General features: G+C 42.4%; 1 protein-coding gene across 2 annotated transcripts; it reads left to right on the forward strand.

Annotated features, from left to right (window-relative positions):
• The first annotated feature begins 30663 nt into the window (after window positions 1-30663).
• On the forward strand, window positions 30664-91186 carry mpped2a (metallophosphoesterase domain containing 2a). Of its 2 annotated transcripts, none has more exons than XM_034221334.1 (7): window positions 30664-31060; window positions 33325-33576; window positions 49263-49444; window positions 56359-56584; window positions 87375-87490; window positions 88944-89057; window positions 89296-91186. In XM_034221334.1, the coding sequence occupies exons 2-7, from the start codon at window positions 33464-33466 to the stop codon at window positions 89412-89414; spliced, it is 870 nt and encodes a 289-aa protein (XP_034077225.1). In that variant the 5' UTR covers window positions 30664-31060; window positions 33325-33463; the 3' UTR covers window positions 89415-91186. The 2 variants fall into 2 exon arrangements, with proteins under 2 accessions (XP_034077225.1, XP_034077226.1); XM_034221335.1 differs by lacking the exon at window positions 30664-31060 and adding an exon at window positions 31774-32397.
• The last annotated feature ends 52993 nt before the right edge of the window (window positions 91187-144179 follow it).

The raw sequence follows: 144179 nt of genomic DNA on the forward strand, positions 1-144179 counted from the left end.
CCGTCTGGCAGGCGGTACCGCAGCATCCGGACTAAAACCACCAGACTCAGAGACAGTTTCATCCCACAGGCCAGAAGACTATTCAACACCTGCACTTTTGAAACAACATCCACAACATTAATCTGGCTGCAATTTACACATTATTTATCTAATATATCATATTCCAATCACTTGTATATAGACACCAATGTGTTTCCCATCCCCTAAACCTCCAGGGATGTATACAGTTTAATACTGGCAACTTCTAATTGTGGGAAATACGAAAACGTCTTTTAAAACTACAATTCCCAGTAGAGACGCGCCATAGAACCTTTATATATACAGTCCATGCATAGAACATGTTGCGAAACACACATATAGCCAGCATGTGTAGTTCTGGGGGGGGTGTGGACTCGTTCGAATCCTGTATTGGATAGTGTGTCTTCGACGGGTTTCATTCCATTTCAAAGTGCTGTTTGACGCTCGGCGTAAACTTTGCGCACTGCCACTCCAACATCCAATCACAGAGCTTGAGGACTAATCAAGGGGTTTGTCAAGCAAAGTGGCTGGTGTAGTCCTAAACGATAGCTGAGCATTATGGGTAGTGTAGTGTCTTCTGCCATCCTAAACTCCGAAAAACTATGTGTTTCTCCGAATCGAAGGGGAAAAATACAGAAGCATTGTACACAATTTAAACCAATCAATGTTGTGTAATTAACAAACATGATCTGGTGTTTTTGAGTTGATGAGTAGTGCAGATATCACTGCTCAGTTTGCCTTTAACTGCCGCCGACATGGACGGTGCGATGCTTCCCTGAGGGTCAAATACCGCCGCAGATGGGAATACATTGCAATCAGTTGAAAGCTCTTTGCGTCCGTTTATGAAGCTGAAGGAGACTTGGTGCGTCACAACTGCACGCCAAAGGACCCTGACCAAGCGTCACTATTGGACTATCGGGGAGTGAGACTGTGTTGGTTGATTGCACAATGTAATTGCTGCGGAATAATGACACCATCTGCGTTTAGATTGGTTTTCTGCAAGCCTCACTTTGACATTCTGTCCGTCTCCCAGTCGCTATCTCCCTTTCACAATAAAAGCCCTAGTCGTATAAACTGAATCACTGGTCAGAAACAACTCTGCCAATCACGGTCAAATGTCATGACGACAGCTCAGCAAATGTAAAGCTTTTACCTAACTGAATAGTATGGATCAAAGTGTCACAACATAAACACATCATTGCAAATCTGCAACCATTGACCAATACAATTAGATTTTCCATTCGGTACCAACTATTATGACAATAAAGATGCAGGATAGGCTACATGTGTAAATCGTATTACTCCTTTACTTCTATATGACCGTGTACACAAACAGCATATTTCAAGGATAACATTTTTGCGAAAAGAAAGTTGGAAAGGGGGTCATGAGCCCTGGTAAGCAGAAAAAAAGTAGAATATGAAGTTATAACCAAGAAGTGTGATGTTTTTGTCTGTAGGGTTATGTCGTTGCCTCAGTTGTGGATAATGCACAGAACAGTGAGAACACTTTATTTGAGACTTTTTACTTTTCACAGTTTACAAGAATTTAGGCAACAAAAGCACAAAAAACCTTTGTTGTACTGAGTGGTGGGACTCTCCCAATCTACAGGAGCTGTGAGAGAAATATCACATGGACACAGACGTCCCTCCGGTAGTGCCGAATAAAGTTTTTCAGCCTTAGCAACAGTAACCGAGTGGAGTGGAGAATTGAAGAATGCCAATTCATTCTGCGACTCGCTGCTGTTCGTTTGTTCACATCAGCCCTCCGCTCTCTGTTCTCTGCAGCCTCCTTTGTTCAGTAGCCTACACGTTATGGCCACAGTCACATGGGTATAACAATATGAGTGTTGAGGGCTCTCTTTAAGGTATAAGTGTGATGAATGTTGGTTTGCACGACAGTCAGAAAGTTATTTTAACACTGAGAGATCTCGAGGAGTGAAAATATCTGCCAATGTGGCACAATTTCTGAATTTAATTTAGAAAGAAAAAATGTATACTTTGACGAAGCTGTCAGCCTACTTGAGGTCACAGAATTGCTGCAAATATTTGCCCAATATATAATTAAACTGCGCTGCGTTATGCAGTTTGCCTTCCAAAGGATACTGAAAATGTATATTACAATTGTAAATTAGCTATAGCTTAGTAGGCTACATATCTTATTCACAATTCGACCATAAGCAATTGTAACAGGGGTTAAATGATTATTTTGGTTTGTTTTGTAATCCTTGTTTATCATTATCATCAGGCTTCAAAATCCAATCGTTTGGACTATACATTTTCTCTCTGATATCTGAATCTTAATGCGGTTTAAAATGCATGTAGCATCTGGTTAAGCAAGGCATCCATTTCCTGCATCTCCTGGATCACAAGGAGTTTCTAACCAGATGATCCATTCAATGTCTTTCTGGGCTACAAACGAAACAAACAAATGTCAATTTACATCCAGATCTATTTTACCTACAAAATAAAATAATTGTTTACTAGCCAGGGGCCTCATTTATAAACGGTGCGTACGCCAGTTTCTACGCACTGTTTGCGATTTATAAAAAACTAACTTGACGGGAAAATGTGCGGTCCTCCATGCAAACTCTGACCCATATACGCACTAAGCACAAAAACAGGAGAGACGAGAAACTGCGACACCGCGTTGGCAGAAGGAAGAATGGAGAGAAATATGTGGAAATAATAACATAAATAAAATGTTACCTCTCATTTATCATATATGAAGAATTCATTTTCACAAATTGATTAAAGCCAATCTTAAAATGATTTAACAAACGCCTGTTTGCGACTCCTCAGTGCACACACAAACATAACTTGGAGAAATAAATAAATACGGAAATGTTATTAATCACCCCTCGATTATGTTCTCTTGTTAAGAAATGTATTCTCATAAATGATGCGGTAAACAGAAGGATAGAATTACTTTAAACTGACGCCGTTTTGCATTGCTATAGGTTGTATAGATACGAGCATGCATATCATGTTTAATCATGTTTTATGCCTTTCGCCACCTACTTGATAAGTCGCTTGTAAAACACAGGATGTATGGAAACTAAGAACACCATGTGGTAAATTGTACAGCTAATATAACACAACACATTAGTTGTATTTCTTTAACTGGTGGATTATGGATATATAGTTGCTGATCGACAGCTGGAACAGAAACCACCAAATACAAAAACATAATTCAGATCCAGTCGTCATGACTCCACTCCGGAGGGATTCCCCGATCATTTCTTACAGTTTCTCATCAAGGGGGTGTCTCCTGTCCCCGGTACAAACACACTGCCTGAGGAAGGTTAGGCTCAGGGCCGCCTTAATGCACGGGCTGACCTGGGCTGAAGCCCAGGGGCCTACGGAGATCGGGGGCCTATCATGAGCCAATCAAAAATAAAAATAAAAACGTTTTTTATTTCAGATGTTTTTTAAAAATGTTTAAATAAACAAAGTCTTGGCTTTCAGAATATGAAACTTTTATTTCCAAAATCACACGATAAATACATTTTTGAAGTTGTAAACGGAAGAAGACAGCTCTCCCTCGCCACTCTGCTGTTCTGCTGTTCCCCTCCCTCCGCTGAAATTATGAATGTAAGGCGTATAGTAATCATAGATAACACGGCAGGGTCCGTTACAGTTTGTTTTCATCTGGTTTCAAATAAACAAAGTCTTGGCTTTCAGAATATTAAACTTGTTTCGGCAAATTCAGATGATAAATACAACTTTGAAGCTTGTAACGGCATAATTACAAGCGGAGAACGGAGTAACTTGACGTCACAGCAGGCATAACAACAGCCGGTGTTTCTCGTGAGTGATTTCCCCGGGAAAAAAACACAATACACACAAACGAAAAAATACACAAACACACACACGTATACACACACACTCGTGAGCTTTCCCCAGACCAGTAATCCAAACGAAAATATCTTCCCTCCGTAGTATTTTGATCATTTGCTCCGCTAATCAATCAGATCGATGGATTCCAGAGATTTTTCTCAAAAATGATGACTCCGAAACAGTCAGTGGGCAGCACTTAACATCCAATCAGAATGAGAATATGTTTCACATGTGACGTATTCAAATTGCGAGTGATTGAGTGACAGATGAAGGTTGTTTAGGAGAAAAAGTTTGAGAGTGGCGCTCGGAAAAGGAAATTGTTGAGGGAAAAGTAGTTTCGAGACAAGCAGCTATTAGAAAAAATGCCGAAGCTTACAGGTTATTTTAAACCTGTAGGCCAGGATGAGGAGGAAGGACAGATGAGTTCTGTACCGAGCGGTAGCGGTGCCGGCCGCGGGGCCTCGGAGCCAAGTAGGCCGTCTGGTTCTGATAGCGATGGAGTAGCGGGAGAGGAAAAACAGACAGGAGGGATGTTGGAGGAGATGGAGAAGACTACGAGGACTTGCTACATGGAGGGGAGCCAACGGCAACCGGACAAATACATGAGGGAGGCCCGATACGTCACTCATCTGGAGGAGAGGACCAGGCGTGCGTAGAGCAGAGTGGAGAAGTGCGATCACAGAGCCTGCCGAGGCTATAAATGACTTTGATTTGTTGTTTAAATAGGGGGCCTACAAAACCTATCAGCCCCAGGGCCTGATGGCAGGTTAAGGCGGGCTTGGTTAGGCTATGTGTATTTTTTTTGTCATTAACCTACGTATTTCGGACTACTTATTTATTTATTTTGGTGACGATCCGACCTCCATGCTGCTACTCTGTTCAAATTGCATCCACCAAACAATATGAATGATCTCGACCCCCCCAAAATAACCAAATCTGACACGGTGTGAGATGTCTTTTTTAGCTGTTCTGTCGTCATTTCCTGCTATCTTCTTCATGCAGTCAGTCAAAATGAATGAATGAATGGGCGTTTCTTTGACTATTTATAGGTAAATATGGGCGTTACGTGAAGCCCGCAAAAGCTGCGCCGCATTTCGTGTTGATTGTGATTTATAAAAGGAAACCGGCATAGGATGTGCCGTACGCAAGTCCTGCGCCAGTACGCAGTCTTTTATGAATCGGAAAGTGTCGGTGCATATTTATTTGCTTTGTCCTACGTAAGCAACCTTCCCACACCAATCCTATGCAAGGCTTTATAAATGAGAACCCAGGTGTCAAACAGAAACGACTTTGCAATTTTATGATTGATTTTGATGACTTAAAAACAGGACCTACTTAGTCAAAGTAATCACAGTAATTTTATTATTTATCGTTATCTATTTAAAAATGCAAAACATTCTAATGAACAGAATATGGTATACAGTAAAACAAGAAATTAAAAGAAACTATTAAACAAAAACACAAAACACTTAAGAGATTCAGACTGTTCTTACTGTACATCAGCCACTGTTAGTAAATCGTATTAGAACACGTGCACACAGACACACACATGCACACACACACACACACACACAGACAGACACACACACACACACACACACACACACACACACACACACACACACACACACACACACACACACACACACACACAATGTGCCATATCAAAATTCCTAAAAAAAAGGCAATTCCATCATCCGTGCCCTCTTACCTCATACTAACTCACTAATCTTCAACGACAGATTTCCAATGCAATCTCCCCGAGGTCACGCCTCTTTAATTATCCAAACAGGTCAGAGGTCACAGACACTTATCATGTGGCAAGGGGTCAAAGGGCAGCCAGTCGGGTCACAGAGGTCAAGGCAGTAGCAAGGCACTGGGAGAATCCGGCAGCAAATCCTGCTGCTCTCTAACCAGACGTGATTAGTGTTGGCCATCAGGGACTTGATAGCTGACTGCAGAGGCCAGACCTGCAAGGCCTGATGGGTAATTTAAGGCAGGTGGTGGGTGTATCTGTTGAGGAGATAAAACCAAAAAGACAAGGGGAATAACTACAAAAGGAAAAGGTTGATTTAATCTTCTCTGGTGTACTTTTATATGTAGCAAAGGGCACTTTTCAGATATATCAAATAATAACAGAGCTCTGAATTCAAATGTTGATTTTTCTCAAGGCTCTGTCTTGAGTTTCTGAATGGAGGCAAAGCAGTGACTGTGTCCAAGGGCTTTTTTGAGAGAGTCACAAACGCACCATTTTGCAACACACACATTTAATCTCTATACTGGCATTCAAGTCTAAGTGAAGTTAGAGCACAGCATTGCTTGATAAGTCAGTAAGAAATGTCATTTGCTGAAATATTAGTGTATTATTATTAGAGTAAACAGTGAAAACCGAAAATTATTCCCAGTGATGCAGCCTGTTCATCCGCTTAGCTTCACCAAATCTATTCTGCCTCTCTCTTACACACAAACACACACACACTTTTAATTGACTTTGCTGTGATTTAATTACTTTCGGTAACAAACTGTCTCAGTTTGAATTTACACCATCCATCTCCCCATCCCAACTTAACCCCATTATATGTTCCACTTTTAAAACACACACACACACACACACACACACACACACACACACACACACACACACACACACACACACACACACACACACACACACACACACACACACACACACACACACACACACACACACACACACACACACACACACACACACACACACACACAAGGAAGGGTTGGGGATACATGAATGCTGACTAAAAAACACACACAGATGTCCACTGCAGTGATCAAAGCAGACAGGGACGACAGGTATAAGCACAGCAGCCAATCAGAGCCAAGCAACGGCTAGTGACCTTGCTGAGTTGCAGCTGATTGGTGGTGTCAGAACTGTCAGTCATGTCACGATCCCCCTGACAGGAGACAGACAAAAGGTCTGTGTGTGTGTGTGTGGGGGCTACAGGTAGAACCAATACTGTGAAGAAAGATAAAGCCCTATTGTGTTGTATTATATTTTATTATTTATATGTTGCTGTATTTATTGTCACCTCAGCCATTAACCTTGTTTATCTGTTTCTCTTTCTGTCTCACACACAGAGAAACACTCACACACTGACAGACACACACACACGAGTACACAAATAGTGTATTTTTGAGTCTCTCATCTAAACAGTTAACAGGGCCATACAGGCCAAAATGTAAGCAGGCAATTATTAGTGTGTATTTCTTTATTCTGGCTGCCATCAGAGAGATTATGGGAATAATCGGCGTAATGAGCTCCGAACTAAAGATGGGATTCAGATTCCCCAGGGGGGCAAGGCTATTGTACGAAGGCCACAGCCTACACATCGCTGCTATGTCAAACAGCCCCGCTGCTCAAACACCATTTACTGCAATACAAATCACTGTAGCGCTCCTTGGTGTGTGTGTGTGTGTGTGTGTGTGTGTGTGTGTGTGTGTGTGTGTGTGTGTGTGTGTGTGTGTGTGTGTGTGTGTGTGTGTGTGTGTGTGTGTGGGGTTTCTACCATCATAACAGACATTAATGTTCATCTTGGTACTGCATGGGGCTTTGCCTGCACAATGAATTTAGGAAACAGTGCATGCCATGTACAGTATTTGACAGAAGACAACATCTGATATCACTTGTCCATTCCAGTATATTGCCATAAAACACACTTGAAAACAGGACTGGAATCTCCAAGGTTAAAAGTACAAATAAAATATATCTTATTGTTTTACATCCGCAGAGATTATAATAATATGGGAAACCTGCAAATGTAAACTTCAATTCAATCTGTTTATTTTTAAATGAATTGCTGAGCTTGTACTTTACTTCCCTTATTTAGTCAGGGGATAGCTTTGGAGACAGGGTTACATCCCACCTGCAAGCTTGGTAATTTCTCTGGAGAGGTCGGGACAAATACTTAAACCGCACCTCAGAAATAATATTGGGGGCTGTCATCCAGATATAATCTTAAAGCCACTGCTGCCCTATTAATGGTAGCCTTAATACAGGTCCCCGAGTTCTGTTACAAATTAGACATACTGGAGTACTCAGGGCAGCAAACACTTCCTAAGTATCTACTCTATCTACTTTTTTTTAAACACAGAGGTAGTATAGACCTTTAAAGACATTTTAACAAGTGACAATATGAAAAGAACACACATGTTAATAATACAATACATGATGGCTGCCTCAATTTCAGAGTCCTTGTCACTCTATCATGGCTTATTGGGACACCTGGTCAAAACTGATCCATCAATAATTAAGTGATTTTCAAGTAAAAAATGTCTGCTTTGAAAAAAACCTTTAGTCTAACCTCTGACCTACCAACACCATCCACCCAAAACCCACCTCCTCTGTTTGCAAGAAGGCTAGCAAGTTCAGCTCTTCATGTTCCAAACACAGATGGAAATGATGAGAATTACTGGTGTTTCGGCTTCCTCTGCTGCTGGTCGGTGTGATCTCCACCTCTGCTGACAGAGCTGTCAGGAGCTCAGCAGCTGCACCAGCAGCAGTACATTGACATTTTATCACTGCAACTAGGATTATAGTGGGCCATTTATTTTCTTTGATAGTGTGACAGCCTAGTGACATTTTAACTTCACAGCCGAGAGATGCCAGCATAAGCACTGAAACCTCAGGGTCCCATGGGTAAAAACTGCACTTGCCAGTTATAAGAATGCACTTCCTCTGGAAGACAGGTGGATTTCCAGAAACAGATACAGTTGTTTCACTTAACTTATTCTCAGAAAGTGAGACTAGTTTTTGTCATGCAGTCCTACTATTGGAAATGTGTTAATTGTGTCATCTTTGTAGGAATATTTTTGTTTAAAAAATTATTGACCTGCTGCTTGTTGGCTAGACTGGAGGAAACTAAGACATATTTGGAGCAGTAGAGAAGGTTTAAAAGGGGTGTGGAAAGTGCATTTTATTTTTAGTCTGATAGGGAACATATGAACCAGCTGAGGGCTGGCTGGTCTTATTAAAGAGGTGAGAGCCTGTTTAATAGTGCAACTCTTACAGCCATGAGGCCATCATCTGGTGACAGGCAGGAAGAAGGAGAGAGCTGAACATTGGCAAGCTGATGAAATAGCCTTAGAAAGGACAGGGCATAAATCAGGCTAAAACATGATTTATTTACTGAGATGTTTACATCTTTGTCAGATCAAATACGCTGCCCTTGATTTAGGATCAATAATGAACTCCTTGGCAGCGGATATGTTTTTAGCTTAGGTTGTCTTTCATTTTGTCTGTCAGATTATGGAAACACTACTGGCGGATGGATACATACTTTATTTTTCACTTTTGTTAACAATGCTAGAGCATGTGTGCTGCATTCATGTAGTGTGGAAATAGTACAAAATATTTACTCCTAATGGGTAAAATTCTCCGGAACATCCAGTTGAATCAGAACAACTCAGAGACAGCGGCAACAACAACATAACTAACTAGAGAATGCAATTCCTGAAGAAATTGCGAGTGGGAATGCTTTATGCTGAAAAGCTGACGCTAAATTGCTATACTGAAATGTAATGTGTAAGAAGAAAGTGAATCATTTAGATTGAAATTATACATGAACACTGGGGGCTTGAATGTGTGATGAGAGAAGAAAAGAAAGTGAAAAGGCTTGTGTTACAACCTGCCTTAAGGCTGGAACAATTAGGGAGGCCACACAGAGTTAATTTCCAAATATATGTTTATTTAATAGGTTAACACAAAACACCTCTGATAAATAGTGTATGTCGGAATCAGAGTGTCAGTAGTGTGAGCAGTGTGTGGGTGTGTGGAAGGGTGTTGGAGCATGTTGGAGGGTGCATCAAACCTAACACAGGCTGTAGGCTGAGGTTGCTGCAGCATGCCAGGATCAGATTCAGAGAGTGATCCTTGCAGCTGGGCAACCTTTATACCTCTGTGTGGCTCCGCCTCTAGATGGGCGGGCACAAACAGGACGACACTCCCAGTACCTGCCAGAGGACAGCAAGGCAGGGAGCACAGCCAGGCAGAAGGGGGGAGGGGTCGTCACAGCTTGGAAAAGCAGCAGAATATTTGAACTGCAAACTTTTGAACTAACTTGATGGTGAATGATCTGTCGCCATGCCAACGGCATTTTATGACATCCCATAATACGCTTAGATGCGTTGATGGCTGCATCGTTACCAAACCTGTGAAATTTTGGGCCGTTTGGAGCATTTTTACTGAAGTTATGAGAAAATCGTGTTTCATGATGAGCATTGTGTTGCCATGGCAACGGCATTTGAAGAAATCTAAAGACTGTCCGGTAGATGTCTTCACGGCTGGACTGTTAGCCCACATGTGAAGATTGAGCACTTTTTGAACATTTTCATCGGAGTTATAGCGACATCGTCTTTTCTGGCGAGGGATGTGTTTCCATGGAAACGGCATATGATGACACCCCATAATTGACGTAGAGCTGTTGAGGGCAGGACCATTAACCATTATCTGAAGTCTGCTGCTCTGAGCATGTCAGTTGGAGTTATGACATCATCGTGTTCCATGACACAGGTGTTTATATTTGAGCTAACGACGTGTCCAAAGATCAAAGGTTTCTATGGGGATATAATAATAATAAATAATTTCGTGCGTAGCATAACAGATAGTGGGAATGCTGTGTCAGCATTCCCACTAAATAACCTACAGTACAGTGAACATACTAGAACCAAAACCAGGGATTGACATTAAATATTTAGAAATTCACATATTTTCTTGTCAAAGACTTGTATTTACATAACATAGAGTGGGAAGCTTCCCCATTATGTAGGAATTATATAAATAATTCAAATAAATGTGGCAAAGGCTCAAATGTGTTGTGAACAACACATTTGTAACAGGTTTGTTAATTGACCAAAAAATATGAACATTTGGAAGATTGAAAATGGGATTATTATTAGGATTATTTGTAGGTCATTGAAAAGTAGAATCATTTAGAAAGATGTGAACATTGAAGTTTCTATTTTAGAAAAGATGACACTGTAGTGCATCGCTGGTTTTAAAAGTGATTTATAAGAGTCATGTTTAAAGATGTGCAATACTTAAAACGTTTATAAAGATCCTCTGAGTGTGTGTCATTAGTTAGCTGATAAAATGTTAGGGATAAATACCATGACATATTGACTACAAGAGCTTGAATCAAACAAGCAACCTTGTATTTGAAAGATTAACTGACATAGCAACAGTCGCACGTGGTATATAAGTGGTGTGGCTGAGTACTTTAAAGGGTTCATGAATAGAGGGGACTTGAATGTGAAATAAGAACAAGAAAATAAAAGTCTAAATGCATGAAAAAGCAGCAGAATATTTGAACTGAAAACTTTAGAACTAAAAGCATACGTCACCAATAATGTCTAAAATATGTGGAACATGTTGAAGTCAGTATGAAGTCTCCATCAGACGGAAAATAATAGGCTGAGACAGTCTGTTAAACTCCAGGGACCACGTCATTAGTCTGCTGCTCTAATTATGTCAATTGGAGTTATGACATCATCGTGTTCCATGACACAGGTGTTTCTATTTGAGCTAACGACGTGTCCAGAGATCAAAGGTTTCCATGGTGAATGTTTTGTTGAAGAACCGTAACAGATATATTTCGAAGCGTGAATTATGTCAAGGAACTTGAGCATCTGAAATGTACTTTTTGTGTACTTTCGGGTTAATAATGTGGCCTTTTTGGTGTGCGGCTGCTGTGGTGGGGAAAAGGTGAGGCTGAATTTACAATGGGTTTTAATGGAGACATGTTGAAAGTTTTTGTCACTTCATGCCCTCAAGAGGCATTTTGTTTAATTATTTTGCTTAATTATTTGTTATCTTTCAAGCTACGAGATGTTTTCCTACGTTTGTCATGAAAAATGATGTCTCAGGAATGTAGGGTCTGTGAATTATGGCAGGTTTAAAAGAAAATATGAAGGCAAAATTAAATCTGTCCTCCACTCTAGCTTTGACATCACGCACTCTAAAATCTGAAGAAAACCTCTTTACCAAGGTCTGAACAATTTTTAATATCTGTAAAAGTAAGAATCAGATTTAAAAGTTGTGTTACACGAATAATGTCAGAAAGATGTGTGACATTTTAAAGTTTGAATGAGGTTTCTGAGTGAAAGTATGAATGAACAGTTAGCAGTTGAAGTCGCATGAAGATTTGTTGAAGTCTGAAGAATTTCTCCATTGACTTCCATGTTAAAAATGGGATGTATTATGAGATGTATCTCTGGAATTATGAAAGTTATGAATGATAAAAGTAATAGCCATTGATTCCCGACCGAGGTGAACGTTTTGATGTTTAAACGGAGTTTCTGCGACGTTCAATGTGGGAGAAGAAGCAGCGCAAAATTACCCGGCGGAATAATAAAGAATTTTGTGCGTAACATAGTGGGAAAGCTGTGTCAGCATTCCCACTAAAAAATGAACGGCAGCACCGATCGATGTTTACTGTAACTGTTCAACGCTTTTTAAAGTTTATTTTCCACTAACAAGTCCTAAACAATGCCAGAGCCCATACCGTGTTCCTGTTAGTGTTTACTTCCTGCCTGACTTCTTCTGTTGATTTCTCTGATGTCCAACTTTTAACCTCTTTGATTTTCTCCCTTGATCCTCCTTAGCACCGGTCATTATTTTGTTTAGCAGCGATGTGTCATCGAATCTTAACAGTCTTTGAAATGTCTAATTTGACCAAATCAGAATCAAGTATTCAACTAAGCCTTGTAATCAAATAATTTAAACAGTTCAACATTTCATCCACACAAATGTTGTCTTGAAAAACTTCAAGGTCAATTACAATTGCTCCACATCAAATAATCTACAAAGCTAGTTTAGATATTGTCATTAAAAGCATCATAATTTTACATTACATTACACAATGAATAATGTATAATACACGCTATAGTTAATGGACATAAATAATGTTTTTCACTTAAAATAGTAGAATCGCAGCAGTGAGGCTCTGCAGCATAGATGAAAAAACAACAACATCAATATTTAGTGAGACATTCATGATCTAGACTAACTAATCAATCAATTTGTCAGGGGTCAGAGGTCAGACTGATTGGAGTGGAGCTCACTTCAATAGTCATCTCTTTACAATACACCGGAGCGTGCTGGTGATCTCATCCGACCCTCTGACCTGCTCACTGTTTTAAAGCTCTAATTAGTCATTGACCCCGTCTCCTCTCACGTCACCCCTTACACCCAGCATGACCCCGTGACCCCGCTGGTGAGGTCACATGCCTGTTGACATCAGTGATCATCACTCTGCTCTTGCACTTTTTGCATGTCTCTGAAATTGGTGAACGTCATCGATACAGTATAGGATTTCCCCCAAACTGCTGCATTGTAAGTGTCCACATCAGCATTTACTGTAACACACATGGACTTTTGTTTGACCTATTGCCTTTTCATTACTTAATAACATGTGTTATAAAAGAAGAGTCATACATTGTTCTGTGTGATGTCTAATCATTGATTGTTCAAATGGAAAATACCTTTTAACAATTATGTTATATTCTTACATTTTGAGTCTTGGTTGTTTTGACAACATCTTACTGTTATCATGGTACATCAGCTGCAGTTTTTACTACTGCAAACCATGTTGAGCAGCTACTTAGACAAAGGGTCCACCTACTGTATAAACAGCCAAAAGAACTTAAGGCGTGTTAATAATAACAACCAAAAAGCTGGTAAACTCATCCTGTTCCTTCTTGTTACTTTACTTTTTGATATATCATTTAAGTATAGATTTCAATCAGCTCCAAATGAGAGATACAATGTGATTTCATTTAAGGAAATAGATTACAACTATATTTTTGTTTTCCTCTTTGTTTTCACAGAGATAAGGTAGAAGAAAACCGAACAAAAACAATGTCTTCTTTTATTTGGCCATTCTTAAGGGGGGTCTTTTTGAATCGGAGTCTTTGATAAAACTATCACTTCCTTTTCTGAGTCAGAAAACCTCATGACATTTCCTTGACTCTTTCTGCAGGTTAATTTAATACATGATAAATCAGAGTTTTCAGTTTTTTTACTTTAATACATCTTGAAACAATAAATATTGTGAAACCAAACAGCCCAACACAGCATACAATCTTTTCATAAGCCAAATGCCAGCACTGAGTGCGCCATCACTGTCAAGTGTTGAACATTTGTTTTTCTAGAGTCTGGGCACAGGAAGTAAGCTCCCCCACCAATCCTCCCGCAAGCTAGCAAGAAGTAACTTGACAAAGGCGAGTCTGTCTCCATCTTGGTACTCCGTCAGACAGAAAGATGGAGACAGACTGACGGTGAGTTGTGTGTATGTAAGATGATCGCCTGGTATTCAGTGAGAGGAGATGGACAGATGGGTCATCCATCCGCCCCCTGACATTACAGACCCAGATACCAACAGAGGGGAAACGTTGGATTAGACTGAATTACTATTTCAGGAAATACACAATTTCTGTCTTCTCCTCAGGAGTTTTTAAGCCAAGATAGTGGCAGGGAAAGACTGTATATCCAAAGTAATTTGGTTTGATATTAGAAAACACGACACAGGGTTAATTTTAAAGGCATTGCCCGTAACAACAGCCTTCTGTGTACACTGAGTGAGGTGCCGCTGTACTGACCATATTTTTGTCTAAAGTACCTGAAAAGTCCCCATAATGAAGAAGCATAGCAACAGTTGGCTTTTAAAGCTCTATTAAAATTGTCCGATTTCAAAGTCCAAGTCCATCTGAGGTCTTCTAATCATTTGACTAATTCAAATCACTTTGGTCTGTTGAGTAATAAGACATGTCACCTACAATTGTGTTCTTTTTTTCTCCCCTACCACGCGAAGCAGTCACATCACCATTTCAATGTGTTATGTGCATTACGTACAGTGCATCAGTTCATATTATGTTCTTTCCATGATGATGGTAACTCTGTGTAGTCAATACAGTCTGTGCTTTCAGTTTCAAGTGTTGTCAGTAGAGGGTTCAAGGGTGGTCGACCCTATATGTAATTGTTTTGGAAATATTCTCTCCAGACAGCTTTTTTTCTTGATTTTTGATGGTAAGAAACACAAAGGTAGTTTGGATAGAGATGCCAAAACTTGTGATACATTTTTTTATTTAATTGCTCTAAAGTGTGAATTCGGAGTTGCTGTTTGAAACACACACACAATCACACACACACGCACAAACAGGACAAGCATGCTGCTCCTCAACCTATATGTACCCTGTGACCTAAAGCCCTAGAGCGGCAAAGTTTGGGAACCATACACCGTGTGTGTGTGTGTGTGTGTGTGTGTGTGTGTGTGTGTGTGTGTGTGTGTGTGTGTGTGTGTGTGTGTGTGTGTGTGTGTGTGTGTGTGTGTGTGTGTGTGTGTGTGTGTGTGTGTGTGTGTGGGGAGGTGAGTTGAGGGCTGAGCTACACTGTCAGGGTCACCTCTGCAGCCCCTTGTGAAAAACCCTCACAATACGCCACCTTGAGGTTACAATGACCCCATTGTTCGTCCAAACAATGCTGTCTGAAGGACAGGGTTAAAGGGGCGGAGGGGAGAGGAGGGGGCAAGGAGGGGTGACAAGGGTTGAGGAGGGGTGACGAGGCAGAGGGGACAGTGGGGGGCTCGGCACCTGGTAACAGTCTATGTATGGGAGGTGGAAGTGGAGGGGGTATAGTGTGGTCACAGTCCATCGGTCAGCAATGGAAGTGTTTAGGCTAAGAGGCGAACATGCAGCACTGATGTCGGGCAGGACCACTGACCTGAGGCAGGCTTTCGCAAGCTGTAGTCTCGGAGCCTGCAGGGGTCCTAGGAGGGCGTGTTCAGTAGGTTTAAAGGAAGTCAGGAAGACAAACATGTTCAGGACTTCATATGTTTCCTTCAGTCTTCAGAACCGTACAAGTTTTGAAATCAGAATACCAGAACCACCGTGATAGGTTTCCTCCATCAGCAACAAGGGTCATCGTGGGCCATTCCAGTTTGGTGCCCCGGAATAAGGCCATTTTAACCCTTAAGTTTGGCATTTTGTCCGTCACCATCTTGTTTTTTTGGAACCAGACGCTAAACAAGAAGGTTAAGTTAGTAACAACCTCAAAATATTTTTGGGCGACCAAAATGTTTTAACTTACAAAACACCAAGAAAAGTTTCACGACAAAAACACAGACCACCCAAACCATAAAACACCTTGTGTTATTGACTTTATTGATCATTTTAAAACTAGCCATGCCCTAAAGCGTAAAGTATTTAAAAACCTGTCTTGACTGATATGTTTGGCCATTTGACAGCGCCGGAAACAAGTTGTAAACACAAAGTTGTAATATCTTCACCTTCTAGGTATGTATGGGGTACTTACTCATTTACAAGTCCAGCAGTTACAGAGACACAAGATCAATGGTTTGGACTTGCGTTTTTGGCCAACTGATTGACTTAGTTTCAATAGTCTCTCTTTTTTAGCTCTGCTTTTGGTCTCCAACAACTCTTAAGTAAAATGTCTGACTCTTTAACTACTGTGTGTTAGGAGGTCTTTAAAACTTTATGCTGAAAAAAGCTGCCTGCTGCGGCTCAAAAGCGATATGAGCGCTAAGAGTCAACCAAAACAGTAAAATTGTTGACAGGCAACAATAAGCTGAAACCGAAACTCACTGTAGAGTAGTTTGGTCACTTTGAGAGAGCTCTTTATCATTGTAACATGATTTCCATGTTGTTATTTGATACATTGTTATTACAAAAATATCAATTGTTTTCACGTTATGACATCCATTGATGCTGTTTCCAAGATAAACAATACTTAGAGATACACACACTTGTATATGTATGTGGGTTTGTTCTGATCATTACTTTTGCCTTTGCAGACACTTAACACTGTACAATTCAGCGTATTGTATATGGCCTTCAATTGACTGCATAGCACATACCATTAAGGTCTAAACACGCCAACATGTTATGTATGTGACTCTCACAAAGACACACACACCCGTTTACAAACGCACTACCACTACTCTACACTCAGGGCCACAAAACAAATATATCCCACCATTACTGCTTGACAATAATGGGCTCATTTTTCTCCCACATAGTGATCTTTATGAATAGTGTCTAAACCCATCCACGCGTTGCATCCTTGGGGGTGTGGGGGAGATGGGATGAGCTCAAACATATTTTTGCCTTTTATCCTCTTTGATAAAGGACTCCCTCTTATACAAACGTAGAGAACAGCACACAGACAAACATGATGCATACACACACATGCACTCATACACTGTGTGTGTGTTCTTTTAAGACACCAGAGTGCTTAAAAGCTCTGCCTAAGCACAGACCCAAGGCCAACAGTGAGTGCTGTGGTCCTGAATTGAGCTCCACCATCACTGCACTCTGCTGCCTGCATGGCAGCTGAATTATCCACAATAGCTGTTCTGTGTGCAGAGAAATAAGGGGGTTATTCACTTACTTTGAAATAACATTAACAGCTGAATATGCCTTGAATGCAGCCCCTTATTATATTATTTTAAAAAACACAAATTCCATCATGTTTTATTGCGCCCCACTGTTGGCCGTGGCACAGTAAGATGTATATGGTGGTGAATGTGGGGATTACTGCCGGTGTCTCTCTCTTTCATTCTCTCCTAGTCTTGTGTTGTAAAAAAAAGGCCTTTGTTGTGCTCTGCAGTATAAATCATTTACAGGCTTTGCATACATTTGTGTAATCTCCTTCATGGGGGCGGGGCAGCCTATCTGATTCAATGGGAGCAAGGGAAAAGAGTCCATGTTGACTGTGTGTGCCAAACATGAAACCTGAACACAGTTAGTTACAGTGTAGCATGCATTACACGCAACATGTGTGCAGAGAAACACATACCATTCCTGAGCATCAAAATCCTGCCAGTGCAGTGTGTGTTTTCTTATAAAATATATTCTTAAATGTCCAAATGATGTGCATGGCCAAATTGTGACTGACTAAGCCGTAGATATGGATGCTTTGCATGTTTAAGAAAAAACTGTACAGTCCATTTAAAGAAAATATTTCACAGGAGCACATACCACCACAAAATGTAAGAATGTATCACAAAAGCAAGTAAGCGGTAAGGGTTTATTTAGTTATAGAACAAAGCAAAGAAATAATAAAGCAAAGTAGAAAAACGTCGAATTAATTAAACGACGAACCGGATTAGAAAAAACTGAATTAGAAAAAAAGTTTACTATTTCTTGTTATTTTTGTGCATCATTTCTATATTAATTACAGTGTACTCAATGTCATGTCTCGGAAACTTATCATGAAAGTCTATTCTTTATATTAGTTTTGTCATGTCCCTTTGTTCTGTGCCCTCTGTCTTATTGTAAAAAGTATTCCTCCTCTCGTTTCAGAACTCCATGCTCCCCGCCCCTATGTGTCTCCTGTGTTCGTGATTGCTTACCCCGCCCTGATTGTTTCCACCTGTTCCCCTCACCTTGTGTATATATTGTGTTAGTCCCCACCTGTCCAGTGCCAGTTCGTTTTCTCATTCATGACTACGCTCAAGCCTGCTCCATGGTCGTTTCCCGTTTCTCATGCTGCTGATATCTGCTGATAGGTTTTCCTCGATAGAGTGATTTTGTGTTTCCTTGTTTTGTTACTGTGCTTAAACCAGTAAAGTCTTTATTTTTGAATACCACCTGAGTCTGAGTCTGAGTTGTGCATTTGAGTTCATGCCACAAAGTTCACCCCTCAACTCAACAAGTTCATTAAAGAGATTGGTAAAAGCATTTTTTTTTTAAAGACCAAAAAACACGAGCAGACAGATGATTAGGTTTTAAACAAACGTCCTTGTAAATCAAGAATAATAATACAAAGGCAAAGGTAAGCTTTACCCAAGATGCATTTATTTTAATTAACAGTCTTCCTGCTTCAACGTATTTATAAATAATTATAATTATGCTTTTTGTTGGTAATTGCAAACAACAATTCAGGGACTCCAGCATGTACAGCAATGCCTGATATGTAATGAATGTTATCGATGGTCAATAGACAGAAATCCAATTAAATATTATTGTGGAATAATTGTACAGAAAACTTTGTTCCAGTTTCACTGCAGGAATTTCCATGGTGTATTTTTTTTCTTTTCAAGATTTATCTTCATAAGATGTATAATTGAAATGGGATCCAGGTCCCTCTAAGCATGTTTAACTATCTGGCAAACTAACTTTGTCTCTGGGGAAAAACATTTTTCTGGCTATATTTATTCCTGCCCATTCCCCTCTGTTCCATCCAGGTGGGTTTTATTTGAACGAAGGGGTTATTCCCAGTAAAAAGTGGCTGCTGTCACTGTGTCCTTGCAGTTGTTCCATTATTCACCGTCCACGGAGGAGATCCAGAATTTGTCTGGGTCTGGATGTTATCATCGCTCCAGTCTGTCTCTCTGTCCTTTAGCTTAATGCAGTCAGTTCAAATTCATTAATCATGCAATAACCAAAAGGAATAACATAATTTTCTTTAATAGCATGTAATTTAATATAGCCATAAAACTGTATAAAAAGTGGTGTTTGACTTCCTTTGGCAAAAGTCTACACAGTCAATAATATAGGTGTCAGTTAATTTCACTTATTGAGACACTTTTCTGAACAGATATATTCTCATATATCTCTTTATGTTGGTGTTGTGATTCAACGGCATACACATGCACACTTCCTCTGTGCAGTGGCGAGGCTGCTGTAAGACAGTAAATCATTGAGAGGCGGAGCGCAGTGCTGAAAGCTCAGTGACAGAAGATAAAACATGCAGCAGCAGGCGGACTCTCCACACTGAGCTCCACACGCCTCCGCCAGCTCTCCCTGTCCTTCAGAAGACACTCTGACAGTCTTTGGTCTCATGAAAACACCATCCACTCCATGGAGAGACACACAGAGGGAACAGCAGTTTCATATGCACATTAATCACCTCAAGCAAACATCTTAAAAGAGTAGAAAGCAGAAGAATGGAGGTTCATTTAAAATATATGAACTGGACCAAATGTGAAAATGTCTCCACCACATTCTATAAGCAAGAATTGACCTGATACCATTGATACCATCTTGATGAAAAGTTCACCCAAAAAAGCGAATATGAGTGCAAAAAGGTTGAAAGTATGCACGCACATATGCACAACAAACAAATTCAGAAACTTTAGCAAAAATATAATTATGTTTGGATTTCCACTACTTTTTTAAAGCATGAGTTTGGCATTTTGGCCTCAGCTTTTTTAGTTGTATTGAAATGAGAAGTGAAATGGGACGGTTATCCAAACATTTTCAAAGTCATTCATACATTTAAAACGTACTGATAACTTTATGGTTTATGGTATCTCAGCATTGGCTTCACTTTCAGACCCTAGGTGTTGCTGCTTTGCACCGAAATGCTTTCATTTTTAAACGCTGCGCACTTCTGGCCATTTTTATCTGCAGCAATTCTTTAAAAATACAGGTTTTTTCTGAATAGGTTTTCTATATTCATTACTCTTCTGTGCATTTGCATATGTTTGCTTGTGCTGCACTGACCCACAATACAATGTGGAGATAAGGGATTGACCGGAAGAAGAAGACTCCGAAAATTGACACTGAAATGAGTCACACAGCAACGATCAAATGGGTTTCGAAAGCAGTTCTGAGATAAAATGAGAGTCGCAGCGTGAGACTGCAACATCTGAGTTTTCTATCAGACTCCTTTCCTATCTCACCTGTTCAAGAATAATTGTAACATACTCAAACACACACACACACACACCCACACACACACACACACACACACACACACACACACACACACACACATTACACAGCAAATTATACCTCTCTTTCTCTCTCTCTCTCACACACACACACACACACACACACACACACACCACACACACACACACACACACACACACACACACACACACACACACACATACACACAAATCACTTGCTAGGATCATTTCACACGTCCTCAGTGGGGAACCCCATCAACTTTCACAGCAGGTAACATTGCAATGAAACCCAGACTGTCGTACCGGACACACACACACACACACACACACACACACCTTTTACACACACACACACACACACACACACACACACACACACACACACACACACACACACACACACACCACACACACACCACACACACACACACACACACACACACACACTGCAGATACATTTACTCTGGGTAGTCCAACACGGTGGCCGCACTCACGGATGTATAAGAAATGCCAAATGGCTCCCTCAGGTAACACTCATTCAGATTGCCTCTGATGGCAGATACTGGATAGGCCATTGGCTTCAATGTGGGACGGGTGGCGCAGTGGTCTGTGCATCTGATCATCAGATCAAGGGGGGTGCTGGGGAACTCCAGTTCGAAACCCGCTCCTGCCGCCACTGCGTCAGGCCGTTGTGTCCTTGGGCAAGACACTTCACCCGGATTTGGGGTGTTGTCCACAGTACATGTATGATACTAATGTGTACTTGTAAAAGCGCCTCGATAACTTCGAGGCGTGAAGATGGACGGTGTGGCGCAGTGCGATGATCATCAGATCAAGGGGTGAAACCCGCGTCTGTAAAGCCGTTGAGCATCTGGAAAAGTGCTATAATAAATGTAAGGAATTATTATTATTCTTAATGTGCTGTAAAATAAATATGCATACCACATGCTCCTCATTTTCTTGTTTATTTATTTTGTACCCATTTTCTTCTAGATAGCAATATCAAATTAAGATAATGGCTTTGGCAGTAAGTTAGAGGCGCCTGTTCTCCTGATGTAGCCAAAAAAGTGTGTTAATGTGTTAAATAAGCTTGAAACAGCATGACAAATCTGCAAAAATACTACCTATAGCCGCGTTCACACCGCAGTACTTTTCCCACTTTAGTTCTGATATAGTTCCGAAAAGTTGCGTTCACACCAAAAAGAGCCGGAACTAAAATTAGTTAAGGAGAACCTTTTTACCCCCTTTTCCGTCCCTGCTAGAAAGCAGGGACTTTCGTGGGAGAAAAAGGTTCCTATTTCTGATTGGCTGGGCGGATTGCAAACCACGCCCCGTAAAACTCCCAAAAAGTTTTGTGAAGCCGCCATTTTATTTTCCTTGCATTAGCATTATTAGCATTAGCATTAGCCCAGCGCACAAACGCAGAGAGACTAACTTATGGCAACACAAAATAAAACATGGGAGCGGTGGAGATGAGGAGGTGTCGGCGTTCTGGCGATTTACTCGGAAGGCTTCAGTAGAAGTTGCTGGGAGTCCCAGAAGCTTCTACTGAAGCCAGTCCCCAACTCCGGGGACTTCCGGCCGGGGACTTCGGGTGGCAGTATACGCCGTGAAGTTGTTTTTCGGCCTGCCAGTAAACCCAAGGCAGAAGAAGAAGAAGTGACATCAGCGGCTTCATTTGCCTAATCCTTCAGTAACTTATTCCGGTGTGAACGCGATCTGTACTTAGTTCTCATGAACTAAGTTCTCATGAACCTTTGTGGGAAAAGTACTGCGGTGTGAATGCGCCTAATGTGTCTTTGTGGCCAACAACAGTATTGCAAGTACAAATTATTCCTTATACAGTAGATATTTAAAAGATCACAGTGGCTTTAAAAAAAAATTGTAATCGTGTTTGCTATTGTAACTCTGGGTTGCAGAGGATATCCAGCAATCTACCATGAAGAGTGCAAGCCTTTGAAGCAAATGTTCGTAGTGTTCAAACGGTGGATACTACAACTTCCATGTCAGTCACGTGATGCCACTGGGCCCAAAAATACTTTTCTCCATTGACTTCCTTTTAGAAAAGAGAAGTCTTTGAGGCGCCCCACGCAGTCTGCGTGATCTGCGTGTAGGAAAGGGTGGGCTTGGATAAACCAACCACCGAATACGAACAATTAAATAGCTCTTATTTCAATTGTTAGGCCCTAAGAGTTGTGAAATGCACTAAAAGCTGAATCAGGATTATTTTTCCCTCATTCATTTGACTGAGGCAAGACAGGACATGACGCTTTCATAATGGAGCGGATAGAAGTAAAACACAAGCGTGCATGCTCTATGGACCAAATGGATGTGGAAGATCGACGAAGATCGGCAGAGTATCCCTGGATGAACCGGCCATTTTGGCTTCATCACCACTGAGCAATTTTCATAGGAATAACGGGGCCTCACCTCCAACACTTTATCCAGTTCTTTTTATGCATCCATGATAGCCATGCCAAGACTTCCTCTTAAATGTGCAACAGATTGATGACAGTTTAATAACCATTGGAGCTGCTAGGAGGTTAACAGATCCCACTGCAGCTTTCATGTTTGAATGTGTGTAACTGTGAACAAGGTAGTTGTGGCATAGAAACTTTCCTAAACAAAACAATGTTTGGGTGAATGCATTGGATCAAATCACTCTATTTGCCAATCTGGCACTTCTTTGAAAGGCTCTAATGTACCATAACCTTCAAACACTCCCACATTGGAATGAATAAAGCAGTCTCAAGAGAAGCTTCTATACTTTGAGTCAAACCCCCACCCTGCAATCCTTCGCCTTTGTTGGATTTAAAAAGTGACAGTTATTTGTCATGATATTGATGTTCATGAGTGTCCAAAATCTCCAATAATCACTCTCTATAGAGCAAACCTTTGATTATTTATTATGCAGGGAGCAGTGAATGAGTAAACATGGGAGTGATTTTAGATACAACACATAATACAGCCGTGCTCAAAAACACGACTCAAGGCTGCGTTACATTCATCTTTAGAAAAAACGGCAAAATAGAAGCCCCGTGTCTTTGCTGGTATGACGCCAACATCTGATGTTTACTATTGGTTTTTACTGAAGATTTTTCTGCTATTTAACACAGTGGCAGCAGAAATATACATCAACATGACATCAGATTGTTTTCTTTTCATTTATCCCTAGGAGAAACAAAACTACACCAAAAACAAAGAAATGCACTGAGCATGTCCCCAATCTGATTTAAACAATGTTTCTGAGTGAGTTTTCCCCTTTAATCTGGCCTTTGCAGCGTGTTATTCACATGAGTTTGCCTTTTTCTCTTCTCCTCTGAGTGTCTCCCTTCTCTGCCTGGGCTCGTAGTGGGTTCATTGTCTTTCATCCGATGTCTCTGACCTCTTTCTGTAGCTCTGCTTTCTGGGTGAGTCCCAGTGTTTGGAAGTTCAACCTCACTGTCTGACCTGCTGACATGCTTTTATCCCGTCGTTATCCTCTCCTCTTCCTCTCACTCGCTGCCTGACTACAAGGGAAACAAGTGTAATGGTGAAGCAGCCATGCACACACTGAAACACACACAAAGGGCATATAAAATACACACAGCAGACAGCATATTGGAAACGCTTCTCAGCATACAGTTGAAGAATAACAACCATATCTCTTATGTATGATTACGAGGTTTTAACATTATGACTTCATTATGGTAATATTAAACACAAGGGTCCCTATAGACATCACCTTATTATTTAACCCAGATGTGAATCAAAAAATGTGCTAATTAATTAAGGTAACATAATAATTGGCAATAATACAAAAAAAGTGTCAATACACAAAACACATTCTTATTAAGGGAAAGAAAATATATTAATGTAACAAATAAATTACATCTCAAACTATATTCAGTTGATTGTTTTTTTCCAAAATGTGAACCAAATCCTTTCAGATTCTCGAGATTTAGTAATGAATTTACCAGGGGTCCAAATATAACCAGTTGCTGATATTTATTTGTGTACAACAGGAACCAGAATGAGCTGCGTTTTAATTTTAAGGGGCCCTTTTTTGCTTTTTTGGGATCCTTACCTGTAGCTTGTTATATAGGTTTTTGTGCATGTAAATGATCTGCAATGGCCCCTTGAATGACATGACAAATGGTTGGCACACCAAATCACTGTTAAGTCATAGGAGTATGAATATTAGGGGGAATAACAGATTTAACGAGGCTAGTTTCTAATTAGTCCTGCATCTGGTTGTGGCGCAGTGGACTAGTGCGTTGGTGTTCGGATCAGATGGTCAAAGGTTCAAACCCCCACTGCAGTCAGCATGTCGTTGTGTCCCTGAGACACTTCACCCCAAATTGCTTGGGATTGTCCACAGTATTGAGTATGTAAGTCGCTTTGGATAAAAGCGTCTAACAAGTGACATGTAATGCATCCTCTTCCCAGTTGGATTGAAAGTGCTGAATTTAAGTTTAAGCTGTGTTTTCTCCTGTAAAAAAAATGCAGTTACATATAACATGATGCAGCAAATACACACTCTTCAGTATTAGTGTACTGTTTTTGCAGGTAATATACAGAATAAAAAATGAACATACACTATACAATGAAAAATAATTAAATGTGTGACAACAAACAATCAACATCTTTCTACTGTCATTAAAAGAAAAAACGAAATTGTAGCTCAAACTTCGTAAACAAGGTCCAATTCAATTGTATTGATAATAATAATAATGAATTAATAGTTTTTATGTATTGCATATTTGGACACCAGTGTCCATCAAGAGCACTCTAAAACTCAACTGAATTAAGTCTGCAAGTGTTTGTGTTTAAGCTTCCTATTGAAGCTTTGTTTGTAGTATGGAATTAGGATAAAGCATATGTACTCGCAGGCTCTGAGCCATAGTTTTGTGTTCTTGGCAAACACAAGCGGAGAATGTAGAAAGTTACCACAACGATGAAAGCATCGACAGTGGATTAATTGCCAGTGTAGGTGTTCAGGTCGTCACCTGTAACGAGCAGGAGCCACTTGAACAGAGCAGCTGAGGACTGAGTGCAATCCAGGATTGTCCTCTTCTGAACTTCAGCTAATCAATTAACGTGATTTAATACACCGTCACTCCACATGCAGGCCAGCGTGGCCCAGTGTTCTCCTAATTTATACTGTATCGACCGCTTCACACACACGCAGAACGAGATGAGGAGTAAGAGAGGAACTGGAGGCAGGCAGAAAGTGTTGAATGGATGCGGGTAAATATGGATCTCAGGGGGAAATTAAATGATTGTTGTATTTTTTACTGTTTCAGATTGCCAAAGTTTAAAGGGCTGGAAAGAAAGAGGCGGGAGCAAGCGAGGCCTGGAGAGACTGACTCAGAGAGTCCTCTCCTGTGAGCCTTCAACTAGCCTTTGGCATAGAAAGTGAGCCTACATATTACTCAGTCTATCACAACACAGCAGGAGAATGGGAGGTGCTCTCTCTTCGCCTTTCTTCTCCCTGCCCTCCTGCTCTCGCTCTGTCTTCAAGCTCCACTGGATAAAACCACTTTGTGTGCTAATAAAATTAACTCGTATATTGCTCTGATTTTTTTTCTAGCCGATAACAACCGGGCAGTGCAAAAAAAAGTAAAATAAAGAAACTCTTTGAATCTAGAGATTGTATTCAATTTTCTGTTCATTTGAAAACACGCCTGGTGCCGGCGGCAGCTCGGTCTTCAGAGTGCTGCTGAGGCTCAGGGGCAAACATTTGTGTCTGTGTGCATTTCAATGACATAAACAGTATCTAGCCTGCCATACCCTCAGCAACCATCTATTTGCATCCCATAAATCTGAATGACATTAACATTTAAAAACCCAACTCCTGCCTGTGGATGGGCCCCTCAGATAGACAGGCATCCATTTTATGTATCCACATGGCAGGCAGGGAAGACGGGCATAAATCTGTGCAGGTTAGAGCGCTGAACCGCCTCGGCCAGCAGGTTAAGTGAATATCACCCTCTGCCTCCTGAAAGAGCTCCGGTTCTATTTCCCACTCCCATTAAATATGTGTTTCATTTCTGCCTTATTTGGATGGAAAGTAATTTCACTCTTTTATAGAAGGTCATAAAATATATAGTGTTTTTTTTTCTAACACTCTGCATAACATTTACATTTTCTATTGTATAAATGTGATGGCCGCGACACCGGGCTGAATAAAACATTCATGGCAAAACCATTTCTTCCTTGACATTTGGTCTCCTATCTATCATCAGTTTTCTATATGCAGCCGGGAGAACAAACGCTGGTCAAATGTTTAAATGTGGCCTCTCCACATTATATTCAAACCCGGCTTTCACATTAACACCCGCCGGCTAGTAGATGGAAAATGCTTTTTTTTGCGCAGATAAGAGAAAAGTCAAATGGAAATGACTCGCCGGGCTGTTGTGGCAGTGGGGAGCGTGCTGATGGGTCCGGGAAATTGAAGCATGTCAGTAAAATTAGAAAAAGCCATCCCTGCCTCAACTGGCAGACATGTAAATGTGCAGAGCCCCTCAGATGAGTCCATTATGGACCGTCCCACGCAGCCTTTTCTCATCAGAAATCCCATCAGTATATTAAAAGATATAGCCTAGGAACTGATAAATGAATTCTTCTTTTTTCTCCCTGACTGATTTGAATCATTCCTGGGCTCAGTGATGGGCAGCAATTCAACATTATCATTCATCCTTCAGCGTAAAACTGTCTTACAGGAAAATGAAAATGATTTATTGTCATACAATTGTGTTTTCTAAATCAGTGATAATAATATTGTACTGATACGATCTGACAAAATAGAGAACACTATTTGAAAATATCTGTTGTATCAGATGTAGAATAGGGCATGAATGATCTGCTAAAGGAATGAACTATTTTTATGTTTCTGTTTCTCACTGCGATTCTTCTAAACACTTTTATATACAAGCTTTTTTTCCACCAGTATTCTTTTACTTTTATTATTGGATTTCAGTTAGCCTATATTTAAGTTTAACTCCAAAACTCTCTGTGATCTTTAGGATATATCACATTTGTTTTCCTGTTTTATCCCAAAGGAATGCATTAGGGGATATTTAATAAAAAGGTATTACTCAGCAAAGTTAAAGAGCAACAGCATTTAAATCCTCATTTATTATTTAAAGTTAGTCCGTAAACAGTTAATCCAAGATTACATTGATTTTTACAGTGAGTTATCTTTCCTGGAATCATTCCAATAAAGAACTGCCGACCAAAAAAAGACAGTTTCCCAATTGTACTTTATTACTTCCCTATAATAATTAGCACTTTGATGCTACTCTAAGATGTTACCGCACTACTCTCTTCACTTCAATTAGATGTAATGCTCTTAAACGGTGCTCCATTTGCAGGGCTCATTGTATTGAAGGACAGAAGCTAACCAAGAGTAAAACTGAAGGTAAATTAATTAAACTGAAGCTTTGAAGCTTTTTGTCACAGAGAAATAATGAAACATGAAAGCTGGACACCATGAGTTAAAGTTGTATCATTAAAAATATAAATGGCACACATGTTGGCCTCAGAAGAAGCTAATTCTATCTCAGTCCTCATGTGCATTCTTTAGATCAAAGTTGTTTTTATTCATTGCAGATATGTGATGCACAATGTGGAATACTGTTGTGAATGTGCTGTAGATATATGATGTGTCATTAATTCCGATGACAATCATGATACCAAACATTCTGATCATTTTTGGAAGTATATGCACTTTCTTCTTAAAACCAATTCTTTTTCCCAATACGGACATTTGGTCGGGAGCCGCGGGTTCATTTCCTTTTGCCCTGGGAGCACTGTGTGTCGAACTTCACTACAGTCGCAGTCAACATGTGGTTAGCGTTGTGAATTCAACTACTTCGGTAAACATCCTAGATCACATTATTGTTGAAGACCATGAGGATTATGTATTTCTTTACACATTTGCAAGGCAATCCATCCAGTAGTTATCGAGATACCGTGCCTACAATCATGGATAAAAGTAAGGCTGTTTGCTGACTTTCTCAAATGCAACATCAATAGCACAGTAAGGTTCCCACAAGAGAAGATCTGAAGCCGAAAGGTCTTAGCAGTAGAAAGGTCAGAAAACTAGCGAGCAACCTTTTCAGCGTATTCTGCATTTCAGACAACTCGGAGGGCATACTTTTTTGAGTTGAAATTCCAACTTCTGACCTCCAAGCCTTCCAGGTGCACAAGGCCAATCTTAAACAAAATCCATGGCTGTGACCATGAGCAACTGATGTTTCTTTGGCAGACAATTGAACCCCAAGCAATGGCACATTTGTAATGGCATTTTTAACATTCTCCAACTAACTTTTGTGCAGAGAACATCATTTTCAGAGATTGTGTAACCACTTATCTAATAACATTGGGAACATATATTGACTTCAATTGAAATGCAGATATACTGAAAAGTATACTTTACATTGTGCATAAATTCACTTCCATTGTTGTGTGATGTCAAACAACTGCTTCTTCATGAAGTCTGGATAAGTGGATTTGACCTTTTTAAAAACTTTGGTTGCTCCCATTTTACTTTTTTTAGGAGGCTCGGAATTAGTATAAAGAAAAACACTCTTTAGGTTTGTTCATTGCAGCAAATAGAATATAATATAATTGGGCCGGATGAAACCCTCTTTAATGGTCACACATGCAGAGCACACAGCACACAGTGACATTTGTTCTCTGCTTTTAACCCATCCTAGTACCAGGAGTCTAGTAGGAGCAGTACAGTACGGTACGTTTAAAAACTTGTGAGACAAAATATCCACAAGTAAAGTACATTTTTAGTTAGTGAATTGATAGTCAGGTAGATAAACCCTGATGATCAGAATGCCGTTTTTACATTCAGTCATCCAAGTTGAAGTTTTCCCAGTTTTGAAACTGTGCTTTCCCATTTGAGGTTGTGTGGAGGATTCCCACAGGTACTCATTAGCATTGTTTACTTGTGAACCCAAAGGGGCCTTGTTCTAATCATAGATTTTACAACACCGTCTACATTCTGGCATCGTTTTCCCACACATATGTGATGATCTGAAGTGTCAAATTATTCCAAGTCAACATTTGCTCTGAATTAATGTACCATATTTCAGTATGGGAATTTGTGTATTAGTTGACAGTCACACCGATTATTTCAATAAGCCCAATTTAAAAATCCCTCTAATTTATCAAGATTTCACCGTCAGGGTCCATCATGACCAAAAAAATCAATTTGTTTCAGCATGTGCTGGTTTTACAAACGAGACATTGTATGCTGAGTTCAAGGTGCAGCAACCACAATATTGAATACTGCATAAGATTTCATTGGGGAAAATCAATAACCTTCTTAATATGTCATATCATGATCACTCACAGCCTGAAGTAAAACTACCACTAAAACCTTTCTACAGGGCAACATAAGACACTGAGGGTAAACAGCCGATAAAGGAGCCTGGTTGAATGTTTCTGCTCTCATCGTCTACACAGCATGATAAAAGTAATCACACTGGTGGATGTTAAAAGGATTTTCACCACGTTTGAGAACTCAACATTTATCCAAACACAGTCAGGCTAGTTGAAGATGTTAAGTGATTTGGTATCACTTTATTTGTTGGCACCCTTTTATAAAGGCTATACCTTATAAGTTATAAATTAGTAAGTGAAACTTTACATTTAATAAAAGATAAAATATGTCAACTAAATTGTAGGCCTACATAATCATGTTTGCCTCCTTCAAAAATACATTAAATAACTAATTATAAACCAAATGACTTATTAGTTATAGCCAATACATCCTCATTCATACATACTGATGGCATAGGCTGCATGCCACCAGGTGAGGTTAGACTTTCAGTGTCTGCTTAAGAACACTTTTGTATTCTCTGGAGAAACAGAAACCTTCTGAATACTAGATGACCACTCTGCCTCGTCAAGCCTGTATATGCAATTATAAGATTGGAAACATATGAATAAATAAGCATTTTTGCTTTATTTACCCAGAGACTGTATTGCGCTGCTGTGTGTCAAGTGGATCTCAGCATACAATTGCAATTTCCGACGGCAAGTGAATGCAGCACAGAGTCAGAGCGGGAGTGCGCGAGCGCTCTCTTCCTCCGCCCCCCTCGCTCTCGAGCCTCGCCGCGCGTGTGCCCGCCCTGTGAGGGCGCGCGCACGGGAGGTGGCGGGGGGTTGTGCTCGCTCCTGCTCTCTATGCTCTCTGACCCCAGTGGCAGCTCCGACTCACTGCACTCCCCCTCCGTCACACTTCTCTCTCTCCGCTGTCTGTCAGTGTCTCTCCTCCTCTCTCCCCTTCGCTCTCTTGTCTGGTTTCTTTCCACAGGAGCCAGCCGAGGTCTCGCCGGGTCGAAGGTTCTGCCCTATCCGCCCAGACTGCCGCAACCCCCGGACGGCAGCTCACATCCTCCCTGCTCTCCCGCCGCTGCCGCATGGACCCGCGTCCCTCCGCCGCCGCCGCGTAGAGGGCGACCCCGACCCGACACTCTTTCTCCGGCCAGATAAAACCCGCACAAATAACCCACACGAAGGTAGAGAAACCTTTCCGCTTTGCTTTGAGAACCGAAGAGGGAGGGAAAGGGGGAGAGAGAGAGAGGGAGACGAGGAGAAAAAAAGAAATTCCTGACACAAAGCCGTTGGTTAAAAGGTGGCTTGTCATTTACGAGGACGAGCAAGAGGTTAGCGCGGCGGTGCAGTGACACTGACCACCTTTGGGTGCTTTTATTATCCCGGGAGCAGAGTTCACGATTGCACGGACCTCATTTCTTTTTGTGTGCATTTCTGCAAGAGGCGCATAGCACACGTTGTGTATATGTATGGTATCAGAAAGGGTCAATTTATTCGCCTTTTACCCTCTCTCTGCTTCCCGGAGTGAAGCTGGTGAAGTTAGCTATATGCTGCGCGTTGAAGGAGGGGGGCTCTGTATGTTCAAAGACAGGACTGACAATGTGTGTGTGCACCGCCGTTATAGCAAAGCAGCTCAGTGCGAAGCTACAGTCTGCATAATAAAAAATATCCACTGCCAGGGCAGGTTTAGCAGGCTAAGCTACGGAGCTAGTTGCTGCTACTGTAGCCACAAGGTAGAGACAGACATGCGAGTTTAACACACACACACACACACACACACACACACACACACACACACACACGAATAGACACACACACCGACTGCACTCGGCGAGGAGACCGTGAAGTATGCTGCTGCTCAAATCGACCTGCACTTGCAAACAAAGAGCACATTTCCCAAGAAGCAGTAGTACTTTTGTATTTTGCATTGGTAGAAATGATTACTGAGGTGAAGTGTGTGCATGGTATCTTTTAATTAAAGTGATTTTTGAAGGCCCAAGAAGATCAGAGGAGATCAATTTCTTATGCAGCAGCAACGATAAAATTGATTGGAAATATCATTTTAACTTTGCAATGTAAAGATATTTTATTTGCAAGAATTGAGTTTAGCCTCCTTTTTGTTGGCATATATATTATGACTTAAATTCATAGCACATATCAAAGAAAGTCTAGCTGACCCAGAAAACATAAATCTGTGCTTTCGTGAAAATAGGATTTTTTAAATTTAAATTGGGGTTTTGATTGCTTTAATATATTCAACAACTGGAGGTCACAGGCTTTTGTATTCGTTTACTCGCCACTGCATCAGAGGATGTAATGACCGACAAATGAACTGCGGAGCTGCTGATTACCTCTCAAAAATATACGTTTTTGAATTGAGGGTAATTTTTTTTTCTCTTTCGGGCTGCATCGGTAGGTCTGGTATAAAAAGCCTGTCAAGCCCACAGTGGCCACTTTACTGTCAGTCAGGGAGGTCAGGCAGGAGGGAAGCTCAGGGTTGCAGGAGACACAGCGAAGCGCGGTGAGTGAGCTCTGAACATGCAAACACCACACTTGTTGTGCAGTTTCTTTTAGATGCTTTTCCTTAAATAATTGAAGCTGTGAAAGTGTGCTTTATTGTACGGTTAAGCACACACTAGAGCAGTTCAGCTGCCAGGTAGACTGTAGTTACTTCAGGCCTGGGGGGGAAAGCAGAAATGTATTTTTGCATGTTTTGGGGTAATGTTAAATCTGTTTTGTGCATGCATTGTAAACAACCTCTTGTTTTATTTAAGTCTGCTTAATATTTGATCACCAGCAGAGATTTATACTTGCAACCTTTTTGTGCTTGGTTTAATTTCAACAGGGTAAAACCTTAGAGGCCATGCCTGCAGTTATTTCTACATGTGAATATATGAGTTTGCATTAAAACCAGCTTGCTTATGAGCAGCAGAGCCGGAGCGGTGATTAAAAACCTGCCTTCCAGATTGTAAATTGCCACCTAAACCGTCCAGTGTTTAGTTTAGAAAGATAGAATACATCTAAGTTTTATATTTGAGTTGGCTCGCTGCAGTTTTTGTAATTTGGATTCTGTGGGGAATGCTTTGATAAACAGTTATAGGAATTATGTTTTTTTTCAAATTCAAAAAGTGACACAGCAAAAAAGAAAATCTGTTTCTTTGTGTGCCCTCAAGAAAACTGTACTTGCATCATGTAATATTGAGTGATCATACGTTTAGAGTAGACACAGATCCCCTCCTCACTTCATGTGTGCTCTGACTGTTTGTACTCATTTAAATCCACCTGTTTTTGCCTCTTTCATTTTCTGAACAGTACAAACGTGTATCATTTAAATCCTATAGGTTTTCAGTTTCTTCTTATGTGAAAGACCAAGGCCAATCAGATGTAGGTGATTGTGTTTAAAGCAGCTGATGTGTGTGCGTGTGTCTCTTTTCTCCTGTCGGTGCAGACTGCAGTGTGTCGTGGTCGGCTGGGTCGCTGCTGGGACACTTCCTGGGCTTTTTGAGCGGCCCTGAAGGATGACTGCTGCACGGCTCGCTGCTGAATCCCGGTGAACGAACGGCGTCTCATGTCCAAACGGCGGAAGGATGGCTCATGGCAAAGTGACCATCACGGTGGACGAGTACAGCTCCAACCCCACACAGGCCTTCACACACTACAACATCAACCAGAGCCGCTTCCAACCTCCACATGTCCACATGTAAGTGTCACACACACACACACACACACACACACACACACACACACACACACACACACACACACACACACACACACACACACACACACACACACACACACACACACACACACACACACACACACACACACACGAACACCTGAATGCAGAATAAAAAAAGATATGAATATCTTTTTTCTGTGAATTTTTTTTAATATATACTTTAGACTAAAATTGACAAATGTATGATCTGTGTCTTTCAAACATACATATTTCCAGGCCGTTGTTTCATTTCACATTTTATGTTTTGGTAGTTAGGCTGAGTTTGTCTGACATTTTAAACATATTTTGGAAGATGTAATAAAGAGACTGTGGCCATAACAACAGCAGACATGTAGATATTTTGAGTTGCAACAGGAAGCCAATCAGGAGCCTGTTTGATGCAGAGTCTTTGTTTATTCTTTGAATTAATTGGCTCAAGCTCAAAGTGTACGGTGGCCATCGAGGACAAACTTTGAAAACAGAAAGAGACCACAAACTGTACTGTGTTACGTTTGAGGCAATTGGATATTACTGGTTAAAAAGTGTGTGTGTGTGGAAGGTGAAATGTATTGTTTGAAAGCTAGAGATCACTTTAAAAAACAATCTCACACTGAAGACTTAATGCTCCTCATGGTTCACACTCAGATTTGATTTAAAGCTTTTCTGTCGTGCATTGCAGACGGCTCGCCGCTGCTCCCTGTGAGACGGTTATCATTTGTGCCATGTTGTCACTGTGGTGCATGAGCGCTTTGTCCGCATTAGGGCGCTCTTTTTATTTATTTATCAGACCAGTTACTTAGCGTGGCTCTTGTCTGATGTGGTTATGCTCTGCCTCTCATTAGTGGGTCAGAGTGCTGTGACCCGTCGGCCCTCACCACACGCACACACACACACACACACACACACACTCATATACACTGCGGATCATTTGGAGATGCTGTTGGTTGTGGGGTTACGTGCACAGTGTGAGCTTGAGATATGTGCTGTTCTCTGAGCGTGTTGTGTAAAAAGTGAAGGTGCAGCATAGACAGGAAGTGACCTGCTGTTTTCACTGTCATGATAATAGATTTGTTGAGTATTGGTTCGATTTAAGGCTTTTTTTGTTGCATTTTTTCTTCTGGGGTAAAGCTGACATATTCCTTTTTTTTTTTAAATATCTTTTTGTCATTTTGTAAATGACGGGAGCCACATATAAGGGAGAATGAATATGTTTAATATGAAACGTGTTGGTAGGCTTTTACTCCTCAAAACAACTTGACGTAAGTGTTAAGCTTTGGAATGTCAAACACTTGACATGCAATAATGACATAACTGACAGATTGAGCAGTTATGTAAATATTTGAGCCTGACATATATTGTGATAAAATCTCTTAAAGCTTGTTTTCATGTGCTGATTGTCAAGTCTGGTTAAAAACACACATTTATAATTGATCACTGTTAAACAACCATTTGCCTTCTATTATTTGCTCTGGACATCCTTATGTCCTTCCAGAAAACATTAGCAGTTTGTACAAATATATGTATTTATTTGACTATATTGTTTGTTTGTAGCCTTTATTTAACCAGGTGAAACTCCCATTGAGATCAACAATCTCTTTTTCAAGGGAGACCTGCAATGGCAGTCTCTGATCAGGCTAAAGTTAGAACAAGCCATCAGGTAGGAGACAGTCGGTCCGTCCTTTCTCCGGGACAGCTTGCATGTGTTCTCAGATCATTGTGTTGAGGTGGAAAAGAAAGTGTCATCTAAAAGAAATACAAATCCAGAAGAAGACTTGGGGCAGCTGTGTACAATCTGTACAGACTGAAGAGCACTCTTTCACGTTTTTGGAACATCTGGAAAACAAGTTTTTTTGTTTACCTCAAAGACTCAGATTCCCACAAGTCTCTCTGATTAATCACGTTCATGTAAACAGGATTGCTTTAGGGAGGATAGTCACATTCTGGCTTTTTGTAAATAGATGAATGGCACGCTTACCTTCCTCTCACGGTTGGCAGTGATTCCTCAGCTGTGAGCACGGCTGCCAGCACAGCCAGCGTTGGTGCCTTGATTGTGTAAAAGGAGACGAGGTCACCTCTCAGTTTGTGTTGCGTCAGTCCATTTTAATAGTTGAAGGAGGCGGAAATAAATCAGGCTTATTGCTTCAATATAAAAGGTTAACAGACGGCAGACAGCACAGGATTCACCAGAACAAACAGCAGCTTGTATAGGCTTCCTTATTTCATTTTGTCCTCAAGACAAATAGATATTACAAACAATAGCTCTTAAACATAATAGGATTACCTCTGCAAGGTTTAGTTTGACTACATTTGACTGTTTCTTTTTGGATTTATAATTATATTGTTAATTTGATTGACAGATGTTGTTTCTGTTCCACGGAAAGTCTCACATGTGGTTCATCTCAGCCTTTTAGTGTACAGTGTTCTACTAGTTCCTTCACCTCTTGTATAGCATACAAAGGGATAACGAATGTCTTTCTATGAAAAGACAGAAACCAGCAAAGTGCGAAAAAGAATGAATCCACCTGAAAACATTAGTCATCCAGACACAGTTGAGTTTTATTCTAGAGGACGTCAAAGAGGAACACATTGTGGATGATATTTTTAAAATGATAAGTAGCTGTATACTAAAAGGCAGCTGAAGTGAAAACTATATTTGTTCAGCTGGTCTGAAAAATACTGCGTCGGAAAATGTCACAGTGACAGTGTAGAGGTCGGGACAGAAAAGCAGTTAAAATTCCTAAAACTTGGAATAAATAATCACAAGGTTTATCCTAATAATCACTACAATCATTTTTTGTGAAGCCCTGCTGTTTTTTTTCCATTTTCGCTGCGGTGGCTTTTGAAAGTGAAGGAAGGGGATGTGTTGAAGCCATGGGGCCTCTCAGCAGATATGTGTTTGGATAAATACATTAGGCTGTTTCCTGGCTTCCACAGAGCCTGCAGTGTTTTACCCTGCCATTCTTAAACTCAGACTGGGAACCCCGGATCACGTACACACACACACACGACCATAAGCCCATCCCCCCACTATGTTTAAGTGCTTCTAGAATACGCGCTCTGTTCTGGGAAAATAAAGGCTTGTTTAGATTTTGAGAGATAATGATCCGACTTGCTTAGGGGTTCTCGGTCACTGCATCCACAGTATTTAGACATAAATAAAGTTGTTGCTTCTCTGACAGCAAAGAGAGGGAGGAAAAAAAAAGTGAGGGGGTTGCCCGCCATTTGAAATACAACTCCTGCTCTGATCCCCCCCCCCCCCCAGACAGAATATTTAGATTTCTGTGATGGAGTACAGCAGCTTCTTTTATGTGGTGTGAAAGGTACCGCTCTCTGAACTGCATATGATAACATGCTTGTGGAGCGTTCACACACACACACACACACACACACACACACACACACACACACACACACACACACACACACACACACACACACAGTAACGTGACCCCCGGACTCAAAGTGGGCTTTCTCCAGAGCATGGGACGTCTCTCTGTCTGTCATTGAGCGTCAGACTCAATCCAGCCCTGTTTTGGGTCTGGTTTATTTTTTCTGCGCCGTCTGTGTGTTTTTTTCTTTCTCCCTCATCCCCCTCATCGTCGTTTCGTGAAATGAAATGCTCAGCAACTTGGAACATATGCTTCGAGTTGGGACACTAATGGTTTAAAATCCAATTTGAGCAGGATCTGGGCCAGACTGCGGGGAAGGCACGGGGCGCAGACAGACAAACGGACAAAGAGTTCAGCTAAAGGAGGATTTTTTAGAGTCTAATAAAGTCTTCGTTTTAAGGACTAAAGATGTCTTGACATGTGTCCTGTGATTGGACTCCAGTCAAAGCCTAGCAGCAAATGATATTTACAATATTTTGATTCACACAGTTGAACTTAATTCCTCTTTACAATTCATTTCCTGGCCGATTCTCAAAGAAAACAGGTGATGATTTCTAAGAATTCCCCCTGAGAATGAAATCCTTGTTAGGCTGCAACTTATAATATTTTCATTATAAATTACTCGGTCAATTCCTTATTTTTCAACTGAACTGAATCTTACGGCCAAGTGGGGACTTCAAACTCAAATATATTCAATTTACAATGATTCCTAAACAGAATGAAATGGCTATTGAAACAGGGCAGGAAGGACAGTAATCAGAACCCCAAGTAAGATGGAGCAATCGTGTGCATCAGACGGTGCAAGGGTGCTGTTGTTTGTGGTTGATCTCGATCGCAGATCTATTGGCATTTCTCTCGATGATTTAAATGCATATACCATTAACACCTTAAGAGTCTTAATTAGTTTAATTCCTGGGGGACATGCGCACGATGCGGGCCAACACAACTGTGCTAGTGAAGCAAGCCGGGGTCAGCACAAGAGACACGAGGTTCTAAAAAAGCAGCCTGATCGCTCAGTTATTTTCTAACTGGCACAAAATGTGACTTATATTACAAACAATGTGATTTATGTTTTGACAAGTCAGGGTGATTTTGCCTTTGGCTGTGTTTAGGTTTTTGCCATTTTTGTCAACAATGTGTTAAAAGAATACATTTGTTTTTGATAGATTTGTAATGCTTCAGTTTAGGTACAAACACCTCCCACCTCATATATCTATATATATATATCTATATATATATAAAGCCTGAATTTGAGAAATTGAAATATTTGTCTACATGATACAAAAGGACAAAACAGTTGCATAAAGTAGAGAGACCTTTCTACCTATATCCTCTATCAGACCATCGGTTGAACTCATGTTTAGGCTAGTGGAGTTGCGTTAAGCAGGATTTCCTGATTAAAAGCTATGTAAAAACTGTTGACTAGAACAATCCAGAATATCCAATCAAGTTTTTTTGTAAAGCCTCATTCTACTTTCTTTTTTAGGGTACTTATTTGCGCTCTATAAAAAAAAATCATTCACACAGCACACCTGAGCTCGATGCATTCATTTTTATTTTGGGGAATAAAAAAATCTTTTCACCTTCTCACAAATGTAGGGTAAAAAATCCCATTTAACAAACGCCTTCTCCTCCAGATGCCTTGTTAATTATTACCGCCCTCTGAATAATTGAGGAGCTCGTAAGAATGAATCATTTAATGACACCACCGCCTGCATCTATACACGTGGATATTCTGACACAAGCTGGGGAGAAAACGGCACCAAAAGAACACGGCCTTCACACATCCGTTTTAACACCGTCCTAGTTTTATTAATGAACTCCTTGGGAATTTGTTATGCTTCTCATTCTTTGTATCGTGGAAGAGTGCTGTAAATGTGGTTGCGGAAACTGTTAAGAAATGATGATTTGTATACGATGCTGTTCGATGTGCACACAATACTACACCACATTTAGCTTGCATCTCCATTGATGAGTTTGCCTATTGGACAGAGGGAGGATGGTCAGCATGTTGTATCAAGTGACGGAGAAAGCTGCTCAGATTCTAATTCAACGGGACATTTCCATCTCTGCATTGATAACCTTGGTTTTACAACACAAAGTGGACTATCCAAGAAGGGACCATGTTGTGGATAAACAAGTTAGACATTTGTTTGTCTCGGCTGCTGGGATGCTTAGAAGTTTAAAAATATTTGGATGATTGGATATTTAATTGTGGAAAAATCTGACTTTCAAATAGAAAAAGTAGACATTTCATAACTTTATGTTGTGTAATTTACTGTTAATACATCATCGATTGTTAAGCAGCGATCCGTAAGCATTAATAGTACTTAAAAATAATGTTCCTCCTTTACAAGAATATCAGTGTTGAAGCTTCGTGTTTGCAGTTTGACCTTTTTTGGAGGGAATGCAATTTATTTCTCCATTTTCAACCCTACAATCCATTTTCCCATGTTGCATCTTATTTGCCTTGTCTGCAGAAACGTATTGAGAACGAACATTTGTTTTCACTTTAAGTTTGCAGTGTTTTCTGAAAGTCAAAAGGTTTTCTCTGTGTTACCGTAATTGTTACAATTATGTTCGGTTTTTTTTTTTACATTCATGGCATAGCTACAACCTGAACTGAAACTCCTTCCAGTGTCTGTACTTGTTCGTTGTGGTCGTCTGGTAAAAAGTGTCTCCAGATGACAATCCACTTCTAGTCACTAAAACATGTTGAAGGTTTTGTTCTCTAAACGTTTGTCTGGTGTCCTTTTTTTCTCCGTGCTTGTGCTCAGATGTTCACCCGATGCTTTATGTGAAGTCTGTTTGGGTCCCATGGTTACGATTGGTCCTTTAGAATAGAAACACTTGTTCTTGTGCTCGACAACTTTTTCATTGAATCAAAAACAACCAAGGCAGTCATCTTTTTAGACAACATCCAGTCAACGTCCTCTTTCTGCTTCAGTGCCCGCCATGCAGATGTGGACGAGATAGAAGAGCTTTTCTCCGAGTGAAAGGTCTCAAATCAACATGTTTCCTTCATCTACATAGCAAACATTGGACTGAAAATAACGTTGGGACACATAAGTCAGGCCCCTCCTAAGAATAGATAACCCCTTCCTCTTTCCCAAACAAAAAGCGACTAACATGAACACATAGTCAGCCTGAATGAGTCTTTTCTATTGATGTACCCCAATAGGACTTTCGAGAATTAAACATGCCTCTCTGGCCTAGAGATGTTTGGTTATTAATCAAAGGGGAGAGTTTCTGATTAATAGTGCAGCCTCATGTTTACTCCTCACTTCGCCATCCATTGTTACATTTTGTCCTATCAAAGAGTTTGTGGAGGAGCAGCATTCAGTGTTCAGGTCTGCTGACAACAAAGAGCCAATCCCATTTTGTGGCCTTTTGTTTCTGTCAGCCCGCTGCTACTCACGTCAGGAGTGGAGGGCCTTTTGTAACTGGAGAACCCTTGATGAAGTTCCCTCTCCACCCCTGACCTGCTGCTGGAGCCCGGCGGGACGGTGCTGATGCTGAAGTTTACGGTTGTGGTGGTGGGGGGGGTTAAGTGACAGTTGACATAGGACAGGTCTGTGGTTTTTCAGATTGAAGCCCTTTTGATGTCTTTGAGATGTGGGCCTCTTAGCCCCCGGAGCCTGGCATCACAGGGCACGATCTCCGGATGATGTCACCTCTCTCTTGACATGAAATGGAGGGAAAGCTGCCCGAGTCTGCAACTTCTCAACGTGACAAGTTCCCCATTTGGGCCGTTTAGAGTGTGTTTAGTTTGCATTTACCTGTAATCAGTCAGCAGTCATTTTTATTTCTCCTAGCGTCAAGCATGAACACTAGACGCTATTTTCCTTTCTGTAAGGTTTTCAGAAATGGAACGATGCATCCTACCCTCAGATTTGAAAATAACTTGGAACAGAAGACAGAACAGTGTTTATGTTGTTGTTCTTGTCTTGGATCTCTCTCTTCTGTTGAACCTGAAGCTGCATATTAGTGCTTGAATTGCTAGGTTACAAGCATTGAATCAATTGTTTGTATGGGTGTGTACAGCGACTTGTTACTGTCCGCTGTGTGCAGCATCTAGTGCTATAAAATTATACGATGTGGTACGATGAAGATCTTATACACAGGCTATTTATTACAAACAATTCACCTCGGTCTCAAGGACTATGTGCAAATCCTACTTGCAGGTATACAAACATGCTTTTCTAAACAGCCTTTCCATTATTAAACAAAGGAAGCCTCGAAGGTGGTTAAAATACATGTTTTCATTGAAAGCATTTGTAAAGACTTCTTATTCTTACCGGACGTTGTTTGTCAGCTGACATGGTTGCACTGTTTCAAGTCATTATTACTGAAACGGTTTTGATTTAATACCAAATGTTACCCAGCAAAAAGTCTGTCCAAACTACCCCACTAGTTTATCTTCGCAGCAGTCTGCTGGTCGGTGTTCGGCCCCGGGGGCCACGTCTTTGCCATCTCCTCAGCCTTCCTCCCATCAGCCCTGCAGCCAGGCGGACTGTCAGCAGCACAATTAAGGGCTGTGCCGTAATGAAAGGAGCATTAGCAGAAGCAATTTATTTCCCAGCGCAGTGCCGGAAGGTTTCTCCGGAGCTGATATTCCAATGCTGGCTTTGTGTGCCATTATGGGAGGGATGAGGAGGACGCTCCCTGCCTGAACAAATGTAGAGGGGGAGAGAGAGTGGGGGCCATAAGGCAAAGGGCCATCATTCACCATTCTTTCAAATCAATTCCCATTTGAATATTGTTTTTACTGTGCACTCCCTTGTGAATATCCATCGCTCTGCATCTACATTCTGTTTGTGCTTCTGCCCATTTTTCCTGTTGGGTTTTCTTGTTTGCTTGTTTCTCTCTCCCACCTTTGCCTCCTCCTACGCTCCCTTGAGCACCCCCCGCCGCCGCCACCCCCCTCTCTGTTATTTCTGTGTTCATTTTGTTCCTCTGAAGTTTATTGAATTAGCGCAGACAGCTGAAATGCAGAAGATAAGAGAGGCGCTCTCTCTGCTCCTCTCCGAGAAATGGTATTGCACCGTGGATGAGTGAGTGTGAGAGACTGAGTCTACAGGAGGGGGAGGGGAACCAATTCAGAGGTTATAGACAGAAGAAATGGGGAGCATTGTGTGTTGACGTTTCTCCTGAAAGAGCGATAAAGACGGTTTGAGCTAGGTGGAAGAACCGGGACTATTTGGTCTCCAGTTCAGCTGTGCTTATCTTTTCAATTCACTAGTGATGTGGCATAGTGGACACACGGACATCAAATGTTCCTGAGTGCCTTTGTTGTAAAGTTCGACAAGGGGGTGGTGAATAAGGTCCATTTACAACCTGCTGTGGTCTGTTGTTCTGTTCATGGAAACGGTTTTGTTTAGAAATACTATATTCATCCCCCGTTCTGTTTAAAAAGATATAAGACAATAAAACTAAACCTACACATTTTGTTCATTTTATGTTGTTCGTTTAATTATTTGTTCTCCCTGTAAATCATCAGGTGCTGCAATGATTTGATAACCAAAACACAAATCGGTAAAGAAAATCTGAAACATTCAAATGTTAGCGATTGGATAAATGACCTTTTTTACCGAGCGTTGTTATTGTTCTGTTTAGCAACTAAAGGATTTCTGGACCAATTGTTCCACGCATTTAAAACGTCCTTTTGAGTGTTTGCACCATGCGACCGGAAGACACTTTCCCAAACGTAATTCCATGTTATACAGTGTTGTCTAAAACATTGGTGATTGTGTTCCCAAAAGTCTCCTGGTTGTGTTTCATATATCGTGTTATAACCAATGGAAAGTCTCCCTGGTTGTGTTTCATATATCATGTTTCTAACCAATGGAAAGTCTCCCTGGTTGTGTTTCATATATCATGTTATAACCAATGGAAAGTCTCCCTGGTTGTGTTTCCTATATCATGTTATAACCAATGGAAAGTCTCCCTGGTTGTGTTTCATATATCGTGTTATAACCAATGGAAAGTCTCCCTGGTTGTGTTTCATATATCGTGTTATAACCAATGGAAAGTCTCCCTGGTTGTGTTTCATATATCATGTTATAACCAATGGAAAGTCTCCCTGGTTGTGTTTCATATATCATGTTATAACCAATGGAAAGTCTCCCAGTTGTTTCATATATCGTGTTATAACCAATGGAAGTCTCCCTGGTTGTGTTTCATATATCATGTTATAACCAATGGAAAGTCTCCCTGGTTGTGTTTCATATATCATGTTATAACCAATGGAAAGTCTCCCTGGTTGTGTTTCATATATCGTGTTATAACCAATGGAAAGTCTCCCTGGTTGTGTTTCATATATCGTGTTATAACCAATGGAAAGTCTCCCTGGTTGTGTTTCATATATCATGTTATAACCAATGGAAAGTCTCCCTGGTTGTGTTTCATATATCGTGTTATAACCAATGGAAAGTCTCCCTGGTTGTGTTTCATATATCATGTTATAATCCAATGGAAAGTCTCCCTGGTTGTGTTTCATATATCGTGTTATAACCAATGGAAAGTCTCCCTGGTTGTGTTTTCATATATCATGTTATAACCAATGGAAAGTCTCCCTGGTTGTGTTTCATATATCGTGTATAACCAATGGAAAGTCTCCCTGGTTGTGTTTCATATATCGTGTTATAACCAATGGAAAGTCTCCCTGGTTGTGTGTTCATACTATCGTGTTATAACCAATGGAAAGTCTCCCTGGTTGTGTTTCATATATCGTGTTATAACCAATGGAAAGTCTCCCTGGTTGTGTTGTGTGCATGTCAACATACTGTTTGCAGCGTGGGTCTGGTTGATTGGAGCTCGGTCTCTCTGATACCTTTTGAACCAGTGAGTGTACGAGTCTTGATCCTGTTTGTCGTGAATGAACAGGGTCAGCTTTAGTTGATAAGCAGTCACTTTCCACATTTCCCCTTTGACCTTCAGAGGGTTTAGGTGGCTGTGTCCCCACTGGGTGTCTTTATTGATGAGAAATCATTAGCACGCCATTAACAATGAAGGAGCAGGAAGCAGAGAGAGGGAGGAGGTAGGTATAAAGTGGTCAGGGACCCACGCTGAGATTGACATGTATTTCTGTCCGAGACAAGTGGGCAGATCAGAAGGTCGTTGACCCCGTTAACCCTTCAGGGAGGGGGGGCTGCATAACTCCAGGGCATCGGCATATTTAACAAAGCTTAATATACTACACACTCCTGTCTGCACATTAGTAAACATTTACTTCTTTTTATTTAGTCAAGGATTTTTGTTCCAATTATTTCATAATGTCCCTTCGAACAAAGCATCATAAAGAAACATTGCTGCTCGATGGACCTGACTAGTCCTGAACACCACCCAACAGCTTTGGAATGATTTCATTTTGTTATCAAAATCAGTGTTCATTGTTTTCTGAATGACCCATAGTTTACTTAATATTCAGTTTCCCTTATCCTAACACTATAACTTTATCAAGTTTGAACCATAAGAGCTGATAAAGATTGAAAAAGACATGGTACAACGTATGAAAGGAAAGACATTGGTCATATTTATCTCCAGCCTCAACTGCCCTAAGTCTCTGTTTTTATTTTACTTTCCCTTCTTTAGAACAAGAGGAATATGATTTCCCAGTTGAAATCGTTGAGAGCGTCTCATTTTTAAATGTGGTGTATTCATGAAGTTATCTCCCGTAATGATGGATAGCGGTGTTTGACTGTAACTAACTCTAAAATGTACGATAAGAGCTCTGTAGCCGGACAGTTTTTTGGCCGCGAAGCCAACAGCCCGCTCTGTTTTGGACGCCCTGAAGTCTCGGTGAGGAAGTATTGTAATCAATCACAACGATTATGTGGCGTCCTTAAAGAGCCGGACTTGTCGGAGAGTGACACAGACCGCGACCTTCTTATCTGCTGCGAGTGAAGTGTCACGTTTGAAGGAGCAAGCCCAGACTGAACTCTGACCCCGGTTGCTTGTGTGTTTTTCTAAAAGGCCACGGAGCCAAGTGTGTTCAGTCAAATTGAATATCCTCCTACAGACAACACAGAGCACTCGTCTCTCCAGCGCTGATGTATACTTCTCTCTGTCTTTCTCTATGACGCATGTTCCAAAAAACGGTTCAATTTCCTTTTTTATAGGGCAAATCTCATCAAGCTTATTTTAACATTGATATTAAACTGTGATATTTTTGAAAACATATGGAGGCTGCAGGTTTTGGTATACTCTCACTACAGGTCCTTATCATAATCGAATGAAAGTGTTTAACTCTGGATTCACATGAAAACATATTTGTAGTAAGATATGAATATAAGGCATTATGTGATGCAGAATAATAGAACGAGCTTAGTCTAAACGAACAATCTGGCTTCATTTGAAGAGAAACATATTTCATTCTCAAATGTGCAATCTGTCATCTGTGAATTTTGCAATTAAGAACATAACAAGAGAAAGACAGTAAGAATAAAAACTGGATCGTTTCGCTGCTCTTAGCTCAAGAAATACTGCATTCAAGTTCAAACGTATGTTAGGTCTCAGAAGTGCAATACTATCATTTTCCCAAAATGGAGGCTGATAAATGTTGCAGCTGTAGGTGAGGAGAAGTTAACTCGCTGAGGTTTCTCTGCCGAGGGATCACAGACGATCATCGAGCAGATATTTCTGCAGCCACAGACCTCGGTTTTGTGTCAGCTCCAATGTCATGGCGGATTTGAGAGTGTGCTCCTGCCCTCCTCGAGAGCATTAGCATTTCTCTTTCTCCCCCACTCTTTTCCCTCCGCAGTCTTCCCTCTGATGTCACGCCGAAGCTCAGACATGTTAACACGAACCTTCATGCTAACACAGTTCAGTCTGTCACTGGAGAATATTCTTTTACCTGCTGCCGGGGCGCACAGACTTTTTCATTTTCACTGTCTCCGTTTACAATAGATCAGAGGCCTTCGCTGCACTGCTGAACTCCTGAACTCCTGTATACATTACTAATGAACCTGTGTGTGTGTGTGTGTGTGTGTGTGTGTGTGTGTGTGTGTGTGTGTGTGTGTGTGTGTGTGTGTGTGTGTGTGTGTGTGTGTGTGTGTGTGTGTGTGTGTGTGTGTGTGTGTGTGTGTGTGTGTGTGTGTGTGTGTGTGTGTGTGTGTGTGTGTGGTGTGTGTGTGTGTGTGTGTGTGTGTGTGTGTGTGTGTGTGTGTGTGTGTGTGTGTGTGTGTGTGTGTGTGTGTGTGTGTGTGTGTGTGTGTGTGTGTGTGTGTGTGTGTGTGTGTGTGTGTGTGTGTGTGTGTGTGTGTGTGTGTGTGTGTGTGTGTGTGTGTGTGTGTGTGTGTGTGTGTGTGTGTGTGTGTGTGTGTCAGGGCCTGCTCTTAATTGATAGGGGCTGCTGGTATTTACTTACATTCTCAGGGTGGATTCAATCTCAAAGGAAAGGGGAGGAGTTGGAAGTTGTTTTTCTCCTGGCTTTGTTTTAATATGTATGCTTGTGTGTGTGTGTGTGTGTGTGTGTGTGTGTGTATGTATATATATATATATATGTGTGTGTGTTTTGTCCTCCCATGTGGTTCTGCATTCGTCCTTCCTCCATGACGGGTACTGTCGGATCCTGTAAAGCTGCATGACATGGAGACACCACAGAGCACCAAATCGAATCAGAAGCTACACTGCAGTGTGTGTGCTGCTCTGCTGGCTTAAGTTAATGTGTGTGTGTGTATAGGAACACAGACTTATTTACTGCACACAGTCAATAGTAAATAGCATTATCTCTGTGGCCAGTTTTTCATTTTGTCCAGTGCGTTTAATATTAAGTTCAGGGCCTGCTCTGGTCACAGAGAAGCTCGCTCTGCTCCAGTGTCTCACTACCTAGCCGACGGCTCGATGGAGTAACGGGTATAATGACTCAAATATTGACTGATTGCAGGTTACAGATGAAAAAACACAATCAGACAAGATTCACATTCTGGTAAAACAAGAACATTTGATCCAGGATGCACCGATTGTGGTAAAAGTCGTAATAGGTTTAATTTTGTAACCGTTGCATGAGGGTGCTGCATTTGTCAGGCGCTGATGTTGTCCGTTAGCATTTCAGAATTAAGATTTAGAGGACTGTTTTCTTCCCCTCCGCTTCTTATTCACTAACTTTTGCAAGCCAGAAATACTCCGAAAGCATGCAGCTGCTGTTTTATGTAAATCAGTGAGTTTGACTGCTTTGTGGCAACATTGGATTTACATGACTTCTGCAATGGGATGAAGCACAGATAAGTTTCAGGCATTTCCTTTACCACATCGGCCAAAAACATTCACACCTGGTTGATTTTTCGGCTATAAACACCTTCCAAGTGAATTTAAAAAACATTGGCTATAAGTCAGAATATACAGATGGGTTACAAAATCAATAACTGGATAATACATTTCCCAAACCTGTAATATTTACTATGGCCCTCACAGACACCAGATCTCAACACATCAGTACTGGAGGTTTTTAAACGGTGCTTTCCAACACATGTCACCTAATGTTGTTTTTAAATGTGTACGTCATTGAAAGGTGCATTACAGACAGTGACCAGCCTGTTCACCATAAACCCGGCCAGGCAGATGGCTGTTCAACTCACAAACAGAACAGCAGCAGATGCCACACTGTCTGTAGACAGTATTCTTCTCAACATGCCACAGAAATGTAAAAACAGGGAGATTGCTTCCCAAACGAGTAGAATTCTCTTTATGCCAAGGTGCCCATTTTCTCCATCTCTGTTAATGACGTCCTCTCCGTCTGAAACCTTTTGATTTCATCTTCTTTCTGCGGCTGTTTTCATGCCATGTTCGTGCACACATGCGAGTTAACTATGTGGGTGTGTGTGGTGCTTGTCAGGTTGGAGATTGCAGCGTTGATTATGTGTCTGATGTTTTCGACAGAGTGACATCTCTCCTAATGAAATAATGGCCTAGTGGCAGAGTGCTGGAGGATTGCACATTGCAGACTTCAATTACAGACAAGATGATTCCCCCCCTCTTTCTTTTCAGTCAGAAGAGTACAGGTTGTTCTTCCTTTTTAACAGACGTGCTTACATCGAACAAAAAGGCTGGATAAAAAGATTCTTTGTTTTCAGCCAGACTTGGGCCTAAGTGTTTTTCTTCAGAGTAGAAAGGACATGGCATGCCTTAATTCACTGTCTCTTTAGCCAATCTGATGCCACAAAACATCCATTTCCCTCTTGGTGTGCACAGATCAACCCGAACGCCGGTTGCTTTCCAGCTCAAACTACACATCTTGTTACCGTCTTTTCTTTGAGATGCTGCTGCATGCATTATTCTGTGAACCGTGTCATTTATTTTGCACAACAAATGATCTTTTTTTTGAAGGTTCCAGTTTTCAGCTGTGCCCCTTCTGCTAGCTGGTATGACATTTGCATACATTTCCTAAAAAGATGCTTCTGGATCTGGTACTTCCATTTCAAATATCACAAAGAGGAAAAAGGCACGTTCTCTGAATTGCAGCTCTTTTATACGGAGAATCATCTTCACTATTATTCAATAACAACAAGGGCAGAAGTGAAACATGTTATCGTTTGCAGTTTGCTTTCTGTGCTTTGGATGCTTAGTGCTTACTGAGTTGTGTACCTTTTTATAAATGGTGAATTGAGAATTTGTAGGTTATAATAACATAAAACAACAAATACTTTTCATATGGAAAGCATTATAAGAAGCGTGTGTGTGTGATAAGAAGCATCATATCATATCAGTAACATCAAGGACTGAACATATTCACCAACTGATGTGCAGTTCCTGCATTTGAGCAATTTGTATGTATTGTGATTAATGAAATGTAGGTTGAGCAGAGAAATAAATGATACATTTGAACAAGTAATTCAAAAGGAGACACCATTTCAGTTTATTCTTGTTTCCTTTAGATATCCACATCACTCAAACATGGTTGTGTGATTGACAGATAAGAGCATACATAATATGGTAATAATAATAATATGAAAGCTGTTACTTCAACACAATAAAAGAGGTGTACACCATCAACTCACAAATAATCTTAAAAGACTGCAAAACAAAATGAATTGAGTTCAGCGAGTTGCTGAGATGACTGATATTACATTTCCTTTGCGAGCAGGGGAATGCTGAAACAAAGTTCTGTTCTGGATCCTTGCAAAAAACACCATATATTTGAACTTTGAGTAACTTCAACAGGCAACGACAAAGAACCAATTTGCCCAGAGTCCTGAACATTAGGCGCTTCAACTCCTGTGACATGTTATCAAATCAAAGTTTAGGGCTCATTGTCTCTGTGTCTCTGTCTTTCTGCAGGGTGGACCCCATTCCTTATGACACTCCCAAGCCAACAGGACACACCAGGTTTGTGTGTGTGTCTGATACACACTCGCGAACAGACGGCATCCAGATGCCCTACGGCGACGTGCTGCTGCACACGGGTGACTTCACCGAGCTGGGCCTGCCCTCCGAGGTTAAGAAGTTCAACGACTGGCTAGGTATTAAGCTGCTTAACACACACATCCGTCTGCACGCACGCACGCATACTTCTCGTCCACACACAGAGCTGACACGCACAAGTTCTCTGTGTAGGCAGGGGGCACGAGACATGTTGCACGCATAACCAGTAACTGGACCACACAGTGACACCCCCGCCCCTCCCCTCTTGACCCCACAACTGCTGTGCTAAAGTGTCCAGTTTAACCCTTCTGACCTAACACCCTGCCTCAGTTAACCTTTGACCTCTCCCTGTGGCACCATGCTGTGGGTGGGAGTGCTGGCCCTCTGTGTGTGTAGACCTTAGAGGCGAGAGAAGAAGCATTTTTGCCCCTCTAATGTAGTCATGTCTCACACAAACATACTGACCGACAGTCCCTCTCACTAAGTGCATAAATCAATAAGAGCCACCCACCACACCAACCGTAACGTTAAAAGGCATTTGAGCTATTTAGTATATATTTCAATAGTTTTTATTTATATCAGCCCTTAGCAGGACTGGATACATTTTGGAGAAGAGTACATGAGTTGTGAATGTTTAAACTCAAAAGTAAAATGTTGCACCTCTCCATCAGCTTTCATGCTCTCATGAACACATGGAGACCAGAATAAAGAGGACACACAAGTAGGCCTGGAGATCCTTGTGAGTTTTGACATAAGTCAGAAGATGAGCTATTGAAAAAATCAAATGAAACAAAATTGGTGTTCATTAAGCCAGCAAGTCACATTTGATGTCGCTCATTGGCTCAAAGGGGAGAATAGACATCCAAAGCAATCCTGGACACACCAGAGTTGTCCCTGCTATTAATCGTCCTATGCACACTGGTTGAGTATTTTTGCAACCCTGTTTAACGTAAAAACAACGTGGAGACTCAAAGGGAAGCCTGCACACCTCTGCGGTTTTCACAAAACAGTGAATGGAATGTCTAAAACGAGGATAAGAAGAGGGAAACGCCACATGACACAGGAAAATAGCATGGATGGAAGTGAAGCTCTGAGATTGGTTTCAGCCTTCACCTCAAAATCCAGGATCAGGTAGTGACTCATGACTTACTTTAGTTAGATTTTCTAGTGAAAATGCTTCTTTAACCCGTATTTTTATTTATATCTCAGTGAATAATTGCAACAAAAGTTCAGAGCGTTTTTTGAAAGAGTCTGACATATTTTCACAGTTTCAAACTAAAAGTAAACTCCTCAGTTTAAAGTGGCACTGCTCTCAACATCTATGTTTGCAGTGTCACACACCTGCTGAGTTTAAAGGTAGCTGTCAAAGTTTGGCCTCGACAGTCGACAGCGGCTGCAGTCAGTCTGGATTCACAGCAGTTGCACTGGATACCAACGCTGACCCAGTTTTCACAGCAAAAACAGCCGTCTGTAGAGACTTCTCAAACGTCCTCTGCAGCATATTCCACTTCTCTGCTGTCCCTCAGGATGCTCTGCATGTTCACACAGTCACATCTTTAACAGAACTTACCTTAAACATAGCTTACATCTCAATCCTCATGCACAGACTTTCACACTCACAGCCTCCTCCTATTCTTCTTCTTTGCTGTATATACATTTGAGGCTGTTTTCACACCTGTGCAGAAACATTGGAAAGCTCCATTTATATAAGAGTTCCATATATATCATTGTTTTGGGGATTGTTGTCGAGACATGGTTACATTTCTTCTAACCTCCTTATGTGTAAAGTTGCTTCAACCTTTTATGTTCCGTTGTATCTAGTGGTGTAGTGGGCGTTGGACGCGGGGGTACGGCGTACCCCCACTTATTTGAAGCATGATTTTTTTTTTTTAATAGTCTAATAAATATAAAATCATTGCCAGTGTTATCAGTTGCAAGTGTGTATTTGTTGTAATAATGACGAAAACACAATACATTTCACAGTAATTATAATAAAAACGTAGCTCAAGCATTTATGCAACTTGATTTGAAGTGTGTGTGTGTGTGTGTGTGTGTGTGTGTGTGGGTGTGTGTTGTGTGTGAGGGGCAGCACCGTGTGTGTGTGTGTGTGTGTGTGTGTGTGTGTGTGTGTGTGTGTGTGTGTGTGTAGTGTAGGGTGACCACCAGGTGTCCCGCTTTGTGCGGGACTGCACACACAACATTTTTATTATTTTTCCCGCGTCCCACAAATTGAGACTGTCCCGCATTTGAGTGACAGTCGCGCAGAAAGGTCGGATCGGTTCGCTGACGGCCGGCACCGCCCTTTATTATTATATTGTCTAAAAGGGATCCTGTAAGTTGCGCTGACATGCGACACAGAGGTCTCCCCCCCCCCGTTGACAGTTCACGAGCGCGTCCATAGTGTCTTCCCCCCCCCCCCAGCCCCGTCCACCTAGTAAAACAGTCCCCACTACACCACTGGTTGTATCCACTCCGTAAGGAGTTTTGCTAAGGCTCAGTGGTACAAAATGGCCACCTGATGTGAATTGAAGTGCCAATGCAGTCAGAAAAACATGTTTTAAAGCTTGAGCCCTGCCAAAAACTTAGTTTATTCCAAACTTTATCTGAAAGGCTTAAAGTAAATTTGAGCTGAGAACTTTTGTTACTTTAAAACAAAAACTGCTGCATAATATTACAGGTTTGCAGTGTATTTACAAAACATTGACAAACTCAGCTTCCTTTTGACTTTTTTCTAGACATAACTCTCATAAGAGTACCCATATGACCTGGCTGACTTGTACTACCAGGTGCTGTACCCTAATTCCCCTGACACACACACACATTTGCACACACTACTTTTTTCTGCTTTGTCACTGCCAACACAGCTCAGCTCTTCTATCAAACTCCTTCATCCATCAACACAGACAGCTATGTGTGTGTGTGTGTGTGTGTGTGTGTGTGTGTGTGTGTGTGTGTGTGTGTGTGTGTGTGTGTGTGTTGTGTGTGTGTGTGTGTGTGTGTTGTGTGTTGATGTGTGTGTGTGTGTTGTGGGTGTGTGTGTGTGTGTGTGTGTGTGTGTGTGTGTGTGTGTGTGTGTGTGGTGTGTGTGTGGTGTGTGTGATGTGTGTGTGTGTGTGTGTGTGTGTGTGTGTGGTGTGTGTGTGTGTGTGTGTGTGGTGTGTGTGTGTGTGTGTGTGTGTGTGTGTGTGGTGTGTGTGTGGTGTGTGTGTGTGTGATGTGTGTGGTGTGTGTGTGTGTGTGTGTGTGTGTGTGTGTGTGTGTGTGTGTGTGTGTGTGTGTGTGTGTGTGTGTGTGTGTGTGTGTGTGTGTGTGTGTGTGTGTGTGTGTGTGTGTGTGTGTGTGTGTGTGTGTGTGGTGTGTGTGTGTGTGTGTGTGTGTGTGTAGATATTGGCCCTAATGGAGAATCGATGTAGGGCGAAGTGGAAAACGGCTTAGTGTATTTTGGAGCGCCCTGCCTGGTTTGTGGGTCAGAGGATGGAAAATTACCACAAACATGTTCCTGCCACTTAAATTAGGTCAAAAGGATAAGTTATAAATCTGAGTTATAATGTTATGAAAATTATTATAATATATTAAGTGCTATAATCAGAATAAAGATGGAATTTCATAATAAATACTAATAATATAACGAGAACAGTTGAGATCACATATGTTTACTGTTCAAAGGAATTGCAGCTGCTGTGGCTCTACTGACACAAATCATACTTTACCCTTTGTTTTTTTCATCTATAGTGAATGCTGCCATTAAAACACTACATTCTAATTATTAAGAAATTATGGACTTTTTTATTTAAATATTTGCTTTCCTCAAAAATATTTTGGCCTCAATAATGTTGTATTATGTAGTTCGAGCCGCTTAGAGGTCGTGTTATGAAGTTAAACAGGTCTCTCTCATATATATCTTATATAACTGAAAACATTCACTTCATTTCAAAAGCTTCCCGCCAAAAACCGAATTTTACAAGATCACATTTGAACACATCATGATAACAGTATAATGAACCTTTGCCCTGTGCAGATGTTTACTGAATAGAGCGTGAAAGCATCATAATGTAACTTCAGTTGTTAACTACGTTGTGCCCACCGGCTGCAGAGCGTTAACCTTAACTAGATCTTCCTCTGATCTCAAAACAGATGTGTTGTTCACAATATATCATCCACACAATAATCTACACAATCTAAACAGATTCTAAATGTAAAGCTGGATGAGGTTGTTAATGTAGATTCAAAGCTGTAGACTGAGCAGTGTGTCAGTGGCCCTCCCCTCCCTCTCGGCCTCCTTTGTCTGCTCCTGGAGGAAGTCTGTACTCTGTAGGGGCCGTCGCCTCCTGTTTGGCCCCGTTAAGTAGATGGTTGGAGATCGATGCAGAGGAACGAGCTTTCCCTGACCCCGCCTGTGTGATGGCAGAGCAGCGGCTCTGATCTGCGGCTTTAAGCTGCTCCCAGAGGCTCAGATGTGTACGTGTGTAGATGTACCGAGGTTAAATATGTGTGTTGAACGGTGATGACTAACAGAGAGATATGTGGTTCCCTTCCTGCGCTTGTTTGTTTGTTTAAAGAGTCAATCATTTGAAATAAATATTTGTGATTATCACATCCTCATTAGAGCGCCATAATTATATATATTGACATTTATATAGTGGTTACAATTATCACGTGACCTCAGTTATTACATTGAAACTAGAATCTTTTCCATTTTCGATCTTTTCACTTCTGAAAGTCTACATTTCCAGAGGTTTGAGAAAACGTCATTTTTTTTCTTAGTTTTTTCTTTCATACCTTTAGTGGGCGAGGGATAGGAAATAAATCTGTGTGTATGACTCCAGCAGCCAGAGGTAAGATGTATCACGGTGGCAATAAAAAGCAGTAGAGATTCCCAGTAGAGTAATGGGGATGGAGTTGTTTGATGGTAATTATGTTTTCCCCCATATTTTCCCTGCCTGCTGGTGGGGAGGATGATTCGCTTGCTGTTGTGTGTGTGCGTGTGTGTGTCTGTATGTGTGTATAAATGCTGTGTGATCCAGTTAGAGTGCTGGGGGACTGAGAGACGGGCTCTCATATAAGGTTAGACTGGAATTTATGATCCTGAGACGCGACAAGAGCTAATTTAGAGGAGCGGGAATGAAACCTGTAGACCGGGGAACCATGATTCTTTCATTTTCAGCATTAGAGAACACACACTCTCTCACACACACACACTTTAGATGGAAGCAGGGGGAACGTTTTAATAGATCTGCATAGAGCCAGCGTATCCTGATTGCATTTATATTCTATTCAGTTTCTTTTATCTTTATTTCCAATTGCGAACTTGACCGCTGCAGAATTGAGCAGTTCATGAGTTTACATCTTTTCTCCCACTTTCTGGCATGACTCAAAAAGCTTTTTTCTTCAACGTTATATTGGATTCTTTATTCAACATATTATTCAATATGCCCTCCTGGCATGCATCATAACCTTTTGCTATAGGCGGAGCAAGACGTTACAGAGCGGAAGGGGATATCTAATGTTTCTGAGACCAATACTTTCCTGTCAGTTCAACTCCATTTGTAGGAGAATCGATTCTGCAAATAATAATGCAATAGTCTGTACAATATCCGTGAATTGTTCTTACAAATATTTCATCTGGTAAACCTTTGCTAAATGCCAGCTATATATCTTTTTTTTCAAGTTCGAATTCCCTCTTTTGAGTATTGACTATTTTGTTGTATTATTTCATGATCAGCAAAAAATACGAGTTGAAAAAAAAGCATTTGTCAGGCGAGAAAACGGGTTTATTTTAGTTTCAACTTTTTTACAATTTGCTGATATTTTGTAGCTAGTAATAGATAGAATAGATCCTCTAGAAAGAAATCTGATTAATCAAACTATACACATTAATAAAGCCTGTAGATACCTATACAGAACATTCAGGCAATGCAAAAAAAGAAAGTAACAGAATCCACTGAAAGCGTAAAACATAGAATAAAGGAGAGGGGGAAAGAATGGAGGGGGGATGAAGGCCAGAGCTTCGAGTGCTCAATCTGCTGGAATAAAGTAGTAGGTCTGTTTCTTGATAGCGAAGGGGAACCGGGACAAATGACCAGACAGCCGAGCGAAAAGGGCACAGCCGAAGTTGAAAGATGAGGGGATGAGAATTGTAATAGATGTTCTTCTGTATTTAGTTCAGGTTCATGCTTCCTGCAGCCGCCCGGTGTCTGCGGACATGTACGGTGGTCTGCAGGGGTCAAGCAGAGCCGTCAGCTGTGCTGTAAACTCTGACTGTCTGAGAGAGGTTTCACTACAGTCCTGATCTGTGCTCTGGGTTAGATATACAGGGAGCTCCTGAGGAGGGTGTATGCTCCATGTACACAATACCAGGACAGCCAAGTGGAACAGTACAAGCCCTTTGTGATTTTATAAAGTACTCTTCTGCTTAAAGGAGGACAGCGCTGCACAATCTGCAGTGTGCTAGGAATCCGTTTCCATCTTTAATAATCAATATTCTGCAGATTTAATGAACGCTCAATAATATCCATACTTAGTTCACAACAAGCAGTATGAAAAACCTGGAGAAATGTGGATTCAGAAATACTTGTATCAAGCAACACATTTGTATTATGTGCGAATCAAACCAATGTTTTCAGGAATGGGATATCACCGTATAAATGTATTGGTGCCGTTTTATCACAGACAGCAATCATCTTCATTCTTCAAATATTGCAACCATAATAAAAAGGCAAAAGACTACATTTGTTTTGGATGGTAGTCAATATTTACCAATGTGTTGGTTAAATAGTTATACAGGGCTTCGTGATACAGAGTTCTGTGTCTTCAGTCAGCGTGTGCACAGACATGTAATTATTTTCTTTCTTTTTCCTCATATGTTTAACTTCACCTGAACAGCAAATGGTTGCTTCAGGTAAGAGGTATATTAAGCAAATGTCAGCGCTGTGGAAATTCTTGCCATAACGTGTGGATAAATATGTGGATTTGAGACTCCAGCTCACACCCCTCTCCCTCTGATCTCCCTCAGGTGGCCTCCCGTACGAGTTCAAGGTGGTGATCGCCGGCAACCACGAGCTGACCTTTGATAAGGACTTTATGGCCGAGCTGGTCAAGCAGGATTACTACCGATTCCCCTCCGTATCCAAACTCAAACCCGAGGACTTTGACGATGTGCAGACGCTCCTCTCAAACTGTGTGTACCTGCACGACTCGGACGTCACCATAAAGGGATTCCGGATATACGGGGCGCCCTGGTAAGAGCAGCAACCTTCCTTTTTATGCCCTCCATTTAAAAATGCTCTCATTACTTTCTGCTTTTCATTACCGCCGAGTCGTATTTCTGTGCCGTTGTGTTGCGGATCCCCGAGGTGAAGGTGTGCCTCTTTCAGTGTCTGGCTGCCTTCCAGCTGCCCTCGCTGCAGTAACCCTGCACTCGGCTCTCAAAGAGGGGCCCTTCTTACACGCAGGGTGCTACTCCAGCTCGCACATTTCTTTATGAGCTCGGGACCTTCGCCTGCTCCCCGGGCTTACGTTACACCTGTGTTTTGACGCGAGGTTAAGTGATACGCGTGGTACTGGGACACCCGGTCAATAGGCTCTCGGGTGTGGAAAAAGTGAAGAGCAGGATGGGGGGGGGGGATGTTTGGTAGAGGGGGGGTGTAAGCAGCATGTATTCAACAGACAGAAGCAGGCGGAGTGTGAAGTGTTTTTGCAGAGAAAGAGCTTGTAGTCAAGATTGAAGAAAGCTCCTGAGATCACAGCTGCGTTCACTAATGTTCGGTCAAAATGTCTTTCTCTATAATGCTTATAATGCTAGAGAACGGTACTCAGTGTTAATGAATATATATACTATATACTGAATACATTTGGATTGATCAAATAAGACCTTGAATATTGAGAATCTGGGATTAGTTCATGAATAACCGATTAAAACATTCCTTGGTTGTTGCAGCCCTTCATGAAATTTCTCACGCATTCTGAACAATATATATAGAATGAAATACAAAGCATCTCCTCAAAATCAATGAAGCAAACATGTGCATTTAATGATAAATCTAGAGCAATTTTATTTTCTCTTTATGCCTATCTAATCTATTCATTGACTCAGCATCATTTCTCTGCAGTAGAAAGTATCCATGACTGGCGCTGATGATTTGCTCCCTCTTTGCTCGATTCTCCAGCTTTAGTCCACGAGAGACTCCCTGTAGTTCAGTGTGAGCCCTTGTGGCCGTACAGTATTTGGAGAGTCTCTCGGTGTGCCCTCTGCCCTCCTGCTCTGCAGCTGTGTGTTCTGCAGCGTGACCGGTGGAGTGTGTCACTTCCTGTCCGGCTGTGACTCCCTCTGCTCTCTGTGTACACTGGTTCCCTCACAAGTCAGCTCCAGACCTATAATAAGTATTAGGTCGCACCTTCATCCTCCCAGTGGCTATCACTAGCAGGTCTGCAGCCGGGCTTCAGGAGTAGCAGAGGACAGCGACCCGGCATTCAGACATCACAGCGGCAGGAAGGAGAGATGACTTATTGTGTCCTCCATACTTCCTGCTTTCCATCCCTCTGTTTGAAAGAGGAAGGATGCTGCCCCCCTCTCCCTGGTGGGTGTTTAGTGTGAGGGCTGGTAAATATCTGTTGTGACAGCTTGGGGTCTCGTGAGAGGCGGAGAGGACAGCTTGGGTGCCCCCTTCCCCCCCACAATGCCTCCTCAGCTTCCTCACCTCCTTCACACCCATATGCCATGGTGGCCCGAGGTCTGGCCTGCTGGTCCAGTGTGAGGTCTCACTTAGCCCTGCAGCGACCCCTCACTTCATCAGCAGCTCAGCTTCTCGCCGCCTGGGTGGGCGAGCTCCTCGGAGCCCCTCAGCGCTCTGCTGCTGCAGGACGCGCCGCGACAGCATCACTCAGGAAATGTAGCGTGTAACTACCAGCTGATAAACGCTGCAGTGGCCTCCTCTGCTGCTGCTGCTGTCCTTCCACACAGGAGACAGGGAGCAGAGCAGTGCTGGCCTACGTGGCTTTGAAACAAGACCTTTACCTTGGTCCTTTCTATGACAACCTTGGCCCAGTAAAGGTGCAGCACTTCAGAGCCAATAGATCCTGCAAGAGCCACAATAGTTTTAGATTATCAAACAAGTATGAGAAAACACAACTTTAATATTCTCCCCACACCTCCTCTTACATCACGCTAAGAATATTAATTGTGTTTTGCATAACATACCAACTGGACTAATTAGTCAGTTTACTTGTACCTCCATAGCAGGAAGGACTAACGGCACGTCGTCCGCACAGCAGCTTTTCAAAAATCTTGAGAATCTTGGAGCTGGGCGTGTCTGAAAGCTTGGGGATTTCACGACCAACAACCAATCACATGAATCTCCCGCCCCCGACATACAAAGCAAAAAACCCCGGTTCTTCTCCACTATTTCTTTTTTTAACATTTTGAACATTTATGAGATTAATGTTTATGGTGCTATTTTATGCTACATTCCATGCGGGCTAATGATACTGTCTATGCTTGCTAGCAACGAAGTAAACTGCATATAAAATCCGCAAACAAGCGAAAACCTACCAGTTTCCCCCACTGTCTCTGCCACCTCCCTCCATGCCTGGTTCCTCCGGTTTGTATCCCGGTAAGTAAATAGGGACTGGTCATAAAGAACCGGGTGATTTGCTACCGCAATAACTAAGTTCTCCTCCATTTTTGTGGAATATAGAAATGAACTGCGGGACTGGTTCTCCCAGCTTGCACGCGGTTTGATTGGCTAGCGCTTGAACTGTCAGATTTGCATAAACGGATCTGATTGGCTGTCGCTTCCAGCTCAGCCTCAAAAGTTGAACATTCTTCAACTTTGGAATCCTGAACATCCTGGAAATCTTCGCCTCGCCCCCCCACAATGCAGTTCGGCGACAAGCGAGGGAAAGTGACGTCATCCCCATTCAAAGTCAATGGGCGGAGACGCGCTGGAAGCGGTGGACAAATCGCCAAAAGCTGCTGTGTGGACGGGCCGTATGACATTTTCTCTCGGGTATCATAGGAAGCAGCAGCAGGTTACAGCTGTGCACAAGATGGAGGAAACATCCCGCTCTGATTGACTGATAAGCAACTTCACACCCTTCACCCATCACTGCTCCAGCCATTCTTTTCTTATCAATCCATCATTTAAATGTCTGTTTTTAAAGGTCTTCTGCTGCAGCGCCTTTCAAACATAATCCATGTTTTATTTGCAGCAGGTTTTCTGTACAGCATATGGCCATTCACAGCAAAACATTTTTAAATACGACTGAGTAACAGTTAATTCAGTACAATTGCACACATCTGTGTCCTTCAGGCCTAAAGAAGCACACACAAATGAAACATAGTTTTAGATCAAATCAGTGAAAATCTGCTCTTTCCCACGCTGATAGTTCCAACATTGTATCTTCTGAAGCAGAGGAAGTAAAGCCTGTTCTCTGCTCCACTCTTCAGGGACTGAGGCGGATTTGAACCAAGCTTTTTGGTTAAATATGTGTCCAACAAGTTGCCTCAGTTCATCCATCTCACCAGAGAGTCTGAAAAACTGCCCCAGATGTTGTAAATCTTACACGGAGAATTGATTGCGGGGGGAAACATTTAGAGTTGATAGTAGTAGCAAATCAGGTGACTTTAGGATAGTGATAAGAACTAGATATTTTAAATGACTTCTTTTATTATGATCATGTCAAAAGTGTGTTGATCATGTTATTGTCTTTCTGTCTATCTCTTGTACAAAGTGTTGATGTGCAAACAGTCTGCTCTGATTCAGACGAGTAGTTTCTTCAGAAATCAGGTACTGGAACATGAACATAAACATCCTTACTACATTAAGCAGTAGGAAATATCTTTCCATCTTATATCAAATAAGATCATTTTCAAAATTACAATTCTCACCACTTCTCCAACTCTCCTCTGACCCTTTTCACTTCTGCTTGGAGTGAAAGCAGTGTAGCATGAAAGACACACAACACACACCGTTTAATGACAGATGCTTAACAGACCGAATACCTAAACCTCCTCTTCTCACAAGCGCACACACACACACACACACACACACACACACACACACACACACACACACACACTGCAAAGATGTCAGGCTTCTGCACCTTGTCAGTCAAGCCTCTCTTAAAAGGAGCTGAAGGTTTTATTCACGTCGTTAGCTCTTTCTGCTCCAGGGAACACCATTTCGGAGGAAAGTAAAACTCTTGAGTCCTTTTCTCTGAACTTGGAACCCATTTAACTTCTTTTTAATCTTCCGTCTTTGATCCACTGCTTTAATGCAAGATTTCAGTGTTTTGCTAAAAAGTTGAGTGTCGTTCCAGTGGATCAGAACAGCTGGTGCAAAACACGTCGGGTCTAAGAGTGTAGCTGTTTTTAAAAAGTGTGACCAGGTCTCTACACATTATACACTCTACACACTAAATGGGAATGTATGGTATGGTATCAATATCGTTTTTATTATATATTCCTAACAAATTGTTGGTTGGAAAAAGATTACTTAGAGGTAAATATGTTATAAGTTTGTCGTTGGTTGTTGTTTTCTTTAGTGGCCAGTTCCATAAAACACACATTACATTATTTTATTTAAATATTTTCTCTGATATAAAAAAATGATCTTATCATTTCTAGTTTCTAGTAATTGTTTGTTATAAGCTGCTCAAAGCTAGTGTTAGAACAGGACATATTCATAACCTGTTTTTGGCCGAAAACAACATTTATTGCAATTGAACACATTATGAAACCATTGCCAAATAATCATTCTTACACATTAGAGCTTGAACTAATTATAGTGTATGCTTTCTTCGCCATAGCGCTGTTCCCAAACATGATACAGACTGCGCGTGTTGCTATGTATTTGTTCACACGCAACTATAGCAAAGCATCCATATTCACGGAGATGATTGTAAGGTATTGGAAGACTTGGCACAGTTTTCCAATACCCATCCCTACACTAAGGCAGAATAACTAATTGGCCATCCCAAATATTCCCAAAAAGTCCCTGTCTAACTTTGTTCTGTTTATTTTTCTTTTCAATCATTGTAACCCAAGTAAGATTTGATATTGGCTTTCAATATCACACTAAACATGCGGACCTAAAGACATCATTTTCAGTTATGCGACTAAATTATAAATCAATTGAAATGAATCATCAAATAATCCCACACACAAACATCAATAATAGAGGGAGTGACCGGTCAGGCGGCTCCCAGATATCCTGCTGGTGTTGCCGTCTCCGATAAGCTCTGCTGACTGAAACAGACCAGAGCAGTAGGAGCAGAGAGGAAAGGCGCTCTGTGGGGATTAACACGTTTTGTGATTCTTGACTTGACCGCAGCTTAACTCCTTGGACCAAGGTCAAACTTGCTGCTGCCTCCCCTGATCCTCCCTGCTCTCCTCTCTTTTCCTCTGCGCCGTCCACTGGGGAGTCGCTTCCTTTCGTGTCATATCAACTCTTTTAATTCTGCTTTGAGATTCTCTCCTATTCCATTGACTCAATACTTTTCTCCTTGCTCCTCATTTCCGGTCATATTTGTATTCTTCTCCTCTTCTCTTTCCTCACAGTAATAACTTTTGTTCCTGTTAGCAAATGAAATGAAAATCAATGTTTGGTTGGTCTGTTTAATAGCAAATCAGCCCGCTGGCTTGCCTTTGTGTGCATGTATGTGTCATTTGTGTGTGTGCATTCCCGGGGCGGCAGATTAAATCCAACTGCCCTCATTTGACTCTCTGAAACTCGCCCCGAGGGAAACCTGGAGGGCCAAATGCAGATTTGTCATTTACAGATTTTAGTTTTATTCATGTATTCCTTTCTCACTGTAAAGGTCGTGTGTGTGTGTGTGTGTGTGTGTGTGTGTGTGTGTGTGTGTGTGTGTGTGTGTGTGTGTGTGTGTGTGTGTGTGTGTGTGTGTGTGTGTGTGTGTGTGTGTGTGTGTGTGTGTGTGTGTGTGTGTGTGTGTGTGTGTGTGTGTGTGTGTGTGGTGTTGTGTGTGTGTGTGTGTGTGTGTGTGTGTGTGTGTGTGTGTGTGTGTGTGTGTGTGTGTGTGTGTGTGTGTGTGTGTGTGTGTGTGTGTGTGTGTGTGTGTGTGTGTGTGTGTGTGTGTGTGTGTGTGTGTGTGTAGTGTGTGTGTGTTGTGTGTGTGTGTGGTGTGTGTGTGGTGTGGGAGGGAGCTAAGCACAGCGGTGGTGTATAAATATCAGGCAGAAATCAGTGAGGTTTGTTTTCCTCTGGAATAATTTCCCGTCCTCCGTCTATTCGTCTCTCCGTCTCTCTCCGTCTTCACTTCGTGGCCAAAGAGTACATGATGGTTTACTTCTGGGAAAAATAATACAAAAAAATGTTTAAAAACACTCTTTTCTCTTGTCGGACAATAACTAATTGTGTCCTTGTTATAAACTACATAACAAAACTGCAGCTTAAAATCCAAGGTATTAACTTTATTTGGACATCTCCCATCTCCACAGCGAACTCTAACGTTTCTGTCTAGCCAGCGCTAGACAAACAAATATTCAAAGAAGTGATGCACACTTCCATTCAAAGAGTTACCTTTCCTTGAAAATCCGGCCACAGGTCTACTCACCTTTTTAAGGTTATTTTAAATGATTTTAAAGATTTTTCTCTTTGTTGAAATTAGCCTTTTTCTTTTTTTAAATATAGTTGCTGAAGGCCAAAGTCATGGACTTTCAAATCATTATGTGAATAATCTTTATTTGTAAAAGATAACTAATATATTCACATCATTGTATTTATTATGTTTATACACATAATGCTTAATCACCCCTCATCACCTCTTTGCCGGCGCCATCCGCTGTCAGTTTGTGTTGGCAGTCTGCCCACCAGACACACACACACACACACACACACACACACACACACACGCTGAGTGAGACAAACTGTTTTCTCTCACATAGTGGGAGCACATGGCAGCGTTACCTCGATGAGGCAATGGGTCCTGACAAATGTCCGTCACCAAGAAGTCAAGGGCTTATTTCACTCTGCAGAAAGTTAAAGTCAAACTTTCTGAGCTTCTGAAATGCCAACTATGGTTGGAAAAAAGACATGTAGTGGATACAAATAGTTTGTATTTGCCACCCAAGAAACATTTCTTTATTTCCTGCAGGGATATTTGTATTTATTAATTTAAATCCAGTGTTGGATGTACAATTGTAATAGACAGAGATTATTATTTGGTGCTATAGAAAAACACTCGGCGCCTGATTCCCTCTAGAATCCAGGCAGACGGTAATTGTTTGTCTTAAATATTGATTCAGGACTTATGTAGATAAGAAATAACATTACAGTTTTGTAGCTGAATCAATATGTATTTATTTATCCCATGCGGACGTTTACAAGGTTTAACAAGCTTTGGTTCCAAAGGAAACAAAATAAAGAATGGTTGTCGAGCTACAAAAAAAAGCCTTTTTATTTTTACGTTATGGGAAATGAAATGTTTTCAGTCGACAGCCGTGTCACATTAATTACAGCCATGTTTCAAGATGAATGAGATAATGATTTATTGATGTTCAAATGTGACACCTTTACTTAATGGAGCATAACATGGAGATCGTCAAGCATCTGTTACTGTGGCCGGATCATTGTGGACACTGCTGTGTGTGTGTGGTTTTTAATGTGTGTATTTCTGCTGTTGTTGTTGGCCCTACTTGCTGCACCTTTGGGTGCTGCTGCGGCTGCAGGTGGGTGCTCACAGATGAGGGATGTTCAGACTGTTTGGAGCCTCCTGCAGCTGCTGATGAAGGCTAGGAGGAGGAGGAGGAGGAGGAGGAGGTGTGCGTTGGCGGTTTTGTTCTCGCAGGCTGTCAAGGTCTGCAAGTGTAGCATGTGTGTGTTGATTGTGTATGTGCGTGTAGCATTTTTCAGTGTGTGTCAAAGGATTGAATGAGAGGGTTAAGTGATGGATTTGTCATCGCACGCTCGCTCTGCAGTATGTCGACTCACAGCGGTCCCTGCTAAATGACTCACACACACACACACACACACAGAGACAGTCCCATATGCACACACACACAGTCACAAGCACGTTTTGAGAGAGAAAGAATCCAACAAACGATGTACGTCTTAGCAAAGGTCTGTTCATACAAATGGATTAAATATTTCACACCTCCCTTGACTCCTCCTTCCCCCCCGTCGCCTCCCACCCCAAGGTGAGCCCCCAATGCGTCAGAGGGAGAGTGATGGCTCCTCGTCGTCGTTTAATAAAGCTCTCCTCCGCGGCCTGGTGTGCATCAGTCACCGGCCAGGCAGCCAGAGGTCTGCCTCACGACGGGTCGCAGCTCCATCACACTCTGTCAGGCCTGAAAAGGCTGACACAGCCAAAAGATCCAGGCCACAACACGAGAGTCTCTGGAAAAAAGTCATTTAGTCTGGTGTTCACATTTGCTCTTTTTTTTCTTTTTAAAAGCAGCCCTTGTCCAGTTTTTGTTTGGTCGATGTGTCTTTCTCGTGACGCAGAAGGAGTGAATCCATTCGTCATGGCTTCTGACAGTGTGGAATCACATCACTCAGGTTGGAGGCTTCCTGTGTTTGCAAGCCTCCAAGAAACAGTCCTTTTAGTATAATGTCCAGATTATTCTCTTACACAGGAAAACTTAAAGAAACTCACAGCAGTAAGAAAACGTCCTTTGCTTTGTTGCACTCTATTTCCAATCCCTTTTTCCTAATTCATTTTTACACAAACAAGGACTTTGTGGACATTTTCTTGACACCTTTGATCCAATAGTAGAACTATATAAATATAATGATAACAAATCATTTAGTTTGTCATTAACATCTCTGGATTTTTGACTGTTGATTTATAGTTTAGATTGGAACGTTGAACCTTCTTTTGAGGCCATTTGTCTGCTTGGCTTATACAAATCCTCTGTGTAGTTAATTTGACATCCTGCTCTGCTTGTCTCTGTGTTGAGTTTGTGTTGGTCTTTAGTCTGACAGTCTCCTGTGACGGTTTCCCACCTTTTTGTGTGATGTGAACCAAAAACTGAGCGCTCAGAGACTGATGGAGAGAGACAGCTGTGTTCAGCGGGTTTGTTTCTGCTCTCTAGATGTGTAGCAGAGTGTTGGCTGCTCTGAGGTCAGATCGGTGTTTGTCCCTGACAGTGTGGACAGACTGTGGTTACAATACACAAAGGCCCTGACACACCAAGCAGACACCAGAGAACTCGCCGAAGCCGACGCCGACTGTTGCGTCGCCGTGTCCTCCTGCGTCTTGGCCATGTGTCGCACGGGAACACACCGCAAAGACTTCAGTGCATGAGTGGCAATAACTCTCCTTACCAGCAGGCGGCGGTAGTGTGTATTCGTCATTCAAAAGAGGCAACAACCGGAAGACAGAGAAGAAGAACAGACTGCGTGATATAAACAACAACAAATAGCGTGTGCGTTCCATTTCCCTCTCGTCCATCGAAAACATGTTAAGTGCGGCACTGGAGCTATCAGCCATAAGAGGGGTTAGCGATAAGAAACAATAACAATGTGCCTACATAACTGTCAGTTGCAGCCCTAGCATTAGTATTGGTTATAGTCAGGGCTGCACATAACTGGTGCGCAGGTGCGCATGCGCACCTCCGCCAAAAAAAGAGCACCGGGTCATTTGAAAAAAGGCGCATTTGCGTACCAACATTGAGAGAGAGAGAGGAGAGAGAGAAAGATATTTGCGAGTTGCATATGAACTCCGGGTTGGTCCGTAGCACTGGCGTTATAGATGTTCGCCTAGGGCGCCAGATCTGTGAAGGCGCTGCGCTGGCAGCTCTGTGAGGGAAAAAAACATGTTTGACTGTTGGGGCTCATCCTAATTTTCGGTCTTGATGTAACAACATTCATAATTAAGTAAATGTAACACCCTTTTCACCCCGGTTACACGTTTCATTTGCCCTGTACGATGGGTGCTGTAAGTGATGAAAATGGGGGATGTTGGCTTATCTGGCGCCCGCAGCTCACAGCCAAAGTGCGAGTGAGAGAGGGAGGGCGCACCGGTACCGGCGCTGTTGTTATTAGCATCTGGTGCTAGCTGCTCTAACGGAAGAAGAAGATGTTTCTACAATGATGTGGAGGGAGAGTCCTCTCCAGTCAGACTGAGAGGCTGATACTACAGCTCAGTGAGGTAAAGGACTGAGTGTTTAGATAGTTCACTTTAGTCTAAGTTCAAACGGTTTAGTCACAATGTATGTAAACACATATTTCCAAGGCACTCCTTTATAATTATTGGGATAAACAGGTTTGAAATCATTCCAATGTATACTATAGGACAGTAACCAAAAAAATCCTTTAAAACTGGAGAGATACAAAAAAAATGCATAAATAAATGTTAAGGTAAAATAAGATATGAATGAACAACACAAATAAAACAAGTTACATTCATTTGTTATTGGCTATGGTAAGTTATTGGTTATGTTCACATACTTATTTGATTACATCCACTTGTCTAAGATGACAACAGAGACTTTCGACCCAAAACCAGCTGTTGACTTGTGGATGCAAGCAGCTAATCACAGACTCAACCAGAGAGAAAGAAGTAGGCCTACATCATCAGCTACCATGTCTGACAGAGAGGAAGACAGTGAGGAGAACAGTCAGGAGGGTAGTGATGACAGCTTGATTACTGGTCGTGCTAATGTTGTCTTGTGTTCACCTCTGCATGTGTGTTCTGTGTTCACCTCTGCATGTGTGTTCTGTGTTCACCTCTACATGTGTGTTCAGTGTTCGCCTCTGCATGTGTGTTCTGTGTTCACCTCTGCATGTGTGTTCAGTGCTGTTTGTCTGGCAAATAAAGTCAAGACCCCCTCAAAAGTTACGGTTTATTTCATTTTAAGGATGAGCACCAAGCAACATCCCCAGGTGCTCCTTGGAGAACCAGGGCAAACAAGTTATGTGCACCCCTGGTTATAGTAACAGCTACAACATTAAAATACTTCTAGGCAGATTGAGGAGGATAATGGGAGAATGAACAGAGACGCAGAAACATCCATCTGAATAATAATAATAACTTTATTTGTATCGCACCTTTCATACAGGGGATTGCAGTTCAAAGTGCTTTACATCAGTAAGAAATAAGATATAAAATCAGTGTAAAATAAGCAGCAAGAGCAAAGCATAAAGTGGGATAAAATAATGCAGATATATATATAAATTAGGGCTGTCAAACGATTACAATTTTTAATCAGATTAATCACAGCTTAAAACTGAATTAATCATGATTAATCACCATTCGAACTATGTCCAAAATATGCCATTTCTTTATGTATATTGTTGTGGGAATGGAAAGATAAATGAAAGAAGGTGGATATATCCATTTAACATGTTTATTGTAAAACAATTCTGTGTGTCAAAATGAAAGAGAGCACCTATCAACAGGGGCGGATCTAGACAAATATTCATGAGGTGGCAAGAGGGTGGCAGGAGATTTTGAGGGGTGGCATCCCCTGACAGAAGTATATGCTGATTTAAATCGCAATCATATCAATCAATTAGGGGTGTAACGGTACACGTACCCGTACTGAAATTATTCGGTACGGGCCCTTCGGTTCGGTACACGTGTGTACCGAACGAATATAGCGTTAAACGTAAAAAATTGAGAACATGAACAACTTTCTGGAAGTAATCTATATCATAGAGCGACCAAGTCATTTCATTGGACGAGAGGCATACTATGAGAGCTGGTCACAGGGATGCATTCAAATGTAGTCAGTACTTTGAGGAAATGGCGAACGCAGATAAAGTTGAGCTCGAAAATCCTCCAGCATCATTGAAGTCTCCGGTTTGGGAACATTTTGGTTTCGCAGTTACGTACAAGGATGACGGACAAAGACAGGTGGACCGAACCAAAGCTGTTTGTCGGCATTGTTCAACTAACATTGGTTACGCGGCTGGCAATACATCAAACTCATTTGAAAAGGCATCACCCGAATGTGAATATCACCGGTACCAAAAGAAAAAAGACTGAAGTGCAAACCCAACTCCCGCTAGCATGTAAGCCTCCACCACTCGCAAAGAGTTCAGACCAAGCCAAAGCTATTACAAACGCCAAATATCCTTATGTTGCCATGTTAGCAAAGCGCTACCTGGCTGTATCTGCTGCCACTGTCCCTAGAGAGGGTGTTCTCCACAGCAGGAGACATTGTTAGTGCCAGCAAGTTCATCTTTCTTTAAACAACATGAAAATACAATGACAAGCAAGTCCTAATGTCAAGCTGGCTGCTTAAGTACTAGTACAGTACAGTTCAAATACAGATTATTTCAGTTCATCGAAATGCTGCACCTTAATGTTTATTTTTACTATATTTTGTATTTATTTGAATACATTAGTCACAGTTTAATAATAATTTTAATTTTTTTTTTAATGTTTTGTGATAATTTTTTCTGCTGTACCGAAAACGTACCGAACCGAACCGTGACCTAAAAACCGAGGTACGTACCGAACCTAAATGTTTGTGAACCGTTACACCCCTACAATCAATGTTAACTTGGAAAGCCACAATATTAATATTTTAACTCAATCACATAGGTGATATTATTGTGGCACATCAGTAAAGCCTTATAAGGTGGCAGATGTAATTTAATGAATTTTAACTGAACAATAACTGAATGAGTTTGTCTCACTCTTAGACCAGCAGGAGTACCAAATATATACAGACTGCTGCAATAAGTACATTAATTAACTGTCTCATCGATGTTTGTCTGAATGAATATGATAATATTACCAATCATAGTATTCATATCAGCTGTCAATCACTGTTAATAAATAATAATAGATTTAATTTGTCAGCGTTTTTACAGGTGCTCAAAGACGCTTTACAGATATAGTGAAGAACTGTTATGATTCACATATTCATTTATTATTGAATAAACTATATTTTTTGGAGGAGTTAATGATGAATGTTCATCAAGATGCTTGCTCACCCTCCTTCAAATTTGAAAAACAAGTAATTATATCATTATTGATATACAGTTTCAACCTTGACTTTACATCAGAAAGAACAAACATTAAAGAAGTGACTAACTGCATCAGTTAGGGTTAAAAAACGTGTATTCAGCTAAAACATCGCTGCAGTTATTATCCAGTGGAAGGTCCTTACCTACTGGCCTAGTTCAATCAAAGTGGTTACTTTCTGTTGGCTGGGCAGTGTAGTTTTACACACCGTCTTATTTTACTTTCTCAGGACTTAAAACTGTTTTTTGGGGGCAGACCCCCTCAAAGAAAAATATATATACACGCATACAAGGTCATCATCTTAACAGTTTGTTATTCTCATCGACTCATCCGTGAGCAGAGCAACAAGTTGACATGTCTATTACAGCTGAATGCGGCGATTACTATTTTGTTCAGCAAAACGCCTCACAAACTTATTAAGATCAACAGCTGTAGTGCGTTTTGATTCAATGCTGAGTACAGCCAAACTTGACAGTCTCTTCTCTGTCATTGTAGACCGCAAATACCTCATTCCTTTAGTGCTTGGTTCCGAAAGGCTTCTCGTTTTGCGCCGTTCCCACGTTCAAGTGAATTCGCCACCAATCATATTTCCACTCTCGCGCCAGGACCGGGGGAGGGGTTACATGACGTGCATCTTGTGCTGCATTCACTTGCACTCGGACATTAGAGACTTTCTCTCATAAATGTCCGATGAGCCACAACTTTTCTTTCAAAACAAAGATGCCAACTGGGGTGGCAGCTGGAGTGGCAAGGCTATTGTTTAGGGTGGCAGTTGCCACCCCGGTAGATCCGCCCCTGCCTATCAATCATCAAACCGTGGGGTCTTAATTCATTACGTGATGATTTCTATCAACGGGGGAGTACTTCAGGAAAGTCGACGGGGGGGGGGGGGGGGGCTAGTGGAGTACTTCGTGACCACAGAGTGTGAACGTTGTGATTAGCTGTTTTAGCTCCAGTGAAGGGGGGGAGTCTCCCTCCGCAGCCGGTTGGCGTAGTTTTGGCACAATTCCGTTGTACAGACCGACGTTAACAGCAGCCCTGTCTGTGCACACGGAGACCGACTCTGTCGTCCGGTGATCTAACCGCCTACTGGAAAAGCTTCACAAGTACGTCGGTACGCAAATGCGCTTTGTGACACAAGTGACGGTACGCATTTCAGAGAGATTACGCACATAACCTGCGTACCAGTTATGTGCACCCCTGTACTACAGCAAAAGTATTCTCCGTCGGGACTTCCTGCAACAACACCACGCCGTTATCTTGATTCTGATTGGCCAGAAGACATCAAAGATGTTCTATTGAAAAGACGATCACTACGTGACAAAAGTTTTCAAAACCGTTTCTGGTCTTCGGTATTTCCAGACAAGTGGCTACTGAAATCAATCTTACTAACTGCTGTCTGTGCAATTCTCGGCGCGAGTTGGCAGACTTTATTTTGCTTACTTTAACATCATTTTTCATGGTGGGGCTAAGCCATTTCTTGGTATGGGTGTAGCCTACCCCAGCCATACCCTGGCGCTGCCACTGGTGGGATGTATGGGGCGAGCCATTCTGCACATGCGTTAAATGCGTTAAATATTTTTAATGCAATTAATTAAAAACATTAATTAACGCTGTTAACGCGATAATTTTGACAGCATTAATATATATATATATTATTAACCATAAACAAGGTGGCCTGTTGGGATTACTATATATATATAGTAATCCCAACAAGCCACCTTGTTTATGGTTTGATTCAGTTTTACATTACATTTATTTGATAACTTCAGTTAACTTTGAAGATTCCGAACACTACAAAATATAATCAAGACATATTTTATCATGTATTATAGTAGAAAGTAGAAATAGTTTGAGTAGTTTTTAGTAGAAATATCCCTTACAATAAAGGCAGTATAGTATGCCCGTGTGTCATCTCCAATAAATGGCTTCAACCATCCTTTAAACTCAGGGTTTGATTCCCACTCCTTTCTGTACTTTTATGAATACAGTTTAGACTGTGACATGATGACCTACGTGGATGTTTAGCTTGTCACAGAGAGGCACACACACAGTGGACGAGGTGATTAAGTGACTGGAGCTTTCTCGAAGCGGGAGAGTGTGGCTGTCTCCTCTCTGCTCTGACTGCAGCTGAGCTGCTGCGGGAGGCAACTGTGAGTCTGCGCGCCTGTCAGTACTATGGGAGGGCTGAGGGGCTCACGGCAGCTCGTTAACTGCAGAACAATACGTGAGTCTCCAAACACCAGAAAAGTCCCTAATAACACCATTACAAGTCGTTAGATCAGTCGTTAGTCGCTTTTGACAAAAATAAGTAGGGTTTGGAAAGCCGCCGAATTTAACGACAAAGTCGCCAAGTTGGCAACATGTGTGACTTCTTAAATCGTTTGTTTACGTCCCTCACTTCCGTTTCGCTTCTGATTCGCTAGCTGAACAGCCAATTAGAGTGATTGCTTGGTCCGACTGCCTGACCCGATGCATGGCCGATTCAACATGTTGAATCGGCCATGCATCGGGTCAGGCAGTCCAAATAAGGCCTGTCACGGCAGACGGTGCGGGACACACCAACCTGACTACGGCGCCGCAAATGCCCGACTGCCTCTGACGGCCTCTGACTCCCAAAATCGGGTTGGTGTGTCAGGGCCTTTAAGGCCCCCGGCTGGGAGGTAATCACTCCTGAGGCTTTGCGCTTGTGTGTGTATGAGTGTGTGTGTTTGAATGTGATGGGCTCAGTTGACGCTCTGCGATTCGAGGCTCCGTGTCCCTTTGATGGGGACACATGGAGACAGACGTAAAGAGCTGTCTCTTCTTATTCTACACGTGTGACCAAACGTACAGAAACTAATGGATAAAAAGCTGCTTGAGTGCATCTTTTTCTTTGTCTGTTGTGAGGTGAATGTATAGATCTGGCTCTCTTTTCACCTAATGTGGTTTCTATCTTTTATCTTGAAGCTCGCAATTTCTTTCTTCAAGTATGAGACACATCCATCCATCCCCAGCGAGACACTTAACGCCAGGCTAAAAGGAAATGCAACCCACCTTCAGCTATTTTTGGTTCCAGCGTGAAAGTGTAGACGTGTGTCTTGCTAGGATATTCAGATTCAAGCTCCAAGTCTTTTGTCTTTTTTATGAGCTTTCACAGAAATGAGGTGTTCTGCAAGATTTTAGCTGCATATTGTGCAAACATACTTTTGGTAGGCAAGGCAAGGCAAGGCAAGTTTATGTATATAGCACTTTTCAACACAAGGCAATTCAAAGTGCTTTACAAAAAATGAAAGAGATTAAGAAAATGGCATTTAAAATCAGTCATTAAAAAGAAAAGCTAATAAAATAAACATTAAAAAATACCTACACAATGTTTATTATTCTTTTATCAGATAAGCAGATTTATATCTTTTCTGCAAGAATCTTCTTTTTACATAATGTGTAGTACAAGAGATTTTGGCTTCTTTTATAACAAATGATTAAATGAGATCATCATATTTTTGTCAAATCATACCCGGCCCAAATAACAAGAACAAGACCTGTAGATTTTAGGTGTCTTTTTTTCTATTTACTCATTTCTACTTCCTAAATGGTATTCTCTATATTGATGCTGATACAAAAGCCCCGCTAGGGATGGTTGTTTCCAATTTTCAAAATCATCATATCTGTTACAATACATTACAATTGTGTAATCACTCAGTGTGTCAGTTTGTATTTGTTTGGTCATATCAAATAGGCCTCAAGAAAAGAGCAGCAGTGCAGATTGTTTGGAGTGAGCATGTAACCCCAATCAACTCCTGGAAGCGACCTCAAAGCGTGAGTGTTTTCTAGGCAGCGGGAAAGAGAGGTGGATGCTGACAGCCAGCAGTTCCTCGTGTTCAGAAGGCTGAGCAGCACAGAAACAGACTGGAAAGTGACCAGGCTGTTGACTCCCCTCCTCTGCAGTGTCTGACCTCCTGACGTGCTGCTATAACCCTGGCTGTAAACAAGAGACCTCTGAGTCCATGTGACTCTGGTTAACTTGTACTTGACCAAATACAACGAGGGACTCTTTACTCTATGGGTGAGACCTTTTTTTTTCCATCATGATGAATGGCTTTCTTCAACGCTTCTGATCCCTCAGACAGCCCCAGCTTTTTTTCTTACCAGGAAAACACACGAGGTCCGGTTCCACTTTGCTTTAAAAGAATGGACAGTCAAAGTTCAACAGCACGCTTTTGTTTTGGTGAACAGACCATTGGATCATTCATACGAGGGTTATACAGCAAAGTTACCTCTCATACTATTTATTTGTCTCGTGACTTGTTTGGCCTTCCGATGCCGGCCTTGCAGCCTTGCAGCGAGGTCCTCGCTCTTTCATTGCGCTGAAAGGGCTCTGAAGTGCAAGCTTCCTATATGCTGAAAAGCCTTTTCTCTTCCTCCCCTCCCTCATTCCTACTTTTCTATTCGGCCTCTATTCTTCTTCTCCCATGTCATTGAGTGGATAAATGTGTGCAGGCGGGTGTTTTCTCTTCACGGAGAGAAGAGGTAGAGGAAGAAAAGAAGTAGCAGAGACCAGTGGGGGAGGAGGACAGGTTAAGGAGGTGGAGAGGCTGCTTGCCTTTCAGCCTGTTTCACATTGGCTGGCTACCTGCTTGCGGTTGCGTGGTGACCTTTGACGCGGGGGCTGGCGGGCTTCAGTGGCAGCGTCAGCTTTAATTAGAGAGCCACACGACTCGACGCTCTGCAGAGCCTCTGATCCTCCACTGCAAACGCTCAGACTCAGGGCACAGGGGACGACAGATGCATGTAATGACAGACACACAGGGTGAGATCATCCACTTCCCACAGAGTAATACTTCCAATATATCAATGTCTGATCTTCAATTCTGGTTTCAGTCGGGGTCTTTGTCCAAGAAACCAAATGATGTTGGATAAGAAACACAAGAAAGCATTAGCTCCTAGATAGACTCTAAGGTTAATATCTACTTTTTATCATTTTTGTTAGCCTTTACTGAAATAAATATACCAGGAAGACTGACAGAAAATCACCCACAAGGAAATATTTCCTCTGCGTGTCAATGCTGTTGGTTTTCTCCAGCGGCTGTAAAGTCGGCCTTCAAAGTGCGCTACATTTCCAAGAGGATTAATTAGATTAAACAAAGTGTTTGCTCGCTCCTTAAAACGTTTGTGTATTCTCCGGCAGGACTGTGTGGCAGTGGGGGGGGGGGGTTGTAAAGAGAATAATCAGTGCCATTAAGTCATAATGAAGGCATTGGTGGGCGGTTTGAGCCTGTGGGACCAGTCTGCTGTTTGTGGTTGCAACGTGGTGAATTCACGCAGTGTTTATTTGTGTGTTCTCCACATTAAATCTCCCCCCCCAGGAAGCACCTGATGAAACGGGTTTGGAGAGACAAGTGGAGTATAAAAACAGACAAAGAGAAGAAATAATAACCAAAACAGAAAATAATCTGCCTGAATCATAAACCTATTTATTTATGTTTCCCTTTTAGCTTATATAATTTCCTCTGGTCTTCCGCTCTTGTCATTTCAGTAAAATCCTTATAAAAACCCCTAATTAGTTTTCCTATTGTGTGCCTTTGTCTATCATTGTGACCTCTAGTCTAGGTTAGCTTGGTGACTTTGGTTTGTTTACAGTGGAAGAGGAATCACCAGCCGTTCAGCCGGAGCAGAGATCAGCTTCCTCTCGTTAGCTTCGCCCACCAAGGTGAAACTGGCAGAACTGGCCTCACAGCAGGAGCTCTGTGCAGCAGCTACAGCTCTCACAGGTGGAAGAACGACAATTGTGAAGGGTGTAGATTTTCAAGAACATTTGTTTCACACTAGAATATTTCTAAAGGTTTGTTTTGAATTAAACTGTTTGCCTGTGAGAGGTGGTAAAATAATGAAGTCGGAGGACGACTGGTGGAATCCTTTTAATTAAAGCCGGAAAAGATTGTTATCAAGAAATTGTACTGAGATGTGAGAGAGGGAGAATAAGCAAGGGATGAAAAGAAAGCCGGTGTGAGGAGGAATACAGCGGGGGATTAAAGACAGTGAGCGAGTGTTACAGACCCCTGGCCAGTTTGCTGCTGTAATGAACATTAGGGCTGCGGCATAAATTTAATGACCTGTGAAACAAACAGCGTCGCTGAGACCGGTGCCTCTGAATGCTAAGTGGCTCTATTATTAATACCAGCTCAGAGATGCCACTGTGTAAACACACTGAGACTCTTTCCCCTATGAGGCCCGTTAAACACACAGCGGCAGGGTGTTGGCGGTGCACCGCAGCTCTCTCAAACAGGGTCACGTTTTCCCTTGTACCTGCACAATTAATGGCACGTCGCCTGTTAACAGCCTACCTGCACTAACTAACAACAAATGAATAGCATTGCAGTGAATGGCTGTGCAGGTTAGTCACCTTGATAAGGAATACTTTAGTGATGGGGTAGGAGAGCAAGCGGTAATAAATAGGTTCCATGTTTCTGAGAAGGTAAACGAGCACAAATGAGTTGCAGGTTGCTGTTTTCAGTTGCCTTACGTCTCGCCTAAACTTCCTATTTGAAGATACAGTATGTCCACGTTGTTTGTGACTTTTGTCATCACTAATAACGTGTTTCTTTAAATGAAATATATTTACATAAATTCTGTTATGATCATTTCCATGTTCGTATTTTGTGCCTCTACTCTGATATGTTTACATTCTATAACGTTCAAAAAGCTCTTTCTTTTTCTCATACTGCCTGCCTAGCACCTCTTTTCACCCTGTGTCTGAAACCAAAGCCCAGTCTGCTCTGATTGGTTAGCAGGCCGGCTCTGTTGTGATTGTCAACCAATTAGAGATGTCCCGCCCCTTAGCCTATCATGTGCAATGTGTTGGAGCGTTAGCCAATAGAAGCCCGACTGTTGCATAGTGAGATTACTATGTTACTGAATAAACAAAGGAGTCCAATGGAGGTGTTTCAGGCAGGGTGGGAGTGTGTGGGAGAGGACTTTGGGATTGTAGCCTTTGCAGATCATGTACATGCCCAAAAACCTATATAACTCCATAGAGGAAAGGGAACACCCCTAAAAGCATAAGCATGTCTCTTGGCAGTGAGGGAGTAGTAGTAGGTATATTGGAAGGTAGGAGCTCTGAGTATGATTCGGAGCAATGCAGATTTAATCAAACGATTCAGCCCAGCAGGGAGCACAGGGGGGACTTGAGGAGCCCAGAGCTAAGCAGATGCCTGCGACATGAGGACGGATACATGACACAAGGAGACTCCTTGAGGCTATAAAATGCAATCACAATCCCCTGGATTGGTGCCCAAGATGGCTCAGCAACCAGCCGGGGAGTGAGGGCGAACTGTCAGCAGACGGTCCCCTGCTCCGGCCCTGAACCCCACCTCAGGCTACCTGCTCAGTCCTGAGATAAGATTCATCATTATCAACACTTTGGTCTCGGTTACAACCGGGGCGCGTGTATGTATGTTCCCATCGGTTTGTTTTTTTCTTTGCTGTGTTTGTCGTGATATGTATGAGTGTGTACACCGGCAGATCCTGGACACAGCAGGACTCAGTCTTGTTTTCCGTCCCATGCGGTGTCTCACGCTATGAGGGGATACATATTTGAAAAGCAGAGGAAGCCCTGTGTCCCCAGCTGCTGTGGCCTGAGGTGTAGCAGCTCTGCATTAGCTGCACCTTTTACCACGCTGGCTCTTTTTCTTTCTTTCTACCTATAGATGTCAGCTCAAAGTGTACCTGACTGTCTTGGCCATTATTCTCTGTAGAGTTCAGTGTGAAAGGTCACCATCCTAAGTGCAGGCGCAGCCGAAGCTTGGATGAATAAGTAATACCATCAGTGACAAAACGTCTGGATACAACAGGAGAGATGCTAAGTGCTGGAAGGTCTTTGATAGAAAGGAAAGAAGTGCAAGCTCCACTGTGTTTTATGGCAAGTTTTAAAAGGAAGAAATATGAATAATTTTAAATGGAGTTAAATCAGACTATATAAGGTGTTATTTGTTGCAGTTTAGTTATCCTCTAAAAGCAGTCCACACTTGAAGCTTGGTCCTCTGTAAACAGTGTACTATTGCTGCGTTAGGAATACAGTATAAATACACCGAAGACTAATAGAAAGTGTGGACACCCCTGTCCATGTGTACTCTGCTGCATGGTTTCAGATGGATAGTTCCAGTGAAAGGAGCCACAGCGCACAATGACAGTTTGGGCCAGGCCATTTTATCTTTTAACACAACAATGTCACTGCAAAACCAACTCATCAAGAAATAGTTTGAGTTTGCTTCAGAGGAAGGACTGGTCTGCACAGAGCCCTGACCTCCGCCCCATTCAACATGTTTTGGATTAACTAAAACTAGTCAGACAGTATCACCTCATCACTTGGTGTTATCGTGGCTGAATGGGAGAAAGTTCCTGCAGCCAAGGTACATAGATTCTAGAGAGGCTTCCCAGGAGAGTGTACGCTGCTGTAGCATCAAATGAATGCCCCTGGATTTTGAATGAGATTTTCAAGACTGTTTGCAGAAACTGAAAACATATGTTTTGTTGCAAACTGACAACTGACCTAAAGAATAACCTTGTGTTTGTAGCCCTGGAGGTAGAGCAGCGTATTGAAGAAGTTGATGAACGTGCATCATTTTTGCACTTGGGTTGTGCCAACAGGTTTAAATGCATTTATAATGAGTCGCTTTTGATAAGAGTTTCAGTTAAATGATTGTAAAAGATCACATATCAAATATACAGTAGCTGTTGTGTTCTGGGTCCATAAACATTATCTTTTACCACACCGCCTTCATTTTTTAATTACCTAAACTTGAACTTCATAGTTTGGCTAATTTCAGTTATTTAATCTGACATTTTATAACGACAACATAATGCAATTTGACAATTCAAGATCACCTGCCTTGAAACTGACAACATTTAAGGACATAGGAGGCACGATACAAAGTTGATTTAAATAAATGGATCATGAGATGTTACAGTGTAGGACTAAATCATGGATTAAACATTCACCACAGCTGGAACTGTTTTCTCCAGTATTCTCTTTTGTTCCACACACAAACACTCTCACACACTTCAGTTTCTCCCACTCCGTCTCCCACCGCACTCTGTGGCCCGTGAGTGAGATGTGGATTGTCTGTAGCGAGCCATCAATCACGGCGGCAACGACAGCTCTATAAACAGAAGGGCAGCCTACCGACTGGCTGCTGCTCGCCGGTGATAGCATTCACATCGTCCTGCAGCACTTCCCTTCCTTTCCGGCTGACCTCTGCACAGCTTCAGCGGCAAGGACGACACTCTGCTTATCTCTACTCGCTGGATTTAGACACCCGATGTGGGTGGTAGGAACCTCCAGGTGTCTGCAGGTCGTAAATAAAAAACGTGGGCAAACTAGGACCTCCATTCAGTGATCAGGCAAACAACCAACAATGGAAGCAAAAGTCAGTTATATTTAGGACATTTATTTTAAGGAATATGCCAAATGAATGGCAAAAGGGCACGATCTTTTAGACAGATTGATATCTGTAGATCTGCGACTGAAATTCTTTTTTCCACCATTCTCCCCTAAAACAACTGCATTTAAATGAACTTTTAGTGTGTTTTTATGGTTTCTATTTTATGGGTACCTCTGTCCAACTCCTGAGTCTGACAGGCTGCCCGTTTCAGCCTTGTGTGTTTTTGTTTTGTCTGTATTCCGGCTCTGTGTATACAAACCATGAGGTTGACAATGCCAGTTTGTGTGCTTTCCTGTGCCTATTGTTGCCACTGCGTCTCCGTGCCCCGGTGAGCATCCACTCGTTGTAAGGTCCACACAATAACCGCGAACAGAGTGCCATGTATCTGCACTGGATCGACCCCCTGGCTCTTCCTGTTGCCTTTAACACCTCGTCCTCCCCCCTTGACCTTTGACTTCTCCAGCAAACACTGGTCGGTCTGTCATGTCAGGACAAGGCAGGTTGTGCTCCCGGCTTTTTGACAGCAATATGTGCAGCGTGTCCGCGGGGTGTTCAAAGTTGATAAATCAATTTAGCGAAAATTAAGGCTATTAAAAAGTATTAAACTGCATTTTCCAAGGTATCACATTTTGTAGCTTGTTTTCAATAAGTATATAAAGTGTCCAAAGAGGTTGTATTCTACAGTCTGCCTGAATGTCATCATGGCGTAGGTGTGTAGTGTGATTCTGTGCAGTTTATTTATGGCATCCCGTTGGATTGGACGTCATCTGAACAGGACATTGCACGCTCACTGCTTGATAGCGCGGAGGTCCGTTTACGCCGGTTGTTAAACAACATCGTTTTGGGGAAATGCAAGTCTGCGTCCAAATGGTTGGAAGATAAGGAGGAAGGACAATCCATACTGTATAGTCAATGTGAGGTAAAGTGTGTCGCCAAGGTAACCGGTTAAAACTCCAAGTGGCGATGAGGTCTTAAAATGTACGGAAAGGGTCTTAAAAAAGGTCTTAAAAGGTGTTACATCTGACTTCAGGATTCCTGCATATACCCTGATGTGAGAAGCTGACTGCTTTCTTTCTACTACTATTCCTCAGAAGGAGAGTTGTTCCACAGTTACAAATACTAAAAAGATCAATCATCTGCATGAGACTGTCAAGAGAAGCCCATTGTGTAAGCCAGAGCACCTTTAATGTACATCTTTAATGTCTGTTAAATAGAATTAGGAAATATGAAGTTTAAGATATAGGGTGTAATCATTATAACTTCAAAAGGTCTCACATATCAAAGGTTAGCTTGATCAATCCCTTCATGATGGCAGAGGGTTTTTTGAAAACATAACAGTTTGGCCATAGACATTCATTACACATCAGAGACTCTTGTAAATGAAAAGATGGACAACAGAGTGAGGTGATGTCATGATGAAGTTTATTCAATATGCTCTATTTAAGAAAAGAAAAAAACTCAGCATCCTTGAAGTTATAGATTTGGATGTCAACAACCAGTTTATGCATGTTTTGAATTTATGTAAATTAGGATTGGTTCAAATGCTTTAATGTTTGCATCGACAACACCAGATATGCATGCAACGGGTCACATGTGTGGCAGACGGGACATGGGGCTTAAAAGTGCAGGTCGAAGCTACATCAGCAGAGACCATAACCTGAACCTCCGACTGAACTGTTGGTTCAATTTGGGGGGAGGCTGTGTATCCATCTTTTAGATCATCAACAGTGGCAACACCAGCACATTTGTGAAAGATCAGAGTTTCAACCAGCAGTACACACAACACATGCTCCCTCCTCATTGGGAACAATTGAAATGGTTGCAGGCACTCAGAACAATTCTATATGGACTCCAAGCCTAATAAACAACAAAGAAGAAGATTGTGTGGAATACAAAAGACAATATCTCTGATTCTTTCTAACCAATGTTTGATTTATTTAACTGTCCAACAATGTTAGTGCAGGGGAGGGAGGCTAGCATGGAACAGCAGGTTCACCTTCGATAACACAAACACAGAGTAGGAAAGAGGAATAATAGAAAATGTATAGAAGAAGAGTGAATGATTTTGGTGTTTCACAATCCGGCTGAGCAAGATCTGAAGTCTGAATGTCCCAACTTCTTATGTCACCCTCTGGGCTATTTTGTTCAAAGAATTTCATTATGAGTTTTTTCTCCTCTGATAAAATGCAGTTCAAGTCTATAGAGTCAGCATTCGCCCTGAATTCTCACAAGGACTAGCAAAGGCCAAATCACACAATAGTCCTTTTTTAAATAATTTTGTTTCATCTCCTTTCTGCTCCCAGTATTGTATGTCATAAATGAAAGTTGAAAATGTTCAAGCTTTTTCAATTAACTTGCAGACCTGGAGCTGCAGTCTTTGTGCTCAGAAAGAATGGGTTCAGCTTTGAAACGGCCTGAAAGACACACCTGTGTAATGGAGTGCGTTCTTTCGATTCACCTTCAACTTTCCCTGTTTGAAACCCGTAGGAAAAGGTTTCCGCCCGGGCCTCGGAGCAGAGCTGGGAAATGAAACCTTGTCTAGCAGTTATTGTCACTGAGGAAAGCTCACTTATTTCCCAGAGATATTATCCTCAGATCTGCCTCCCGTCACTCCCCCTTCCCCTATTCCACCCTTCCCCCTCTTACATTGTTCCCCAGGATCAAGTTCACAGAGGTCGAGGCTGGAGCAGGGTAATGGGACCCTTGTCCCTGTGTCTCAGGGCAGGTTGAATGGGCTGCGGCCCCTGCCCCCATACAGGTTCTCAGAAAAGCCCCCCCCTCGTTATTACTTTGGTCTCCAGTTTCTTCAGACATGCCCATCTTCCTGACAGTCCATATCCACATTTCAAAGTATTTGTATTCCATGTTGGACATGTGGATACATCCGTGTTCCCATAACACTCATGGCTCCTCCCAAACCCCACCTGCCACATCCTCAGCTCTGCACCTGCATGTCTTGAATGTCTTTGGGAAATAGTTGTGTTTTAGTATGAAGGGTGTTTATTTCAAAGCAGTACAAATACCAGGAAAAACCCAAAACAATTCAGGTACTGCGAGTTCTTCTCCACCACCTGTGGTTCTTGCTAATCTTTCATGTGTTTTATCTCAGTAACAAAGTGTTCCCAAGGCAGCATTTTTAGTTTGAATCACTTCCGTGAGACCTTATTCACTAGTATCCTATTTTGACAAACTTGGTGCAGCCTATATAACGCTGTCAGGCACGTTTACTAAATGGTGTCAGACCGGAGCCCTGTAAAGCAAATGTAACCTGTCAGATGCAATGGCGTCATCCCTTGAGGGGGTAAATGTTATTGGGTTTAAATTGTTTTTACACTCTGTCAATATTAATTGTTGCACTTTGACTGCCTCCAGCTTTTACTCCACGTTTTTATCCTTAGCTTTTAAATGTGAATTGGGCACGTATTTAATTGTATGCATGCTTTATACATCTCATTTATCCACGGCACAAATGAAGTTCCTCATGGAAAATAAAGTAAATTGAATTGAGTCACACCAGACAAGCAGTTTCAGTCTCTAGTTTTTGATTGCTTTGATGTCTGTGCTGATCCGGAGAGAGTACGAGTGTGTGTTGAAGGGAGAGGGGGATGTAATGAGGGCAGGGGATACACTCTGACCATCGCTTCTCTCATTTGATTTCGTGCTACAATGTTGGGCTCTTGCCCTTTTCTTCTCTCTTCCTCTCACTCCTCTCTCTGTGCTGCTCTCAGACCTGCATGTAGTGATGGCTGGAAGCTGCCGGCACAGTTGTGTGTGCTGCGGAGCGTCTGCTGGCTGATGCAGCGGTTGTTTTACATTAGGGCCTGCAGGTCAAACTGCAGCTGGCTGTATCTCAGCGTGGAGAGACACCCTGGGGAGAAAGAGTGTGTGAATGTGTGTGTAAGTGTGTGAGTTTGAAACAACTCGTCCCTGTGGTTGTAGCCTTTCCTAAGCGGGCCAAGTCCGGTTGCTAACCCTTAGCGCCTCTGCGTTTGGCAGCATGTCTGCAGCGAGATTAATCCATTGCACACTCCATCAGTCACTAGGCACATGTTATTAGTGCTGGAGCACACAAACACACACACACTCCTACATACACGGCCCCTTCACCCTTGTGACTTCGCCTTCTACCTCGTCCCCAAAGTTTGCAAAGGTGGCCTTGGTGTTGAGAGGCCATTTGTCAAAACCCAGCCAGAGTCTCCACTTGGCTCCTTTTAATAAGGCTAGCTGTGCTGTGGGATTACACAAACACGCACGCACGCACACACACACACACAGTACATACACTGCATGCTTTTCACATACTCATACAGCTCTGAGGGTCAGGTGGTGCGTCCCGCGGGGCTTATAAAAGTCCCATTAACATGGCCCTCCTCATTGGTTCTGACAGGTTGATCAATTAGACCCCTCCCCCCGCTGACCCCGGGGCCGCTCTGACTCAGAGGTCAGACAGGATGGATCGCTGGACCTGTACACACACTCTCTCAACTCTCCTTCTCTTCTCCCTCTCTCTGCTGTTATCTCTGGGCTGGTCACGGTAGGGCTTGTTCCTGATATCCCAGGGTGCAACTGTTCTGTGGCTTTTAGGTGGAGGTTCATACTCTACCTGAGACATGCTTCGATCTTATCGCTGCTGTCAACACGACCAAAACACAGACACAGCGCTCCGTCTCGCCGTGCAGGGACATGTATCTGTGTGCATGTGTGTGTTGTTCCCTTTCAAATTTCTTTGGATTTAAACACATTTCCTCGATAATTAGTTTTTTGGGGGAGGGGTTTCACTTGTACACAGGAAGTTTTTAGGCTGTAGAAATGAATACTGTCAGGGTCTTTACAGCGGTAATGGTACAAACAGTCAGACGGTATGTGCCTCCTCTTTTCAGAGTGTGTGTTGTGGGGTCTGTTCTCCTGGGTCTCAGGTGTGTGTTGAATGAGACACACCGAGAGTCTGCACCCTGTTTGGTAAACAGTCTGCCTGCACAGGGTAAATGAAAGAACCTGTGTGTGTTTGTGTAGTTCAGGAACAGGGTACAAGAGAGGCTGACCTGAATGTGTGGTGCACATACTGTAGAGGGAGAAAGCCAGGCAGTAAAGAAACAGCAGGTTAGAGCGGGTAAAAAGACAAATATTGAGAATATGTAACCTCAGTTTGATCAGGGGTTTGGGATCAGTGTTTTATTTAATGTATCAGGACGTTATTGATAAGAGTCGGGGTTTTACCTGTGTTGTTTTTCAATCCAATTCATTTGAATAACATCATTCATTAAAATAGTACCGCCTTATGATGATGATCAGTACAATACACTTTCATTACAAGACCATGGCACCCAGCATGTCATTTCTGGGTCACTGACACAAAAACGTCAAAGACACTTCAGTGAGGTGTAAGAAAATTGTTTAAATGATCCATCAAGTGGGGGAGGAGTCGGATTAAATGGGCGTAATGAGAGGAACAATGCATTTTTGTGCGTGTGTGTATTATTAGGGGGTATAATATTCTGTCTAGGGACCTAGAGAGAGTAGGTTGGGGGGGGTGGTGTGTAAGGGGTTAAGAGCGGTGTCACGCCCAGAGAGACGCTGCCCCGCCGTCCTAATGATGTCCACCAGCCTAATTGAATATTGACGTTCTGCACAAGAGGGCTAAATGGCTTCTGTCTGCTTCACCTCCGCTGCCGGCCCAGGCTGCACATTTGAACCCGTTTCCACTGTTTGACTCCCAGGGGGGGAGTGGGGGAGAAATCGTTACATGTCCCAGTTACCATGGTTACGGGCTTCACGTCATTTTGAAGCTGCATTTTTGTATTTAAAAAATATTTCCTAAAGTAAGTTTTATTTTTGTATTTCTTGAAACCATCGTCTGGCGTGGTTCCACATGACCACATGACCACATGACCACATGACCACATGACTACGTCTTACCTCGTTCTTTACGCCTCTTCTTATTCTTTCTTGCTTCTCTTACTTCTACTTCTATTTCCGTGATCTGTGTTTTACTTCCCACTGTGCCTGCCTCCAGGCGCTTCTCCTTTGTTGCCACAGCGACGCGCTCCAGATGGCGAGTGTCAAGGAAAGACTCTGCTTCGAATGTAGTCGCAAACACAAACACACACACACACACACATACAAGCTGATCTACATTTTCACACTCTGAGAACAGACTGAGACACTGGCAATGTACATTCTGTTCAACACTTCATCCTACTCAGATGCTGGTGGACGTCCACTCTGCCCAACACACACACACACACACACACACACACACACACACACACACTCTGCAGTACAGTATAATAAAACCTGTGTCACAGCCACACAGGAAACAATCTCTCCTTTATGTGACCGGGATGTCATTAATCTTGGCGGAGGTTAACAAATGCACTTGCATGGAAGGTATATTTCATAGGCAGACAGCCGACAATGGGGGCCATTGTGGCGTGGAGCTGCAGCGCCTCGCTCTGCATGCAGTCAGGACCTTTTTGGCTAGCTGCGGATCCTCGGCTCATGTCAGGGGTTATGTTTCATCTCCCTGATGAATGTGTTTATGCAGGGGAAAACATGTGAAACACGGAGCAAATTCAACGTTGCAGCTATTTATTTATTTGTGCTGCCTGAAACCACACTTCGTTTCTCTGAATGGGGGGGAAATAAATGCGTTTGCCATTTTTCAAAGTATGGCCTTGTTGCGATTAGTCAAAACTAGCGCCAGACAAATAGCCTGCCCGTGTGCAGCCGGCAGACCTGGCCAGCTCGGCTCTGATTCACCACTCTCCGAGTTCCTCCACAGCAGCGCTAGATCCATCCGTGAAGTGGCGAGCCTTCCCAGTAATCCATTAGACTTCCATTAGCTCCGATTTGTGTGATTAGTTCTAATTAATCAGTTCAGTCTGTGGCCTTCACTCCCCTGTGCACTCCTCACATTTCATTTCTAACCTAATTTCTCAGCTCTCCACCGAGCGAGAGAACGAGGCAACGACTGAGCGAGCAAATCAAAGACAGAGCTTCAGGTCCGCCGCCATTACCTCATTTTTTTGTGAAGCGCGCAAACACTCAATATTGTTCAAGCACCAGACCCAAACTGGCTGAGGCAGTTCTTAGAATGCTCTCTTCTCTCACTACGCTGAATTTTTTTGTCTGTTTTATTTTGAGCTGAGAGATTGCTAGTGTTTTAAAAACCAGGAGGGGTCGAGATGTTTTACACATCTAGAGTGTGCTGAGGCTGGCCCTCCTGTGGAACAGTGAGTATTGATTAGCGCCAGAGCAGCTATCCCTCACTGTAACAAAGCCTATTGATGTTTGTGGAGCCCTGATTTCCCCTCGGTCAAATAGCATCCGCAGCACCATCGCTAAGTGACCGGAAAGTTCTCCGAACTCAGCGGTCTGTCCCGAAGTAACCTGGGAATAAAAGAGTGGAAATCATCTTTTCATCAGCGCCTCTTCTGCTGCAAAACTAGAATGAAAGGATTTCTTTCTGGGCTTTTTGCAGTAGGTCAGCTTATATACTGAGGAATGATGTGCTGATAATCTATCTTCCTTTCCTCTCTTGTCAACCTTCTTCTGCCATTACAACTATTGTGATAAATGAAGGCTCAATTTATCAACCAGCCTCCACTCGATTTATTTTTCTCCCCTCGGAATCCCCCGCTCCTGTATCCAACCTCCACGCTTTATTTCTTCATCCGTTTTTCACCCCCCTGCATCCATCCATCCATCCCTCATTCCCACTCAGCCACATCGGGCTCCCTTTGTGTCTGCTGGGGAGGCTGAGGCGCTGCCTGTCACCCCCGAGCTGCAGACTCCCATCCAGGCTGCCGGAGGTGGCCCGGCTGCTGTCAATCAATCTGCAGCCTGAGTAGCAGTGGGGATGGGGGATGACACATGATGTGGCTCCCTGCTGCTTAGAAATTCACTACTTTACTTTTTTCCAGAAGGCCTGGGCAGTCAGTCGTATATTTCTGGCTTCTTAAATTAATTAAACTTGATCATGCCTCTTTGAATTGAAAGCTTCTTCTAACCAATAGGGTGCGTCAAACCAAACAGTCCGACCATTCAAAGGTGCTTGTTTCAAATGTAACCCTTGTGTATTTTCACTTCCTGCTTTAAGTGTAAAGGGAGTTTCCTGCTGGTGAATTCATGCTTATGTTGCTCTGTCTCTTGTGGATGTGTGAATTATAAACTCTTTGCTAAAACACATGTTTAGGGTGACAATATGTCAAGTTTCTGTTTACATCTGGTTGTACTGTCCACAGCTAACCAATCAAATGTGTTACAGAACCAAAGCTGTTAGGTTCAATGTCGCACACCGAAATGCATTGAGTGTATCCCTGAGTGTTACGTTTGCATTGTTTACATTGCATACAATGTCTTACATTTACAGTATTTATTTACCATTTATAAATGTTACCTATTTAAACTCGGAAAAACCTAGCACAAAAAAACTTGAACATGCATCAACGTCTCAAGAAGTGAATGGATGAAGTACATCTATTTAATAAAGACACAAAACATAACAGTAAGCATTTAAAACAAGAGTTGCTTGCCGCTTTTAAGAAATAGCAAGATGAAAGGGATATGCGTAAATTCAGAAATACATTTTGCTCCCAGATATCAATTGATCTCTGTGCCGTAATCATGGTGGAGTCTCAGTGTTAATGTGATCCCTCTCCCTCCGTCTCTGCAGGACTCCGTGGTTCAACGGCTGGGGGTTCAACTTGCCTCGGGGTCAGTCTCTGCTGGATAAATGGAACCTCGTCCCTGAAGGCATTGACATCCTGATGACCCACGGACCTCCGCTCGGTGAGTCCAATTAACCAATCACAGCCCACTCATCACCATATCTAATGAGGTTGTGCCTCATTATTCCAAATCTGTATGGAGTCACTGCAGGCGGTGTGTGGAGATGTGTGTGCGCTAAAGTCAACACTGTTTTCATTTAAATCCAGCAGTATCTAGAGTCAGATTTAATATTTGTGTTTGACTTTATGAAATACAAAATCCATATTGTTTTGTTTTCACTTCACACTGATTCAGTTTTCCTTCTAGTTGTTTGGGCCCCAGTTTTTTTTTTTGCTGTTGCGCTCTTCATCTGGCTTTATTGAGTGATTTCCTCTCGCCTACGAAGGGTTGCTGCTGCGGCCGCCGCTGTGGCGGTTTGATTGCATGGAAACTCGATTTTGCAGCAATGTGACAGACGCTGCAAACGATTGGAGAGAGAGCTGGGGGGGGGGGATGTTGAAGATGTAGGAGGGCTTTCCAAATCTAGCAGACAAAACAAATTGAATAAAAAATAAGGGTTGCACAAAAGACAAAACAATCTGAAGAACGAGTTGCATCAGCAAGAATGTGTTTGACTGGTAAACTCAGGAAAAGGGGAAAAGGCTAGTAAACAGTAGTGGTGTTTATTCATTCACTGAGTATCAAGGGTTGGTTCTAAACGGGCGAAAACACTGCCAAAATATAAAAAACAGCTGTGGCTGACCTCAGTTAGACCTCAAGTTTGCTTCATTAGGTCAGAACTGATTAAGCAAAATATAATTATTGCACTTCATGCAGGAGAGGAAGTCCAATATAACAAAGCATTTTCAGCAGGAGAGACTTTGAGCATGTATGTAGCAAGATATAAGAGAATATCTGTTTCTTAATTATTACTTTATAACAAAAACGTAGGCATTTAGGACAAGTGATAGCATATTGAAGCCTAAATAAAGAAGATTTTTGTAACAATACAAATTATAAAGTACATTTCTAATGTCACGTATACGGAAGAGGATTAGGGCCACATGATTTTTTTTTTTGGTAGGATTTTTTTTTTTAAAGTCATAATTCTGACTTTAATCTCAGAATTCTCACTTTTAAATTTAAAAAAAATTGTTCTGAGAAAAAAGTCAGAATTCTGAGATTAAAGTCAGAATTATGACTTTTTTTCTCAGAACAAAAAAAAAACACGTACAATAGGAATCAGAGCCAGGAATGAATAACAACCAGATTCAGAAAAAGAGATTGGAATCCCTTAAAACTCGAAGAACAGCTCACAAAGAGTTTGGCCTCATTAAAGTTCAGCTCACCTAAATAACTAATTTTAAGGAAAAATTAGAGGTTCTTGCTCGTCACTGTTTTACTTTATTGATGGTCAGATTATCTGCTGCTTTATTTTAAACCCACGTAGTTAAGGTCACGTGTTGCATTCCCATACATCGAGCAGTCTTTGGAACTGAGACGTCCTGACCTCCTAACATGTCTGTGTGTGTAGGTTTCCGAGACTGGGTTCCTAAGGAGCTGCAGCGGGTCGGCTGTGTGGAGCTGCTCAACACGGTGCAGAAGAGGGTGCGGCCCAAACTTCATGCCTTCGGAGGCATACACGAAGGTACTGAGAATAAAGATAACCCTAAACGAGAAAATGTATTAAAAAAAAAAAAGCAGATGAACTTAATATTTCTTAAGAAAATATTGAATTTCAAGAGTACATTTAAGTAAAATAAATATATTTAGCACAAAAATGACAGATTTGGTGGAATGATTTTATCAGAATTGTCCTCACTGAGTGTATAGTGTTGCATGTTTCCTGTTGCTGACGTCTGTCTCCTCCCCCCCCCCCCCCTCAGGCTATGGGATCATGACAGACGGCTTCACGACGTTCGTCAACTCATCGACCTGCACCGTCAGCTTCCAGCCCACCAACCCCCCCATCGTGTTCGATCTGCCCAACCCCTCCAGCTCCTGAGACCAGAGGAGGGGGCGGGGAGGGGCCAGGGCACCATAAACTCCTTTTTTTTCTATAAATATGTCAAGTTAAAAAAAAAAAATTCTAAGTGTTTCTTTGCAAACTTTTTGGTCTTCTCCAAGCTGTTGTTGAGATTGAGAAGATGTGGAGATGTGGGGCGGGGGTTTGTCGGGGAGGGTCAAAGGAGAATCCCGGTGTTTTTGTTTCCAAATAACAATACTTGTTTCCTGCGTCAGCGTGGTGGCAGATATCAGGGTTTGTTCTTCTCCAGAGGAACAACAACGTTATTTAATCTCATTCATTCTGAGAATTGCATCATGCAAGTTAGCATTTTTGGTATCTCCGGGTTTCTTGTAATCACTTCACAAATACCAGTAAAAGTGACAACATCATCCAGGAAATTATCTGAGGAGAGCAATGATTTTAGGAAACATTTTTCTCTGATTAAGGTTTCATAAAGTTATTTTCTACAAAACAAGCTCATTTTTTCACACATTATTTCTTTAACAAATTAATATTTGTGTTGGGGGTTTTAACTCAAGTTTACGTTTCTGACATAAGCTGTTAGATTGTCACAAAAAAGTAAATGTTATAATGACAGGCGAATCATGAGGGATATCAACATGATTGTCCCCTCCATACCCTAGTACCATCATGTCTTTGTTAATTTGGAAAAATCATATTTATAAAAAAAAAAAAAAAAAGTAGTGACAAAGTCTACATGTATGCAATGTCAAATAAATTTGGTTGAATTTGAAACAGAGCTGCAAGCAACACCGGTATTCTCCTTTGCTGGGGGATTTTGTGGTTAAACAATCTTGCTCTTGATAAATATTGGTCAGATCTGTAAGATAAATGATGCTTTGTGAATTTGTACAATTTCTTTGTTTGGTTTGCATTGGCCGGACAATGGATGCCATTGTTTTATGTTGTATCATCTGATATTTTGTGTTTAGATCTATTTTTTTTCTCTCGTCAGTTCCTCTTTTCTTATTGGCTGACAGGGACGCTGCCTTAAACTAGCTTTAATGTTTCAGCTAGAGCCCCACTCTCTGCGAGCTCAGAGAAAAGTCCTTATTTATTACCCGCAAAACAACACCTGACCAACGCAGGGACAGAAAGCTATCAAATTACAGCCCTTAAAATTAACTTTGTAACATCCCATTATGGATTTCTGATCTAATTTGGAAAATGTATGTATAAAATATATATATAAATATATATTATATATTCATGTTGTAAAACATCTGTACTAAAAGTAGTGTTTGACAAAAAAAAATGAAAATCTGGTGCATTTTCTTCTGTATGCACCAGTATAATTGACTTGTTTCTTTAATGCTCCCATCAGACGCTCTTTCTTTAATGTTTTTTGTATGGACTCTGCCAGTAGGGTAGACTTTCATTTTGGATGAGAGAGGAACATTTGTCAGTCACAATCCAACAGGTGCTGGTTGCTCCCAACAACACGCCTGCCTAAACCTGGTAAAGCTGTCCTTTTAAAGTGTACATCTGATAGTATTTGTGTTTTATTGCTTTTCTTTTTTCTAATTTTGCACTGTGTGTAAATGCAATCTTGCTAGCACAAAAAAAATGTTGCCAATAGTTGTCTCAACTTTGCCGCTGTAAATGCTCTTCCCGTGCTCTGTTCCTCTCTCGCTCTTTCTCTGATTGTATCCCTCTTCATGGAAATGTTAGTTCTCTCTTTCAGTTCATTGTGATATATTTAGCTGCCTTTATATGCAAATAAAATTGCAAAGATTTTTACTTATCAACCTTTGTCTTCGTTTTGAATCCTAATCTTAAAGGTATGTTGTGTCTCTACTGTGACGTGTTTCCATGCTTTAAGGTTCAAAAAGCTCTTTATTTTTCCCACACTGCCTGTGCTGCAGCACCTCTTTTCACCCTCTGTCTGAAACCAGAGCCCAGTCTGTGATAAGCAGAGGTGGGGACTCGAGTCGCATATTTTTTGACTTGAGACTTGCTTGACTAACATTGATAAAAGACTTGACTTTGACTTGGTATTCATTACTTGGGACTTGACTTCAGCTTGAGATGGATGACTTGAAAGGACTTGACTGTTTAAAATTAAATATTTGCGTTTGTTTTTGTAGTGAGATATTACGTTTAGTTTTTTAGAAAAAGGTGATTATAGCACCATGCGCGCAAACCTGGCAACCCACTAGAAGGTAGGAGTCTCAGTTAACATGGCAGCGGCTAGCTTTACTCCAAAAATAGTGAAGTTTGGATTCAAGGATTATTTTGTCGATGACGGTAATAAGAAGAGAACAGCGATATTCTTTCACACACACATACGGGTTTTGGGCCGAGGGCGACACCGTACTTCCGGTATCCACCATTTCACGCGAGGTGCTAGCAGAATATCATAGTCTATTGCCTTAATCAATATCTAGTCAACTCTAAAATACCACATATATGCATTGGCATGATAATATTATTGTGACAAGTGGGGTATTCACCTGGTGTTTCTAGAAGATAGACGTAGATGCTGCCAAAATCGACCGAAGGCCACTTTCGAGAGTCGTTTTTCCATACATCTGCAGGCAGTCTTTAAGGGCAATCGGAAAACCCACACAGCTCTAGTTTACGCTGGTAACGACCTAGAGCACACCCCTCAAGTCCAGAGATGTAATCCGAAGACATGCAGCGATTTATTCGGTCGTTAATTCAGAAAAAAAACCTAGTGCGCTCTGCCTGGCTACATTACCTAGCTGTTTATATTAGCACCTCCAGGAAAATGGCGTATTTCTATATAGATATATGGCGCGCATTGCATTGTGGGTAGCTCGTGACGTCACTGTGTGTGAAAGAATGCAGGGTCTGCAGTATAAAGATCAGTGACACAACCACCACAACATCCAACTTCATTCGTCACTACAAAAAAACCACAGAGAAAGGTACGTGCATGTGTTGTGTTAGCTAGAAAGCTAAAGTTAAGTTTAAGCTACGTTAGACTTGGTTTCAAATCGATTAAGCATTGCAAAGAGAAGACAAAACGGTAAATTAACACTAGAACCGCCAAGGGATTCATTTTGACTAACCATGATACTGACGGGCTGTCAGGAGAGGGAGAGAGAGAGAGGAAAAGAGATGCCTCGTTTATTTCCCCTGTGTTATCAGAAGTTACTGTAAACCAGCGCCATATATAGATAGAAGAGTTACGGAAGTCCAAAAACGGTTATCGTCACGTGGTTCATGTAGACGAAGATCGTTCCCCGGAAGTTCATGGCGGGCAATGTGAATGCATTGATAACAGGAGATAGAACTACGATTTTTGGTAATTATTAGTGAATAAAGGTTTTGATTTGCAATATTTATACAACAAATCAATATGTGTATGTATTTACATCAATATGTTTTAAAAAATAAAATAGAATTTGCTAATATTAAGTGATAATATTAGGATTAGTGTGAACAACTAGTTTACATGGTAGGCTAACAGTGCCTTGGTTAAAGAGCCTGTTGCTGTTTATTTATAGCTTTGAATTCTTTAAAACCAATATTATCTTCTTAAACTTGTATGGTAGTCAGGAGCATCACTTTCTAATGTTTATTGATATATTTAGAGGGAGGGGATCTAAAGTAATGCTTTAAAATTCAGATTAGATTAATGTCTACCATTTTCTTAAATTCATGGTAGTTTCAGTAATCCCCTGGTAATTTAGGACACAAGTTATCTAAATGACTAATGTCATCTTTATGGCTTTCAGAAAGGACAGGAGACCGACAGGTGACTATCAAAGGACTAGCAGCAGCAGCAGCATGATGATGATGTTAAATGTGTTGTTTTAGGAACATCCATTGCAAATACATGGAATTCAATAAACATTGAATAGCATATCATGCAGTTTGTCTGTGCCTTTTCCTCCGTGTTGTCCTGGTTTGCTGTGCTGCCTCCTAGTCGCCACCATGGTTTGCTGTGCTGCCTGGGGATGCTCAAGTCGCTCCGAGAAAGGAGTACGAATGTACGGCTTCCCCACTGACACGGAGCGAAGGAAAAAATGGCTGGCTCAAGTCAGCAGGAGCAATTTCACGACCAACAGCAAAAAAAGATATGATGTAATTATATACAAACACTGCATTTGCACTTTTTCACAAAACGAAAACCACACCATTGGGAAAGCTTAATGTTTTGTTTAATACAAAAAAACAGGGAAAGGCTTGAAAAACACAGAGTTGAGACTCAGGGTGCAGGGTGAGGGTCTCAGTGCAGGTATTCAGGCTCCATTGAATCCCCCTCTGGTTCTTGTGCTGAAAGAGGGAGTAACAGACAGGAGAAAGGGTTATACACACCTATATAGCACACCTATTGGATGGGAAATTGCCTTGGGGAGATAAGGTGTTTACTTATATAAAACAGTAGTATTAAACTTACCTTGTGTTTTCACTCTCACTTAAGTCCCTCTCCCTTTGCCATCAATCCAAAATCAGCTGAGCTGCAACATTATACAGACAGGTAATAATCAACATAATCACAAGGACACAATATGGCTCTGCTAAAAACACTCACTCTTACACGCACCAAAGTTATATTTATCTAATATTTAACTCCCTCCACCCCCGCATACAATCCCGTTTAGAAGCCCCTCTTCTCTAATTCAACAACGTTGGACCAAATAGACATTAAGAGAACGGAATTTACAATGAAAAGGTTGTTCAACGTGTGTTGCTAACTTGATTCGGTATCCTAGCTTAATCTGTTATCTGTAAACGTTCCTTAAATCTACTAATTTAGGGATAATCCACCGACATCCTTTAATACACATGTTAATTTGAATCAGATGTACTGATAATATCCGCAATATAAATCTTTAAACTTCTTCTTACCTTTAAAAGTCCATCACGAACGGTCTATTATGCTGCAACTCTACAGCTCTGCTAGCCTTGGCGCTAACTTCCGGGGAACGATTGAGAGGCTCCACGATCCGCCATTGCTGTAAAAAAGTGGTCCATTGGAGTGAACGGAGATGACGTAACTCTCAGTCTATATGGCGCTGCTGTAAACTTTTGAATAATGTAGTTCTACTTTTAGTAGTTTGTTTAAATGTTTTAATTATGTTGTTTTTGTTTGTAGAAGTGCATCATTCCTTGATTTATTGTAAAAGGAATCTGAACTTTTTGATCTGTTATGATGATAAACTGAAGCAATTTCAAAATTAACCCAATTAAGTGAGTTTTAAATCATCCTACTTACAGTAGTTTATAAGGAAATTATGAAGAGGAACAAATTAAATGATTTGAAAATGATATCTATGTAGGTGCTGACGCTGTTGGCAGTTCTAGTGTTAACAGAAATTTAAATTAAATGTGTAATGGCAAATGCCATATATGATTTTCTTACCTGGAATTCTGACTTTTTGATTGAGTCCTAGCTATATTGTCTGCAGTTCTAGGGTTAATATTAATCTAATATGATTGTCATCGGTCTAAATTAGATTTCAAATGATTAACTGTGTATGTAATGAAGATCATAGTGTGGGTTAAATCCATTTTCATAACCACTGTCTTTTAACTGATGCGGGCTTATTCATCAGAATTTCGTATGACTTGACTTGACTTGCTTGACTCACCACAGTGACTTGGGACTTGCTTGATACTTGTAGGTCAAGACTTGAGACTTGCTCATGACTTGCACATGTAGGACTTACTCCCACCTCTGGTGATAAGCAGCGGGACGCCCCTTAGCCTATCATGTACAATTTGTTGGAGCGATAGCCAATAGCAGCGCGGGGGGTTACACCGTTATGTTATAATGTTATGAAAGGAGTCCAATGGAGTAATTTCTCGCTGCGTGGAGAAATGTGACGCTGACAATTGAGCGGCCCGACCAAGCAAGGAGGCAGAGGCAGAACGTCCAAAATACAACCCGGTGTGGGCATTTATTGCTCACAAACATATGACACGGCCTCAATCTGCTGTTCACGTGAGCACAGTCACCAGCCACCAGGATCTCACACACACTACCACCCACACAGACAGGGAAACAGAGCCTAAATACCCACACACTAATCAGCAATTAGACACAGGTGGGGGGGGAGCAATTAGACACAGGTGAGGGGGGAGGAGACAACACAGGGCACCAGGTGAACACAATCAGGAGCAACAGACAAAACGGGTTTGGGGAACACCCCCAAACCAAACTACATGTGCAATGTTACAAGGCCCGAAGCCGTCAGTCCACAGTGACGAAGTTACCGTCGTCACATTTCATCCTTCCTCTCCCGAAAGAGTACAGTACCTCATTCCTGCGACACTTATGGATCTTGGCCATTTTGCTCTCCTCCATGTGTCTCCACTCCGCCCGGTGTTTCTGCGCTCTAGTGGTAACATTACAAGGCTTGACTGGCTGTAGGACTGGTTTCACCTCACCTTGGCTAAGTGGCTCCCTGACCGTTGCCCCAAGGCTCTCAACCTCACATCTTTCCCTGTCAGACTTGCAACCTGGCTTGTGCACTAGGTCATAAAGTGTAGGAAGATCATTACCAAGAATGACTGGGTATGGCAATGTTGAGGCTAATGCTACAGGCAACAGAAAGGTTTGGCCTCCTACAGTTAGATAGACCTCTGCTGTGGGGTAAACATGTTCATCCCCATGAATGCAACTTATGGTTGAAGTATCCTGACTCCACTTTTCCCTAGGGACCAAACTGGACAAAACAACTGACTGAAAACATGCTGTATCCAGCAAAGCTTCTACCCGCTGCCCATTGATCAAAACTGGTACTTTCCTGCCTTTTCCACCTAATCTCTCGACCCTGTCTGACCTAGGAACTGCGCACAGGAGAGATGGCTTGGTGTGGGCTAAAACTGGGCAATATGGCTTGGTGTGACCTAGAGCATTGCAATGATGGCACCTAATTTCTTTTTTTAAATCGGCCTTTGAGCTTGGTTCGGCCCTCGGTTGTTCTCCCAACTGCGGGTGGCATCCCGGCTCTCTTTCCTGGCTGATGTGAAGACCTCTGCCAGGCGTGCTGCCTCCGCTGCTGTCTTGGGGTCATGCTCTCTTATCCAGATTTCTAGCTCAGGATGGAGCATCCTCAGGAACTGCTCCAGGACAATGGTCTCGGTTATTTCTTCCACTGTCGATTTTCCTGGCTTGACCCATTTGACGAAGAGATCCTTCAGACAAACATACAGCTCTTGTGGAGTCTCGCCAGACTCAATCTTCAGGGACCGGAATCGTCTTCTGTAAGTATCCGGTGTGATTTCAAACTTTGACAAAATTGCTGGTTTAACTTTTCCATAATTATTGTCAGAGTCTTTCATGTCCATCATCACATAGGCACTCCGAGCTTTACCGGTGAGCAAGGGTACAAGGCGCACTGCCCATCCATCGCTTGGCCAGGGTTAGGGTTATTTTGTTTAAAGTTTAACTTCTTCATATTTGTCTAATATCATAGTTCACTTTTCATTCAGGAAGTATGACGCTGCGCTGTCACTACGCTTCTCCATGTTTGTGATTGGTCAAATGTCTCAGCCGGACAGAGAAACCCTGGCTTGAGTTACTGAGTTGATAACCAGCGTCGTAGGACCGCTTAGCGAGAGCGCGTTTGTTTTGGATTAGGTAAACCGGGTAACTCAAACATATAAGTTGTCGAAGTCAGTATTTCACTTCCCTGACTCAATTCCAAACAGCGTGGTTGGAGTCCAAACCTGTGGGAAAGCCTGGTACTGTACTGTTATCGCATGACACATTTTATTTGAAACCTGACAACCTGGTAATAAAATTACAAATCATTAGCTTAAAGTAACCATTACAAATAACAATTGATGTTGTTCATGACTTGGACACAGCTGCAAACAAGCTTGGCCTACTTATGTGAGCAATTTGTACAGTAAGTGAGTAAACGTATATTCATCTACACAGCCCAATATCACAGCAGGTTTTGCCTCTACAGGCAGAACACCTGCTGGTTCTAAATGTGCTGATGCCGGAAAAGCAACATGCGTAAAAGTCTTAAATAAATAGAGGAGCAGCAGCTTTAACCCCACCGCAACAGTAGATGATGAAACGTTAAAAAAGCTGAACACATTTTGCACATTGTGGACCTCTCCAGCTGTAAGGCTTATATTATAACGATGTTAAAATAGCTCCTTAGTTGTGAAAGGCTAGAGTTTATTTGTATGAGCTACTAAAGATGCACCAAAAAGTGAGGTTAACATATGCAACTTTTGCTTCATTACTGTTGTCAATTACTACACACCACAACATTTCTTAAGAGCATGGATCGAGGACATTTTGAACCACAGTATTTGGCCAATCAAGTAATAATGACTATAGCTGGAGATGTAAAGAACCTCTAACAGACCACAAACAAAACTCTCATCAACAGAAGACTCAACAGGCTTCACTCAACGGTGTTGTGGAAATATTTTCCAAGGCCCATAACTTTGACCCAGTTTATCAGTTCAAACTGTCCTGACTGAGCACACGCACCTCGTAACCTTGGCTGCTGTGCTCTCAGTGTTCTGTCTCCCTGTTCCTGCCTGTTGGCGTCAGCTGATAGAGGTGTTATGATTCTATGTTCCTGCCTGTTGACGTCAGCTGATAGAGGTGTTGTGATTTTATCTTGTTATGCAGCAGTTTGATGATGCTCTCAGAACTAGTTAAATACATGGGTCTGAGGTAGAGTTCTTTAGAATTGACGTGGCAACTCTACCGTGAAGTCAGAACCTCTGGCTCTTGGACTTGTGATGTGAACTCTCCGGACGTAACTCCAAATAAACCATCAGTGTTTGACATCAAAGCTCCTGCTCTTGCCGTGTCTCCTTCCTGAGTCGGCGACTCCCACTGCATTGCTACACAGAAGTTTCCCTTACAAGCGGGAGAGAATACAAATGTGGCCTATGTTTCTCTCCATTATTGTTATCTGCGTATTCACAACGTGAATCTTCAGATCTGCATCATTCATTTCCCATTGGTTTCATCAGGTTTCTTTCCTTTTCAACAGAGGCCAGCAAAGATCCTTCATAGGCCAAAAATAAAATGGGCTTGAGTTGTTGGGCGCCTTTGCCAGCCTTTCCCACCGTCCCCCTTCTCTCATCACCACAACATCAAAGCAACCCAACCAATTAACTATTCGTCGAAACGAGAGCAGCAAGGCATCGCCCCGCACCCACCAGATCCCCCTGCACATTACCATAATCCAGTCTAATCATATTAACATAGTCAGCAGATGAGCAGGAGGAAACACGGCTGCTCAGGCTGCGCTCAGTTCCTTCAACCTCTTAGCGTGGGTGTGAATGTGTACAGGCACTTCAACGCTGCACATGTTGTGTCTCTGCAGTCCTCTTACAGGCACTAATATACTGTAGGCCTAAGTCCTTTAACATAGCCCTATACTCCCTAATATGCTACATGCTAAACATCTCCCGGTTAGCTTACTAACGGTACATATGTAAACCTGATAGAATGTCAACATTACATGCTAATCATTGTAATGCTAATTAGCAAATGGCACATGCTAGTTAGCATGGTAATGTAATGCAAGCTGTTAACAAGCTAATATTATAAATGCTACATCCTAAACTAAATGTCAGGATCTTGACATGGTCTAAATTGCTTGCTTAATGTTTGCATATCAGCATACTAATTGAACATCTTTACATTTAGCATGTCAGTTAGTTACAGGGATGGAACATATTACAGTACATTTACTTGAGTGTACTATGTACAGTTTTTAGGTTTTTGTAATTATTTCAGTATTCCATTTTATACTTTTTACTCCTAGAAATATTTGGTAAAACATTTCTGACTTAACCGATTCACAGTAGTAACACAACATTTAAATATACTAGTAAATAGCTTCAACCTGAATACACAGCACACATTTATATGTCAAAAATTGAAATCCAGGGATATACCATACCTTATTTGAAACTAGCTATTTTCCTTAATAAATCATTTTCCTTTTGGTACTTTTAGTTTATTATAATACTTTAACTTACCGTGTGTCTTTTTACTTACATAATATGTTATGTAAGTACAGCAGCTTAGTTATTAATAAAGTAGTACAATTACTTTTTCAATACGTTTAATGGATAATTGATTGGTTAGTTAGTTAGACCCTCCAGAAAAACGCGGGCAAAAATCCTTGATTATGCGATCAAACATGCGGGGTTTTATGTGATTTTATACGGGGAAATTGCGGGAAGTTGCGAAATATGCAGAAAAAATAAATATTGGGCTGTCTTATTTATTTATTCTCTCTCACACACAACCTGCCACTAACGTTAAACCCTTTTACTATTCAATTAAACACATTCAATGTTTATTTATTGTAAAAGCAATTGGGCTATTTTAATCTCACTAACACACACACACACACACACACACACACTTCTCCGCCTCATTCTGTTTTCATTTACTCGTTCGTTATCCGACCAGCTTCAATCTTGTAGGCTTCTCACCTCGTTTCTTGTAGCCCTCGAAATGGTTTTGAAGGTTGATGCCTCGGTGAACGTGAGTTGTTTGGCTTTCTTGTCCGCAGCAGCAGAAAGCATTTTCGAATGTTTGAATTAATCAAAGTGGGTCGTCACCGTCGATGTTCTCTTATGCTCCAACACACAGTTGCACGGGGTGCAGAATAGTTTCTCCCCACTTTCGTGCAAGACATCGGGGTACTGCTTTGCCCGGTCTTTAGCAGAAATGTTCGTCGGTAAATGAGATGGATTAGATTTTTTCATCTTGGTGTTTTCTCTCTCGTGTGAGTTCCACACGTTCACTCTACGGTGTTGTTTACCTTCTGTGATGCGCGAGCTGATGACGTCGCGTCATCATCATCACTTCACGTCAAGACGAGTTAACTTTTTTTTTTCTCAACTTTGTGTGGAAAAATGCGGGGATTATGCGGCCTTTTGATAAATATGCGGCCTTTTAAAAATCTGCGCCATTTTGCTGATTATGCGGTAAATTCTGCGATCGTAGAATCGCGTTTTTCTGGAGGGTCTAGTTCGTTACATAACCTAAAAACGTACCAAAATACTTGATTAATATGTTAAACATTGCACAGTAAACTTTAGAATTGTAATGTGCTTAACGTTGAATACTAAATGTATGCAACATTCCCGAAACACTCAACTGAAAGAATGTTAACCTACTAACAAACTAAATGTATGAATGTCAACACCTTGATTCAGGTGAGCATGGCTGTCACTTTGGTCAGTGGCTCCAAATACCATTAGCTTCTGTCCATGTTATCATAGAGATGAAGCCGGTCAGATAAACGTTTCTTAAAGGTCCCATGCCATGCTTTTCCGGTTATTACCCGTCCCCTTGTGTGTTATGAAGGTTTTTGCGGGTGCTAGTTAGGGATGGGTATCGTTTGAAATTTATCGATTCCGATTTCGATTCCGGTTCTGCTTATCGATTCCGGTTCTTATCGATTCCCCGTTTCGATTCCAAAATTGTAAAATAAAGAGGTCAAACGTTTAGATAACAAAAATATATTTATTCTTAAAAGCTTTAACTGAAATTGTTACTAAAAAATATACATGCAATACAAATGTATTGCACAATAGCTGTGCTTTATTTTAACTGAGCTATGCCTGTGGCAAGCTATTAACAGGCATTACACTTTGCCTTTTATTTTTCTTTTTTAGTGTAGTGGAGCCTCACTTCAGAGTGTTTACCGCGACCTATCTTTGGTGTTATGAAGTGACTGAGCTCGTGAAATGTCTACGGGAGGGCGGGGGAGCATCGCTGCGGGGCAACTGTGGACCTCTGTCGCCTGTCAGCGCAATTTATATGATGCCGTTTAAAAAAATGAAGGGCGGTGCCGGCCGTCAGCGTACCGAGCCGGCCGTCAACGGCCCGCTGACGACCGGCCGTTCTGTGATTCTCCAGGTCCGCCCTGTATTCCACCGGGTCACCGCAGCACCGCGGTGCAGACGGACCCGCTGGAATACAGGGTCTACCGCGTTTAGGAACCGTTAAGCAGAACCGAAATTGTGTATTTTGTATGGGTACCCGTTACCCGGCATTTTCTTATCGGTTCTCATCTGGAACCGAGTTTCGGTTCCCAACCCTAGTGCTAGTGGAGCCTCGCAGATGGGGGTGCTGCAGCCCCCTCAGCATCCCCCCCTTCCCGCATCCATTCGCGATGTCTCGCTGTCTCGCAGACCCCACGCAGCAAGCAGGAAATGAACCCAGCTCACACTGTCCGCTTCTGCGCAACGTCCCGCCAACACGGCACCCAGACCCCACGCAGCATTCTCATCTGTTTGTCATTACTGGTGGTGTCATTTTCTGGTTGCTAACGCCATTGTAACACGTAATTGCTGATGTTCCGCTGTAACGGTGATAGACCATAGTGGTAGACTTCTCAGAACAGAGTGGGCGAGCTGACCAATCAGAGCACAGTGGGCTCACAGGGAGGGAGGGGGCAAGAGCTCCAACAAGCCATTTTGGACAGAGAGTGAATACACACAGATGCTGTATGAGAAACCAATGTGAGTTTGGAAAATTGCACAATATAACAGGACAGACGGTAAAAGAACAGATTCAAAATTGTTCAAGTTGAATCGTTTGTTTTGTTTTAACAGTTTGCAAGAGCGCAGGTTGCTTTCAAGCAGAACAGGTCAAATAAACTGAGCGGGAGTGTTTACGTGTTCGGTGTAATGACGTACAACGGCCTCGACAACTTTTGTAGTCCTATTCAGCCACATGTTAACAACCATCGTTTTTCAGACACGTAAACACTTCAAAAATCACCAGTGGGGTCACTGCTGATGTATTTAATGTCGTAGAACAAAACGTGATCTGTCTCTTCAATTTGTGTCAAACACAGACCTTATTTCGAGCTATTTTCCAAAATCTATGGAGAAATTGCATTGCTTTTTGTCGAAGGAACCGAAAGTGGTCAAAATGCTAACTTACTTCCGGGTTTTAGGACGCGTCACTGTGGTTCTCTATGAGCAGCTCTCATAGGAATGAATGAGGCCCCGCCTCCCACGCTCTATCCAGTTCTTATTATCCATGGGATACCACGGCAAAACAGAGCCTGCCCAGGTATATCTAAACAAGTATCCGCCTGTACAGTGGGGTTAGGCGGTCATTTTGCAGCTCATGGTATAAAAATAAACAATGGCTAGAATATTCATGTAAAAATAGTGCCATATTCTGCCATGCCTGTAGAAATGTTGGGTCAAAAATAATGCATACAATAGCACAGATGCCTTCACCACGAATGGCTACAAAAATATTTAATATATCCCAAGCTTATCAACAAGCTAATGTTGCAGCTGAAATGTTCTCCAGGTCACAAAGCCAACCTCACATGATGATGTGATACCAGTTTTCAAGCACAGTAAATATTCTCTTCCCAGAGTAGGCTATATGATGGAACCAAGATGATGATGTACATGGTTTTAATAATACTTTTGCCTTTCAATGTTTGCCATTTCAAACCATGAGCTGGTTCAAATAATATTTGCCTTGATTTACAATATGTTCTCATTTGTTTTATCAGTACAGTTTTTAAGCTTTTGTGCTTTTATTTGCCATAGTTAGGCCTGTCACGATAATTAATTTAATACATTTTCCCGGAAATTATTGCGATAAACGATAACGAGACTGTTGTAAGACCACTGACATAATGATAATAATAATAATTCAAGTACATCCTTTCAAACTGAACTTTTTGTTGAACATCCAACATTGCAAATTAAATGTGAAATAATCTTCAAATATATAAATTATATATAATAAATAAAACAAATTAAATTATAAAAAATGTATTAAATCACACACAACCAAAACAATCAATTAAATAGAAAACAGAGCTCTCTCTCTCTCATATATAAATAAATATGACCACACATTGCAAAAAAAACTCCTTAAAATAGCAGTCGAGTGTACATACAAATACATCCATAAATAAATAATAATAATAAATAATATAATAATAATAGTAATAAATAATAATAATAATAAATCCATACAAAGACCCAGATGCCTCAACAGGCCATATCCAAATCTGTATTTCAAAGATTTCGAGCAAGGAACACCAACATGTTTTCATTGTCGGGCAAATGCATCTTTGATTGTAAACTGTAGGGAAGGTGGGGGCTCTCCATCTCCAGCTGCCGTGTTTTCTCCCAGCTGGAAAACGGAATGGGTAGGTTGTGTTTCAGGTGCAGTTTAAGGTTGGTCGTATTGCTAGCTTTTGTTGCTACCTTTTTTTAAAACAAATGCGACACACCGCCCGGCTCATTCAAGTCCGTAGGTTCGCCTCATTGATTTGGCTTAAATCCAAATGTGGTATTAGGTTTTGCAACCAATTCCATTTAACTTCAAATTCCCCTCGAGTAAGTCACACGTTGTCTCCTGCTTGTCTCTATATTATTAATTTGGCTGCTACACTGTTGCACACGGAGTTTCCTGACTTGGCTGTGTGTGAGCCCCGCCCCTCACAGCGCGCAGGGCTACAATTCTGGTCACATCCTTATGTAAACAAACACGCATGTAAACGGCAATTTATCGAGCTCAGAAAAGTTATCGAGTCCATTTTTATTTATCGTACGATAAGTCAATTTATTGATTATCGCGACAGGCCTAGCCATAGTCCGGTTTGGAATGGATGAAATATTTCAGGATTGCACTTTTAACTTGAAATGTTCTCACTTGCTTGGTTTCAAAGCATAACACATGCCATAATCTATTCATTGGGGACCATAAAATCAATGCTATTTTTCATTGCTCTTGCCGGCCACTATTGCTCACGTAAACCTATTGCACCCCCTGTAATCTCAGATGCACCCTGAGTCATTTGGTTCTGGAACCGGGCCTGGCCTTCAGGCTCATCAAGATCCCTCCGCTTCGCGTCGGCTTCCCTGATCAGCCTGTCGGGTGTTCTTTTCCCCATAATGACCGCCTCGCTGCACATTATCCCGTTTATTACACGGCCATATACTAAACAAACAACAGAGCCCATTCCGTGTTCCTGTTATTGTTTACTTCCCCTCTGCCTTCTTCTGGTGATTTATCTGACGTCCAGGCTCCGTCTTTTAACCTCTTTTCCTTTATCTTTCTTGATCCTCCTTAGCAATCTTCATTATAGTCCTTGACAGTGGTCTGTACTACTGGATTAATAACGTGTCACATGTTAAGAATTTACAATCAGAATCGAGTATTCAACTAAGCCGTGTAATAAAAGTTGTTAGTAGCCCACGACTAGTTAGTAGCAGAGGTGTGGACTCGAGTCACCAATTTGATGACTTGAGACTCGACTTGACAAAATCACAAAACACTTGCGACTCGACTTGGACTTGAACACCAATGACTTGGGACTTGACTTGGACTTGAGCCTTCTGACTTGAGGTGACTTGATAATTTAATTCAGAGGTCTCCAACACACCGATTTCGAGATGCCGCTAGAAGAGCAGACTCCCGTCGGAGAGAGCAGAATCTTCAGCCGCTCCTACTCTTGCTGAGAATCCTTGCAGGCAGGGGCGGGTCTTTATTTAGCTTGGGCCACCATGCGGCCAATCTTATGCGAGGACACACTAGGATCATACCATTATGTGAAAGAAGGGTGGGGGTCACAGCAGGTGTAGTGGTATAGGCCAGCTACACAGAGCGATGGGGAGACGGATTTAAATGCAAGCGCGTCAGAAAAATCAAGAAATGAGCGAAAACTGAAAAAAGAAGCAGCATTTGGCTGCATTTCAATGATATTGGAGAAAGCAAAGCTGAGTGCAGGATTTGTAAAATGAAAATAACCTTTTTTGGTTACCTTTTCTTTGGTAACCACTCAGGATTTATTGTCAGGTGGGAGAAGTTCAAATCTTGTATTGAGTAAAAGTACCAGAGTGTAGGAATACTCGGTTACAATAAAAAGTCCTGCATTCAAAATATTACAAGTAAAAGTAGAAAAGTATTAGCATCAAAATATACTTAAAGTACCACCTGCAGAGGGACCTAGATTCAGGTGTTCTTTTCCCCATAAAGACCGCCTCGCTGCACATTATCCCTTGCATAAAGATAGATTGTGGGTCCCTTATAACATGTTGTACACAGTGGAAATAAACATTCTGGTTACCTCAACATCAGGGATCTTAAACTTAAACTCCTTCTGAATCAAACCGTCACGGTAGCCTTACCTTAGTGATCCCTCTTAAAATAGAAAAAAACACGTTAATTTACCAGCAGAGAGAAAATTGATTATTAAATTATTAATGTGACTAATAAAGAGCGATTTGATTATTAAGTATTATTCTGTTGATCGATGTCATTACATTTGTTAAAAAGCACATAATGACTTGTTTAAGACTCGTTTTGTCAAAGTTTAGGACTTGGACTTGACTTGAACTTGCCCATCCTCACTTGAGACTTGACTTGGACTTGAGCGCAAAGACTTGAGACTTGACTCGGACTTGAGCGCAAAGACTTGAGACTTGAGTCGGACTTGCAAAACAATGACTTGGTCCCACCTCTGGTTAGTAGTGACACGACCTCGATACAAACTGATGAACCCAAATGCACGACCCAGAGACAAAGTCTTGAATGTAACAAAATGTGTTTTTAATTCCAAAGATTAGGTAATCCCTCTTAACAGAGTAGGTACTGGCATAAACAAAAGGCGCTCACAAGGAGGAAAAAACTAAGCATAACAAAAAGAGAACTTAAGAAAAACTTAAGCCTACAAAATTACACATTTGACCAGACACAACACTTAATGGCCTACACAGTTATTTTTCATTAGTTTTACCGAAAAAACGTGATTTAATTGTATTTAAAATAACATTTCCAATTCCATTTCGAATCTGCCTGTTCAGTTTCTGTTTGAATGTGAAGGGTTACATAAAAGAAGCTCGTCTGGCCCTCTCTGCGATTCACAGAGGGCCCGCTATAGTAACTCAACGAGAGAGTAATGCCAAGGGACAGTACAATTGACCAATCATATCTTCCCTCTAAATGGGAGGGCTTTATTATCGCGGACTTTATGACAAGTTCTGCCCGCTGCGCTGCCAAGTTTATGCATGTGATATATCAACGGGTCAAGCTAGGCGGAAGTAGCTAATTAGTATACGTTCATTCACGATGGCTCACGTTAGTGATAGTGATGACATCGTTGCGAAACTACTAACCAAGTATTTTTCAAGAATGAGTTACACTGATAAATTGGAGTTAATTACCAAAGGGCGACCAACACCACAGCTTAATTTAGTTCAAAAAACCAAACGGTTCGAGAGGCATTTTAATATCGGCAATTACGCCAGATACAACTGGATGACCGGATCAACCAGGGAACAAAAGCTGTACTGCTGGGATTGCTTGCTTGTTGGCGCGGACAGTGGGTCATGGGCCAAAGATGGATATTCTGATTTAGGAAGTTTATCCAAATCAGCACATCGCCATCAGAATGCTTCAGGTCACCTCAGAGCTACTATTCGGCTTAATACATTTGGGGACACCAGGATAAAGCTCCAGCTGGATGAGCAACAACGCCGGGGTGTCATCATTCATAATGAAAAGGTGAAGAGGAACCGAGGAATTTTGAAACGCCTCATAAATTGTGTGGTGTACTTGGTGCAAGCAGGAGTTGCCGTTCCGAGGTCACGATGAGAGTGTAACTTCATCAAACAAGGGGAATTACATAGAGTTGCTGGATTTAGTGGCAGAATATGACAGCGACCTGCACACACACCTCGCCACATCAACAGTCTTTACCGGCACGTCTTCAAGGATTCAGAATGACCTGATCAGCGCTGTCGCTAGTGTAATGACGGGTAGCATGAAAGAGGAGCTGAGGAAGGCACCTTTTGTCGCGGTCATGTTGGATGAAACAACAGACATTAGCAACGTGGCACAGATGTCATGTGTTACTGACGATGGGATAAAAGAGTGTTTCTTCAAGTACGAAGATGTGACAGAGGACAAACGAGCAGAGGCCATAGCTACACGGCTGCTGGAGTTCCTGAGGGAGAGTGGCTGTATTGACAAAGTGGTCGCGCAGTGCTACGATGGAGCAGCTGTTATGGCCTCTGGATTGAATGGGGTGCAAGCGAAAGTTAAGGAAACAATTCCACAGGCCCTTTTCATTCACTGCTATGCTCACATCTTAAATCTCGTCTTGTCAAAGGGAGCTTCCAAGATAAGAGAGTATAAGGTCTTCTTCGCCCACCTCTCTGGCTTGGCCACCTTTTTCAGCCGCTCAGCAAAGCGCACCAAGCTACTGGATGATATTTCCCAGCATAGGCTTCCACAGGCAGCTCCTACTCGCTGGTGCTTTAATTCTCGCTTGGTGTGCACAGTGGCAGAGAAGACCAGGGAATTGAGAGAGGTAAGATAATAATAACAATGAACGTAATGAAAATATTAACAATAATAAAGAAATGATATAGTGTTGGAAACTACCCACTCATAAAAACATGAAGGTAAAGAACTATGCTAGTATTACATTAAATGAAAAGCTAATCTTAGTGTTTACTGGAGGTTTACAAGTTGTTTTTTCTAAACTAAGCATTACTCTCGTAGGTGTTCGAGCACATCGTAGAGTCTACCATCACACAGAGTTTGATGACGAAACTGTTCATTGCTCTGATGGATACATCACCCTCCTTACCAGCTTCGATATCAGCTTTGGGTTGAAAACCTTCCACGCTATCTTCTCCTACTCGGATGTTGTTTTTCAAATACTTCAGAACAAAGGTTTTGATATGCAGTTCTGCCTGGCCAGAGTGGATCAGCTACAGCGACAAATTGAACAGGAGAAGGGGAACTTTGACAGCGTCTACGATGAAACCCAGGCTTTTTGTTGGCCCTCCGCACGGCCATGGAGCTCAAGGAGACGTTCACGCACGGTACAGGGAGCTCCACTGCAGCGTAATTGACAGCCTGCTAACCCAGATTGCCAACCGCTTCAGTGACCACAAAAATCTGGAATTCCTGGCCCTTCTGGACCCGCAACAGTTCGGGCATTACTGTAACTATTTCCCAACTGCTGCCTTGAACAGTTTGATGGAGAGCTATGGCGGATATTTCGACCAGCCTCGACTGCACATCGAACTCGCCATGATGTACGGCATGTCTGACATTTTGGGGAAAAGCCCAGCCGACATTCATCAGTTTCTCCTCAAAAAAGGACTGAGTGAAAGCATGAAACAGGTGTACACCCTCTCATGCATCATCCTGACAATACCTGTGTCCAGGTCCTTCTCTGCGCTGAAGCGCATAAAAAGCTACTCGAGGTCCACGACTGGGCAAGTCCGACTGTCAGACTTGGCCTTAATTTCGATCAAGAAGGAATTGTGGAGTCTGTGGAGCTCCTCACACACACACACACACACACACACACACACACACACACACACACACACACACACACACACACACACACACACACACACACACACACACACACACACACACACACACACACACACACACACACACACACACACACACACACACACACACACACACACACACACACACACACACACACACACACACACACACACACACACACACACACACACACACACACTCTCTCTCAGCAGCGATACTGTGACGTGCTGGGGGGGGTGCTAGTGGAGCCTCGCAGCGGCAAAGCTGTGGCGTGCTTACACTGTAGGTGCACCGCGGGGGGGGGGCGTCCATTCGCGATTTCTCGCTGTCTCGCAGACCCCACGCAACCAGGAAATGACACCAGTAACCCAGCTCACACTGTCCGCTCCTCACAGCAGCGAGCTGCGCAACGTCCCGCCAACACGGCACCCAGACCCCACGCAGCATTCTCATCTGTTTGTCATTACTGGTGTCATTTTCTGGTTGCTAACGCCATTGTAACACATAATCGCTGATGTTCCGCTGTAACAGTTGAAGTTTTTCCTGGGTCGCCGAGGGTGCTGGCGTTGTTTGTTGGGCTCATCAGAACAGAGTGGGCGAGCTGACCAATCAGAGCACAGTGGGCTCATAAGGAGGGGGGGGGGCAGGAGCTCCATCAAGCCATTTAGGACAGAGGGTGAATACACATACTTTACAGAGATGCTGTATGAGAAACCAATGTGAGTTTGGAAAATTGCACAATGTAAATCTATTCTTGTAGACCTCAACAATGGAATTATGATCAGTAGAAATGGCCATGACATGGGACCTTTAACATTGCTGTCTATGTCTCGTACCGATGATTGAACCAGGAGTCCATAGACCAGCTTTGGAAATCTGTGCAGAAAATCAACAGAACATCTTTGAGTAGATTGTTCCATTAACAGAACAATTAAGTTGTTTGTATTTGCGTCTGTGTATCGGTGCTTCTCTCTCCTGCCCTCTCTGTTCGTGAAAACCTCTCGACCAGTCACCCTTTCATGTCTCAGCGGAAAGACGTTTATAGCTCTGCCAAATTGCTGGCTGTATTAATTATCCATCCAGCTGCTAGTGGTGTTTGTCAGGTTAGCCTTCGTCTGCTGCTGATGGATACGGAGCAAGACACAGTGAAGGCTGATGGAGCCCCAGCACCACATCAACCTGTGTGTGTTCAAGTGTGTGTGTTTGTGTCTGTGTGTGTGGCTTACTCCGGTGCCAGCACTCTGCATGCAGTGTTTATATGGACTTAATTGCCCACCAGTGGTATTATTGTAATCTGGAGCTCATTTGGCACGAGTGGAGTTGGTATGAAATAATTCTCTAAATCGGAGTCATGCTTTCCATGCGCTCATCGTTCCCATTTGGCCTTACTTAACATCTCTTTAGAGTAAGTATTTTATTATTACGGTGAACACTGTTTGGGGTTTATTTGAGGACAACATTTGGAAATGGAGTCAATAAGCTCCTGAGAACTTTGTTTAACATCAAAAATTGAACACAATGGAATCAGAAATGTGAATATACTGCGAATATACAGTATGCAAATCATGCAGGCATTGTTCCAGTTTAAATTCAGTAATTTCCAAATGTAAAACTTGATCAAATTAAATTGAAAGTTCAACGGCTAATTGTAGAACTTTCCTAATTATTTTTCAAGTTAATTATTTCCCCCGCAGAGTGGATTGATGCTGTCATGTCTCTTTACGTTCGGAGTTTGAAAGGAATCTCTAAAGAGCTGATTAAACTGGAAGAGAAGTGACCCACCGACCCCGGTAACAATACATGATTATCACAAGTGGATCGGCTGAATGACGGGAGATGATTACTACCTCCGCTGTTTCGTTACATCTCCGCAGAGACAAAAGCTACATTTGTCTAATGGTATATAATTTACCTCCTTCCTGATTTTCGCACTCCTGTCCCTCTCTATCCTAGCCGTCGCTTTGGAAGTGCCTTATTGATTAGTTTGTGTAGAGTTTACAAAATTACAGGTAATTACAGTTGTTGGGCACCATTCTTCCATTATTCACTAATTAAGAACATTGCTCAACGGACAATCAGAATCCTTCATAATCAAATACGTCAGTGTAGCTTTTCCTCTGATTGGAAAATCTCCACATTAACAAATAAAAATATACCATGCACCATTAATATGGTAATCCGTTTTGACACTGCTGGAAGGTAATTGATGTGAACACAGGTTTTTTATTGTTGCCTCCAACACGAAGATTTTGTTTTTGGTACGCCTTGTCCGTCTGTCAGCAGGAATACTGAAAAATGGGGGGTTACGTATTGTGACCCTAGTTATATAAGCACAGGCGGAGCCCACTGGACTCTATGCGTACTACTCTCAACCATGATTCACCTACTGAGATACATAAAGGTAGCCGGCCAATCGGGGCGAGCCTACCTGAATGCACACGCAGGCACAGTATATAGAGAGGCGAAGTGGAATGAGCAAGCCCCCTGTCCACCAGTATCTGTAAATAGGACAGAATAGAGCCCAATGTACATGATAGAGGCTCTAGACTCCTTTGTTCATACCACCGCTGGAATCCCAACCACTTCGTCCTGTAACAGGCTGTGGTGGATCCTGCTCTTGCTGCCTGGATAGTCTGAATAACTTTGTCAGACAGTCCCTCCCGTCTCAGCCTGTCCATCTCAGGAGCTAAGCCTGGAGAGGTTGGCCCAGAGTGGGTAACGCCCCTATTGCACCTGCGGTGGAAAGGCATAGAGCAGCTATCTTGGCCATGGCTCGTGTGCAAACGTGTCCACCCACCAGGGTGGATTGTCCTGCCGAGCCAGGGAGAACCAGCCAGATGTCAGATGTCTGGCAGGGGCCCGCCTCTTGACATGAGGCCGGCCGCCCTGTTCTCCAGTCCCGGAATGTGGGGGGCCTTCAGAGATAAAAACATTCTCTGAGGCCCACAACCACAGGTTCTCCGCTGTGCTAAACAAGGCGGCGGAGGTGACTCCGTCCTGCCTGTTGATGTAAGCCACTGTGGTGCGGTTGCTGCTCCTCACCAGCACATGTTTGCCCTGTAGTAAGGGTTTGCAGTGCTGTAGGAGCAGTACTACTGCCCGTAGCTCTAGAAGGTTGATGTGCCGAGTTTCTGTCAGAGGCCAGCCACCACCTATAGCTCTCTCTAGGCAGGTCCCCCACCCATCCGTCACGGATGTATCTTGAACACTGTGACGTAGGAGGCAGTGACGTGCGGTGAGGTTCATGGCTGGTGAGGCACTGACTCTTTCAGAGTCAGATTTACAAATATTATATTTTGACCTTAATCGAAATGTTAGGTTATTTTCAAAAGCTTTTTTAGTCTGATGCTTCGATTCATTTTAAACAGACTGTTCAACAAAAGGATACCCAACATCTAAATATTGGATTGTTCTTTCTTAGTAAGATTCCATTTTCATTACAATTGTGGTCTTACCTTGACTTGAAGATGAAGTCCATGCTATCCTTCTGGACAACAATCTCTATTACTTTTTTGTAAAAGTCCTCCTTATCTTCCTCTAGTTTCAAAAGTCTAGCTTGTTGTTCGTGTCTGCGTAGAATAACAGTAGCAACAAGAACCTGTGGGCTCACGTGCGCCCCCTTCAGTGCGGCAGAGGTTATGGCTGCCTCCCCTGGTGCTTTTTTCATTGCCGTTGTATGATGAGACCAGCGGGCCTAAATATCATATATACGTGAAATAAGTTATTTAGAGACTATGGATGGCGAGGATAAATGTAATAAAGGGATCTACAAACATTACATTGGTGACCTACAGTGAGATGGTGCAGGCATGCGCTTAGGGCCTGCTTTCCAGCCAGTTTCTGTGGGGTGACGCATTCTGAGGTGAGGCAGAGCTCATCTGTGCCTCACCTCACCCCAGAGTAACTGGCTGGAGCGCGCTCACAAAATAAGTGCCCGCGCTACATTAGTGCCCGTGCTCCAGCCAGTTACTGTGGGCTTACGAGAGGCAGAGCTCGTCCCTGCCTCACTCCTCATCGCTCCCATGTAGTTGTAGCGGAGCTCGGCCAATTTGCTGATTTTGACTATAAAAAGCGATTGGAATCATACAGAAATCACACTTACAACACAGATCAGTGGAGACATTTTATTATTATTACTATTTAGTTTTTCTTTAGTTGTTTTTCCGTTACATTGGAGTATGACAGGTGAGGCTCTGCCTCCCCTGCCTGCACGTCGCTGGTAGGAGGTCACCCGCCCCAGCGGAGTTCCCCTCTGCAGATGCTTTGGGGACCCCCAGTATCGGAGGTTGCCCTCCATTGAGGGGGGGGGATGGTCACCAGACGTCGTTTGTGCCTCTTGGCAATCCACCTCTGCAGGCGAGTAAGTAACCCAAGCGGTACCATGAGGTGAGCAGCCGCCATGAGACCCAGAGTCTGCATGATGGTCAAAGCTGTCACGTAGTCTGCCTGCATCAAGCTAAATCCCCAGATACCCCACCAATTCTTCCAATCCAATTCAATTGGGCTGTGTTCACCTCTTCCCTGGACCTGGCCATGACTATGAGGTCGTATTACAAAACCCTCATGCCATGGTCGCGAAGCGGCTGAAGCGCTGTGGCCACACATTTGCTGAACGTTGTGGGGATAGGGAGTAGCCAAACGGTAGTCTGTTGTACTCGTAGGGTACCCCCTGGAAGGCAAAAGGCAAATACTTTCTGTGCTTTGGAGCAATTTTCGACATGAAAGTAAGCGTCTTATTAATCCCCGTACCAGATACTACAATGCTAACGGAGGCGAGACGTACGTTATTCACACGCTTATCCACACGTATGTTATTCACACGCTTATCCACACGTACGTTATTCACGCGCATATCCACACGTACGTTGGATAAACAGGCGAAAACCTACCAGTTTCACCCACTGTCTCTGCCACCTCCCTCCATGCCTGTCTCCTCCGGTTTGTATCCCGGTAGGTGAACAGGGACTGATCATAAAGCACCGGGTGATTCCCTACCGCTACGATTATTTTCTCCTCCATTTTTTGGCATATGAGGAAATGAACTGCGGTCTGGCTCTCCCAGCATACACGCGGTTTGATTGGCTAGCGCTTGTACTGGCAGATTTGCAAAAGCGGGATTTGATTGGCTGACGCCTCCGTCGAAGCGTCAAAAGTAGAACATTGCTTTACTTTTGCAGCGAGCACCGCGAGAGAAGCTACGCTTTGCTCCCACAATGCAGTTCGGCGAAATGTGACGTCACCCCATTCAAAGTGAATGGACAGAAGCGTTGAAGAGTCAACGCACGCCGCCGTGTGTAGGGGCTGTTACGGCTGCGTTACGGCTGTGTTACGGCTGCGTTACGGCTGCATTACGGTTGCGTTACGGTCGCGTTACGACCGCGACGGCTGCGCTGCGGAGTTCGAAAAGATCGCGGCCACTCTAGTCAATGGGTGCTATTCCACCAGACGCGCCGCGTTACAGCTCAGAAGCGTCCCAGAAGCGTCTCGCCGCTGGGCTCCGCTCTAAATAGGATTCAAGTCTATTTTTCGACGCGACGCGAGGCGTTGCGGACCGGTGACAGCATCCGGCCAATCCCCCAAATAAACTTAGGCCCAATCCCAAACCACTCCCTCGACCCTATCCCTCCATGACGGAGTGAACTCCGTCTGTAGCCACACTCGCAGCTCAACGAGGCTCCCTCCTGTCCGATGGAGGGAGTAAATACAGCGGCAAGCTTTGGGACAAACTCCCCTTTCTCCGGCAGAAACAGGAAATGTCGTAACTGTATGTAACAACGGTTTCAAATCAGCATCTCTTAGACAAAAAATGTAAATTAATAACTCAAATAAAACTCCAAAAATCTTTAATTGTGCTCTTTTAGTTTTAAACCTGATGTTTATAAGCAGGGCTGCACATAACTGGTGCGCAGGTGCGCATGCGCACCTCTGCCAAAAAAAGAGGACCGGGTCATTTGAAAAAAGGCGCATTTGCATAGAGAGAGAGGGAGAGAGAGAAGAGAGAGGAGAGAGGAGAGAGAGAGAAAGATATTTGCGAGTTGCATATGAACTCAGGGTCGGCCCGTAGCACTGGCGTTATAGATGTTCGCCTAGGGCGCCAGATCTGGGGAGGCGCTGCGCTGGCAGCTCTGTGAGGGAAAAAAACATTTTTGACTGTTGGGGCTCATCCTAATTTTCGGCCTTAATGTAACAATATTCATAATTAAGTAAATGTAACACCCTCTTTACCCTGTACGATGGGCGCTGTAAGTGATGAAAATGGGGGATGTTGGCTTATCTAGCGCCCGCAGCTCACAGCCAAAATGCGAGTGAGCGAGGGAGAGAGAGAAGGGCGCACCGCCCGGTACCGGCGCTGTTGTTATTAGAATCTGGTGCTAGCTGCTCTAACGGATATAAGAAGAAGATGTTTCTACAATAATGTGGAGGGAGAGTCCTCTCCAGTCAGACTGAGAGGTCAGGTAAAGACCGGTCTCAAGTCAGCACCGATGCAGACTCGCTGTTTGAGGGCTTGATAGCCCACTCCCCCTCCACACCGCTCCACACTCGTTGGTTTGGAACAGCACTTAATGTGGCGGACCCTCCGCGCAAACGGAGGGGTAGGGTGTGGTTTGGGATTGGGCCTACTTTGCAGACCATATCCCTCCATAGTCTTTCAAATAAGAGGAGAAATGCCAGCGTTCTCCTCCGGTTTACAGGCACTGTGTAAATTATATATATAGAATAATTATGATGATGAATGTATTTTTTTACCACTAAAAAATACAGCAACACATCTTTGATTCATGTCGTTTATAACTGGAATATTACAAGTATTATTAACTTTGTCTGTCCAAAGAAGCCTGTCCAGGAAATATGCCCAAATCAACAAAAACTGCGAGCCGGCAGGCAAGACGCTCCACTTCTGAAATGCTTCTGAAACGCGCCCGGTAGGGTATGACGCCGGAGGAGGCCGGACCAAAACCGCGGCACAGCCGTGACGCGACGCAGACGGACCCGGTGGAATCGAGGAGTGAGGATGAGCAAGAAGCAGCATACGCCAAGCTGCGACTACTCCTCATCCACGTGACCAAGGAAATCGATCCAAAGAGCCCTTCCTTAGACACGGGGGCTCCCAGGAGATCATCACGGTCTTTTTGGCGTGATCCCCGAGGGACATCACACGGCAAGCAGCGGCGGCCACACCGTAGACCAAGCTATTCGGCCGATGCTGCGGCCAAATAATCGCTCTGATCCGGTGAGGTGGGGGCATATTGCGGAAGAGCAATGAGCGAGACGCCCAACACACCCGTGTTTATTTGCAGCTGCCCTGTCACGCGGCAGCGGGGCAGAGGCTCTCTGCCCAGCCTGCTGCCTGCTGGGAGCAGATGGGCTGCCACGCTCCGCTGCCCTGGTCATCACCAGGGGGAAATACAGACCTGGGCGGTGGACTTCATGGACACCGGACCCGGGAGTGCCCGACAACGAGAGTTCCTCGTCATCCTCCTCCCCGGCAAACGGAGTCATCTGCCCCGCTGGAATGGCAAACGTGAATGGCACCGCCTCGGCCATATCCTGGTCCCCCAAACACTCGAAGCAGAGGTGGTGGGGATTGGCGCCCGCTATTAAGCCAGGGCACGAAGGACAGGCCTGGGTCTCTAGAAGTGGCGACTCCATGAAGGTATGATAACCTTTTTCTTCTTCTTTCAAACGTTCTACTTTCTCTGTCAGGTGTTGTCCTACTCGCTGAAGAGAAAAGGATGACAGTCAGGAGGCGTGGCCGCCTTATATACTGTGGGCCTGCGCGCGCATTCAGGTAGGCTCGCCCCGATTGGCCGGCTATATTTATGTATCTCAGTAGGTGAATGCTCGCATAGCATGGTTGAGAGTAGTACCCATAGAGTCCAGTAGAGGGTGGAGCCTGTGTAAGATATAACTACTGGCCTGACTTTCATGAAATCTGAAATCCAACGGGATGAAAACACAAAATATGCTTCACTTTCATTAACATGCGAGATTCATTTGAAGACGGAATTACTCAGAAACAGCTGTCAAACTTTTTTTGTAAATGCTTTGATCAAGGAAATACAACACATCTTCTTTCTAGCGTCCATGTTGGTTTAACATTACGAATCAAAGCTCATGAACACCACAAAGTCAGAATAACTAGTTCCCTACTCTGTTCAGGGACCATTCGCGGAGTCGGTGAATGCACCATTGGTCTTGGCAGAGGTCTGAGTGCCATTCTACAGTAGTTTTACATAAGTTTAGTAATAAAACAGTAGGAGAACTAAGAAGCTTTCTCTGAGCCGTCAACACATTGCAGTGTTTCCCATTATGTATGAAGTGATATAAATACATAAGAGAAGAAAGATCATACAGTTTAATTTTTATGAAATCTAATCACTGCTTAATCACTCTGTTGAAAGTTAAACACCACTGAATCAACAACAACATTCTACATCTTGCTCCCTCCCTCCTCTACCTATGCCCCGTTCATTGCAATTTCCTTACCTGCCCATCATAATGCCCTCCAAGTCACATGACTGCCACATGCAGCCCCTCCCTCCTGCCCTTGTAACCCTGTCTCCTGTCATTCCCATCACCTGATCCTCCCTGCCCACCTGTTCTCCATGTTCCCTCATTAGCCCTGTCAGTACAGATATCCGCTCTTTTTCCTCAGTTAGTTGCCAGGTTGTCTTTGTTGTGTCGAGCCTCTGATACGGTGGTAGCCTGTAACCTGCATCTGCCTTCATGCACACCTCTGCGACTTCAGTTCCCACTTGCTACCCGTGCCGTTAATCTTATTTTTCAACTTTGTCTGAATTTAGACCCTCCATGGGTTATCTGCATTTCGGTGTTTCCCTGATGTCTCTTTGAAAACATTAAAATATTTTACCTTAATAAGGACTAACTACCAGAGGTGGGACCAAGTCATTGTTTTGCAAGTCCGAGTCAAGTCTCAAGTCTTTGCGCTCAAGTCCGAGTCAAGTCTCAAGTCAGGATGGGCAAGTCAAGTCCAAGTCCTAAACTTTGACAAAACGAGTCTTAAACAAGTCATTAAGTGCTTTTCACCAAATGTAATGTAACCACCCCGCTCCTCCGCTCCCTTCACTGGCTTCCGGTAACTGCTAGAATCCACTTCAAGACACTGGTACTTGCGTACCATGCTGCGAATGGATCTGGCCCTTCCTACATCCAGGACATGGTTAAACTGTACACCCCAGCACGTGCACTCCGCTCTGCAACAGCTCGCTGCACCCTCGCTGCGAGGGAGACCCAAGTTCCCATCAGCAAAAACACGTGGGTTTGCTATCCTGGCTCCAAAATGGTGGAATGAGCTCCCCATTGACATCAGGACAGCAGATAGCTTGCACATCTTCCGGCGCAGACTGAAAACTCATCTCTTTCGACTCTACTTCGAGCGATATAATTACTAACAAAGAACTGCTAACAAAGCACTTATATACTAATAAAGGGCTGGCTTATCTACAGCCAGTTGAGTAGCACTTGAAATGTTTGGCTCTATGAAACCTGATGTACTTATATAATTCTGTTTTCTTCAAGGTTATATCTTCCTGGTCGAATGTACTTACCGTAAGTCGCTTTGGATAAAAGCGTCAGCTAAATACAATATAATGTAATGTAATGACATCGATCAACAGAATAATACTTAATAATCAAACTGCTCTTTATTAGTCACATTCATAATTTAATAATCAATTTTCTCTCTGCTGGTAAAGTAACGTGTTTTTTTCAAATTTAAGAGGGATCAGTAAGGTAAGGTAAGGTTATCCGTGACGGTTTGATTCAGAAGGAGTTTAATGTATAAGATCCCTGATGTTAAGGTGACCAGAATGTTTATTTCCACTGTGTACAACATGTTATAAGGGACCCACAATCTATCTTTATGCAAGGGATAATGTGCAGCGAGGCAGGCTCTGGGGAAAAGAACACCTGAATCTAGATCCCTCTGCAGGTGGTAGGCTACTTTAAGTATATTTTGATGCTAATACTTTTGTACTTTTACTTGTAACATTTTGAATGCAGGACTTTTTATCATAACCGAGTATTTCTAAACTCTGGTACTTTTACTCAAGTACAAGATCTGAACTTCTCCCACCTCTGACAATAAATCCTGGTTACCAAAAAAAAAAAACTCTGCTCTGAAGGTTATTTTCATTTTACAAATCCTGCACTCAGCTTTGCTTTCTCCAATATCATTGAAATGCAGCCAGATGCTGCTTATTTTTTCGGTTTTCGCTCATTTCTTGACTTTTTCCGATGCTCTAGCATTTAAATCCGGCTCCCCGTTGCTCTGTGCAGCTGGCCTGTACCACTACACCTGCTGTGCCCCCCACCCTTCTTTCACATAATGGTATGATCCTAGTGTGTCCTCGCATATGATTGGCCGCATGGTGGCCCAGCTAAATAAAGACCCGCCCCTGCCTGCGAGGAATCTCAGCAAGATAGGAGCGGCTGGAGATTCTGCTCCCCCCGACGGGAAGGCTGCTCTTCTAGCGGCATCTCGCGTGTTGGAGACCTCTGAATTAAAGTATCAAGTCACCTCAAGTCAGAAGGCTCAAGTCCAAGTCAAGTCCCAAGTCATTGGTGTTCAAGTCCAAGTCGAGTCGCAAGTGTTTTGTGATTTTGTCAAGTCGAGTCTCAAGTCATCAAATTGGTGACTCGAGTCTGACTCGAGTCCAAGTCATGTGACTCGAGTCCACACCTCTGCTAACTACTAATTCGACATATGTATTTAACAAATTCAGAAAGACAAAGGTCAAAGTCTTTTGAATTGCATCATCTGAACAGCTTACTGATGTTCAACTGATCATTTTTAATCTTGAACTTTGTTTTTGATCTCATGCTCTTCGACACATTTTTATATATATTTTTTCCTTTCCACCTGAAAATATGTATGAATAATCTTAGTTATACAAAAGCATATAATAACAAAATGTTGACTGTTGGAGTCTGCACAGAATAGTACTCTGCAGCAGCTTCAGCTTTCATGTCAGTTTAGTAAAAATCAGGAAATAATCAACGAAATACCTTCCAAGAAACGGAGCAGCAGTTCTATTCGGCTCTAGACTTAAACAGGCAGGCAGACACCGTGAACAGCAGTGCGGTGCAGAGGTCAATACTTCATTAATGTCTGATTAATGTCTTCAAGCTGATTAATTCAATTGAGCCCTTTATTACACTGTGTGTATTAACAGGAGTGAAGGAGTCCCTCAGCAGGAGATGCTGTCTGCCATATGGGGGAGCATTATGGCAGCCAGAGCCGAGGATGCCAACAACAGCACGGGCTGGGTCAAGAGGACACAGAGAGGTTTGCCCAAAACTTGATATAAAAACAACAAACAAGTGTTCCCAGCATGCACCAGGACCTGGCTCAACAGCTGAGGCAGCTCACCCCAAGTATAAACCATGGAGGACTGAGGTACATTTAGTCTTTTTTGTGTGGTCTAGAACAAGTAAATGCAATCATCTCTGGCTTTGCTATGCTGAAAATGTGTTAATGGACAATGTTAGGTAATAAAAGATAGTCACTAAAAGACCGATGCTTCTTTCTGTACTAGAATAACTATCGGATAATGTAACTACACCAAAACAAACAACTCATCCTTGTTGTTGAGTTAGTTATTTGTGAGCCATGTTGAAAAACGTAATCTTGGAGCAATCAAAAAAGAAAATCCAGTATTAAATCTAGAGTAATACTGCAGCAATTCAATCAGACACAAACAAGGTAAACACAACCTCATTTCTGGCTCGCACAGCATTTCTCTGCTGCAAACACAATCAAACATTAATGAGATCTAACAGTGTAAGAGTATCTGAGGAGGATTTCTCCTTTAATCCTGAGGAATTTCTCCTTCTGTCTCTGTGGAACAGTCCGTTGGCGCCAGTGTTGCTTCTTTCCGCGATGACGCAAACCCCTAGCCCTAACACACACACACACACACCACACACACACACACACACACACACACACACACTCAGGCTCTCTCAGACGCACTACGGCTGTTATACTTGGCACACAGTGTCAATTGTGTTTGCCCTGGGAGTTAACAGCAGCCACTCGACATGAGGAGCCACCTCGCCCTCGGCCCCTCTGCCTTCACATGACAAAAGATCTGTTTCTATCCGGGCGATGGCGGCTTAATTGAGTATGATAACCTCTGTGTCACAGTTGTTTACCGAGCCGCGCTCCTTTCTCCACCACTCAGTACATTTCAAGACATTTGACCAGAGAATGTGAAATGTTGGAATTCTCTGTTAAACGGATTAAGTCGTTTTTCTTCAGTAGCTCTTTCCTTTAAAGTGTAAATGCTGCAAACCATGACTTGGAGGATGAATACAACAGGATCTGAAAAAACATAAGCTGAGTCCAAAACCTTGTTACCTGCAGAAAATGTTATGTTTAATTGTATGGCAAAGCAGATGCTTTAACACAGGTTAGGCTGATTTGCTGCTGCAGCTAGCTGAAGGTGTCTTTGCGGAGCAGAGGAGATTGTATCTTGCAAGACATTTTTCTTATTTCTGTCACTTAAGATTTTATCAAAAACACTTTCAAAGGGTAGCATTCAGCCCACCATTAGACAGAAACGCAGACATGGCTAAAGTAGACTAAAGGCTGCCACCACACATAACAAATGATAAGATAGCACTGTTTTTTTTAATGACCAGCTGTCAGACTTTCAGCAGTTTGGCTTGCTGTTTGTTTAGCTGCATGGCTCTGTTATGATTGGTCAACTGCTTAGAGATGTCCCGCCCCTTAACCTATCACGGACAATGTGTTTGAGATATAGCCAATAGAAGTGTGAGTGTTACGTAGTGATGTCACTATGTCGCAAATAAACCTTGATAACACACTACAGGAAAGGGAAAATCCTAAAATGCTCAATAGGGCCCCTTTAAACAGGTTTATTTCTTATTCCAGTAGTATCAACCCAGACTAGACGTCTATTTCTAACCTGCTATACGTTTTCTAAAGCGGCACGTTGCCTGTTCCAGCTTTCTTCACTTTTAATTGAACTCAGAGGTATATTTCACTCTTTTTGACTGCTTGAACTTTTCCCAGCATTTTGAAATGTTCAACTGAGACCATGTTCAAATCAACCTCTCTGAAGAACCAGCACCTTACCGTGGTAGAGAGGTTTGTGTGCCCTGATGAACCTGGGGGCTGTGTTGTCTGGAACCTTGTGTTCCTGGTAGGGTTTCCCATGGCAAATTGGTCTCAGGCAAGGGGCCAGACTAAGATTGGTTCAAAAGACCTCATGAAAGACGATACAAGAAGTGAGGATACCCGGCCCGGAGGAAGCCCGGGGTCCCCTTCTGGAGCCAGGCCCAGAAGGAGGACTCGTCGGCGAGCGTCTGGTGGCCGGGCTTGCCACGGAGCCCGGCCGGGCCCAGCCCGAAAAGGCAACGTGGGCAACACCTCCGCTTCTCCGTCCCGCGGGCCCACCACCTACGGGAAACATCAATGGGGTCGGGTGCGCTGCCAGAAGGGTGGCAGTGAAAGCGGAGGGTCTCGACGGACCAGACCCGGGCGACAGAAGCTGGCTTTGGGGACGTGGAACGTCACCTCTCTGGGGGGGAAGGAGCCGGAGCTTGTGCGGGAGGTGGAGCGTTACCAGTTGGATCTGGTTGGGCTCACCTCTACGCACAGCGTCGGCTCTGGAACCTTACTTCTGGATAGGGGTTGGACTCTATTCTTCTCCGGAGTTGCTCAAGGTGTGAGGCGCCGGGCGGGTGTGGGGATACTCACAAGTCCCCGGTTAGGTGCTTCGTTGTTGGAGTTTACCCCAGTGGACGAGAGGGTCGCCTCCCTACGCCTGCGGGGTTATGGGGGGGAAAACTCTGACTGTTGTGTGTGCTTATGCACCCAACAGCAGTTCAGAGTATACGGCCTTCTTGGAGACCCTGGAAAGAGTCCTGTATGGGGTTCCTGAAGGGGACTCTTTAATCTTGCTGGGAGACTTCAACGCACATGTGGGCAATGATGGAGACACTTGGAGGGGCGTGATTGGGAGGAACGGCCCCCCTGATCTGAACCGGAGTGGTGGTTTGTTACTGGACTTCTGTGCTAGTCATGGATTGGCCATAACAAACACCATGTTCGAACATAAGGATGCTCATAAGTGTACGTGGTACCAGAGCACCCTAGGCAGAAGGTCCATGATCGATTTCGTTATCGTATCATCGGACCTGAGGCCGTATGTTTTGGACACTCGGGTAAAGAGAGGGGCGGAGTTGTCAACTGATCACCATCTGGTGGTGAGTTGGGTCGAGTGGCGGGGGAAGCCTCTGGATAGACCTGGTAAGCCCAAACGTGTAGTTCGGGTGAACTGGGAACGTCTGGAGGAGGCCCAAGTTCAGGAGGCCTTCAACTCACACCTCCGGCGGAGCTTTTCGGGCATTCCTGTGGAGGTTGGGGACATTGAACCAGAGTGGTCGGTGTTCAAAGCCTCTATTGCCGAAGCCGCGGCGGGGAGCTGTGGTCTCAAGGTCCTAGGTGCCTCAAGGGGCGGTAACCCTCGAACCTCCTGGTGGACACCGGTGGTCAGGGAAGCCGTCCGACTGAAGAAGGAGGCCTTCAGGGATTTGTTATCCCGGGGGACTCCCGAGGCAGTTGCAAGGTACCGACAGGCCCGAAGGGCAGCAGCCTCATCCGTGGCCGAGGCAAAGCAGCGGGTGTGGGAGAAGTTCGGAGAAGACATGGAGAAGGACTTTCGGGCGGCACCAAAGTTGTTCTGGAAAACTGTCCGACACCTCAGGAGGGGGAAGCAGGGAACCATCCAAGCTGTGTACAGTAAGGATGGGACGTTGTTGACCTCAACTGATGGAGTGTTAGGGCGTTGGAAGGAACACTTTGAGGAACTCCTGAACCCGACAACTCCGCCCTCTATGTTAGAGGCAGAGCTGGAGTATGACGGGGGATCAACACCAATCTCCCGGGGGGAGGTCACTGAGGTCGTCAAACAACTCCACAGTGGCAAAGCCCCGGGGGTGGATGAGATCCGCCCGGAAATGCTGAAGGCTCTGGGTGTTGAGGGACTGTCATGGTTGACACGTCTCATCAACGTTGCGTGGAAGTCGGAAACAGTACCGAAGGAGTGGCAGACCGGGGTGGTGGTTCCCCTATTTAAAAAGGGGGATCAGAGGGTGTGTGCCAATTACAGAGGCATCACACTACTCAGCCTCCCCGGGAAAGTTTACTCTAAGGTACTCGAAAGGAGGGTCAGGCCGATTGTCGAACCTCAGATTGAGGAGGAACAATGCGGATTCCGTCCTGGTCGTGGAACGACGGATCAGCTTTTTACTCTCGCAAGGATCCTGGAGGGGGCCTGGGAGTACGCTTATCCGGTCTACATGTGTTTTGTAGACTTGGAGAAGGCGTATGACCGAGTTCCCAGGGAGTTACTGTGGGAGGTGCTGCGGGAGTATGGGGTGAGGGGGTCTCTACTCAGGGCCATCCAATCTCTGTACTCCCAAAGCGAGAGCTGTGTCCGGGTCCTCGGCAGTAAGTCGGACCCATTTCCGGTGAGGGTTGGCCTCCGCCAGGGCTGCGCTTTGTCACCAATCCTGTTTGTAATATACATGGATCGGATTTCGAGGCGTAGTCATGGGGGAGGGGGTCTGCAGTTCGGTGGACTAAGGATTGCACCACTGCTTTTTGCAGATGATGTGGTTCTAATGGCTTCATCGGTCTGCGACCTTCAGCACTCACTGGATCGGTTCGCAACCGAGTGTGAAGCGGCTGGGATGAGGATCAGCACCTCCAAATCTGAGGCCATGGTTCTCAGCAGGAAACCGATGGACTGTCCACTCCAGGTAGGGAATGAGTCCTTACCCCAAGTGAAGGAGTTCAAGTATCTCGGGGTCTTGTTCTCGAGTGAGGGAACAATGGAGCGTGAGATGGGCCGGAGAATCGGAGCAGCGGGAGCGGTACTGCAGTCGCTTTACCGCACCGTTGTGACGAAAAGGGAGCTGAGCCAGAAGGCAAAGCTCTCGGTCTTCCGGGCCATTTTCGTTCCTACCCTCACCTATGGTCATGAAGGATGGGTCATGACCGAAAGAACGAGATCGCGGATACAAGCGGCCGAGATGGGTTTTCTTCTCCGCAGGGTGGCTGGTGTCTCCCTTAGGGATAAGGTGAGAAGTTCGGTCATCAGGGAGGGACTCGGAGTTGAGCCGCTCCTCCTTCGCGTCGAAAGGAGCCAGTTGAGGTGGTTCGGGCACCTAGTTAGGATGCCACCTGGGCGCCTCCCTAGGGAGGTGTTCCAGGCACGTCCAGCTGGGAAGAGACCAAGGGGTAGACCTAGGACCAGGTGGAGGGATTATATCTCTTCGCTGGCCTGGGAGCGCCTTGGGATCCCCCAGTCAGAGCTGGTTGATGTCGCCAGGGAAAAGAAAGTTTGGGGCTCTCTGCTGGAACTGCTACCCCCGCGACCCGACCACGGATAAGCGGGAGAAGATGGATGGATGGAACATGTATTTGTAAAGAAGACCATCTACAACCTTTGAGCATAAAGTCCATTCAGAGTATTACTCTCAAACATCTGACTTACACAGCCCTAGCTTTTGTTGCCGGTGCATACACACTTTTCACTGGTAGTGTAAAGTATATGATCCTATTATCTCGATGGTATTCATCCACCAGCAGCTTTAACCCTTTTGATTATGCCTTATGATGTTGGTGGCCTCAAACTTATGGCACTTTTTTCGAATAACAACTAGTCTGAATTGCTGTTTATGTGCGTTTTGTCTCACGGGTGCATTAAGCTGAAGGTTCAACCCAGTCTCACGGCATTTCGTGTTCACCAACACGATTTTTAATCTATTGATTCGTGTTCCCCAACACGATTTGCCCCTTTTTTTCGTGTTGCACAGCACAATTTTAAAAGCAATGTATTTCTACTGCCTGCAGCACGTCTTTTTCTCCGGTCGGGTCGAGGAAGACCGGAAGCTGTGTGGTTCATAAAAACATGTTCTTACTCAATATCAAGCCACAGTTATTGCTTTTATTTGAAATTGTATAATTTCGGACTTTTATTGCCGTCTGTGAGGAAAATAAATGGGGCTCAGAGCCTCAGGATACTGAAATCTGTATTTTTTAAATCTTTTTTTCCTTCTAATTTGTTATTCTTTTCAAAATAACACACTGTTATTTACTCACCAATAACACACAATTATCCTTGCTTTTATTTATTGGTTTAATTCCATAATCTCGGGCTTTTTTGGCGTCCGTCAGGAACTGAATTTCAAAATAAAAATAACCGGAAACAGACGTAGGCATTTCGAGCGATTACCCAAGATCCTCAGCTATGGTTTTAAGCTCGCTTATTGGATGGTTTAGCCGCAATGCATGCTGGGATTTGGTGTTTATATGATATGAAATCCGGAAAACATTTAAAAAGAATAAAATAATACTTAATTCCGAGCGCTCTTGCTTTTCTCTTTGAAAGTCATCACATAACGGCATTGTAATACACGGTTCGGCTGCATTGTATATTACAGATCTGCCGTAGTTCTTTATTTATAGAGCCCTGATGAGAAGACCTTTGGAGAAACTGGAAGAAATGGCGCCGAAACTGAATACTTGATGCGGATCATAAATATATCAACAATTAAACAACATCTTCAATTTCTCTTCACAATACGTCTCCTTGCAGTATCAACACTAATTCGGTTGACTTTTACATTTGATCTAATTCACAGATAGGTTATATTTACACCATAACGGTGCACAGCTGATATAAAAGGACTGTAGTTTTTAAAGATATTACTGATTTTCTTTGAATGTAAGAATGTAAATACTGAGTCTGAAATAGTATAGCAATATGCTGTAAAATTATGTGAAAGCATGCATAAAACTACACATTTTCAGATGTTGTACGAAAACAAAAGTGTCCTACACTAATAATACAAAGTTATTATGGCTTGTGTGCACCGCCTAGTGGTTAAAGCACGTTATTGAATTATTGTGTTTTATTTTATTAAAAAAATATTAAGAGTACATACTTTCATAGGGGGAAAGTATAAATATAGAATATAAAAAATCAAGAAGATACTATAAGTGATCTCTACAATAAAACAGTTTAGTGCAGAATGTACAAAGATATTAATAGGAGGAGGTGCAAAACAGAAAAACGAATTAACCTTTATTTAAACATTAAATAACAGATTAAGGTCTTCTTTTAAATAAGGAAAAAAACTTTGGGGGTATCTATCTACAGATAAATATAAAGTACTTAACGTCTAATATATTGCTTTCCTGCAATGTTAACTATGTTGAAGCACTTATTTTAACTGATATTATACATATGAATTATACTCTTATGTATGTAGATAGAATAAGAAATGTGCAGAATATGACAGTTTAATGGTGGAGGTACACACATATTGATAGATGTCTTGTAATGCACTGTTGAGGAACCTGTGACCCAAGTGTTTCATTCATTGCATAACTACACCGTAGTTGTATATGATATGTCAATACACCTTTGAAAATCTTGAAAGGGATGTGCAAAATAGCCATAATATACAGTCTTTAATGAACTATTAGTAGAGAATAACGAGTAATGAATATACTTTATTACTCGTTTCCATTCATGTCAATTGCAGATACATGTTTAGTCTTCTCAAGCACCAACTATCAAATATCTCTCCTGATTGTTGGCACTTGACAATCACCTTACCTGAATTTTACTCAGGTGTAACTAAAGTCTGATTTAAGGGTTGTTTATATTTCACATAATTAATCAGAATCTGCAAAGTAACTCAAATAAATGCAGTGGAGTAAAAATACCAGGTTAACCTCTGAATTGTAGTGGTGTAGAATTACAAAGTAACAATGAGCTGTCATGTGGGTATTAATGCTGCGCATTATGGACACAAGCGATTTTCACCCATTTATTAATTATATGTTTTACATTTGATAACACCAATGTGTTTAATACTGGCAACTTCTAATTGTGGGAAAAACAAAAACGTTCAGTAGAGACGTCCCATAGAACATTTTGCGAAACACAATAGCCAGCATGTGTAGTTCTGGGGGGGCGTTCGATTCCAGTTTTGGATAGTCTGGCGTGGTTTCGTTCCATTTCACACAGCTGTTTGACGCTCTGCGTAACCTTACGGGGACTGTAGTCCTAAACGATAGCTGGGGATTATGGGTAGTGTAGTGTCTTCGGCCATCCTAAACTCAGAAATGTTGACAATCGCAATGATGCTCGAAATGTCCCTTATAGGCCTACGTCTGTTTCCGGTTATTTTTATTTTGAAATTCAGTTCCTGACGGACGCCAAAAAAGCCCGAGATTATGGAATTAAACCAATAAATAAAAGCAAGGATAATTGTGTGTTATTGGTGAATAAATAACAGTGTGTTATTTTGAGAAGAATATTGAATTAGAAGGAAAAAAAGATTTAAAAATACAGATTTCCGTATTCTGAGGCTCTGAGCCCCATTTATTTTCCTCACAGACGGCAACAAAAGTCCGAAATTATACGATTTCAAATAAAAGCAATAACTGTGGCTTGATATTGAGTAAGAACATGTTTTTATGAACCACACAGCTTCCGGTCTTCCTCGACCCGACCGGAGAAAAAGACGTGCTGCAGGCAGTAGAAATACATTGCTTTTAAAATCGTGCTGTGCAACACGAAAAAAAGGGGCAAATCGTGTTGGGGAACACGAATCAATAGATTAAAAATCGTGTTGGTGAACACGAAATGCCCTGAGACTGGGTTGGAAGGTTGGCTCTCACCCGGAGAGTCACCCTTCCTTTAAGTCTTGGTAATGTGGCCTCGAGTCCAGGTTTGAATCAATTAATTATCCATGATTTATTTCTTTACTTTTATTATTTTTTGCGGTGGCAATGTAGGTGCATTGAATTAATGAATGTATTTATTAATTGTTTGATTAAATGGTCTTCTGTGTAATTACTGTCTTTGTTTGCACAAGGCAGATAGCAACAACACCCCCGTCTGCTCTGGCTTGAACATAGTAAACTTAAGAGTCAGTTTGTATCAAGGTATCTGACATCTGGGTTTATGCATTCTTTTTAATTTAAATGTTTTATTGTATATGCACGTGTGTATAGCTAAAGCCATACACAACAGCATTTGTAGCCTAAGCTAATTTGCAATGCCACATAGATGGGTCTTAAAAATACAAAAACCTCATCAACAAATACACAAGAGACAGAACAAAACACCGTCTCCACGAGAAGTGTGTACTTTATACTAATTGTAAAATATGTGAATTCGTTTTGACACTGCTGTTGTTGTGACACATGCAGGTTTTTAAATCCAATCTCCAACACAGATGTAGGTTTTTGGCTCTCTTTGTTTGTCTGTCAGCAGAATTACGGAACAACTACTGGCTGGATTTATGAAACTTGAAAACACATTACATTTTGGAGAGGATCTATGTTTCACTCAAGAAAATACAACACATATTCTTTGTAGCATCCATGTTGTTCAAACATAATGGCTTAAAGCTCATAAACAAAAACAAGTCAGAAGTCGACTTAAAACAAAAAACTCAATAAAACCAGAAGCAGTGCATCATGACTACATGACTTATCCCTCTTTAAAAACTGTTTCAGTTTGAGTCCTGTAGTTAGGGAATTTTTCGTCTGTTTGTCAAAAAGAAGGTTTACATAACTGCACCTTACTACAAGGAAGGAACCACAAGGCCGCCGAGCACCTGGGGAGCCTGGTTATGTTCGCATTTATAGATAAGTTTAACATTAGAAAATTCAATTCAATTGAACTAGATGGGAACATGGCAATGATGTGAACTTGCATTGTGTGTTATCATAAGAGGCTTGGTTATTGTAGAGATGCTGCTTGTGACCGACAGGTTACACAATCATTTAATATATAATTGAATCATAATGCATGAAATGTAATAATAGGCAGTCACTAATAAGTCTATATGTTTGTGAATGGCATTACAAATCTAGTTTTATCTGAGGGAAAACACACGCTGGTGGGAAATGTTAAGCTTCTGCTTCCTGTCTGTATGATACACAACTATCCTGAACCTGCAGAGAAGGTCAAGTTGCCTTTGTTCCCAGACTAATTAAATCTCCAGTAATTATGGCGCTGCAGAGGAAGTCCAGAATAAAATAGATGGAGTGAGAATCAGGAGCAGGGTGGATCTGTATGAATCCAGACAGCATTCATCACATATTTCATAGAGCTACAGGGTTACGGGGAGACAGACGGAGTAATGACCGTCATGGGGGCTGTGATTTCATCCGAGGGGTTTTTATCCTGAGGTTCACCAGCAACCGAAAGAGCATGAGCTCCAAGGGCTGTTCTGGTTGCTATGCAACTCACTAATTAGCCTTAGCTGGCTAACCTGATCACACAAAGGGGATCAGGTTATTAAAAGTAAAAATAGATAAGAGAAGTGAAGTATTTGCTCATGTTGCTCCTGGAGAAGAGCTCTATCTGACCCCAAAGGACAAGTCTCAAGTTATGGTTGGTCCTCCAGAAAATGTGATTTTGCCACCAATGCACAAGATGTGTTTCCTGTTTATTTTCCATTACAGTCTAAGACATAAGCTTGGCAGGGGACACGTCAATCTCAATATTTAGAACATGGGATGTGCAGACATTTTGCTGAAGTCCAGTGGTTTACATGTGTATTAATATGAGTGCAACGCAAACAATTAAAACAGTTACTTCTCCAATACAGAAGAGAAAGGCAGAGTAAATCATGTGAGATGATTCAGAAGGGATAACAACATGAGATAAGTTGATCTGCAGTAGAATACATATTACTAAGCAATACAGAATTCCTAATATCCCCATGTCCATTATGCTAACATTTTTAATTGTCACCTGGTAGATAGGTAATAGAGATTGTTCCACCACAATTGGCCAGAATGCAGGAAATGAATCTTTTGCTGCTCAACATCTAGGAGAGAGCCCTATCCCCATGTCCTCCCTGAGATAACAGCTCTCCTTTTTGCTTAATCTTTCGACTTTTTTATTTTCCTTTCTGCTATCCCTCATGTTAGAGGTTTTTTTTGTCCCAGTATTCAGACTTTAAAGCTCACCTATTATGCTATATTTGAACAATATATTATAGGGCCATATCTATACAAAACGTGTCTCGGAAGTGTTTTGCTCAAAACAGATCACCCATTGTAGCCATTCCTCATATCCCTCTATTTCAGCCCTGTTACTAAAAGGCTGATTCTGGGTCCGTAGCTTGAAATGTTAGCTGCTGCTGGCCACGCCCCTTTGGAGAACATGCTAGCAGTGAGCTTTGTGAAGAGAAGAGTGTCTGCTCTACGGCAGAAACTCAAGGCAAGGCAAGTTTATTTATATACTCAGCACCTTTTAACACAAGGCAATTCAAAGTGCTTTACAAAAAATGAAAGACATTAAGAAAATGGCATTTAAAATCAGTCATTAAAAAGAATAGTAAAACATGGAGAACAGGTGGGCAGAGAGGATAATAAAAAAAACATTAAAAGAAAAAATACATGGATAAAAGTTACAGTACAGTCTAAGATATGAATAGTCTTCAGCCTGGATTTAAAAGTAGTAAGAGTTGCAGCAGACCTGCAGGTTTCTGGGAGTTTGTTCCAGATATTTGGAGCATAATAACTGAACGCTGCTTTTCCATGTTTAGTTCTGACTCTGGGGACAGAAAGCTGACCAGTCCCTGAAGACCTGAGAGATCTGGATGATTAATAATTTAGCAGGAGGTCAGAAATGTATTTTGGGCCTAAACCATTCAGTGCTTTATAAACCAGCAGCAGTATTTTGAAATCTATTCTTTGACACACAGGAAGCCAGTGTAAAGACTTCAGAACAGGAGTGATGTGATCCACTTTCTTAGTGTTAGTGAGGACTCGAGCAGAAGCGTTCTGAATCAGGTGAAGCTTTCTAATAGATTTTTTAGTGAGACCTGTGAAGACACCATTGCAGTAGTCAAGTCTACTGAAGATAAAAGCATGGACAAGTTTTTCCAAATCCTGCTGTGACATTAGTCTTTTAATCCTAGATATATTCTTTAGGTGATAGTAGGCTGATTTAGTAACTGTTTTAATGTGACTGTTGAAACTCAGGTCAGAGTCCATAACTACACCTAGATTTCTGGCTTTATCTGTTGTTTTGAACATTGCAGGCTGAAGCTCAGCGCTAACTTGTATACGTTCTGCCTTGGCTCCAAAAACCATTACCTCAGTTTTATCTTTGTTTAATTGGAGAAAGTTCTGACACATCCAGTCATTGATTTGTTCAATGCACTTACTCAGTGTTTGAATTGGAGCATAGTCTTCTGGTGAAATTGTTAGGTAAATGTGTGTGTCATCTGCATAGCTATGGTAACTTATTTTGTTGTTCTTCATTATCTGAGCCAGTGGTAGCATATAGACGTTAAAGAGAAGAGGCCCCAAGATGGAGCCTTGAGGTACCTCACATGCAGGGCTCGCAATTAACGATGTCCCGATGTCCCGATGTCCCATAACAATTCCTACTGGGATACAAATCTATTTTGTCTGGGACTATTTCGGGACAGTGAAAAAAAAATGAAAAGTAAACTTCAAAATGGGTGTTATTTGCAAAGTAATTGGGCTGTCAAATCATAGAATGCATTCTACGTCATCCACTCTGCTGCTGACTGCTGCTAGACTCGCGCTAATGCAACGGTCACGACAGTTAAAAGAAGAAATAAATGCTGAGGTGGTTGAATAAACAGCCCCCTGATGCAAGCCCCATTTCTGCCGACTCCCGAAACGAAAACATCCCAAGTCCTGGTCATGATGCATCGTCTTCCACTGTGGTAAGTTAGTTGTCTTAAGTGTCAATGTTAGCTAGTGCTAGCGTTAGCTAGCGCTAACTAACGCTAGCAACGGAAGTGTCAAGTGTGCCTTACAATGCATATAAACGTCCTAAAATGCATGTCATGTTCTTTTGAAGTTTGTGAAAATGATGTGAAATACAGTTGATCAGAATAAGAGGTGTAGCCGATCATTTTTGTATTTTCTTTGTCAGCCAGGCTAGAATCTTTAGCTGCAAAAACGTAAGGCATTTAGCTAATCATTTAGCTTTTCATCTTTTTTTAGTGTTTTAGTTTGTTTGGATCAAGAACGTCAGTCAGATTGGGTGACGATTAGAAAGGGGGTCGCAAGGTAATTTTAGTTTGTCAATCAACTCTGGTATGAGAATAATGTGTCATGTTATGAGAGAGAGTAATGTTCCAGTTGTTTTTGTGCCTGGGGGGGAGGGGTGGGTGAATGAGTGAGAGCAAGATGATTGACATTCATGAATGAAGATAGAAGATCAATTTATACTATAGTACTACTGACTTGTGAGGATAACTTGTAATTAGAACTGAAAACAGATACATTTATTAAACTGTATTATGGAACTTCTGTTTTTTTATTATCATTCATACCACTTTTATTGCCAGATAGAGGGTTCAGATCATAAAACACAGAGACCATACAGCCATACCATATTGAATTGAAAAATATAAATCAGAATTCTTCAATGTTGACATGACAATGATAAATTCGTCTGGATATTGAGAAACAATAGAAAAACATGTCTTAAAACTACTCTCTTCCCTTCTACTCTAGGAGAGGCAACAGATCAGACTAATATTCATATGTTTAAAAGAATACATATTTTAAACTTACATGGTGGACCAGAGTCTATGGTGTGATGATTAAGTGACAAAAAAGTATCAAATTATATGTATTCTGCATAATTGGGGGGGCGACGATACAAATTTAAATTTGGGACACTGCTGGTTATATCCGGGACAATACAAAGTAGAATTCGGGACAGTTGTGGGACACTGAGGAAAAAAGTTAATTTCGAGCCCTGCTCACATGTCATATTTGTCAACTCAGATGTGTATTTACCTATAGAAACAAAGTTGTTTCTGTCCTTTAAGTAGGATTCAAACCAATTTAGTTTAACTCAGCTAAACTGCCGTGATTAAACGCCATGTTATGACATTAGGGTCATGAAGAGTGAGATCGCTACCCCTTTAAGAGAGGGGTGTGGCGCGTGCATGTGAGAGTGGGTATGGTAGAGCGAGAGTGAGCGAGCGGTAGATATGTTAGGCTTGTTTGAGACAAGCGAGACCTGCGCAGTTGCGATCAACGTCTTGCTAGTGCGTTGCATGATGGTTAGTCATTTTGTCCGACTTGCTCTGGAGGCTCGCCTACTGTACATGAGACGTTGAAATCTCGCGGGATAAAGACGCCCGCAGCCTTTAGAGCGAGGTGTGGCGAGGCGGCGCAGTTCCTCTCCACGGGCTGCGGAAGCAAAATGCTTGATGGGAAATGACTCGCTGGTATCTCGAGCTGAGCGCTCATTGGTGGTTTTTACCCCGTGCTGCTGATGAAACTCTACAATTGGCTCAGCAAAAGTTTGTTGTTGTTTTGTGTCAGTTTTACGTCGCCACATCCATTCCCATTTTTCATCATTGTTCCACAATGTTTATCATCATGACATTAATATCTATATATTTTATACTATACTTGCACTGCTTACCGTTTTCATACTTTATATATCTTAGCACATTCATACACACTGTTAATACTGCTCCTGCTCACAGGCTGATATCTAGTGTATTCATACCCCTCACTGTTTATTCATCATTCAATTCATTCTATATTTTATTCTGTCTATTGTGTACATTACTTTTCACTTCACTGCTTGTTGCACCTGGTTAGAAGCTAAACTGCATTTCGTTGTCTCAGTACCTGTAATATGTGCAATAACAATAAAGTTGAATCTAATCTTGAGCAGGAACAAATGTATTTACTTAGTACATATCTGACATTAACGATTAAACACATGTGTGCATTCTTTATAAATGCAAACCGAGTCAAACCGACTCCGGAGGTGGCGGTATGCACCTTAAAGTTGTTTGCAATCCGCCAAAAAACCGAGAGAAGACGAAGCCGACTCCGAGCTGTCCGACTTCAGGCGAGCTTTTTGAGACCTCCCCCGGCTGCGATCGGCAATTCTCGTCTACTTTCGAGGCGAGCCGCAACGCGTCTCAAACAAGCCTACTTTCTGGAAATGAAACGAGGCAGCAGGAAAAAGCATAAGTCTGTGATGTATCTTGTGAAACGGAAGAACTAAATAAATACAACGACCTCCCAAGACGGGCTCGCCTCTCTCCAGTGATTTCATAAAGTGGGTTATTGAATCCGAAGCGTGTTGCTTCTGCCCTGGGAGACGACAGAGAGTCATCCCCCCCTGTTTCCTCGACCACCGTCTGGGAGCCGACAGGAAAGTTCAACAGCCATATTAAGTTCCAAACCATATCAAGGATTATTTCTGAAACTGTATGTGAAGAAACACACTCCTCAATGTCAGTTTCGGTACTTTAATGACAAGGATGACGACACCCTGAAACAGAGCAATGCCGCAGGATAAGCTGACAAAGTACTACATACATGCATGTCATGACCAATACACATATATTCAATTACATAGAGTAAAGACACACCAAACAATAGTGGAAACAGTCTTACATGAGTGAGTGGATGAACGTCTCAACTCGAGGCGGAGTGAATGAACAACATGTGAACTAAAATGGCCGCTCGGCACTTCCGGGTCAAAGCACGGCATACCCGGACAGCGACAGCAGTGACCCTGCCCTCTAGTGGCCGGCGATAAACTCTTCAGTATGGAACTCAAACGCTTTCTCTCTCGCGGGTTCACCACAAGGTGAGTACCTTTATATCCTGCTTCTTTACACATATTCTCTCCAGTACAGCTTAGCTCTGAGTAGTGCTTCGTACCGGTACGCCGAACAGGTAGGCCTACTGGACTTGTAAAAAGTTTCGGTTCAAGTCCGGTTAAAACCGGAACGTCGGGAACCGGTACTTGGACTCGCAAAAAAACTAGCACTTACGTATATTCTGGTGTCTGTGGTTATTTAAACATTCCCTGATAAACGTTATTCAGCGTCAATAAATGAGTGCTAATCCCAGTGTGCTCAGTGTACAACATCACATGTCATTTCACCTTCGATTCACGGTTTGAAAACGTAGCATTTCGCCACATGCTAATGCTAACCGGAAGTGAATAATTTTCAGAATAAAAGTATTAAGTTAATAGTGTGAACCAGCGCCATATAGATAGAAGAGTTACGACAACGGAAGTCCAAAAACGGTTATCGTCACGTGGTTCATGTAGACGAGGATCGTTCCCCGGAAATTCATGGCGGGCAATGTGAATGCATTGATAACAGGAGATAGAACTACGATTTTTGGTAATTATTAGTGAATAAAGGTTTTGATTTGCAATATGTATACAACAAATCAATATGTCTATGTATTTACATCAATATGTTTTAAAAAATAAAATATAATTTGCTAATATTAAGTGATAATATTAGGATTAGTGTGAACAACTAGTTTACATGGTAGGCTAACAGTGCCTTGGTTAAAGAGCCTGTTGCTGTTTATTTATAGCTTTGAATTCTTTAAAACCAATATTATCTTCTTAAACTTGTATGGTAGTCAGGAGCATCACTTTCTAATGTTTATTGATATATTTAGAGGGAGGGGATCTAAAGTAATGCTTTAAAATTCAGATTAGATTAATGTCTACCATTTTCTTAAATTCATGGTAGTTTCAGTAATCCCCTGGTAATTGAGGACACAAGTTATCTAAATGACTAATGTCATCTTTATGGCTTTCAGAAAGGACAGGAGACCGACAGGTGACTATCAAAGGACTAGCAGCAGCAGCAGCATGATGATGATGTTAAATGTGTTGTTTTAGGAACATCCATTGCAAATACATGGAATTCAATAAACATTGAATAGCATATCATGCAGTTTGTCTGTGCCTTTTCCTCCGTGTTGTCCTGGTTTGCTGTGCTGCCTCCTAGTCGCCACCATGGTTTGCTGTGCTGCCTGGGGATGCTCAAATCGCTCCGAGAAAGGAGTACGAATGTACGGCTTCCCCACTGACACAGAGCGGAGGAAAAAATGGCTGGCTCAAGTCAGCAGGAGCAATTTCACGACCAACAGCAAAAAAATATGTGATTTAATTATATACAAACACTGCATTTGCACTTTTTCACAAAACGAAAACCACACCATTGGGAAAGCTTAATGTTTTGTTTAATACAAAAAAACAGGGAAAGGCTTGAAAAACACTGAGAGTTGAGACTCAGGGTGAGGGTCTCAGTGCAGGTATTCAGGCTCCATTGAATCCTCCTCTGGTTCTTGTGCTGAAAGAGGGAGTAACAGACAGGAGAAAGGGTTATACACAGGGCTGCACATAACTGGTGCGCATGCGCACCTCCGCCAAAAAAAGAGCACCGGGTCATTTGAAAAAAGGCGCATTTGCGTACCAAAATTGAGAGAGGGAGGGAGAGAGAGAAGAGAGGAGAGAGGAGAGAAAGATATTTGCGAGTTGCATATGAACTCAGGGTCGGCCCGTAGCACTGGCGTTATAGATGTTCGCCTAGGGCGCCAGATCTGGGGAGTCGCTGCGCTGGCAGTTCTGGGAGGGAAAAAAACATTTTTGACCGTTGGGGCTCATCCTAATTTTCGGCCTTGATGTAACAATATTCATAATTAAGTAAATGTAACACCCTTTTCACCCCGGTTACACGTTTCATTTGCCCTGTACGATGGGCGCTGTAAGTGATGAAAATGGGGGATGTTGGCTTATCTGGCGCCCGCAGCTCACAGCCAAAATGCGAATGAGCGAGGGAGAGAGAGAAGGGCGCACCACCCGCTGTTGTTATTAGAATCTGGTGCTAGCTGCTCTAACGGATATAAGAAGAAGATGTTTCTACAATAATGTGGAGGGAGAGTCCTCTCCAGTCAGACTGAGAGGCTGATACTACAGCCCAGTGAGGTAAAGGACTCCGAGTGTTTAGATAGTTCACTTTAGTCTAAGTTCAAACAGTTTGGTCACAATTTATGTAAACACATATTTCCAAGGCACTCCTTTATAATTATTGGGATAAACAGGTTTGAAATCATTCCAATGTATACTATAGGACAGTAACCAAAAATATCCTTTAAAACTGGAGAGGTAAAAAAAAAAAAATGCATAAATAAATGTTAAGGTAAAATAAGATATGAATGAACAACACAAATAAAATAAGTTACATTCATTTGTTATTGGCTATGGTAAGTTATTGGTTATGTTCACATACTTATTTGATTACATCCACTTGTCTAAGATGACAACAGAGACTTTCGACCCAAACCCAGCTGTTGACTTGTGGATGCAAGCAGCTAATCGCAGACTCAAACAGAGAGGAAGTAGTAGGCCTACATCATCAGCTACCATGTCTGACAGAGAGGAAGACAGTGAAGAGAACAGTCAGGAGGGTAGTGATGACAGCTTGTAGGATTACTGGTCGTGCTAATGTTGTCTTGTGTTCACCTCTGCATGTATGTTCTGTGTTCACCTCTGCATGTGTGTTCAGTGCCGTGTGTCTGGCAAATAAAGTCAAGACCCCCTCAAAAGTTACAGTTTATTTCATTTTAAGGATGAGCACCAAGCAACATCTCCAGGTGCTCCTTTGAGAACCAGGGCAAACAAATTATGTGCACCCCTGGTTATACACACCTATATAGCACACCTATTGGATGGGAAATTGCCTTGGGGAGATAAGGTGTTTACTTATATAAAACAGTAGTATTAAACTTACCTTGTGTTTTCACTCTCACTTAAGTCCCTCTCCCTTTGCCATCAATCCAAAATCAGCTGAGCTGCAACATTATACAGACAGGTAATAATCAACATAATCACAAGGACACAATATTGCTCTGCTAAAAACACTCACTCTTACGCGCACCAAAGTCATATTTATCTAATATTTAACTCCCTCCACCCCCGCATACAATCCCGTTTAGAAGCCCCTCTTCTCTAATTCAACAACGTTGGACCAAATAGACATTAAGAGAACGGAATTTACAATTAAAAGGCTGTTCAACGTGTGTTGCTAACTTGCTTCGGTATCCTAGCTTAATCTGTTATCTGTAAACGTTCCCTAAATCTACTAATTTAGGGATAATCCACTGACATCCTTTAATACACATGTTAATTTGAATCAGATGTACTGATAATATCCGCAATATAAATCTTTAAACTTCTTCTTACCTTTAAAAGTCCGTCACGAACGGTCTATTATGCTGCAACTCTATAGCTCTGCTAGCCTTGGCGCTAACTTCCGGGGAACGATTGAGAGGCTCCACGATCCGCCATTGCTGTAAAAAAGTGGTCCATTGGAGATCCGGACTTATAAGTCCGGACCTGAACCTGAACCTCTGGACTTGAGTCCGGACCTGAACCTGAATGTGAGTCCAGGTACGCAGCACTAGCTCTGAGTGTACTTAGCGATGCTTGCTAATGTAAACACAGACCATATTACTTCCAAAACATGCCGCGCATTGTTTCTGATACAGCACATAGCTTGAAATGTTCTTTATTCAGTGTTTACTCAAAATCCTGTAGACATGCTGCTGAATACACAGACACACAGCTGCGGGAGGGGATTCAGCTAGCCGAGTGTATATGGGGACGATAGGTTGGGCCAATATATTACAGATCACCCATTGTAGCCATGCCTCATATCCCTCTATTTCAGCAAATAGAGGGATATGAGGCCTGAGTGCATTTTGCATAATAGGTGACCTTTAAAGAGTTAAAGTTCCCTCTCGTGGTGAGGAAACGACAAACTCCAAAAGCTTCAAACTTTACAGCGTTACACTGCTGACAGATTATATTGATTAATCACATTGACTTCATAATGACTCCATTTATCTTCATCTAACCTAATCTGCTGTTTAAACCACTTACCGTGCTGGGCAGCACGCTTAAACCTCGGCCCCTACACACGGCGGCGTGCGTTAACGCTTCTGCCCATTCACTTTGAATGGGGTGACGTCACGCTTCGCCGAACTGCATTGTGGGAGCAATGCTTTTCTCGCGGTGCTCGCTGCAAAAGTAGAGCAATGTTCTACTTATGAAGCTTCGACGGAGGCGTCAGCCAATCGAATCATATGCCAGTACAAGCTCTAGCCAATCAAACCGCGTGCTTGTGTGTCTGGGGCGGGAGATTCATGTGATTGGTTGTTGGTCGAGTTTCAGCACCCCCCTCGCCGGCAAGCGACAACGCACGCCGCTGTGTGGACGGGCCGTTAGGGCTACAGCACCATTATGCCGCTGATAAATGAACATTATGATAGAGAACTTGGGACAGGCAGCTCTTCACTTCATGTCTTCATATACACACGGATACCTAAGTTAACTCCTGCTACTCTGCGTTTACTGCACCTACACTCTCTGCACACTCCACGGTCGATTTGTATATGTATAATGTATAAAACACTCAAATGATCTCCCTCTCGTCAGCAGTGGTCTTCTCTCTCTGTTCCACTGGATCAGTGTAATCGTAAAGGCACTCTCACAGACAGCCAAATATATTTCACTGCAGGATCTCCTAAATATATACGCACATAAAATGTCAAATTCCTTGGCTTAATATGACAACCCATAAACCCAGAGAGAAGATATCAAGTTCATAATCCTTTTACTGTAGAAGAGCAGTTCCCGATCATCAGACAATTTTCTACCTCATTTTCCTTTATTTTTTCTAAGTATACATGCCTAAAGAAGAAGTGCATTAAAACACTGCTTAGGTTGCCCATAAACAACCAAATCTAAGCTTCCACTAATATGCACGTTGCAAATACAAACTGGCAAATATGGCAAGCTTTGATGCTTCAAATGTCAGTCCATAAACGAATGAGTGATGTTGCAGTCACTACGTCCATTTCATATAAATATTGTATCTTTGAAACACTGATAATTTCCAACAGAATATAGGAATTTATCTCAGTTGTTTCTACTGTTGTTTATTTTACTTCAGCCTTTTCTCACATCCACAAGCTCCTGCCTTGCCATTCTCCATCCATCCACCAGATGTCCTCTGACTTTCCCACCTGTCCTAGTCACCTGAGTCTCATTTACTCACCTGTTTCCACTTTCCTTCATCAGCCCTGCAGTATAAAACCATCCCATTTCCAATCGTTCCCCACTAGATTTTCAATGTCGGCTGTTCCCTGCTTCCAGGCGGTCTGCTACCTTAAAGGGATAGTGGAAATCCGCGAATTTTGGGTTTAACTTTTGTATTTTTATTAAAAATAAGCATAATAAACAATTTTTTTTAATTTCATGCGCCTAGTTTCATTTTATTTTCAATTTTACTGCGCCCTCTCAATGAAACGAAATACTTCGGGAATCGTCGGGAATCTTCGGGTGATGACGAGAGCATAGGAAGACGGGCACAAACAATGGCGGACATTCAATAGCATTTGCATGTGAATAGCCGAGTATATTGCCATAAATATGATGATTGATTATCAGTAAAAAATTATACGTGACACAAAGACATTGGATTAACCTTGAGATGCGTTTTTATTCCGTTGAACACAACTTTTGATCACAAATCAAAAAAGGTAAGACGTAATTATTGTAATATTTTTGGAACCGGATGTTGTCTACTTTCTCTTTTCTGGCTGATAGCTATAGGAATTCGAGGTCTTACAGTGATGACATTACATGTGTGGAATCTGTGGAGTCTCAGCTTTAAATCGTATATCTTGTTTGTGCAGTTAAGATAGTAATAAGGGCATTTCTACCGTGTGTTGTGTGTAAAAAAGCGTTAGCATTAGTTAGCATTGTTTCGCTCAATGCTAATTCAAAGGCTTGGTATTACGCTTGTGTTTTTTCTAGCTAACAATTGTTCTTATTGTCAGTTAGCGGAGTTTCTTACCTTTAAAAGGGTATGAAACATTAATAGTTTCATAAATGTTAAGGAGCCCTGAGACATGTGAGAGAAAAAAAACTGTGGGAGGGGTCCACTGGGGGGACCTTCGGGATTAACTGGTTAACAATGATTAATATTTGTAAAGGCTACAGGTGATCTTAAGATGCGTGAGCTATGCTTAGGGACCTACCAGTCAAGATTATTTGTGCATAGGGGTGCATCATCTGGCGCCTGGTCCTGGTCATCCTCGCCATTGCCCATGCCGTGAACCATCACCTCGGGCTCGGGCTCGAACAAATAAGGACGTAATGGTCCATCGTCTGGCTCAATATTCTCACCATCGTCGCTTACTGAACCGGATTCAGATTCAGTTCCTAAAACGACATTTTCGTAGGAAAGCCGAGAGGATGTTTCTGACTCGCTATCATCACTGGATACCTCGTACAATCCTTCTTCTTTGTCTGGTATATTTGCCCTTCCACGTTCATTCTGCATAGACGCCATGGTTTGTTATCGTATCGTCTTCCTAAGTTTTCGTCACTTCCGGTTTGGCTGAGTCGAACATTTCGTTTCTAAAAAACTTCGGGGAAGCTGCAATAAAGTGCTTCTAACATGCGTAAGGCATTTATTATATTTTTTTAATCAGGTGTGATTGTTTTGGTACGTAATTATGCTTGTATATAAGTTAAAACGAAACTATTTGAGGTTCCATTTACACTATCCCTTTAAACTAAACCCTTGTAACTTTATATTATCAATGAATCTCCAACATGTTTCAGTCTCGCTTGACTATCTGCGGTTGGGTCTGCCTCACACCCATACCTTTTATTCACTTTCTGCCAGGAGTTCAATGAGAAGATCGAGTAAATATGAAGTAACCTCAAGTTGGTTAGCTTAGCTTAGCAGAAAGAGTAGAAACAAGGAAGCAGCTGGACGCGATGCGAATATTTGCATTGCTCTAACCGCTGGAGTTTCACCGCGGCTGTCAGCTGTGTTTACTCCTGTCATTCAAACAGGACGCGCTGGAGAGGGGACGGGGCTTATATCCATGTAAATACTGTGGTGGAAACCAACTACGACCAAATTAACCTATGTTACCGTGATTTAATTGTAATACACGTTTCAAAATGATGCTGAATTAACTAAATACTGATAACGGTTAGTAAAAACCATGCTTTAATGCTTTGACAAATGTGCAGACAAGACGGCATGCAAAACCTTTTAAAATGCGCGTTTTGTGAATGGAGATTGGATCGATCAGGCTAAACTAACGTTGTAGCTGCTCCGTCCACACTCACAACAACGTCCTAAAGACAGAATTAAAGCAGCGACTGTATTCGTCATGACAGAGACAGTCTGTGGTTTGTACTTGTTTAACTTTTGTCGAGTTTCTGAAGAGATATGAGGAGCTGTGAGGAGTTGATTAAAGAGACACACACACACACACACACACACACACACACACACACACACACACACACTTATGCATTTCAAAGTATTGCTTGTTCATACAGTTGAATGTTGGAGCTTCACTGTGCACTGCTGAATGATGTATGTGCAGAGTTTGACCCTTGAAGGCTGTTTCTTCTGCTCTGAAATGGAATATATTTGTTACATATTAATAGAATTTTTGATTTTTAGATTTCATTTCGGATTTGTGAATGGGAGAAGTAGTAGATGGAAAACATACACAAAAGTAAAGTATTTCATTTATATACGGTAATACTAAGGAGGCATAGGCCTATATGATGATACGATTATTGATATTAAAAAAGTGATTTGTTTTTCGTCATTAGAAAGTGAAGTTATTTATTTGTAAGCTCCAAATCCTAATTTTTTCCTCAATGGCCTTTGTGCCCTGGCATGTGGCCTTTGCGCGCTGAAAAAACGTGTGACACCAAAGGCCAAATGGCCTTGCCCCTAAAATGACGAAAATCCAAGCCTGGTGTTGGGACTAACTCGTTACAAACTAACTAACTACCTTTTGCGGTAACTAATAACGTTACTAGTTACCTATTCCCATTCAGTAACGCCGTTATAGTTACTGTGATTTAAATGGGTGCGTTACTGCGTTACATTATGTGATCCAACTGAACCGAATTACAGGCGAATACAGTGATGTCCTCTCACAGTACCATGGAAAAGTGAAGGTGACCAGAGAGGAGTGATGATTGGTTAACGCTAGGGCTGAACGATTAATCGATTTTAAATCGAAATCGCGATTTTAAATGATGCGATTATCAAATCAATTACACATTTTTTTTTTTTCTTCTTGTGTGTCAGTCATCCACACCAATCAGAAGTGCTGTGCTCCACATGTACCAGCCATTGTTAATCAATCAGAAGTGGCCCATGATAGAAGGTGATAAACAGATTGATCCAATCACCTGCCAAGTCTTTTTGAAAGTGCATACCCTTTCCAAATGGCTTTCCTAGATGGTTTGGTGAACCATCTGAGTCAGGTTAGTAATGCTCCATCACATGTTTCTATTACAGGGTGAATCTTAAACTGAAGCTTGACTTTAAAGCAACCCAACGGAAGTTTCATGTAAGTTTAGTTCTTTCACTCGTAGCTCAGGCTGTGGGGGTGCTAGAGACGGGAGTACGTTGATACGACCTTCCTAGCCGGAGTTATGGCCGCATTTTACAATAAACTTCCGTTGGGTCGCTTA

The sequence above is a fragment of the Gymnodraco acuticeps genome, unplaced genomic scaffold (genome assembly GCF_902827175.1).
Source record: "Gymnodraco acuticeps unplaced genomic scaffold, fGymAcu1.1, whole genome shotgun sequence".
Classification (NCBI taxonomy): Eukaryota; Metazoa; Chordata; class Actinopteri; order Perciformes; family Bathydraconidae; genus Gymnodraco; species Gymnodraco acuticeps.

What these genes read in the sequence shown, in the direction of transcription:
- mpped2a (XM_034221334.1), top strand. Translation starts at nt 33,464, where the DNA reads ATGGCTCATGGCAAAGTGACCATCACGGTGGACGAGTACAGCTCCAAC. An exon ending in CAACCTCCACATGTCCACAT is followed by an intron (nt 33,577 to 49,262) that starts GTAAGTGTCACA and finishes GTCTTTCTGCAG; the next exon opens with GGTGGACCCCATTCCTTATG. An exon ending in CGGATATACGGGGCGCCCTG is followed by an intron (nt 56,585 to 87,374) that starts GTAAGAGCAGCA and finishes CCGTCTCTGCAG; the next exon opens with GACTCCGTGGTTCAACGGCT.